The sequence below is a fragment of the Octopus sinensis genome, linkage group LG17, assembly GCF_006345805.1.
Source record: "Octopus sinensis linkage group LG17, ASM634580v1, whole genome shotgun sequence".
In the NCBI taxonomy this organism is placed as follows: domain Eukaryota; kingdom Metazoa; phylum Mollusca; class Cephalopoda; order Octopoda; family Octopodidae; genus Octopus; species Octopus sinensis.
This window is the reverse complement of record NC_043013.1, coordinates 45,200,758-45,305,757: the sequence shown is the minus strand read 5'-3', so window position 1 is coordinate 45,305,757 and position 105,000 is coordinate 45,200,758. Positions and strand designations below refer to the sequence as shown.

Here is a 105,000-nt window from a genome sequence, read left to right as displayed (position 1 = left end):
GTGTGAACTTCAAATGACAATAACAAGGTCAGATGAAACATAGTAAGGTAGTTGTTGTTGTTGTTGTTGTCATTTAACCTCAGGTAAAAAATGATTGGTTGTGCAGATCTATAGTCAGATGAATGCCAGCTATGACCATCCCATCTTTTATTCTAAAAGTATATTTTAAATTACATTATCCAACATGTCATACTTTTTTTTTACAGTCAGTATGAAGTGATCTGAGTGAGATTTGGTTGCTATTTTTAGCTACTTTAACAACACAGTAGAGGCTCGCTTGTTAGTGTTGAAGCAAGATATAAGGATCAACATATTTCTAATACAGAAACATGATTGACTTATGGGATACATGACATAGCATAATCCTCCTCCTCCTCATCATCATCATAATTGTCAACACCATTGTTTAATGTCCACTTACACACTTGCAGGATTTGTTGAGGCATATTTTTTACGGCTGGATGCTTTTCCTGCCGCCAACTCTTGCATTTTGTTCGTCTTTATGTCCTGAGCTCAGATGCCACTGGGGTTGATAAAATAACTATTATCTGAGTCCTGGGATCAATGTAATCAACTGTGTGGTTCGGAGTTCGGCCCCACTGTGTAGCATCTTGGGCAAGTATCTTCTACTATTACCTCAAACCGACCGAAACCTTGTGAGATGATTTGGTAGACAGAACAGAAAGGTAGCAAGCTGGCAGAAACATTAGCACGCCGGGTAAAATGCTTATCGGTATTTTGCCATTACGTTCTGAGTTCAAATTCCACCGAGGTCAGCTTTCCTTTTCATCCTTTCAGGGTCGATAAATTAAATACCAGTTATGCACTGGGGTCGCTGTAATCGACTTTGTTTGTCTGTCCTTGTTTGTCCCCTCTATGTTTAGCCCCTTGTGGGTAGTAAAGAAATAGGTATTTCGTCTGCCATTATGTTCTGTGTTCAAATTCTGCTGAGGTCAACTTTGCCTTTCATCCTTTCAGGGTCGATAAATTAAGTACCAGTTACGTACTGGGGTCGATGTAATCGACTTAATCCGTTTGTCTGTCTTTGTTTGTCCCCTTTATATTTAGCCCCTTGTGGGTAGTAAAGAAATAGGTATTTTGCCGTTACGCTCAGAGTTCAAATTCCACCAAGGTCGACTTTGCCTTTCATCCTTTCAGGGTCAATAAATTAAGTACTAGTTACGCACTGGAGTCGATGTAATCGACTTAATCCGTTTGTCTGTCCTTGTTTGTCCCCTCTGTGTTTAGCCCCTTGTGGGTAGTAAAGAAATAGGTATTTCGTCTGCCATTATGTTCTGTGTTCAAATTCTGCTGAGGTCAACTTTGCCTTTCATCCTTTCAGGGTCGATAAATTAAGTACCAGTTACGTACTGGGGTCGATGTAATCGACTTAATCCGTTTGTCTGTCTTTGTTTGTCCCCTTTATATTTAGCCCCTTGTGGGTAGTAAAGAAATAGGTATTTTGCCGTTACGCTCAGAGTTCAAATTCCACCAAGGTCGACTTTGCCTTTCATCCTTTCAGGGTCAATAAATTAAGTACTAGTTACGCACTGGAGTCGATGTAATCGACTTAATCCGTTTGTCTGTCCTTGTTTGTCCCCTCTGTGTTTAGCCCCTTGTGGGTAGTAAAGGAATAAGAAGCTTACTTTCCAACCAGATGGTTCTATGTTCAGCCCCACTGTGTAGCATCTTGAGCAAGTATCTTCAAATCAACCAATGCCTTGTGAGAGGATTCGGTAGACAGAAACTGAAGAAGCCTGTCATGTATATGTGTGTGTGTGTGTGTGCTTGTGTGTGTGTGTGTGTGAGAGAGCACACATGTGTGCTTATGCATGTGTGTGTGAGAGAGCACACGTGTGTGTGTGTGTGTGTGTGTGTGTGAACACACGTGTGTGCTTGTGTGTGCGTGAGTACGTGTAAGCACATGTGTGTGTGTGTGTGTGTGTGTGTACATGTATGCTTTTGTGCGTGTGTTTGTCCCCCACCACTGATTGACAACTGGTATTAGTATGTTTACTTTCCTGTAACTTAGCAGCTCGGAAAAAAAAAACAAGCAAAAAAAAACAATAAAATGAGTACCAGCCTTTAAAAAAAAAATTAGTATTGGGGTCAATACATTTGACTAAGACTAAATATTCTCTGAAGCAGTGCTCCAGCATGGCTGCAGTCTAATGACTGAAACAAGTAAAAGTTAAAAGATATAGGCACAGGAGTGGCTGTGTGGTAAGTAGCTTGCTTACCAACAACATGGTTCCGGGTTCAGTCCCACTGCGTGGCATCTTGGGCAAGTGTCTTCTGCTATAGCCCCGGGCCGACCAATGCCTTGTGAGCGGATTTGGTAGATGGAAACTGAAAGAAGCCTGTCGTATATATGTATATATACATATATGTGTGTGTGTGCGTGTTTGTGTGTCTATGTTTGTCCCCCTAGCATTGCTTGACAACAGATGCTGGTGTGTTTACGTCCCCGTTACTTAGCGGTTCGGCAAAAGAGAGCGATAGAATAAGTACTGGGCTTACAAAGAACAAGTCCTGGGGTCGATTTGCTCGACTAAAGGCGGTGCTCCAGCATGGCCGCAGTCAAATGACTGAAACAAGTAAAAGAGTAAAAGAGATTGATTTTGATTTTGATTTTTCCAGTTTCAGCTAATGAGCTGTGGCCATGCTGGGGCATATAAATCTTAAAAACAACTCTATTGAAACAATAATAAAATGAAAAAAAACGTTCAGCGATTTTATTCGTTGCAGCCGCTTTGACTGTTTAAGTTTCATTTGGTTGATGCTTCCTATCTGAAGAGAACCACACCACAGACATGCATGGTATGGAGACCACGCCTAAAAAAATTGAAACTGAACAAAGATTCATTCATAAACATACGTACAGATATGTGTGTGAGTGGGTGTGTCATGTATGCGTATGTGTGTGTGGGGTGGTGGTGGTGAATGAAGCTTTGTTTAGTTTCCTTTGACAACAAGGAAGAAAACATACCACTAACATGTGTAAATATGTGTATATATACTGTCTCCATTCTTTTTACATTCATTGCCTTCATAATATATACATACATACATATATATATATGTATATGTATGTACATATATACACACATATACATATATATATGTGTTTATATGTATGTATGTGTGTATGTATATATATATATATATATATATATATATGTACATACATGTATATATCTGTGTGTGTGTGTGTACATGCATATATACATATATATATACACATACATACATATACATACACACATACATACATATATACACACACACATACATACATATATATACATATATACACACACATACACGCACACATACACACATGTATATACATACATATAAACATACATATATATATATATATATATATATAATAGATTGATAGATATATATACTTACATATAAACATATAAACATATATATATAATCAAAATAAGCAATATATATATATATATATATATATATATATAAAGCGGACGTTAAATGATGATGATATATATATATATATATATATATATGTATATATACTTGCTGAGCATAGGTTTCAGCACAATAAATTCATGTCAGGTAGTCTATTATGTTTATGGTCATAATGATATAAAGATATTTATAGTTTTTTTTTCTACATTGTCATCAGTAGAAATTATTCATAAACATACTGAATTATGTATGTGAGGTGGGAGAGAGAGAGTTTACATATATTGTTGATGGAGCTATGATGTCATCATGTGATATGGCTTTAACACCTGTTGCGTAAATGAAAGACGCAAAAACACCAACAAATTGTGATTTTAATTGGAAATTGACAAAGAAATCAAGAAAGTTATATATAACAACACACACACATATATATATGCATATATATTTTATCATCATTATCACCACCACCACCACCACACCACCACCACCACCATCATCATCATCATCATCATCATCATTTAATGTCTGTTTTCCATGCTGGCATAGGTTGGATGATTTCACAGATGACGAGCTGTGAAGGCGGCGAGCTGGCAGAAATGCTAGGATGCCGGGCGAAATGTGTTGCCGTATTTCGTCTGCCATTACGTTCTGAATTCAAATTCCGCCGAGGTCGACTTTGCCTTTCGTCCTTTCGGAGTTGATGAATTAAGTACCAGTTACGCACTGGGGTCGATATAATCGACTTAATCTGCTTGTCTGTCCTTGTTTGCTCTCTCTGTGTTTAGCCCCTTGTGGGTCATAAAGAAATAAGGTTTCACAGATGACAAGCCAGAGGACTGCATCAAGTTCCACTGTCTATTTTGGTACATTTTACAGATTAGACTCATTGCTTCTCATGTTTTGGCATCGTTTTTATGACTGGATTACGTGTGTGTGTGTAAGGCATTTTCTATTGCATATGTACCATTCCTTGTCTGTTATATCTGGTCATTATTTCTTATTGTACATACAATGTTATTTTGTCCTCTCTTCACATACATTTCTCAGTATCTTCCTGTAGCTCTGTGCTCTGGCGCTCTCATTGATAACAGTGGTCTTCGTTTTAAATAGCATGAAACCACTAAGACATCTTGGAAACCAACTGATGAAAAAAATCAGCTGCAAATGCTCCATCTATTGTGTTTTTCTGTCTGTTCTGTTTTCACCCAGTTTCCATCTATTTTTTTCCTTCACTGTCTAACTTTTGAAATACATCTATATATAAGGAGGCGCAATGGCCCAGTGGTTAGGGCAGCGGACTTGCGGTCGGAGGATCGCGGTTTCGATTCCCAGACCGGGCGTTGTGTGTGTTTATTGAGCGAAAACACCTAAAAGCTCCACGAGGCTCCGGCAGGGGATGGTGGTGATCCCTGCTGTACTCTTTCACCACTCTAAAGGCGGTGCCCCAGCATGGCCGCAGTCAAATGACTGAAACAAGTACAAAAAAAAAAAATAAATAAATAAACCTGAAATGAATATATATTTGTATATATATATATAATAACACACATATAGATAACAATATATATGTATAGGGAGAGTTTACGAAAAAAACAAAAGACGAAGACAGGTGGTGTACAAAACAAACAGATGTATTAGTATAACGCTCAAGAATAGAAAAAGTCTTTTATGTTTCGAGCCTACGCTCTTCTACAGAAAGAGACACAGAAAAAACAAGGAGAGAAAAAAATGTGTGTAGTGGCTAACAATCTATCATGGCAACATATACATATATATTTTTTCACGCTAAGAGTTGCTGAAACATGGAACAAACTGCCGGCATCAGTTGTTAGTTGTCAGAGTACTGCATCCTTCTAAACTTCTATGCTTCCTGAGATTCGCCAACACTACACCTGATTTTTTCCCCTCCATACACATGCAAGCATGTATCTGACTCATACACTGTTCACTTTTCAGACATTTGTACATTACTGCATATGCTTTATACACACTTTTGACGAGTTGTGGTGCACCTGAGCAATGTATACAATAATTTCATTATTATATCTCTGTATGAGTTAGAGATTAAGAAACCACCTAAGGGATATTAAATATCCAATATACTACTGGATGTGTAGCTACGTATTTTTAACCAAGTGCTTACAATTGCATAGCAATATTGCAATTGAATACTGGGTATGGGTGTTACCCAGGATTTATAAGGCAAATAAGAAAATCGACAAACATCAGCCAGTAAACATTCCATTATATCTATTTATTAGATGATAACAAACATGCGTTAAGTGATACAAGTAACTGAATGAGATCAGCCAATAAATACGTAAGCAGATATATATATATATAATATGTATATAAATGAATGAATAATAATTGATGAGTGTACAGATACAAATTCCTTACAGCTCTTTCTGCCATGAGGCCTTAAAATCTTCCAAGTCATCCTCATCATGTCAGTGATATACAGGAATGGGCAAACATTGGACAGAAATTGGATAATGGTTGAGCCTCAAGGCTTCTTCAGAGAGTCCAAATGATCAGCTACAATAATAGAGTAGGGTAAAATAAGGTAAGATTGAATAAAATAGGTAAAAATAAGAACAAAAATATTGTAATGTAGAGTAATAATACCTTAAAAGGAAGTTCCTACATTCTATTACACTACATTACATTGTTTATAGAAAAGAAGGTATATATATATATATATACATATACATATACATATATATATATATACATACATATATATCATCATCATCATCGTTTAGCGTCATCTTTCCATGCTAGCATGGGTTGGACGGTTCAACTGGGGTCTTGGAAACCAGAAGGCTGCACCAGGCCCAGTCTGATTTGGCAATGTTTCTACGGCTGGATGCCCTTCCTAACGCCAACCACTCCGAGAGTGTAGTGGGTGCTTTTTATATATATATACATACACATATAAGATAATAATCAAAGACATTACCACCCCATCTTTTTAGGGGTATGTAGGACTATGTGATCTAATATGTCCCTTCTTTAAGGTGATAGGATATGCTTTTAGGAAGACTTAGCCACAATTTTTGCTAGGCCAAATAGTAATGTGGAGGTTCTCTTGCTGGCTTGGCTCCCTCGTGTACTGTAAATTAAGGTGAAGAATTTTGTTTTTACTGTGTGTTTACTGGTGCACATTTCTCAAGTTTAAAGTGAAATACTAAGTCAGAAGAAATCAGTGATGGGCCGAGTTAGCAAAAATGATAATAATGTTTGGTTATAGTGTTAGCCAGTTGAGAGAAAGGCAGAAAATAATCATCAAATTGGTTGAGTTGGCCTGAAAGTTTGCAAAAGAGTGAACTCTGTTAAAGACATTTAAGGGCCAGGTAGTAATGCTAAAGAAGACAATGCATTAAATATGCCACTCAAGAACAGGAATAAAACATCCACTGCTTTTTCACTAGTTTCCATTTACTAATTTCACACACAAGTAAAAACAAGAAAGGTGTGTGTGAGAGAGAGAGTGGGAGAGAGAGATAGAGTGTGTGTGTGTGTTATACAAAATAACAAAAGTCTTTCATTAGATGACTCCTTCTTGTAAGAAGCCCATTCTTGAAATAAAATTATCAGTTCTTCACAGCATACAACCTTTGCAACATTTTGTAAATTTTGTAGTTAATTCCATCTCAGTATTTTTATGCATATAAATAAGATGGAATTCCCATTACTGAAACACCTATCATCATAAGCCTGTTAAATCAGAGTTGGTCTGAAAAAAATTTACAATAAAAGACAATGAAGGAAGACAAGGATGTCAGCAACAATAACAACAATTTTTTGACATATATATATAAATCTGGTGACAAAAGGCCTCTCGCTCAGAGTAAAAGGCAGACTGTATGATGCATGTGTACGTACAGCCATGCTACATGGTAGTGAAACATGGGCCGTGACTGCTGAGGATATGCGTAAGCTCGCAAGAAATGAAGCCAGTATGCTCCGATGGATGTGTAATGTCAGTGTTCATAATCGACAGAGTGTAAGTACCTTGAGAGAAAAGTTGAACCTAAGAAGCATCAGTTGTGGTGTGCAAGAGAGACGGCTGCGCTGGTATGGTCATGTGACGAGAATGGCTGAAGATAGTTGGTGCAAAAGTGCTACACCCTAGCAGTTGAGGGAACCTGTGGAAGAGGTAGACCCAGGAAAACCTGGGACGAGGTGGTGAAGCACGACCTTCGAACTTTAGGTCTCACCAAGGAAATGACTAGAGACCGAGACCTATGGAAGTATGCTGTGCGTGAGAAGACCCGGCAAGACTAGTGAGGCCATAACCCGTGGCCCCTACTTGGGACGTAGTCAGTCCACCTGTGACACTTGTGAAGACCTGTTGAGGCAAGTGAAAATCAAAATCAAAATCAAACCAAATCAAAATAGATGAACATCAATGGAATTTGTATCTTTGTGGTACCAATGCCGGTGGCACATAAGAAAACCATCCGAACGTGGCCATAGCCAGTACCGCATCGACTGGCCTCCGTGGTGTGGGCACGTAACAAACACCATCCGATCGTGGCCGTTCGCCAGCCTCGTCTGGCACCTGTGTCGGTGACACATAAAAAACACCATCCGAGCGTGGCCGTCTGCCAGCCTTGTCTGGCACCTGTGTCGGTGGCACATAAAAAACACCATCCGAGCGTGGCCGTTCGCCAGCCTCGTCTGGCACCTGTGTCGGTGGCACATAAAATCACCCACTACACTCTCGGAGTGGTTGGCGTTAGGAAGGGCATCCAGCTGTAGAAACACTGCCAGATCTGACTGGCCTGGTGCAGCCTTCGGGCTCCCGAGACCCCAGTTGAACCGTCCAACCCATGCTAGCATGGAAAGCGGACGTTAAACGATGATGATGATGATGATGATGATGATATATATATATATATATATATATATATATTATATATATATATATATATATACATATACATATACATACACACACACACACACACACACACACACATATATATATATATATATATATATATATATATATATATATATATTTCAATGGGTGAATGAATTATCCTATGTTTACCGTTAACAAGGAAAATTCAATGAACCGTTACCAGGGTGTTAAATTCACGTCAGAAATATTTGCAGTTGATTTTTTCCTGATGAGAAGATTGCATCTTACACCGTTTATTCTTTTGGAATAAAACCATGTTGTCTTCAAAATATATGTCAAAAGTAAAAGAATTTTATTAACATCTTCGTTCAACTCTATTCATTTATTTATTCGTCTATATATATATATTTTGTCAGTGAACAGGTTGTGGTCTCAAAGTGACGAAAATATTTTGACAAATTAAACTTAAATGATGAAGTTTATATATATATATATATATATATATATATATATATATATGGTGGTTGTCTACTCTTTATGCAGAGTTTGACCACCTCCTATACCTACACCTTAGAACAATTATGGCATCTGATGTGGCTTTTTGAACCAGACAATGTTTTGAAAAGATAGCCACATAGATTGCATAACCAACTTGGACCACCAAGAGCTGCAGATAAGTTCTGATCTTTGTGTATCTTAAATTAAAATAAATAGTTAGGTGCAATGTAATACCATGTATGTGTGTGTATATATATATATATATATATATATATATATATATATATAGGCAAATTTGTTGTTGAAAATGCACCTAAATTTGAAAACCTTGTTTAAATTAAATTTATTTACATATATACCAAACTAGTTTGAACAATATTTTTTAAATATATATATATATATGCATGTATATATGTATGTATATAGATGGATAGATACAGAGAGGGAGATAGATAGATAGATAGATAGATAGATAGATTGATAGATAGATTGATAGATACAGAGAGGGAGAGATTGATAGATAGATAGATAGATAGATAGATAGATAGATAGATACAGAGAGAGAGAGAGAGAGAGAGATAGTTTGATGGATATGCATACATAAATACATGTGTGTGTGTATGTCATTTATGCCATTATGTAAAATGAATTTAAATCAATTCGCCTTTCAGAGCAGCTGCAGTTTGTAGTTATGTGAAAGTATTACTAGGTGCGGAACTTTCTATGCATGAGTGGATAGACTTGTACTCATGTCGTGGGTGTATGTGTCACTTTAGTGCACAAGTGTGTGTGTTTCACTACTGTTTATATTTGTATATGATATGTAAATGCGATTGGGTGTATATCTTTTATCTTTTACTTCTTTCAGTCATTTGACTGTGGCCATGCTGGTGCACTGCCTTCAACAGGTTTTAGTCAAATGAATCAACTCCAGTCCGGTACTTATTCTATTGGTCTATTTTGCTGAACTGCTAGCTTACAAGGGCATAAACAAACCAACACCAGTTGTCAAGTGGTGGTGGTGGGAAACACAGATATTATCACACACACGCACACATACACACATATACGATAGGTTTCTTTCAGTTTCTGTCTACCAAATCCACTCACAAGGCTTTGGTCAGCCTGAGGCTACAGTAGAAGACACATGCCCAAGGTGCCACACACTAGAACTGAACCCAGAACCATGTGTGGTTGGGAAGCAAGCTACTTACCACACAGCCACTCCTGATACAAGGAGTGGTTCTTTATTGTATTTCTGTGTTTGGAGATTTTTAGTCAATTAAATCAGTCACGTGACTTTGTCTGGAATTTCATTTTGTTGAAATGAGAAAGAGGAAGAGCAAAATCGATTTGGGAAGGGTCTGAACTAGAATACAACAAAATACTATAAGGTATTTTATTCAACACCTCCATACACTTGGTTATGTCCACCTCCAGTACACACAAAAGACTCCAACACCACCACCACTGCCATCATCATTTAACATCTGCTTCCCATGCTGGCATGGGTTGGATGGTTTGGCAGGTGCTGGTAAGGCCAGGAATCACACCAGACTCCGTTGTCTGTTCTGGCATGGTTTCTACAGCTGGATGCACTTGCTAACACCAACCACTTTACATTAAGAAAAGCATCCAGCCATAGAAACCATGCCAGAATGGACAATAGAGCCTGGTACAACCACACACACACACATATGCATGTGTATATATATATATATAAATATATACACACATAAATACATAAATACATATATATATACATATATATATATATATATATATATATATATAGAGAGAGAGAGAGAGAGAGAGAGAGAGAGAGAGAGAGAGAGAGAGAGAGAGAGGCGCAATGGCCCAGTGGTTAGGGCAGCGGACTCGCGGTCATGGGATCACGGTTTCGATTCCTAGACTAGGCTTTGCGAGTGTTTATTGAGCAAAAACACCTAAAGCTCCATGAGGCTCCGGCAGGGGGTGGTGGCAATCCCTGCTGTACTCTTTCGCCACAATTTTCTCTCACTCTTTCTTCTGTTGGCCTGCTCACTTAGCCAGAGGGGTGGCGTCATTTAAAAAGGCTAAAACAATGCGAAACGCATTGTGACCAGCGATGTGTAGCAACATCTGATAGCCTGGTTGGTCACGGTGATATATAATATATATATATCTGTAAATGTAATATGTGACAATTATTCGGTAGCCATGATAAAACTCCGAGTTTCGGATGCCGAGGTGGAAATCCATGCTGCCAACTCTTCAGTTATCCGGCCATTGGCATTCTTCCGATGGCCGGATAACTGAAGAGATGGCGGCTTGGATTTCCACCTCGGCATCCGAAACTCGGAGTTTTATCATGGCTACCGAATAATTGTCACATATTACATTTACAGATAAATTCCTCTAGTTACATAATATCGAGGTCTCTTTCATTCTTTTGTTGTCTTACCATTTACCATTTTTATCAATATATATATATATATATTAGGTTGTCCGGAAAGTTCTGAGTGTTTTTAAGTTAAATCTTTTAATGCTTCATTGAACACACCTGAAGCATAACACAGACAGAATGTTGGCATTGCTTTGCTTGAAGTGGTAGTACATCTCTTCTTTGTCCCTGACTAGAAATAGATTATCTTTCATTCCGGTTACCATTTATTGACATTTGAAATGGATAACCAGAAATTTCATATTCAAGTTGTAATACTTTTCTTTTTTTAAAAAAGAGGAGGAAATGCTGCAAAGACTTGCAAAAATCATTTGTGAAGTTTTTTGGTGATGATGATGCTGCAGGTGAATTAACTGTTCAAAGGTGGTTTGCAAATTTTAAAGCTGAAGTTTAGCTTGGAAGGTGACGGTTGCAGTGGAAAAATCTTCAAAATTGGATGAAGATATTTTGAAGGCAAAAATTGAAGAAAACTCAAATATCACAACTAGAGAACTTACAGAGGAGTTGAAAGTTTCTAAAAGTATGGCTCATGAAGACCTAGTGAAGCTAGGATACATTTCTCACTATAATGTCGAGGCAAGTGAAATCGAAATCAAAATCAAACTCGGTGACTGGCATCTGTTGCTAGGTGGAGCACTAAGAGTACCATACGAGTGAGATCGTTGCCAGAGCAACAAGCTGGCCTCCGTGCCGATGGCACATTAAAAACACCATTCGAGTGTGATCGTTACCTGCGTCGCCTTACTAGCACATGTGCTGATGGCACATGAAAAAACATTCGAGTGAGGTTGTTGCCAGTGCCGCTGGACTGGCTCCTCTGCAGGTGGCACATAAAAAGCCCCATTTGAGTGTGGCCATTGCCAGTATCGCCTAACTGGCCCTCGTGCTGGTGGGACGTAAAAGAACCCACTACACTCTCGGAGTAGTTGGTGTTAGGCAGGGCATCCAGCTGTAGAAACTCTGCCAGATCAGATTGGAGCCTGGTGCAGCCATCTGGTTCGCCAGACCTCTTTCAAATCATCCAACCCATGCTAGCATGGAAAGTGGACGTTAAACGATGATGATGATGATGATGAATGTATGGGTGCTTGTGATTGGAGATGAAAAATGGATTGTATACGAAAACATAGTGTGAAAAAGATCCTGGAGTTTGCATAAGCATCTCCCAAAGACAAATATTTATGCTAAATAAAGCTATGCATTGTGTTTGGTGGGATCATAAAGGCATTATTTATTATGATCTTCTCCCACAAAACCAGGCCATTAATTCTGATGTGTACTGTCATCAGCTGGCTAATTTCAACCAGAAATTCAAAGAGATTGCCAACAGGAAAGGGGTAATGTTCCAACAAAACAATGCCTGACCACATGTGTCTTTGGCTACATGAACAAAGTTACATGATCTTGACTGGGATCTCTTACCCCATTCACCATATTCCCCCAAAACGCACCATCCGACTACCACTTGTTTTTGTCTCTACAGAACTCATGGAATCAAAATGTATCTAGACAACTTTTTTCTTCAAAACCAATCAAATTTCATGCTGATGGAATATTTAGGTACAGCTCTATATTTAAGAGATGAGGAATTATGTACATTGTTGTTAACACAACGTTTCGGCTGATATACCCTCCAGCCTTCTTCAGGTGTCAACAAACAAGATGTGGACAAATATCTAATAAATGTAAATAATGTACATAATTCCTCATCTCTTAAATATAGAACTGTATTATAAGGTTGTGGTGTAAAACACGTAGTTACATAGTTATAATATTCAGTCATTTGTACCTTTCAAGTTAGAGCTGAAACTGTGAGAATAGGTTTGTTATTAGTTAATAAAATTGACTTATTGAGTAGACAGGCTTTTGGGGGTCCAGGAAAAAATCCATTTAGAAAAAAGGAATCCTGGATATTAAAAAGGTTGGGAGCCACTGCTTGAGGAGCAACTTATCCTCCTGGACTTTACTTCAATTGCTTTACATCTGTCATCATCACCGTCATCATCATTTAACATCCGTTTTCCATGCTGGCATGGGTTGGACAGTTTGACAGGAGCTGGCTAAGCAGAATACTGCACTAGGCTTCGTTGTCTGTTTTAGCATGGTTCTTACAGTTGGATATCCTCCCTAACACCAAGCACCCTAGAGTGGACCTTATGAGCAGATTTTAATTTTGGAAACTAAAAGAAGCCTGTGATTGTTGTAAATCAATCATTTCCAAATATTGTAAAAATTATTTAACAATCACTTTAAAAATAGCTATAGCATTTATTTGCAAAGAGGGATCACGTACAATAAAATAAATTAACTAAAAACAAAAATATTATCTTTCATTATTGTCTGTTTTTACTGATTTTTTTTTTTCATTTTTGTAATTTCTTGCTCTTTTTTTTCTTTCTTTTTATTTTAAAAAATTTATTCCAAGTCCTTTCCTTATTCCAGTTCAAGTTTCAGGCACATGATTCTTAGGTAACTTCAGACCAACTAGTTCAGCACTAGCTTCAATACTTCTTTCACCAGCCCCTTTGTACATGTCTGTCACCTCCTACAAAGTCAAAAAACAAAATGTAAACATCACTTAAATTGTCAAAAAAACAAATTACTGCATTTAACAATATTGTTTTAACTTATACTCACTACTTATAAAAGAATTACAATGAAACACTCATTCAATACTGGTGACCCCCTTCGGTCAGACACTGACCATGGGTTTGCACCTAGAGAGTTACCCTCTGAGGCACAAGTCTGGGCAAGGTTTTTTTTTTTTTTTTTTTAATGGAAGACCAGCAGTCGCCCATGCATACCAGCCTCATCTCTCCACGTCACCGATGTTGTCCAAGGGAAAGGCAAAGGGGCTGATACAGCTTGGCACCTGTGACGTCGCAACTCATTTCTACAGCTGAGTGAACTGGAGCAACGTGAAATAAAGTGTCTTGCTCAAGAACACAACACGCAGCCCGGTCCGGGATTCGAGCTCACAACCTCACGATCGTAAGCTTGACGCTCTAACCACAAGATATCAACTACACACATAGAAAGACATCATATTGGTTTCGAATTTTGGAACAAGGCCAGCAAGTTCATGGAAAGGTTAAGTTGATTACATCAACCCCCAGTACTCAACTGGTACTTATTTTATTGACCTCGAAAGGATGAAAGGCAAAGTTGACCTCAACAGAATGTGAACTCAGAACATGAAGACAGATGAAATGCCACTAAGCATTTTGCCTTGTGTGCTAACAATTCTGCTACCTAGCCACCTTTATCTCAAATTTTGACACAAAGCCAGCAAATTTGGGGGAGGGAGTAAGTCAGTTACATTGCCCCACATTACTGTTTAGTATCCCTACTACTTGAATCTCTTTCAAGATTTCAAAACCTGCTGACTTAGTGAAAATGCCCAGCACTTTTCAAAACTTCTTATTAATAACTGCATTATTTCTTTCCAGGTAAACTGACGCCTGATTATTCATAGAAACTTCAAATATAACTATAAAAATAATAAATAAATAATGAAATTATTGTATACAGTGCTCAGGTGCACCACAACTTGTCAGAAAGTTCATATAAAGTACATGCAGTTATGTACAAATGTCTGGAAAACGAACAGTATGAATCAGATACATGCTTGCGTGTGTATGGAGGGGAGAAAATCAGGTGTAGTGTTGGCGAATCTCGGAAAGCATGGAAGTTTTGAAGGATGCAGTGCTCCGACAACTAACAACTGATGCCGGCAGTTTGTTAGCAACTTCTCTTGAAAATCAACAAAATTTGGCATCATGTCGTAATCAAGTCTCTGCAGAAAAAAGGTTTAACTCTCAAGAATATTCATGCTGGCATGGTTGATACATCAGGGGGTGATGCTCCAGCTTTATCAACAGTGCAAAAGTAGCAGCTGGATTTAGCAGGGGAAGAGAGAGTCTTGAGAAGTTCCATGGTCTGGACATCCTGCAGCTGTCACCACTGAGGAAAACATTGATTGTGTTCACCACATGGTGGCGAATGGCAAGCGATTGACTATAAAGCAAATAGTCAATGTTATTAGCATATCCCATGAGAGAGTTTAGAATATTCTGAACAATGAACTTAGCATGACAAAAGTTTCTGCTTGATGAGTGCCACGTCTTCTGACACTTGATCAAAAGCAAACCAGGCTGATTACATTAAGGGAATATCTGACATTCTTTGAGGCAGATCCAGCTTGTTTCTTTGAACGATTCCTAACCTAGGATGTGAGTTGGCTTGATCGCTTCGAACCAGAAACAAAGAGGCAATCTTATTTCTTTATTGCCCACATGGGGCTAAACATAGAGGGGACAAACAAGGACAGACAAACGGATTAAGTCGATTACATCGACCACAGTGCGTAACTGGTACTTAATTTATTGCAAGGCGACGAGCTGGCAGAAGCGTTAGCACGCTGGGCGAAATGCTAAGTAGTATTTCGTCTGCCGTTACGTTCTGAGTTCAAATTCTGCCATGGTCAACTTTGCCTTTCATCCTTTCGGGGTCGATAAATTAAGTACCTGTTACGCACTGGGGTCGATATAATCGACTTAATCCGTTTGTCTGTCCTTGTTTGTCCTCTCTGTGTTTAGCTTCTTGTGGGTAGTAAAGAAATAGGTACTTAATTTATCGACCCCAAAAAAATGAAAGGCAAAGTTGACCTTGGGGGAATTTGAACTCAGAACATATAGACAGACGAGATACCGCTAAGCATTTTGCCTGGTGTGCTAATGATTCTGCCAGCTCGCCAACTTATACAAACAGGCAATCTGTGCAATGGAAGCACTCCTCTTCACTTACTCCAAAGAAGGCAAGGTCGTTTCATCTGCAGGGAAGGTGATGGCCTCAGTGTTTTGGAATGCAAAAGGTATTGGGTTTATTGACTATCTTCAAAATGATCACACCATCAATGGAAAGTTCTATGCCAACTTGCTAAGGCAATTATGAAAGGCCATTAAGACCAAACACCCAGAAAAACTTATGAAGGGGGTCCTTTGTTTTAATGATTGCTGTGCTTGACTGGCTTTGAACTGGTTGATCACCCTCCCTATTTTAGTGATTTGGTTCTATCTGACTATCGTCTGTTTCCCAACATAAAAAAAAAACACTCAGCTGGGCACCAGTATCACTGTGATCACCACGTCTTATCTGCATTGACAACTATTTCGACCAACAGGATAATGCCTTCACCAGTGTGATTCAAGCACTGCAACTACTGATGGAAGTGTGTGGACAGTTAGAGGAACTATGAGAGTGTCTTGCTCAGCCTATGAGCATTTCAGCTGACTCTCATAATAATAAAAAATTACTATTATACCTTTTAAGAAACACACAAAAACCGTTTTAGATTCGCTTCAACATTTACATTTAATTTGTCAAAATATTTTCGTTGCTTTGAGATTGCGACCTGTTCACTGACAAAGCATCGTGATGCATCTCAGAAGTTTTGTCAGTGAACAGGTCGCAGTCTCAAAGCGACGAAAATATTTTGACAAATTAAATTTAAATGTTGAAGCGAATCTAAAACGGTTTTGTGTGTTTCTTAAATGGATTATAAACACCTTCCACGCTGCAATTGTTTTCGTTTCAGCACACGATCTCAGATCAAGTCACTCGCTATGCAAGTACATCTCTGTAATTATTATACCTGCATTTGTATTAATATTAATATTTAAAAAGTCCTCGTTTTTCATCAAAAATTTTGTACTTCAGTTTTCAGCCCCCTAGCAAATTTCGTACCCGGACCACTGGTTGTAATTGAAAATGAACAACGATGCTTCTGCCACTGATGAAAGGATAATTTGATGCCAGCATCCCGTTTCCTTTCTCAAAATCACATATCACAAGAATATAATATCTAAGTGACGTTCTTTCAGTTTTGGTTCTAAATATGATAAATACTTTTACTGAACATAAACATAATTTATTCATGATTAAAACATTCAACGAATTATACTAATTGCAAAGCAAAAACACAAACTGTTATAGGAATATATTGTTCTATTTGGGGAGATGACAGACGTTGGGGAAAAGTGAACAGTTTAGCTGAAGTTATCTCCCTTGAACATTACATCACAAACTTCTAAGTGTTGATTCCTAAAGCGGGAACTGTCACCCTCTGAGTGCGTGGCTGGAATGTCAACTTTAGAAATGACTAATTTAGACACTGAGGGGCGCTAGAAGGCAAGTCACGGTAAGAAGCGTTAAAAAAAAAAAACAGGGGTAATGAGGGAACAAGGGGCACAGAGTATAAAATGGCAGTTGCTAGTAAAACCTGCAATAAGCACAGTCATTGTGTTTACATTCAACGAAAAATGGGGAGAATAAATAATATATATACAATTATAATATTTCACTATAGGCGTAGGAGCGGCTGTGTGGTAAGTAGCTTGCTTACCAACCACATGGTCCCGGGTTGATTCCACAGCGTGGCACCTTGGACAACTGTCTTCTACTATAGCCTTGACCAAAGCCTCGTGAGTGGATTTGGTAGACGGTAGTGGATTTTTCTAACTTGCAGTACTGAATTTAAATCCTACTACAAGTACAGCTCAAGGAAGGATAGAGATTCTGACAGATTGGGTTTTTATAGATACACTACATGAAGATGAACTCTTTAGGAGTGATCCAATGCAGTGCATTGCCCAAACAAATAGTAATGGGAATCTCTCAAAAGAAATTTGCAGGATGTTTATACCAATTCACAGGAGTAATTTGCAGGCTTTTTCTTCTTTATGTTAGCATAAAATAAAAGTGATATTGGTTTCAAATTTCAGCACAAGGCCAGTATTTTCGGAGAAGGGGTTAAGTCAATTAAGCAACCTCAATGCTCAAATGGAATCTGGGGCAGCTCCCCAGCTTACCAGTTTTCAGTCAAACCATCCAACCCATGCCAGCATGGAAAGCAGATGTTAGATGATGAATTCCAGGCAATATTTTAGTTTGACAGAAATGCTGAGAATGAGAATGTTAGTTCCTGCCACCAAGCTAAATGATGCACCCTGTTAAATACCTTCTTTTTTAGAGCACAAAAGGTTTTGTAAAATGGGAGAGATACAGTTGAATAACTTATCTATTTGGTGATGAATGGCCTTCACTTTTCAGTGTCAGTTATTATCATCAACAAGTAAGGTCATTTCCTGACTACAATTACTTTTTCTACTCTAGGCACAAAGCCTAAAATTTTTGGAGAGGGTCCAGTCGATTAGATCTACCCCAGTACACAACTGGTACTTAATTTATCGACCCCGAAAGGATGAAAGGCAAAGTCAACCTTGGCGGAATTTGAACTCAGAATGTAAGCACAGACGAAATACCTATTTCTTTACTACCCACAAGGAACTAAACACAGAGGGGACAAACAGATTAAGTTGATTATATCAACCCCAGTGCATAACTGGTACTTAATTTATTGACCCCGAAAGGATGAAAGGCAAAGTCGACCTCAGAGGAAGTTGAACTCAGAATGTAAGCACAGACAAAATACCGCTAAGCATTTCGCTTGGCGTGTTAACGTTTCTGCCAGCTCATCGCCTTGACTACAATTTCTGACAACAATTACATGAATGAAAGGAATCTACTGAGAGTCATCATTTCTACATTTTAATCAAAGTTGCAATCTGTAACATCTAAACTGGCTGCACCTGGATAAAATATTCTACCTGTTCTATGTTCAACTGACTAGATCCGGCCTGATACACCTACCCTACAATATCATTCTAAAACTAAACAATCTCATTATTGAAATCCTGAAGTTATGAGATAACGTATGATTAAATAATAATAATGAAATTATTGTATACAGTGCTCAGGTGCACCACAACGATCAGGTGCAAAGTAATGAATAAATAAGCTTTACATTTGACAGAATAATCTGAATGCTGAAGAATTAAATTTGTTTTAGGCAGTAAACTGGCAGAGTCATTAGAGCATAGGACAAAATACATAGTAGTATCTGTTCTGGCTCTCTTCCCTCTGAGTTCAAATCCCACAGAAACCAACCTTGACTTTCATCCTTTGAGGGCTGATAAAACAAAGCACCATTCCATGGTATTGGATTAGTTGAATTGTCAAAGCATCAAACAAAAATCTTTGCAGTGTTTGTTACATTTCTTTGCATTCAAAGTTCTCAGGTGGTAGGCATAATCCACTCCCCAGTTTAACACCATCTGGTACTCAGGTGCCCTTAATAGAGATTACCATTACAAGCACCCATGTCTTTGTCTTGAGGATTATTTGATTATTTCCTCTCTTCCAGCCACCAAATCTCAAGGTGTCTGGAGAAAAAAATTTTCCTTGGCACTACATTTTCCTGTGCAGGTGGCACGTAAAAAGCTCCTACTACCCTCCCAGAGTGGTTGGCATTAGGAAGGGCATCCAGCTGTAGAAACACTGCCAGATCAGACTGGAGCCTGGTGCAGCCTTCTGGCTTCCCAGACCCCAGTTGAACCGTCCAACCCATGCTAGCATGGAGAATGGACATTAAACGATGATGATGATGATAATGATGACTACCCTTCCCTCCCTGACTGAAACAAACGATCATTTGATCAACCAGACTAGTCAAATGGTGTCGTACACCACTGGTCATAATGCGTTTTGCATCATTTTAGCTTTTGATAAGTAGTGTCATCTGCTGCCAATGTTCTGTGAGACTATGTCTAAGCCATGCTAAAGTATTACTTTGCTTGGAAACAGGTGAGGATTGGTGACAGGAAGGGCATTCAGCTGTAGAAAATTTGTCCAGACCACAGATCAAATAAAACTGACCAACCTAAGCAAGCATGGAAAAGTGGATTTTATGATGATAATGATGATGATGGTGATGCACATCTCATTCTAATGTAAATAATATTTATTTTGGTAACTTACCTGGAGTAGCCGAGAACTTTGCAGAAAAGTAAGGTATGTCATTGCTTGATACTGAAGATCTGTTTTACTACGACAATATTTTTCGCTGGTTACACTTGATTTATGGAACTGATCTTTCATGTAGAGATAGGATGGAGACTGATATAGGCCCTTAAATTAAAAGAAAAAGAAAACTGATATTTAAAGAAAATGCATTTATACAAATATTGCCACTTTATTTTCATAAACTGGTAACTGTTTAAGAGTAACTACACACAGTACCTGGGTGAACAATTCAATTCAATTTCTATATATAGTAAATATCTTTCTAAATTCTAAGCCAGGATTTGAAACTGAATCTACATTTTTCTACAAGTTCTTTTCCTAGTGTTCCTGGCTTTTGCACTTAGAAATAAAAGAGGGAGAAAATATTATTTTTTGAAACGTCCCTTTATTATCATTGTTACAATGTAAGATGCAACTTCTTTGAGCTGTTGTTAAACGCTAATTATTTGCTGTTCTGTTATCCATTCTGTTAACTTCATCTTTTGTTGAGTGTGAGAAGGCTGATGGAAAAAAGGAGAGAGAGAAAGAGCAAGAGAATTTAGGCATTAGAGAGGATAGGAGCTGTGTAGTCTCTTGCATAAGATGGTTCCTCCACTGGTACCAAAAGAAGGAAAGAAGAACTGGATTCGTTTTCAGTATTTATATATGTTGGAATGGTTGATGTAGGAAAGTAGTGAGTTTACATCTCTCAAACTGTATTTAATCTTAGAATGTTAACTTAAACAATAGAACTTAACTAAGTGTAACAGTTGACTTCCATAAATTTCAAAGTGCAAAAGCCGAGAACAATAGCAAAAATTTAGATTTGGTTCAAATCTGGCTTAGAATGTAGTAAGTTATTTGTTACATATGTATCTTGATTTTTTCAGATATTCTTGGGCTCCCTGGTGTCCTATTTCCCTATTCTTTTATTTGTTTCAGTCATTTGACTGTACCCATGCTGAAGCACCGCCTTTTAATCGAGCAAATCGACCCTAGGACTTATTCTTTGTTAGCCTAGTACTTGTTCTATCGGTCTCTTCTGCTGAACCGCTAAGATATGGGTATGTAAACACACCAGCATCGGTTGTCAAGTGATGTCGGGGGACAAACATAGACACACAAACTCACTCACACACACATATATACGACGGGCTTCTTTCAGTTTCTGTCTACCAAATCCACTTACAAGGCTTTGGTCGGCCCGAGGCTATAGTAGAAGACACTTGCCCAAGGTGCTACGTAGTGGGACTGAACCCAGAACCATGTGGTTGGTAAGCAAGCTACTTACCACACAGCCACACCTGCGCCTATGTTCATGATTCTAAATACAATTTATTAATAAATTGTTTATGCTTAACTATTCCAAAAGTTTCATTACTTATTTGTACACCATAGCATACTATTTCATGCCCATTCGAGTCAACACAACAGAATGACAAACAAATGTAAAAACTTGAAGCTTTTAACAGAGGCACAAGGTCACAGAGTTTGGTGGTGGTGGTATTGTTTATTACATCAACCCCCATACTTGAGTGGTACTTTATTTTATTGATTTGGAAGGACGAAGGGCAAGGTTGACATCGGTAGGAGTTGAACTCAGATCGCAAAGAGACGGAACATATTAAAATATTTTGTGTGATGCCTTAAGTTTTCTTTACATTTTTTTGTCCTTCTGTTGTCGATTCCAATGTACACACGTCATCTTTGACTGAGCAAATCTATCATCAAAATTGTCATGGCCATTTCATCTTCCTCCAGGCACTGCATATCTAGGACTACGTTAACTAATGTGCCTTTCGCGCTTCGAGAAAGTAGGATTTAATTTGGGGAAGATGGTCAAACTAAAGGCGCACTTTTTTTTGTCATATTCGTTTAGAGCAAGTTGTTTTACACCTATTACACTATTTTGTTGTTGTTGTTGTTTTTATGCCCGGGTCAGACCCTTCAGTTTGACCGGGAAGATTCTTAATGGGTTGAGTAACCATCCAAATCCACGAATCTTTCTGTTACATCTAAAGTGGCAATCGTCACCGCGTCTACAACAGTAACGTTATCAGGAATTACCTACACGGACCCTCTGAGCATAAAGGGTTCATTTCGAAGTGGTTATATAATTCTTTAAGCAGAAGTACACAGACTTCAGCTTTTAGAGTACACATTGGCCCTTACCTCCCTTTAAATGTTCTGTGACCTACCAAGGTTGTCCGTGGAGAAATTTAGTTTTAACAACGAAGCCTGAGTTTTCTGGGAACGGGATAAATGAATTATTATACAGGAATTATGACATGTAATTTAACGAACACACACACGTGCGAGTGTCTCTGGTGAATCTGTTGACAATTATTGTTAAGTGACGACTTTGGATGAACATGCTGAAAGGGAAACTGAATAAAAGTTTACAGATTTAGAAGAGAAGTCTACAAGAAGGATAAAACATCTTCAAGAGATGTAAAGATTAGTTATATAAGCACAAATCAACTCACTTTGCCGTAGACATGCCTCAGTTCCCGTATGATGGCCCTCAACAGGGAGAGACTGTTGGCGTTGGTCGCCATGTAGCAGAAGAAATCTTGGAGATCCTGGAGAGCTCTTCGTCGTCGAAGGGAGATAACTCATGCTCCTTAGTGACAAAATGGCACAGAATGTGACGGGAAATGGACATGACACGCTCGCTTCGATATTTAAGCAATTATTAAAGGCTTATGAATATCTGGAGTCGTCTGACCTAGCCACATCAGACCCTGGATACCAGGTAAATACATCAGATGATGCACAGATGTAGAAATGCAGCCTTTTTTTGTTGTTGTTTTAGATATTCTGTGTCGCTCATTTTTATGCTTTTGTCAAACCCGGTTTGTTTATCGTTCGTGTAGTCTTCATCACACATGTTAACACTGTTCGTTCTGTTGCCTAATGTTTCCATTCTCGAAGATATTTATATGTCCCATAGTAGTGCCATTACAAAATATCCTCAAAAATACCCACACATCGTCAATCAAAACGCAATCTTATGACTAATACACACACACACATATACATATATATATATATATATTTCGGCAATCTTTCGTCTCTAGTAACTGAAATTTTTTTACTCGGTGTATGTGTATATGTATGTATATTACTTCAAAAGTTCCCGCAAGCCCATATGTAAAAAAAAATTTTTTTTACGGAAATCGACGGAAAGGTCTACTAGAGACGAAAGATCGCCTATGTTTCTTTATTACCCAGAAGGGGCTAAACATGGAGGGGACAAACAAGAATAGACAAAGGGTTTAAGTTAATTACATCGACCCCAGTGCGAAACTGGTACCTTATTTATCGACCCCCGAAAGGATGAAAGGCAAAGTCGACATACATATCTTCATGTATGTATGCATAGGTCCCACTTCTCAACCAATGAATATCTCTCGACGAATCTCGAACGTTTGTCTACAGGTTGTTCGCAAGTCTAGCTCAATAGTTGCCGCTCAAGTCTTCTCTTTATCTACCTCTGTAGCGAACACTTTTGTACACCACCCCATTATCCTATTTCAACCAACGCGATGTGCATCATCTAGTCGTATCACATGTCCGTATATCTGGCCTTCTTCCATGGCCAGTTACCTTCTCGTTTCCTTTGGTCAGCTTATTCTTCTCATTTAACAATTAGTACCTCCACCCGAACCACACCGTGTTATGCGCAATTCTTCCACCCATGCTATCACGCTTCGTGTTTCACTGCTAAACAACAACATACGTTTTATACACGCTTCTTTCGTATGAGTAAAAAGCGTTTTGTTAAACAACAAATAACTTTCTAATAGTAACGGAGTAACTTCCACGTGGTCGCTCTGCCTGCAAGAAATAGTAGCCAAATCTTCTTCAGACCACACTCTGTTGTCTTAGAAAAAGGAAGGAGATAATGTGGACTTAGACATACTATGTCTAGAAAAAATTTAAAAAAAGACGAGATCGTCACGGATAGAACGCCTTCGATCATAGATTTGCTCAGTCAGTCCTAACCTGGGATCAAACAACAATGAATCAAACCTATAACGAAACAGGTCGTTTGCCCTGCTAGAAATAGCAACCAAATTTCCCTCAAATCACACTTAGAAAAGGGACACATTGGATAGTATAGTACTGGGTGCACACTGCCTAGGAAAAAGTTGGGATTGTTACTGCAGGAATGGCTTTGACCATACGTCATTTACCTAGGGTTAAACAACAAGAACAAACCAGAACAACCTATATTCTTCCTTCCCCCAAGTCCTCTCAGCACAAATAATTTTGATTTAAAATTTTGGCACAAGGCCAGCAATTTCGGAGGAGTGGGTAAGTTGATTATGTCAACCACAGTGTTCAACTAGTACTTATTTTATCGATCCTGAAAGGATGGATGGCAAAGTCAACCTTGGAATTTGAACTTAGAATGTAAAAACAGACAAAATGCTACTAAGCATTTTGCCTGGTGTGCAAACGATTCTGCCAGCTCACCACCTTCTCAGCACAAATAATGCTGTGTAATGTCCTTGGGTAGCAACTATTATTTCCTATTTGCTTACTCCTTGAAGGTATGCGAAATGGGTTATATTTCCTTCAAACTTTGCTTTTTTTACAGTTATTCAAACCTCCAAAGAATCCCTCTCTACACATGACTATGATGCTCCCCCCCCACTACTCCTGCTCATGACCAGAGATGCACATATTGTCAGCCACTAAGGGACATACTCAATCGGTTAAGGTCAAGCGACTGACAAGCAAATCTTTGCTATTGAGCAGAATATTTGCCATAATAATATTCCTGTTTTAGCAACTCAGCTCTGAATCTATCTGAAATGTAATTTCTCTATATATATAAACGGCAAAATGTCTGTGTGTGTGTCCTTTATACAAATCCACAATTTTTCAGTTAGAGGGCTCGCACTTTCTATGGTCATTCAAAACCGTCCAAGGGTGGTCGTGCACATCTTTACATTTCCCCAGTCACCCCGCAAAGCCATTAAAAAAATCAATAGATGTGACTTTTTTGTGAATTTTCTGTCCAAAACCCAATCAAAATGCCCAAAACTTGATACACCAATTGAATGCCAGCTAGCTGTATGTGACTGGTCGGAGATTTGGACAGTACTCGCGTGTATGTGCGCACATACGCAGCTGTATATGCATGCACTAGCACTATGACCCGGCAACACCGGGTCATAGTGCTAATGGAAAATAAATCAGTTTCAAAACATTGATGTCCAGGTCGCAGAAGCTAAGTTTGATGGAAATAATAGTTATTTCCTGTGATTTCTAGAGAGAAGCAAATAAGAAATAACACTTATTGACCAAAAATGAGACAAAAAATACTAAAATTTTGTTATGCAGTGTAATATTACAGGCTCTCTTCAATCTGGACAAATTTCTTCAAGGTATACCAGATAAGCTACCTATACCTGGACACATCTCAGTCAACAACAACTCCCTACTTGAGCCATGACACTACAAATCTTGACTTAAAATTGACTTAACAGATTCTGTCAGTTGGTGCTACTAAGTTAGACATGGCCTGGGCCAATCTTTGGTTGAAACATATCTAAGTTATACGTACAGTCCACAATTTTCCCAACGATGTCACCCTGGCACCGTTATCCCAAACGTGAACAGCAAGGATGACCCACTGCCCTTAAGACCACCAGCATACTTTATAGTCATTGAATACAACTATGTAAAATTCCATTATTTGTATGAAGAAGCCACATTTTGAACAACATGGAATTTATCTCAGGAAAACAAGTTCCGATACAGAATTAAGTTCCAGAATTTCAGTTTGCAGTCAAACTGTCCCAGATTGTAACATCTTTACTAAGTTTGGATTTGAGGACACACACAACTATGAGGCCATGTAGATTGAAATAGTTAAATTTATCCATGAGTTTACGTTTTTCTGTAAGCTTAATGTTACTTATCACCAAATTATGGTCTCTCTCTCTCTATCTCTCTCAATCTCACTCTCTCTCTCTCTGAATATTATTGAAGCTGAAAAGACTTTCAACTTCAATGAAATGCTATTTTACTCTGACCTTTGGCATTCAAGTTTTATTTTCTCCACCTTGTTTTGTACCTATGTATGCATATGTATGTATATGTATGTATATATATATATATATATATATATATAAAATATTATTCGAGACAAAACCACTATTTTGCAAAACAAACAAGGAAAGACTTAATTAATACATAAAATTTTAATAAATAGTCAATTTTATGTATTAATTAAGTCTTTCCTTGTTTGTTTTGCAAAATAGTGGTTTTGTCTCGAATAATATTTTATAATATTTTACTATAAAATCGATTTAATCCTAAATCTGATTTTTTCCCTGTAAATTTGGATTTATTCCCTAATATTTATTATTTATATATATATATATATATATATACACACATACATATATATATATATATATATACACACAAGCACATACATGTGAGTACATAAGTACAAAACAAGGTGGAAAAAATAAAACTTGAATGCTAAAGGTCCGAGTAAAATGTGCCTCTGTTGAAAGCTTCAAGTTATTACATTTGTTTGTCAATGTTTTTCTCCCTCTTTTATTTCTAAGTGCAAAAGCCAAGAACACTATGAAAAGAACTTGTAGAAAAATGTAGATTCATAAACACACACATCGCCCAGTCTGAGATTCGAACCCGTGATCCCTCGACCGTGAGTCCGCTGCTCTAACCACTAAGCCATGTGCCTCCACTACATATATATATATATATCTCAGACTGGGCGATGTGTGTGTTTATGAGCGAAAACACCTAAGCTCCACGCGACTCCGGCAGAAGGTAATGGTGAACTTCTGCTGACTCTTTCGCTACAACTTTCTCTCACTCTTTCCTCCTGCATCTTGCAGCTCACCTGCGACGGACCGGCGTCCCGTCCATGTGGGAAACCTATACGCCAAGGAATCCGGGAAACCAGCCCTTATGAGCCAGACATGGCTCGAGAAGGAAATATATATATATATATACAGAGAGAGAGAGAGAGAGAGAAGGATTTATACACAGACAAACAAACTTGAAAGAGACTAGTGTTGGTCTGCATTGGCAAACCTTGTGTCATTTAATAAAATTGACAAAACCATTACAGTGAATGTGCTGTGTCTCTTTAATTTCATTTCTGTCTACTTTTCCCTGAAGAAGGACTCTGTGCAGAACATTAGGTTTTCCACTTCCCATGGCAATTCACTGTACTCTTTCTTTCAATTATATACATATCATCATCATCATCATCATCATCATTTAACATCCACTTTCCCTGCTGGCATGGAATGGACGGTTTGACAAGTGCTGCCCAGGCTCCAAACCTGTTTTGGCATGATTTCTACAACTGGATGCTCTTCCTAATGCCAACCACTTTACAGAGTGTACTGGGTGCTTTTACACAGCACTAGCATGGGTTCGTTTATGGTGCTGCATAAAAGCACCATATAAATATATATGTATATATATATATATATATATATATATATATATATATGAGTGGCTGTGTGGTAAGTAGCTTGCTTACCAACTATATGGTTCCATGTTCAGTCCCACTGCATGGCACCTTGGGCAAGTGTCTTCTACTATAGCCTCGGGCCGACCAAAGCCTTGTGAGTGGATTTGGTAGACAGACACTGAAAGAAGCCCGTCGTATATATGTATATGTATATATATATATATATATATATATATATATATGTATGCATGTGTGTGTATATGTTTGTGTGTCTGTGTTTGTTCCCCCAACATCACTTGACAACCAATGCTGGTGTGTTTACATCCCCATAACTTAGCAGTTCGGCAAAAGAGACTGATAGAATAAGTACTAGGCTTACAAAGAATAAGTTCTGGGGCTGATTTGTTCAACTAGTAGGCGGTGCTCCAGCATGGCCACAGTCAAATGACTGAAACAAGTAAAAGAGTAAAGAGTAATCGTACAGACCAGCATATCTTTTATTATCTTTTGTATTGAAAGATTGTTTCTATCTCCTTTTTTTCATTCTGCAGAAGACGTGGTCTAGTGGTTAGGGGTTTTGGGTTCACAGCTAGTAGGTTGTAAGTTCAACCCTTAAGCTAGGCAGTACACTGTATCCTTGAGCAAGATAATTCTCTTCATGTTAATCCAGTCTGCTCATCTAAAAATGAGCAACAGCAGCAGCAGCTGGGAGTTAACTCTGTGAGAGTAACAGATTCCTTTTGAATGGGATTAGTACTTTCATCATTCACTTAAACAGCTTGAAGACCCTGATAATCTCCAGCCTCATGAGCCATAGGCTTGAGGCAAACTTTTTTTCTATCTCCTTCTAACACCTAGAATTAAGAAATCTTGTTCAGCAGACTCTTTAATTAAATGTAATTTGTTTGTCTGTTTTCTTCAGGCAAAGGTGGCCCAATGTATCCCAGAAGCTGAAAAAGCCGTCCACAAGGTGAACCTCCTGCATTTATTCAGTGATAATGAAGATATTGATGAAGTTACAACGAGCAGTCTAAAGTAAGTCTCTACCTCTCTCTCTCTCTCTCTCTGCCCCACTTAATTGATGTCACTCCATCTTTTATGTTTTGTTTCCTGTTGCTATCATTGGTGCACAAAGTTGACACTTAACCACAAATCAACCCTACATGAACCAACCTGTACTTAAAGGTATCCTGGTTGTGACCTTCTCATCTTTCTAGTGGTATCTAGGACTACGTTGTGTACCATTTCTTTTTGTTGAAGGTGGTAGGCTGTGAGATTTGTAGGAGATTTTGCTGCTATTTTCAGCACCTTGTGCAACCACAGAGAGGCTCTCTTGATGACATGTTCCTCCTCCTCCTGTAGACAAGGCTGATAAAGCAGAACAGCATCTGGAGTCTCTGCACCAATAACACAAACAGTTATCATCCTTCCATTTGTCTCTCACCACATGTCGGCCTCTGTCTTCAATTATTTAGACTGTCAGTGTGATACAGGTGATTCTGCTAATAGAATTAATTAATGAAGATAATATGGACGCCACTCAGGCTCGAAAGATAGACCGTTATGTAAACCTCCTCGAGGAATGTGAAGACACAGGCTGGAAAGCAGAACATTTTCCAATCGAAGTCGGATGTAGAGGGTTCGTTGGACACAGTGTGAGACGACTGTTGTTATCGCTAAGCCTAACTCACCGTAAAGTCAATGCCACCATGACCAAAATCCAAACTACTGTGGAAAAGGCTAGCCACTGGATTTGGTTAAAAAGAGATGATGAGCAATGGCTAGAAGAATATTGATCTTTATTTGATAACCAGTGCATCTAGCAAGTGGAGCCTCATATCAGGTCTGGTGTGCACTGATGCTGTCGAGAGGTAGGCCCCGAAACGGCACACATTCTCTCCTGATGACCCCATACATTTGCTGGCTTCTGGTATGTGGAGTTTTTGACTGGTAGCACTTGTATGTGCAAGTTGTTTGCAAGACATCTGGTTAATGAAAGAATGAAACCATTAATTAATTTTACAGTGCAGCCACTATTTAGAATGTCAAATTGTACCACTTTGCAGTATGTATTTCAGGTAGACATGTCCATTAAGAGTAAAGTGTCTTGGTGATAGACATAACACAAAGCCAGATAGAAATACTTGACAAATAAGTATATATGTATATATATATATATATATATACATACATACACCGTGAAGGCATGTGGCCAACCAAAGCCTTGTGAGTGGATTTTGTGTGTATACGTATATTAGTGTATGCCTCTGTGTGTGTGTGTGTGTGTGTGTTACTCTCTCCTTGTCTTGATATTGTGTGGTAGTTGTAAACGAGTGTCACCGTCATGTAAGCGGTGTCCATTATTTTCAATCTTCTGTGAAAAAACGTGTTTGGTCATGAGGAAATATTACCTCAATCGAAAACAGGTGAAGGGCATCTAGCCGTAGAAAACCTGTCTCAGCAAATTCCGTCCTATCCATGCGTGAGGGATGCGCTTAAGTCCATTACGAGCCCTCCCCGAAAGGTGAGATTGATGTTGCTGATATCCAGCCTGCGCATTCGTAAATAAATGTCTGAAGGAAAAATCTGGACAGAAAGGCAACTGCATGAACAGACACACAAGTACTTACATTGAACTCGGCGTTGTATATTATAATTCTACTATTCTGCAAACAAGGTGAGTCCTCTCCCTTGCTTGTTATGATTCGTTTTGTCGTGGACAAGTCCTCTCCCTTGATTTAAGTGGGCGTTGCAACATTTCTACATCGGTTGAATAAAGCCCTTCCCTTGCACTGATAGAGCACCCTGAAGAACAAATGCAGCACCTCGTGGGCAAACTTTCAAAGGCCTGTAAGGAATTCAGCGTGACTATCGGTTTGAAGAAGACCAAAGTGATGGGGCCCAGGTGCCAAGCACCCCCACCCCGAGATCACCATCAACAACTAGAAGCTGGGGGTAGTCCATGAATTCACCTATCTCAGCTCTACCATTGCTGATGACCTCCCCTGGACCTTAAGCTCAACAGGCAAATCAGACAAGCATCCTCCACGTTTGCCAGGCTCACAAAGAGAGTCTGGGAAAACAAAAACCTGGCTGAAAGCACCAAAATTGTTACCTGTAAGGTGTGTGTCCTTAGTATGCTACTTTATAGCAGTGAGACACGAAGCCTCTTATCCGGACAGGAACAACGTCTCAACGTCCTTCACCTTCGTAATTTGAGACCCATCTTGGACTCAAGTGAACTGACTACATCACCGACCCCAAAGTCCTCGACCGAGCCAAGACACCCAGCATACTCACCCTGCTCGAGCAGTGTCATTTGCACTGACTCGGTCATGTACATCGTATGCCAGACAGAAGGATCCCAAAAGGCCTCCTGTGTGGGGAATTGGCCACCAGCACAAGAGCACAAGGACGACTTCATCTTTGTTTCAAGGACATCTGTAAGAAGGATATGAAGTCACTTGATCTGGACATCCTGAGATGGGAGGAGGTTGCAAATGGTTGCCCACACTGGAGACAAATACCGCAAAAGGGGATGAAGTGAGTAGAAGAAAAAATAGGAACTCATCACCAAAGAAAAGCACACTTGACAGAAGAAAAAATCAGGAATGATGGCAGAGAGCTCCTTGAAATGCAGTCGCTGTATGCATGACTGCCACTCCTGTGTTGGCCTGTATGGTCACAACAAATGGTGCACCACTATCAGCAGCTGACATGATTCCTTTGGGTGCCTCATCAAAATTCTGTCCAACCCATGGAAGCATGGAAAGTTAGTCCACATTTATCTGTGAGGATCATTGAGCTGTGACTATTTCATGCCACTGGATACAATCTTGGACTTGATTTCAGACCAAGAGAGACCGACTGCTTTCACTTCATCCTTCAAGCATCCTCTCCAAGTCTTCTTAAGTCATCCATCCTTCCTTCCTTCCTCTTTCTTTCTTTCTTTCTTTTGCTAGTCTAACACCTGTCTTACAGTGCTACTTGGATGTCTCCTTAGAATGTGACTGATCCAGCCCCATTTTCTTTTCAGAATTTCGTGATTGATGGGAGTTTGGTTCATTCTATCCCAAAAAACATCTATTTGAAATATGCATGGAAAAGCAAAATGTTAAAACAATGATAATGATGATCATCATCATCATCATTGAATAATGGTTGAAATACTAATCTCATTTGAAATACTAATCTGCATCTACTTGTCAAAGAATTAATTTTTGTTTTTTCCTTCTGATTTCTAGGTTTATCTTACTGCCAGCTTTGCTTGGTTATTTCACAATGAAACAAATTGAAGGAGAACGTTCGGAAATTGTCCAGAAAGGAAAAGTGAGTTGATTTGGGGCAACAGCAACAGAAGTGTCACAACTATCACTACAACACTATCACCACTACCACCACTACCATCACTACTATTACCACCACCAATACCATCACCACTACCACCACTACCATCACCACCACTACCATCACCACCACTACCATCACCACCACTACCATCACCACTATTACCACCACCACCACCACTACCACCACCATCACCACCACTACCATCACCACTATTATCACCACCACCACTACCATCACCACCACCATCACCACCACTACCATCACTACCATCACCACTATTACCACCACCACCACCACCATCACCACCACTACCATCACCACCACTACCATCACCACCACTACCATCACCACTATTACCACCACCACCACCACTACCACCACCATCACCACCACTACCATCACCACCATCACCACCACCACCACTACCATCACCACCACCATCACCACCACTACCATCACCCCCACTACCATCACCACTATTACCACCACCACCACCACCATCACCACCACCACTACCATCACCACCACTACCATCACCACCACTACCATCACCACTATTACCACCACCACCACAACCATCACCACCACTACCATCACCACCACTACCACTACCATCACCGCTATTACCACCACCACCACCTAGTTATTGATGTTGCTCTCCTATTTTCACTTCTTTCCTAAGAGTCTTGTACTGTAACTAATTGATCTTGTATGGTCACTGAAATAGCAGTCAAATCTCCATCAAATTATTCTCTGCTGTTTTCAAACAGAAGAGACTACATTAGAATAGGTACAGGCATCGTTTTGTGGTAAGAAGCTTGCTTCCCAACCATATAGTTCCATGGTTCTGGGTTCAGTCCCACTGCATAACACCTTCTATAACCTCAGGCCAACTAAAGCATTGAGTGGATTTGGCAGACGGAAACTGAAAGAAGCCTGTCATATATATATGTGTGTGTCTTTGTATCTGTGTTTGTCTTCCCACTACCATTGCTTGACATCCAGTCTTGGTGTGTTTATATCCCTGTGACTTAGCAGTTAAAAAACAATCTAAAAAATAAATACTAGGGTTGATTTATTTTACTTAAAAAAATTCTTCTAGGTGATGCCCCAGCATGGCCACAGTCTTATAACTGAAACAAGTAAAAGATAAAAGATACATAGACATAGGCATATTATGTCTTTCATAAAATATGACAGGATGGTCATGACTGGAATTTCTTTGAACCTATGTCTACTCCATCAGCACTGTTAAGCAACCATGTAGTGGTTCCCTCTGGTTTAAGTTTGTATGTAAACCCTTTAGCATTTAAACCAGTCATATCCAGCCCAAATATCCCACTTGTTTTCGGTTCAAACTAGCTAAAGCCAACCTTTCACACCTACCCTACAATGTCATTCAAAAATATATATAATCGTCCTCTCCCCTGGTACCTGTGCCGGTGGCACGTAAAAAGCACCCACTACAGTCACGGAGTGGTTGGCGTTAGGAAGGGCATCCAGCTGTAGAAACACTGCCAGATCAGACTGGAGCCTGGTGCAGCCTCCTGGCTTCCCAGAACCCGGTCGAACCGTCCAACCCATGCTAGCATGGAAAACGGACGTTAAACGATGATGATGATGATGATGATGACATTGTTGAAACCTCTGAGCTACAAGATAATGTGTGCTTAATTCAAAACAATGTGAATAAATAAGCATTACCATCAACAAAGTAATCATCATCATCGTTTAACATCCACCTTCCATGCTGGCATGGGTTGGACAGTTTGACAGGAGTTGGCCAGGCAAAAGACTGCCCCAGACTTCTGTGTCTGTTTTGGCACAGTTTTTACGGTTGGGTGCCTTTCCTAATACCAACCACTCCACAGAGTGAACTGAGTGCTTTTTACATGGCACCAGCAGAGGTAAGGTCAGTTTTAGCAAGGCTTTTACTGCTGGATGCCCTTTGAAATGCCAACCACCTTACAGAGTGGACTGGATGCTTTTTACATGGCACCAGCACTGGTAGGGTAACCATGTATCTTCCAAGACTAAGAATTTTTGAGTGATCTGAATGCTCAAGGGTTAATATGTTAGTGTATGTACTGATGTGTGTTGGTGTGTGTGTGTGTATGTTTATAAGAGTATAAAGAAGTGTATTTATAAGTCATTTATTGATAACATGTCTTTCTAATGTTCCATTATAAGAAATGTATGTTTTAATATATTAATAAAGGTGCTTTTTTTAAGGGCAGAAAGTCCATGTTATACAACTGTAAATACAATAAATATCTTTCTTTTTCACTTTATACCTCCTCCTCTCCTCACCCTTTTTCTCTCTCTTCTTCCTCTTCTCTTCTTCCTACCAATCCTCCTCCTCTCTAAATATTCTCTTTGTGAAGTGAAAAACTGAACCTGTTTCCCTCAAATCAATATTTATAATGTCTAATTCCATTTACAACGAATAGTTTTTGACATTGGAAATTTTGTTATTATTGTTATTTTCCTTTTTCTAGGCTTACTTTAAAGATTTTATGAGACTTTGCTCTCTCTATAAATTAACTTCCGTCAGACTGGATCAGAATGATGAGGAAGATGAAGAAGGACCCAGCAATAGTAATAAAAGCAGGTAAGTGTTTTGAAATGGCAATCTAGGTATGTTTTGGCTGATACTAAGGTAGGTACCACCCCATATCTGACCATTGGTTACCCTCCTCTGACATTCATACAAAGTTACTACCTCTCCTCTCCACCCCAGTCCACTGCCTGCATTCTCTCTTGTACTTTCCTTCTTGTACTTTTGAGATGCTCTGGCATTCCATCACCATCTTTAGCTTCTTTCCAGCTATTCCCACCGCTAGTAGCGCAAGAAAAGCACCTGGTACGGTCTGTAAAGTTTAATGACTTGTATGTACATGGTATTTCCATTTGAGCGTGGCCGTTGCCAGTACTGCCTGACTGGTCCTTGTGCCGGTGGCATGTAAAAGCACCCACTACACTCTCGGAGTGGTTGGCATTAGGAAGGGCATCCAGCTGTAGAAACTCTGCCAGATCAGATTGGAGTCTGGTGCAGCCATCTGGTTCACCAGTCCTCAGTCAAATCGTCCAACCCATGCTAGCATGGAAAGCGGACGTTAAATGATGATGATGATGAGAGTAACCATGCATTTCATCTATAGCAAGACACTTTGTACTTGTCCCTCGATGTTACTTTAACCTCCCAATACTTGTCACAAAGCCACCTTCCTTTCTCTCAAATACATCCTTTCACACTCGATCAAGAAGGTGTTTTTCCTTCTCTTTTCTTGCAAGATATGTGGCAGACTCTCTGTGTTAGTGGCATGAAAAAAGTCACCAGCACCATCCACCTTGGTTGCTTTTCCATGTTGACATCATGAAAAAAACTGATGTTAAAATGTACTTGTTTCTATCTAACAAGTGATGCATTCCATGACCATGTGGGAAACTGAACCAACTACATCATGTGGAAGCCATTTTTAGCCATTCCAAAACGGAAAAGCTGTTCAAATTATATTTTCATTTATTTCTCAAAATGTCAAGAATTTCATTGCATCACTGTGACCTGTTTCCCATTACAGTGTCATCTACTGTGGAATTGTGTCAGTGTCCTGGTTGCAATAATGCATCGGAATTTTTGACACCTTGGGAAATAAATGGAAATTTAATTTAACAGTTTTTGTATGTTTTTTTAAATGGCTAAAATGTCTTTTACTTGATGTAATATCTACCATTGTTTTTGTATATTGACTTCTGAGACTTGTCATTATCACCATCATTTCAACATCCTTTGTCCATGCTGGCATGGATGAGACAGTATGACCAGATCCAATGAGCCACAGAGCTGGATGCCCTTCCCAATGCCAACCACTTTACAGTGTGTACTAGGTACATTTTTTTATGGTACCAGCACTAGTGAGGTTGGTGAATAACTTGCAAAGAAAAGAGAGAGAAAAAGCCCCTCTCAAATGAGTGGGAATTTTATTTGCAAGAGAAAGTGGTGACTTAAGACCATGTGTTGAAGGCTAATGTATAATAGAGGGATAAGCACAGATGTCTTACTATAGACAACCCGACATTATGTGAGGGTTGCTAGAAGGAAGATAAGTAATAATATTAATAAAATAGTATTTAATATTGTTTGTCTGTTGATATTTAGAGAATCAAGTTTACAAGAAATGGCAAACCAAAGACAAAGTAAAATTGAAAGATATAAAGAACAAAAAAGAATAATAACTGAATTAAAGGAACTTCGAACTCATGTGGAAAAGAGCCATGTTGAAGAAGAGGTTGAGGTAAGTCTTCAAAATCATTAATTTATTGTTGACATGATGTTCTAATTTAGTGTTGTTGTTGTTGCTGCTGTTCAATTGTGGGTCAGCTTCAGTTGAGAAAAACCAATGGTTAAAAGCATTCCTGCTGTGACCATCGAGTCTTTATTAAAGGCTTGTAAGAATGTATTATCTAATTTATCGTAATGGAATGACCTAGTCACTATAAGTAAAGAGAAGTATGTGAAGTACTGGAGTACATAGTAGGCAGTCAGTGATAGTCATGTCTTTACTGGTTTTACTAAGTATACTGTATACGGAAGTGAGCGTTTTATCAATCCAACATTTTAAAGGATTATAACAATATAACTGTTTAGTCCTTGGTGAGATTTGATCAAACAGTCATATGGTGAGACAACTAGGTACAACCCATAGATCTGCTGTTTCAGGTATACCTTAGCTGTGTCTAACTGAGGGCTACACTTCACTTTCCAACTTGCAATGATGAACCATGTGGGTTGCAGGTGACAGTTTGGACATGATGTATTCTCTTCCCTTCACATTCTCATCACATTATGTCTTTACACCTGTAGATTTTGCTAGTGGCCATAGTAAAGACAGGTAAAGTAGACATGGTCCAAGCATGACCATTGCTGTTCCTCTACTCTTATGGTATTGTTCCTAAAATAGGCACTTGGCCACAATATGTTGGGAAAGGGTTAGTCAGTTGACCCTTAAGCATTTACGCCAGCCATATCCAGCCAAAATATTTAAACTGGCCAGATCTGGCCTATCGCACCTACCTTATAATGTCATTCTAAAAGTATACAGTTGTATCATCAAAATCTCAAAGCTACAAGATAATTCAAAGCAATGTGGATAAATAAGCATTATGTTTGACAAAGTAATATGAATGCTAAAGGGTTGGATTAACCCAGTACTTAGCTGGTATTTTATTTTATCAACTTCAGAAGGATTCTAGGCAAAGTTTATAAAATAAAGTAGCAGGATTTGAACAGGATTTTGTCCAACACTCTACTCTTTTACTTGTTTCAGTCATGTGACTGTGGCCATGCTGGAGCACCACCTTTAGTCGAGAAAATCAACACCAGGAATTATTCTTTGTAATCCTAGTACTTATTCTATCGGTGTCTTTTGTCGAACTGCTAAGTTACAGGAACGTAAACACACCAGCATCGGTTGTCAAGCTATGTTGATGGGGACAAACACGGACACACAAACACACACATATATATATACATATATACGATGGGCTTCTTTCAGTTTCTGTCTACCAAATCCACTCACAAGGCTTTGGTCGGCCTGAGGCTATAGTCGAAGACACTTGCCCAAGGTGCCACACAGTGGGAATGAACCCAGAACCATGTGGTTGGTAAGCAAGCTACTTACCACATAGGCACTCCTGCACCTAATGATTTTTTTGTCTTTGTGAATCTACTGTGCTTTAATTTACATTTATGGTATACCAATTGGTGTTCCTTGATAGATCTGAGCCACAGAATTAAGACTTAATCCTTTAGCATTTAAACCAGCTCAAATTATCCTACCTGTTTTATGTTCAAACTGGCCAGATCTGACATCTCACACAAATTGTAAGTTTTAAGTGGGTGTTTTAAATTGGATTCATTGTGATTTAATTACTTTTACAACCAATGGAAAGCTGTGTTAATGAACATCATTAAATTTACTGACAGTTTATTGATGACGAAATATTTTTAGTGTATAGTTGCTGTTTAGCTCCAGATCAGTACTTATCAAGCAGACCTATGGTCAAAGGCATTCTGATTATGGCCATTCTTCATTTTTATGTATCTGGGTTTACATTTTCCAATGGGTCCTTCTCATTTTTAAGGTAGAAAGGATATGATCTGGGAGCGACTTAGTTACTATTTTTAGTAGGTCGAGACCCTCTGTTGTTAAGATTGAAATATCATCTCTCGAGGAGACCTGTTGAGTCAAGTGCATGTACATGAACATCGAAACAAATAGCAATGGAAATAGTAGTTATACCTGTGCACGTAAAAAGCACCCACTACACTCGCGGAGTGGTTGGCGTTAGGAAGGGCATTCAGCTGTAGAAACACTGCCAGATCAGACTGGAGCCTGGTGCAGCCTCCTGGCTTCCCAGACCCCGGTCAAACCGTCCAACCCATGCTAGCGCGGAAAACGGACGTTAAACGATGATGATGATGATGATTTAAATGTAATTTTTTTGTAAATATTTCTTGGTGTTTGACTTGTTTGTTTTTTGTTTCTCTGTAGAGAAAATATTATATGTTGCTGCTCAAGCACTGGATCAACACAGTTATTGATGAATATGAAAATATAAAATGTAAGTAGAAATAGCATTGGAGTTTGGAGTCTGGTGGTCTTTTCAGGTTCTGCTCTCTTTTTCTTATGCGAGTTGACCTGCCTCTGATGCTTATTTTGCATTTTGTTATTGTTGGATATACGTTGCAGTAGAATGAATGAATGAGATTTGGTGCAGAGGTTCACGACCGGGGTTCGTATATAAATTGTTGTTGTTAAAAGATTAGGTGCAGTAAATTAGCTGATACTTCTACAATATGTAAGGAAGAGCATCCAGCCGTTTAAGCCAAGCCGAATCAGACTGGAACCTGGTGCAGATCTTTCTGTTTGCCAGCTCTGGTCAAACCATCCAACCCATGCCAGGCATGGAAAACGGATTTTAGTAATATTAGTAGTAGTTGTAGCAGGGGTGGTGGGGATGGCAGTGGCAGTGGAGGAGGAGGAGAAGAGGGAGAAGGAGAAGTAGAAGAAGAAGGAGAAGAAGAAGATGACACAAAGTATTTTAACATTTTCTTTTTATACAAATCAGAAGGATATTTAATTATAAAAATATAATAGGATTTTTTAAATATCAAATGGCTAAAAGAGTCCATCCAAGTAAAATTGGAATCAAGGGAGTCCAGAAGTTAAAAAAAAATGGTTGAGAACCACTCATTTAGAGTGACAGACAAGCAGATGGATACATAGATGATGTAGTAGAAATTGTTAAGATTTAAACTCCTGGCTTAGAAGCTGTACTGTAAAGGGTTTTGTATCTCATTCAGTAATTCCAACAGTGATTTTGTTTATCATTCTTTTCAGAATCTATCCATCCATGTTTTGTGCCTGCTTTTTTGGGGAGCATCATTGGGGTAGAGTCCTCAGGCACCTCCTTCCTAGGGTTTTATCAGAAGTAGCTTCATTACACTCTTCAGCTGGATTTTCAAGTGTGACCAGCTGAAATTATGGATATTGTTATCCAGTCATCTTGTTCCTGGTCTACCCCAAGGGTCTCCTGTTATTTAAGCTCCATCCGTCCGTGGCTGTTTGCCAGCTCCGTCTGGCACCTGTGCGGGTGGCACGTAAAAAGCACCCACTACACTCACAGAGTGGTTGGCGTTAGGAAGGGCATCCAGCTGTAGAAACACTGCCAAATCAGACTGGGCCTGATGCAGCCTTCTGGCTTCACAGACCCCTGTTGAACCATCCAACCCATGCTAGCATGGAAAGCGGATGCTAAATGATGATGATGATGATCATCATCATCATGATTCAGGAGTCTGTCTTGAAGTTGTCTTAAATGCAAGCCTACAGCTCATAAGGCTGGAGATTATGAGGGTCTTCAAGCTGTTTAGGTGAATGAAAATACTAATCCCATTCAGGAGAACTCTAATACTCTACAGAATTAATCCCCAGCTGCTGTTGTTGCTTTGTTTGTTGAGCGAAGCGGTCTTCGTCCGTAGTGGGAGAAATCCGATACGTGGTCCTTTGCTATTCGTAAGACCCGCAGAAGAGAAAGCAGGTCAACCCCCGACACCGAGAGCATCGACTGATGGATGAATGCGCATCCAGGCTCAGCGGTTGCGTAGGAAATCAGGGACAAGAAACAGGAAGAAAGAGTGAGAGAAAGTTGGAGCGAAAGAGTACAACAGGGGTCGCCACCACCACCTGCCGGAACCTCGTGGAGCTTTAGGTGTTTTTACTCAATAAACACACACAATGCCCGGTCTGGGAATCGAAACTGCGATCCTCCGAATGCGAGTCTGCTGCCCTAACCACTGGGCCATTGCGCCTCCACTGCTGTTGGTGCTCATTTTTAGCTGATCAGAGTGGATTAACACGAAGGGAGGTATCTTGCTCAAGGTTACATTGCACTGCCTGGTCTGAGGAATGAATTCACAACCTACTGACTGTGAGCTCAACATACCTAGCCACCTCTTTCATCACTACTTGACAACTGGTAATGGTTTGTTTACATCCCCATAAATTAACCTCACATGAACCAACCTTTTACTTGTTTCAGTCATTGTACTGTGATCATGCTGGGGCACCAACTTAAAGGGTTTAGTCAAACAAGTCAGCCCAGCACTTATTTATTTTTTTAAGTATTGTACTTATTCTATCAGTCTCTTTGGCTTAATTATGAGGATGTAAACAAACCAATAAAGGTACCTCGGTCATGACCATTCCATTTTTATAGTGGTATATAGGACTACATTATGTGCCCTTTACCTATTTCCTGTCTTGCAGTTTTTCCCTATGATATTCAAATAATATAGCCATTGGCGTTAGGAAGGACATCCAGATGTAGAACCTCTGCCAGGTCAAGATTGAAGCCTGGTACAGCCATCTGGTTCGCCAGCCCTCAGTCATTCATCCAACCCATGCTAGCATGGAAAGCAGACGCTAAACGATGATGATTGGTGTTCGGAAGGGCATCCAGCTGTAAAAACTGTGCCAAAACAGACACAGAAGTCTGGTGCAGGCTCCGGCCTGGCCTCAAATTATCCAACCTATGCCAGCATGGAAGGCTGACGTTAAACAACAGTGATGATGATGATGATGATACTGAAGCTGTGACCTTTCAATGCAGAGAAGTAACAACTTGACCTGGAGAGACTCCCTAATCTCTAAGCTATACACACTCTCTCGAGTAAGCCAGAGATCCTTCATTACTGTTTTTTTAAAAATATACTGAAGCTGAATTAGTTCACTAAACTCCATGTTGATCAGATACCTCAGAAAAAAAATCAATAATTTCTATAGATTCTTTTTTTTTTTTTACTGCTGAAAATCTATTTTTTAAACTTTATCTTTTATTTTTTTTATATATTTTATATTTTTGTATATTCATATATTCTATATATTTTTTTTTTATCTAGTTGAACTTCAAATCTTGGAACAAAGACCTAACATGGCACACTGTCATCAGCGCCAGCCAAAAGAACCCTCTCAGAAAAAGGTGAGATTAACTACATTTTTATTTTTTTTAGATCTTTTACTTTTTACTTGTTTCACTCATTGTACTGTGGCCATGCTGGGGCACCAACTTAAAGGGTTTAGTCAACCGAATCAGCCCAGCACTTACTTATTATTTTAAGTATTGTACTTATTCTATCAGTCTCTTTGACTAAATTATGAGGATGTAAACAAACCAACACCAGCACGGAAAAGTGAATGTTAAACTGATGATGACCATTCTTAAATTAGGGAATACTTACTTATACTTGTGGCAACATTCACCCTGGGCAGGTTGAGTCTGCTTCTTCTACTCATGGAAGAAGTTTCGTGGGATTATGTGGATTTCACAAGCGGTCCCCAACAATCCTGCATGTGGAGACATCCTGTTTGCCGCAGATTGCCCACAGACGCAAGGACAGAACGACCGAGGAGCCACCGGTTGCCGAAGCAGACACTCCGAGGATTTTCACCAGAGCCCCGTCTGCCAGGTTGTGGCCCTAATACCACTCGGTGTCAGACCAATACACCTTGGGTGGCCCTACCAGGAACCAAAGTTCCCGACGGCATAGCTCTGACACTACCCGTTGCTAGCGTCCCCACCACGGTGAGGAGGGGATGGACTTTGGGGACGCAAATTAGGGAATGGAACATTGGAAAATGTTATCCCATGTATATAAACAGACAAGGTAATGTATGTTATCTCATCCACTTGTATATTTGTTCCTAATTTTGTAGGCTTGTGGGTGCTGGTGCTACGTAAAAAAGCACCTGTATCAGTGTTGTGTAAAAGCACCCAGTACACTCTGTTAAGTGATTGGCATTAGGAAGGGCATCCAGCTGTAGAAACCAAGCCAAAATGGATCTTTTCGGTTTGACCAGCAGTTTTTTAAAATAATTTCCACGTAACTAAACACTTTTAAACTTCCTATACTGGTAGAATGTGTTTATAAAACATCTTTTCCTCTTGGCTTTATTGAGAAAATTCTATAGTTTGTAAGATATTTGTTGCTGTTTTTCTTCGATTTCTGCAATTTCAACCAATCAATGACGTCTATTGAGGTGAAAACATTCTGTGCCATAAGAATATGTCCCTCATTTAAGAAACAGATTAGGTTTATTTACATTTCTGAAGAAAAAAAGATACCCTTCCCTCCACACCTAACCCTAATCCTAACCAACCCTAACTCTAACCCTAACCCAGATTGAAATGCAATAGATCGATACTAGAGTCATAATTATGGGTGACAATTTCATATGACACTGCTAGAAAAAACTGCAGTTCAGACCAAAAAGATCCACCAAAACAGACATGAACCTGAGCAGCTATTTAGCTGACTAGCTCCTGTCAAACTGTCCAACCCATGCCAGCATCGAAAACGGATGTTAAATGATGATGATGAATGAGCATCAACTGCATCACTGTCCCTAGTCCCTGGCCATAGGAGCAATCCCTTCCACTTGACTAACCCATAAAATGTTTATTTTAAATATGGTTTGTGTCGGTAGGTTACAATATTTTGTGTTTTTACTTCTCTACAATGACATGTAAAATTTGATGCTATAAAACATTTGGACCTTTTCGGTTTGACCGGCAGTTTTTTCTAGCGGTGTCATATGAAATTGTCACCCATAATTATGACCCTAGTATCGATCTATTGCATTTCAATCTGTTTTAGGGTTAGGGGTGGGGGAAGGGTATCTTTTTTTCTTCAGAAATGTAAATAAACCCAATCTGTTTCTTAAACGAGGGACATATTCATACGGCACAGAATGGTTTTTTTTTTTTTTTACCTCAATAGACGTCATTGATTGGTTGAAATTGCAGAAATTGAAGAAAAAAACAACAAATATCTTACAAACTATAGACTTTTCTCAATAAAGCCAAGAGAAAAAGATGTTTTATAAACACATTCTACCAGTATATGAAGTTTAAAAGTGTTTAGTTACATGGAAATTATTTTTAAAAACTGCCGTTCAAACCGAAAAGATCCAAACAATTTGCTTGAATCTCTTTTATTTTTTTTTTATATTAATCATTACTAAAAGTTCACAAAAAAGGCAGTACAGCTCATGTGATTGATGTTGTAATATATTTTACTCTATATCTTCAATTACAGTCATTCCGGCCCTTCATTATAACAAAAGACCAACTCCAAAAGAAGGTTCTAGGGGCTGGTTATCCTAGTTTGCCTACATTAACCATTGAAGAATTCTATGATCAAAAAATAAAGGAAGGAACATTACAAATACCAACGTAAGTATTTTTTTGTTTTTTTTTAATGCAAGATGCTGTGTGTAAAGAGATTTACTTCCAAAATGTATTTAGTAGGCATCGCTGAGTGGTAAGTAGTTTGCCTCCCAACCACATGGTTCCAGGTTCAGTTCCACTGTGTGGCACTTTAGGCAAGTGTCTTCTACTATAGCCCCAGGTTGGTCAAAGCCTTGTGAGTGGGTCTGGTTCACAGAAGCTGAAAGAAGCCTGCTGTGTGTATGTGTGTGTGTTGTGTGCATGTTACTGTCTTGTTCTTTAACATAACATGATTGTTGTAAATGAGTGTCACTGTCACACAAGCGGTGTCAATCATTTCCAGTATTCTGCAAAAACATGTCTGGTCACGGGGAAATATTGCCTTGCTTGGAAACTGGTAAGAGTGGGTGAGAGGAAGAGCACTGGCCATAGAAAATCCTCCTCAACAAATTCCATCTGACCCATGCAAGCATGAAAAAGTGGATGTTAAAATGATGATGTTGATAGCAATCATCACCATCATTGTTTAACGTCCTCTTTCCATGCTAGCATGGGTTGGACAATTTGACTGGAGACTGGCCAGACAGAAGACTGCACTATACGTCTGTGTCTGTTTTAGTATGGTTATTACAGCTGGATGCCCTTCTTAACACCAACCACCCTGCAGAGTGGGCTGAGTGCTTTTTACATGGGAGCCTAGCACTGGCAAAATCAGTTTTGGCATGGCTTTTACATCTGGAATCCCTTCGAAGTGACACCAGCACTTACTCTTTTACTCTTTTGTTTGTTTCAGTCATTTGACTGTGGCCATGCTGGAGTATCGCCTTTAGTCAAGCAAATTGACACCAGGACTTATTCTTTGTAAGCCTAATACTTATTCTATCGGTCTCTGTTTGCCGAACCGCTAAGTTACAGGGATGTAAACACACCAGGATTGGTTGTCAAGCGATGCTGGGGGGATAAACACAAGACACAAAAATACACACATACACACACACATACATACACACATATACATACATATATACAATAGGCTTCTTTCAGTTTCCGTCTACCAAATCCACTCACAAGGCTTTGGTCGGCCTGAGGCTATAGTAGAGGGACACTTGCCCAAGGTGCCACGCAGTGGGACTGAAACCAGAACCATGTGGTTCATAAGCAAGCTACTTACCACACAGCCACTCCTACGCCTATACCAATTTTACATAGCAAACATCAGCTGGTATGTACATATTAATGACTTGTAGGGATATGGTATTTCATTATGTAACCACAATATACAACAAAGAAATCAATGTATAATAACAAATGTGTGCCCTGAGAGAAATGTTGGATATAAGAAGCATCAGATGTGGTATGCTCATGCACTACGGATGGATGAGGAGAGATGTGTGAAGAAGCGCCACTCCCAAACAGTTGAAGGAATCCGGGGTAGAGGCAGACCCAGGAAAACATGGGATGGGGTGGTCAAGGATGACCTTCAAACGCTGGGCCTCACAGAGGCAATGACAAAAGACCGAGACCTCTGGAGATATGCTGTGACTACAAAGACCCAACAAATAAAGTGAGTTCATGGCTGTATCCTACATCAGCTTCACACAACCAGCCCCAGCCCATTCAAAGTACCTTGGATCGTAGGATGGCCTGAGGTGCTTACCTTGGATCGTGGGGCAACCTGCTGTGCTTGAAGAGACCTATTGAATCAAGTACATCAACATGAAAATAAAAATCAAATGGAATTGTAGTTGTGATACCCATGCCAGTGCCACGTAAAAAGCACCATCCAAACGTGACTGATGCCAGTGCTGCCTTGACTGGCTTCTGTGCTGGTGGCACGTAAAAACCACCAATCGATCGTGGCCATTGTCAGCCTCCTCTGGCCCCTGTGCTGGTGGCACGTAAAAAGCACCCACTATTCTCACGGAGTAGTTGGTGTTAGGAAGAGCATCCAGCTGTAGAAACACTGCCAGATCAGACTGGGCCTGATGCAGCCTTCTGGCTTCACAGACCCCAGTTGAACCGTCCAACCCATGCTAGCATGGGAAGCGGATGTTAAGTGATGATGATGATGATGATGATGTACTTCAGTTGTATTATATAAAATATGGACATTAGTTTTCTGTTCTAAAGTTTCTTCTTTTTTCTTGACCAGCGGTCAGAGTCTACACGACTGGGCTGTAGAACCAGAGAAGAAAGCAAATGATGCTGATCAAAAAGAGGCTGAAGATGATGAGAAAGAAGATGCAGATGATCCTGAAGCTTTAGCAAAAGCACGAGCTTGGGACGATTGGAAAGATGGTTAGTGTTCTGCTTTTTATTGATTTGTACATTTAATTAATTGCTTAATTAGGTAAATTGATTAATTGCTTAATTGGGTAAATAAATAGTGGGGAAAGTAGAAGGCCAGACTAAATAATGCTCCTAACTCCCTCCGCTTGGGAAAATAAGTGATATTTAATTCCTTTACCAGCTTCAGTCAATGAACTGTGGCCATGCTGGGGCAATGCCTTAAATGTCTTAGCTGAGCATATCGAGCTGAGAACTTGTTTCAGTTCATTACATGTTTGTTTGTTGTTTTTGATTTCATTCCACCCATTTGTTGAACTGCTAAGTTACAAAACAAATTCTCACAGCATGAACATTGCTAATTTTTAGACTTTTTGGATGTCAGTATATATAAGATTTTTACATGTGAGTATACAAAAGGTATATAAGACATTTTAGATGTGGGTGTATATATGACTTTTTAGATGTGGGTGTATATATGACTTTTTAGATGTGGGTATATAAAAAATTGGTTTAGATGTGGGTATCTATCTTTTATCTTTTACTTGTTTCAGTCGTGAGACTGCGACCATGCTGGGGCACCTCCTTGAAGAATTTTTTGTTCAATGTACTTCTTTCTTTGTTTTTTAAGCGTAGTACTTATTTTGTCAGTCTCTTTTACCAAACTGCTAAGTTATGGGTACGTAAACACACCAACACCAGTTGTCAAGTGGTGGGGGGGGGGGGCAACGTACACACACACACATGTGCATCAAAGACCCGACAAATAATGTGAGTTCATGGCTGCTTCCCGCACCAGTTTTGCATAGCCCCAGCCCATCCTTCAAAGTACCTTGGATTGCAGAACGACCTGCTGTGCTTACCTTGGATCGTAGGTTGACCTGCTGTGCTTGAGGAGACCTATTGAGTCAAGTACATCGACATGAAAATAAATATCAAATGGAATTTGTAGTCGTGATACCTGTGCCAATGGCACGTAAAAAAGCACCATCCGAACATGTCCGATGCCAGCGCCGCCTTGACTGGCTTCTGTGCCAGTGGCACGTAAAAAGCACCAAACGATCGTGACTGCTGCCAGCCTCCCCTGGCATGTAAAAAGCACCCACTACATTCATGGAGTGGTTGGTGTTAGGAAGGGCATCCGGCTGTAGAAACACTGCCAGATCAGACTGGAGCCTAGTGCAGCCTCCAGGCTTCCCAGACCCCGGTCGAACTGTCCAACCGTGCTCGCACGGAAAATGGACATTAGACGATGATGATGATGATGATGATGGGTTCAATTTACTAAATTCACTCACAAGGCTTTGGTCAGTCCAAGGCTATAGTGGAAGATACTCGCCACAGGTACCACACAGTGGGATTGAACCCAAAACAATGTCTGGGAAGGAAACACACAACCACCACACCTGCATCTATGTAAGAGTTTTTTAGATGTGGGTATATAGAAAACTTTTGAGAATATCATGAGTGTATATATATACGTGTGTGTTTGTGTTTATCCTCCCCCCATTGGTGTGTTTACTTCCTCGTACCTTAGTGGTTCAACAAAAGTAACCATTCAAGACAGTCATCCAGCATGGCCACAATCAAATGACTGAAACAAGTAATAGAATAAAAGAATATATATATATATAAGGCGCATGGCTCAGTGGTTAGAGCGTCGAGCTTACGATCGTGAGGTTGTGAGCTCGAATCCCGGACCGGGCTGCGTGTTGTGTTCTCGAGCAAGGCACTTTATTTCACGTTGCTCCAGTTCACTCAGCTGTAGAAATGAGTTGCGACGTCACTGGTGGCAAGCTGTATCGACCTTTGTCTTTCCCTTGGATAACACTGGTGGCGTGGAGAGGGGAGGCCGGTATGCATGGGCGACTGCTGGCCTTCCATAAACAACCTTGCCCGGACTTGTATCTAGGAAGGTAACTTTCTAGGTGCAATCCCATGGTCATTCATGACCGAAGGGGGTCTTTTATATATATATATATATATATATATAATGAATAGATAGGTATAAAGTATCCAGGCAGGTACTGTTCAAGCACTCGGCTATAATCTGGGTTCTGGCCAACCACATCGAGTTGTAAGGAGCACCTAGGATTACTTAACGTGAGGAATATATATATATATATATATATATATATACACGGTGGGGTTCTTTCAGTTTCCGCCTACCAAATCCATTTGCAAGTGTTTGGTTGGCCCAGGTCTATAGTAGGAGGCATTTACCCAATTTGTAATGCTGCAAGACTGAATCTGAAACCTTGTGGTTGGGAAGCAGGCTTCTTAGCACCACACAGCCACACCTGTGCCTATATGATATGATGTCTTATTATCATCATCATTATTATTATTATTCTATGTTTCACTTTTGCTCTACATTTGCACAAGCTGGCTCCAAGTTTCACCCAGAGACCTCAAGAGACAACTTGTTGGAAGTTCGTGTTGGTGTTATGCCTAGGGTGCCATATATTTGGTTTTGTACTTAGTATTATACTAGTGAATGTCTAAAAAACCATACGAAAATTATGTTTGTTTTAAAACTTGAGATTACATAGAATTATCGTCGTCGTCGTCATTATTATTATTCTAATTCTATGTTTGACTTTTGCTTTACATTTGTACAAGTTGGCTCCAAGTCTCACCCAGAGACCTCAAGAGACAACAAGTTGGAAGCTCGTGTTGGTGTTATGCCTAGGGTGCCATACATTTGGTTTTGTACTTAGTGTTGTACTAGTGAATGTCTAAAAAACCATACGAAAATTATGTTTGTTTTAAAACTTGAGATTACATAGAATCGTCGTCGTCGTCGTCGTCGTCGTCATTATTATTCTAATTCTATGTTTCACTTTTGCTTTACATTTGTACAAGTTGGCTCCAAGTCTCACCCAGAGACCTCAAGAGACAACAAGTTGGAAGCTCGTGTTGGTGTTATGCCTAGGGTGCCATACATTTGGTTTTGTACTTAGTGTTGTACTAGTGAATGTCTAAAAAACCATACGAAAATTATGTTTGTTTTAAAACTTGAGATTACATAGAATTATTATTGTTATTATTATTATGTGTATGTTAGTATACTGAACAGATGTGCTGTCTTCTCTCCTTGCTTTTCACATCACTGTTGCAGTGCATCAGACCTAATTTGTCACATGACCCCCTCCCCCCTCCAGTCAACTTCTTCTCAAATCTTCCTCCCCAAAATGTCACCACTTTGAATTCTCTCCCTCCTTGCAGCCGTCAATTTATAACTATTCAAGAGGAATATTAAACTGTATCAATCTCACTAGTATCAGAAGGCCCGAAAAGGCCAAGGTCACAGCTTCTTCTTCCTTCAGATCAGAACAGTAAAAAAAACAAAAGGTAAATCATTCAGGTACAGTGATGGTTTGACAGAATTGTTAGAGCAATGGGCAAAACACCTTATGATATTTAGTTCTAGTCCTTTATGTTCTGAGTTCAAATCCCACCTATGTCAACTTTGCCTTTTCTCTTTCCAAGATTGATTAAAATAGAGTACAAATGAGTACTGGGTCAGTTCATATATATATATATATATATATTATAGATAGATGTGAAGGCGCATGGCTCAGTGGTTAGAGCGTCGAACTTACGATCGTGAGGTTGTGAGTTCGAATCCCAGGCCAGGCTGCATGTTGTGTTCTTGAGCAAGACACTTTATTTCACGCTGCTCCAGTTCCCTCAGCTATAGGAATGAGTTGCGATGTCAGGGTCAGTTTATATTCATATATATATATAGATAGATGTGAAGGCACACGGCTCATGGTTAGAGCGTCGAACTTACGATCGTGAGGTTGCGAGCTCAAATCCCGGATCGGGCTGCGTGTTGTGTTCTTGAGCAAGACACTTTATTTCACGTTGCTCCAGTTCACTCAGCTGTAGAAATGAGTTGTGACGTCACTGGTGCCAAGCTGTATTGGCCTTTGCCTATCCCTTGGATAACACTGGTGGCGTGGAGATATGCATGGGCGACTGCTGGTCTTCTGTAAACAACCTTGCCTGGACTTGTGCCTCAGAGGGGAACTTTCTAGGTGCAATCCTATGGTTATTCATGACTGAAGCTGGTCTTTACCCATTTATATATATATATATTTATATATATCTATATCGGGGGAGAGTCATTCTCTTTTGGTGCCTTATAATTTAACACACTCACCGATAAAATTTCCACATATGTCTTTTTTATTTTTCTAAAATTTTCGTTGTGTCTTGCAACCTTTTCAATGGTTGTTGACTCTCAAAACTATTGAAACAACAGAATATGCTTCAACACACGAACTCACATAAAGAATCTTGCAAACCAAATCCCAAAACGATATATATATATATATATACATGCACACACACACACACACACACACATATATATATATCACGTGACCGACCAGACCATCAGACGTTGTTACACATCGCTGGTCACAATGCGTTCGCATTGTTTTAGCCTTCAAATGATGCCACCCCACTGGCTAAGCGAGCAGGCCAACAGAAGAAAGAGTGAGAGAAAGAGTGGTGAAAGAGTACAGCAGAGATCACCACCCCCTGCCGGAGCCTCGTGGAGCTTTTAGGTGTTTTCGCTCAATAAACACTCACAACACCCGGTCTGGGAATCGAAACCGCGAGTACGCTGCCCTAACCACTGGGCCATTGCGCCTCCACACATATATATATATCACGTGACCGACCAGACCATCAGACGTTGTTACACATCGCTGGTCACAATGCGTTCGCATTGTTTTAGCCTTCAAATGATGCCACCCCACTGGCTAAGCGAGCAGGCCAACAGAAGAAAGAGTGAGAGAAAGAGTGGTGAAAGAGTACAGCAGAGATCACCACCCCCTGCCGGAGCCTCGTGGAGCTTTTAGGTGTTTTCGCTCAATAAACACTCACAACACCCGGTCTGGGAATCGAAACCGCGAGTACGCTGCCCTAACCACTGGGCCATTGCGCCTCCACACATATATATACATATACATATATATATACATATATATATACATAATATATACATATATATATACATATATATATACATATATATATACATATACATATATATATATATATATATATATATTAGATTTCAAATTTTGGTACAAGGCCAGCAAGTTCAAGGGAAGGGGTAAATCAATTATATTGACCTCTATGCTCAACTGGCTCTTATTTTATCAACCCCACCTGTAGTACGAAAGGCAAAGTCGACCCTCAACAGAATTTGAACTCAGAACGTAAGGACAGACGAAATGCTGCTAAGCATTTTGCCTGGCATGCTAACGATTCTGCCAGCTTGTCACCTCATATTTACATACATATATATTAGAAAGAAAGAACAAACAGGTAAAACGGGTAGTAGCAATTTGGAGCATGGAATTTATAATCCAAGCGTAATTGCAGAGTTCTTAGAGTAAATAAGGGATTAAGAAATTGCGCATAAGAGACTTTATTCACAATTTCTTAATCCACTATTTACGCTGCAATTACGTTTGAATTAGGAATTTGTTGTTCTAGAGTGACTCCACGTATTTTACCTGTTTGTTCTTTCTTTCTAATGTATACCTACCTGCTCAATGATGAACCCAGCTGCAACACCACTCTTGTTTCAGTCGCAGTTCAGGTCAGAGTTTTGGTGGTAAACCAACCTGAGCACTTATTGTATATGCCTATAACATTACGTCATTACATGAAGTTTTACCTGTACAATGTGTGTGTATATATGTACATATATTATATATATATGTACATATACATAATGTATATATATTACATGTGTGTGTGTATATATATATATTATATGTATATATATATTATATATGTGTGTGTGTGTGTGTGTTTTATATATATATACATGTATGGGCAGTGTGTGTGTATGTGTATATATATAGGTGTGTGTGTATATATATATATATTATATTTATATATATACACTGATATTCTTACCTCTGGTACTTTTACTAAGTGTAAAATGGAAGAGATAGAGATCTATCGCTGGATAGGCGTTAGCTAATCGCTGTCCCTCAATGGACTGATATCCTTTCTCTGCAGTTAGCAAACTTTGTCGAATTAAATGCCTTGCTTGGAAACACTTGCTCATGATGTAAAGGTTGCCTACATGATGTCACATGTAAGTCATCATCATCAGCATCCGTTTTCCATGTTGGCATGAGTTAGACAGTTTGATAGAAGCTAGCAAAGCCAAGCATTGCACCAGATTCCATAGTCTGTTTTGGCAGGGTTTCTACAGCTGGATGCCCTTCATAATGCCAGCCATTTTACAGAGTGTACTGGGTGCATTTTACTTGACACCATCACCAGCACTTTTTATGTGGTAGATTGTTATTAATATTAGTAAAGAAAGTTAGTCTGCAAAAACTAATTATGGTCCTGTGTCCACAGAAAATGTGAAAAATATAAATATTATTTTATGTGTTTTAATTAATGTATTTTAATAATATCCTCTTTAATTTTTTTGTTTTTTGTTTTATTTTCCAAATATCAGATATTCGTCGTGGCGATGGAAACAGAAATAACATGGGATGATATGAACTTTATACACTGATCCAACAAATTGTAACTCCACAGAAATGAAAGAAAACTGAATTTGAAATCTTTTAAATGTGCTGGTTTTGTAAATCAACTCTAATAATAACAATAATAATAATAATAATGATAATTAGTTTCACAAAATAATTTACTAAATTATTTTATTGAACTACCCCCCCACTGCCATTCCTTTTCCTTTTTTTCTTCCTTTTCCCTGAGTAAATCAATTACTCACAAGACTTTATTTTGTATTAATGTTTTATCTGAAATAAAAACTGCATACAGAACATTTTGATTATGTATAAAATAAAATATTTCTTTTGATTTTATTGTAATTGGTGTCATCATCATCATCATGATTGTCATGATGATCATCATCATCATTTTACATCGCATTTGCCCAATGTTTCTTAGCATTCTCCACACCATCTGGCAATATAGAAAACCAACCAATTTTGTTGTTGGGTTTGTTTTACGATGTGTACTGGCTACGTTTCAATTAATTAGCCGCTTGTATATTTGGAATCACCATCGCAAATAACCCCAAGAACAGGTTTAACTTGCAAAATAAAAGGGTTTTTTTTTTTATATATCTTATTTTTATTATTATTATTTTTTGGCCAGTTTTATATATAAGTATAGTAAAGAAAGATATTAAAACACAGACAACTTGAAATACAGATTTTATTGCTGAAAAAACAAGTTAGAAATATGTCTCTGATTTCAGGCATAAGATAAAATCTTTGTGTGTGTGTGTGTGAGTGTGTGTATACATCTTAACATGTATATTATTATATACCAGTTTGTGTTATTGCATTAACCAAGGTCAGAGCCAATATTGGTTACACACACACACATATGTACACAGATAAATACAAATATTTATATGTATATATATATACACACAAACACACATACATATATATATATAAAACATATGTACATACTTATATACACATATATATATGACACATTTATACTCATATACATATATATTTTAAACAATATAGTATGATGAATCCAAAATGTTGATACTGGAGTGCAAACCAGTTCTGAAGTTAACAGTCAGACAAGATATTTGCATATTAAATAGCATTCATTCAAATTTCCAGTCCTCCTGTTTTGAATGATTCTTGAATTTCATTTCTTCCTGGTTAGTCAGGCTAAGTATACCTTCCAAGGACCATTGTTCTCATAAATGGGGCAACCTGCAAAAAAAGATAATGTTTCACAAGTTAGACTGGCTCGACAAAACTGCAGTTGTATCAGCGTAAAGATACTAAAGATGGCCGTGTTGCAATTTGGTGACATTGTGTGTCTCGATGGCCCTGAGAGCTATGCCAGAGGAGAGCAAGTTCCTGGTAAGGCTTTCACATGTTGGACAGGTCAAAGGATAGAGGCCAAACTAGTATGTTGGTTGCACAGACACATATATGTACACACACACATATATTTCATATGGCATAAAACAAAAATGACTCTCCCCAGAAAGGTTTTTTTTTTTCCAAGGTCTGGGGTCTCCTGCCCCTAAGCCCTAGACCATCACCTAATCACCCTTACCCGTCTTGTTGCTTAACAACAACAACTGGTACTGATTTTATCGACCCCAAAAGGATGAAAGGCAAAGTCGACCTCAGCGGAATTTGAACTCAAAACGTAGCAGCAGACAAAATACTGCAAAGCATTTCACCCGGTGTGCTAATGATTCTGCCAACTCATCACTTTAATAATTTGTTATTTTTGAGCTTTCTGATAAAAAATAACCAGGAGAATTCATCTACGAAGCAATTGCCTCAGCTCCCCTTCAGGGTTGGCGAAAGCGATGTGGTGGACAATGAAAAACCTGGCTGATGACAGTCAAGGCTGATCTGGAACCCAACCTAGGCCCCCATATCTACGGCGTTCACCGCTGGAATAAGGAGTGGTTGGAGATCAAGCGGTCGTTAGCCTCAAATTGCCAGGCCTGGTCGGCGTTTGTGAGAGATGCAGCATTGAGGATGAATGAAGCCAGCTCAACCCACCCCGGGTGAATGCTGTCAAGTCACTTTAATAATAATAATAGTAATCATCATCATCATCACCACCACCAACCTCCTCCTCTGTTTCTTTCAACATTCGTTTTTCATGGGCTGGATGGTTTGATCAGAGCTGGTAAGCAGGAGAGCTGCACCAAGTTCCAATCTAATTTGGCATTGGTTTCCATGACCGATGCCCTTCATAACATCAACCACTTTACAGAGTGAGCCAGGTGCTTTTCATGTGGCACCAGCACTGAGCTCTTGCAGGCCAATCTTCTTCAGCAGGGGGAGCGGCATTAACACTTCTGCTGTGGAGGACAGGCCTTCTTGTGTATAGCAAGGCGACCAGATATTTTGGTCCTTTGTCATCTCCTCCAAAAGGTTCGGTGACCCGAGGGTGTTCTAATTCAAGACCAAATGTCCTTGGAAGGGAATTTCTGTCCATCACCTACTTTTCGTAATAGAATTACACAATATCAAGGTAAATGGAGACCCCTTTAACACATGACAGCATGAGAAAATAAATACTGATTTCAAAATTTGGCACAAGGCCAGCAATTTCTGGGAGTTGAGGTTTTAGTCAATTACATCAACCCCCATGCTGAACTGGTACTTATTTTATCAACTCTAAAATGATGAAGGACAATGGTGGTGGTGGTGGCAATGGGGATGATGGTGGTGGTGGTGGCAATGGTGATGATGATGATGATGATTTTTACTTTTGACAATATTTGTATAATAGTGTATCAAGAAGAACTTACCTCATTTATATCTCCAAGAGCATCTGTTACCATTTTCTCTATGTTTCTCATGATGGCAATCTTCTGAGAAGCTGCCAATGGATATGTGACTGTTTGCTGACATGAATTCTACAAAACAATTCAAAGAATTTTATAAGAATACATTTTTAAAAATATTTAACACGTTCACTGCCACAGAAACGTTAGCACGCCACGCGAAATGCTTAGCGGTATTTCGTCTGCCAGTACATTCTGTATTCAAATTCCGCCGAGGTCAACTTTGCCTTTCGGGGTCAATAAATTAAGTACCAGTTACACACTGGGGTCAAATGTAATCAACTTAATCCCTTTGTCTGTCCTTGTTTGTCCTCTCTGTGTTTAGCCCCTTGTGGGTAGTAAAGAAATAGGCATTTGGTCTGCTGGTACATTCTGTGTTCAAATTCCGCTGAAGTCGACTTTGCCTTTCATCCTTTCGGGGTCGATTAAATAAGTACCAGTTACGCACTGGGGTCGATATAATCAACTTAATCCGTTTGTCTCCCCTCTATGTTTAGCCCCTTGTGGGTAGTAAAGAAATAAGAAACTGAAGAAACTTGTGTGTTTGTTTCCTACTACAGCCGGACCATAAGTTTTGGTTTGTTTACATCCTAGTAACTTAGCAGTGTGGCAAAAGATACTGACAGAACAAATATCAGACTTTGTAACATATAACATATAGCTGACTGATGCTTGAATTATCAACCACCAGAAAACTACCCAAAATGAAGTAGTTTTTAGTTTCATGAATTCCTTATAACTACAAGCGATTAGTGAAGGCGCATGGCTCAATGGTTAGAGCATAGAGCTTACAATCGTGAGGTTGTGAGTTCGATTCCCAGACCGGGCTGTGTGTTGTGTTCTTGAGCAAGACACTTTATTTCACGTTGCTGCAGTTCACTCAGCTGTAGAAATGAGTTGTGATGTCATGGGTGCCAAGCTGTATCGGCCCCTTTGCCTTTCCCTTGGATAACACTGGTGGCATGGAGAGGGGAGGCCGGTATGCATGGGCGACTGCTGGTCTTCCACAAACAATCTTGCCCTGACTTGTGCCTGGAAAGGTAACTTTCAAGGTGCAATCCCATGGTCAGTCATGACCGAAGGGGGTCTCCTCCTACAAGTGATTATTATTGTAAATAAGTTTCATTCATTTGTTTGGTTTTACGTCCATTTTTCAATGCTGGCATGGGTTACATAAAACTTGTCAAGACGGATTTTCTACAACTGGACGTTCTTCTCACCAATCCTTACATGTGTAATAAGATTTTTTTTTTCATTTCACTGGCTATTTTACTTAGTGGAGATTGCAAAAAAAGTTTCTGTTTTCATTCAGTGTTAAAGAGGAAACCATGTAATAACACTCATAAACCCATGCTCTCACATGTTTCTCTCATACTCTCATATATATCTTTTATCTTTTACTTGTTTAACTCATTAAACTGCAACCATGTTGGGACACAGCCTTGAAGATTCTTGTTTTTTTTCTTTTTAAATCTGATACATTTTCTACCTTGCCAAACAGTTAAATCACAGGGCATTTTCACACGAACACCAGGTGTCAAGTAGTGTTGGGAGACAAAAACAGACACATACACACACATACATGAGGCTTCTTTCAGTTTCTGTCTACCATATCCACTTTCAAGGCTTTGGTCAGCCCAAGGCTATAGTAGAAGACACATGTCTAAGGTGTCATGCAGTGGGACTGAACCCAGAATCGTGTGGTTGGGAAGCAAGCTTCTTACCACATAGTCATATGTTTGCCTGTACATATATCGGGTTCTCAGTTTCCGTCTAACAATCCATCCACAAGACATTGGTTTTTCTGTGGCTATAGTGGAAAATACATGCCCAAGTGTCACACAATGGGACTGAACTAAGACCCATGTGGTTATGAAGCAAACTTCAGAGCCACAGAACCAATTAGTCTCCCTAGCAAAGAATTGAACCGTAGTCTTTAGCCTGACAGCTGAGATACTGATGAGGTTACACAACATATTCTTATAAATAGGTTTACATGTCTGTATTTAATATTCTTTTATTCTCGTAACTGTTTCAGTCATCTGACTGCAACCATGCTGGAGCACAATCTTAAGGGGAGTTTTAATCAAACAAATCGACCCCAGGACTTGTTCTTTGTAAGGGCTAGTATTTATTTTATCAGTCTCTTTTGCTAAACCGCTAAGTTATGGGGACGTAAACACACCAGAACTGGTTGTCAAGTGATGGGGGCAGTACAAACACAAGACACAAATATATATATATATATATATATATATAAGGATAAGATCGATATTTAAACACCGATCTTAACAGGTGGCCAGCATGGGAATAAAAACCTTTCAAAGGTAATAATTATTTAAAATTGTAATTTAGGGTATCTAAGAGATACCACCACGCTGGAAATAGCAGTCAATACCTAAATTAGATACCCTAAATTATAATTTTAATTATATATATATATATATGTCGGTCTTCTTTCAATTTCTGTCTACCAAATCCACTCACAAGGCTTTAGCTGGTCTGAGGTTATAGTAGAAGACACTTGCCCAAGGTGTCACACAGTGGGACTGAACCCAGGTCCATGTTGTTGGGAAGTAAGCTTCTTCCCATACAGCCATGCCTGCACCTATACGGACATTTTGAAAATACCACACGGAGTGACGTGCAGCACCCTGCACAATTATGGGCTGCCCTTTGGCAAGGTACATCTGTTCAGCCACCCTGCCAGTAATACAGTGAAGTCATGGGACTGCAGCATGGCAGATTGTGAAGAGATAGTGGAAGAACTCAACTAAATGAAAGGTGCTTCTTACTTTGGTGCAAAGCAGAGGAATCCTTGAAGATCAATGGTCGGGAACATCAAGCTCTCTCAAGAGAGTAACTGCAACACATCCCTAGGGGTGGCATCCACGGTTGTGTAATCACTATGACTCAAGCTCCCTATTCAAATTCATAATGATCTTTTCTATTCTAGGCACAAAGCCCGTAATTTTTGGGGAGGGGGCCAGTTGATTAGATCAACCCCAGTACGCAACTGGTACTTAATTTATCGACCCTGAAAGGATGAAAGGCAAAGTTCACCTTAATGGAATTTGAACTCAGAACACAAAGACAGACGAAATACCACTAAGCATTTCGGCCAGCGTGCTAACGTTTCTTATTTCTTTATTGCCCACAAGGGGCCAAACATAGAGGGGGCAAACAAAGGTAGACAAAGGGATTAAGTCGATTACATCGACCCCAGTACATAACTGGTACTTAATTTATCGACCCTGAAAGGATGAAAGGCAAAGTCGACCTCGGTGGAATTTGAACTCAGAATGTTAAGACGGTCGAAATACTGCTAAGCATTTCGCCTGGCGTGCTAACGTTTCTGCCAACTCACTGCTGGAAGTGGATGGAGACGGTGAATAATGGAATTGGATGGAGACAAAGAGTCACAGGAATCTGTGAAAGCAGCAATAAAAAAAAATTTAATACTTGTTTGACTAAAAACCCTTCAAGGCAATGCCCCAGCATGGCCGCAGCCAAATGACTGAAACAAATAAAAGAATGAAAGAAAGTTGACATAAAATTAATAACAAATACATAAAATGCTATACTTACTCTTACTTTATACCAAAAATTGATTGATATGGTGACACCCTTTTGGGGTAGTGATTCAATCTGGTGCCACCTGAGCCAAAATAGAAGAAAACAAAAAAAAATCATTGTAAAGAATTAAAAAATGAAAGAAAAGGGAAATAAAGGAAACTTCTAACAATACAGGGAAGTTGTAAAAGTTCTGCAATGGTGATAAATATTGTTTTATTAGTGGGGGAGAAATGGCAAAATAAAATGGGAAGTGAAACACATACCAATATATAGGAATATATAACACATCCCCAGGATGTAATGTAGCTTCAAATCCTTTTAATTCAAGAACTTTGGGAAATTTCTCTAAATTTGGATTCTCCAAGTTCACCTGTGTACAAATAAATAAATAATCACATTGAAATTATCTTCAAATTTAAAGATGAAATAAATTAACAAGGATTGAAAATTCCTTTATTTCATAAAATATTTTCCCATCACCACCTTTACTATTACCTAGCTTGTATATGACATATTGTGAAGGCATGTGGCTTAGTGGTTAGGGCATTCGGCTCATCATCGTAAGGTCGTGAGTTCAATTCCCGGCGGCGCGTTGTGTCCTTGAGCAAGACACTTTATTTCACATTTTTCTCCAGTTCATTCAGCTGGCAAAAATGAGTAGTACCTATATTTCAAAGGGCCAGCCTTGTCACACTCTGTGTCACGCTGAATCTCCCCAAGAACTACGTTAAGGGTACAGGTGTTTGTAGAGTGCTCAGCCACTTGCAAGTTAGTTTCATGAGCAAGCTGTTCAGTTGATCATATCAGCTGGGACCCTTGTCGTCACAACCGAAGGAGAGCTCCTTTTTTTATATGACATATTAAAACTAAGAACATTAAGGTTTCAATTTCTGTAGAAATGGTATATTGTGTGAAGAATATGGAAGAAGTAGGATATTCGTTGGTAGAGAGATATTGGTGTTTAATGTAAAATATCTACAGAAGCTGAAGAGAAATGGGTTCTGTGGATCCTCTGGGTGTAATGCAGATCTATAAAAGCTGAAAAGAAAGGGGTGGCTGTGTGGTAAGTAGCTTGCTTACCAACCACATGGTTCCTAGTTCAGTCCCACTGTGGGGAACCTTGGACAAGTGTCTTCTACTATAGCCTCGGGCCGACCAAGGCCTTGTGAGTGGATTTGGTAGACGGAAACTGAAAGAAGCCCGTCGTATATATGTATATAGATATATGTATGTGTGTGTATATGTTTGTGTGTCTGTGCTTATCCCCCCAACATCGCTTGACAACCGATGCTGGTGTGTTTACGTCCCCGTAACTTAGCGGTTCGGCAAAAGAGACCAATAGAATAAGTACTAGGCTTACAAAGAATAAGTCCTGGGGTCGATTTGCTCAACCAAAGGTGGTGCTCCAGCATGGCCACAGTCACTTGACTGAAACAAGTAAAAGAGTAAAAGAGAGAGTATATGGACCCTGGTGAAACTTTGCAGCTTACCAGCCCCAGTCAAGATGTCTTACCCTTACGAGCATGGAAACGAGATGCTACATGATAATGGTGATAATAAAAGACAGAAAACAGATGAAGTGAAGAAGTGGGTATCAGATTTAAGGACATCAGTTAATGTATGCAAGAGATACTGAGATATGACTGTATTGGATAACAAAATGGTTAATTTTCGCTGGATGGAACATACTGTATGCAGACAGTAGGAAATATATAACTACTAGTATTATAACCCGATTTCATTCGGGTCTTCTCGGACCACATTTTTAAAGATGAGGAATTTAAAAAAAAAACGAAAATTTTATCAAAAATTAAAAAGAAAATGAGGGTAAAAAGCACTCATTTTTTCACAATGAAAAATCGTTTCCTAGTAGTTGGAATTTTGTGACAAAATGTATGTTTATTAAGCACAACAGCCTGCAGTGCATGCCGCTGGGCATTAAAAGCCAATCGCACAAACCTAGAGGGGCTCTGGGCCCCCTTGAATCGATAAAAATTACTCTTTTTGCCATAGCAACCACATCTTTATAGCGTGCGAATTTTAACCATTGCGGTTCTCATCCTCACCACACATTTAGTATCCCTACCAATTTTCAGCTCGATTCTAACCTCGGTTTGTCCACCGTTAACCGTCAAAGCAAAATGTGCATGCAATTTTCGTCCAAGGACTGTTTCATAGATATAGGTTTTCCAACTTTGAAGAATGACTGAAGAAGATTGTATCTCAGGAGGTTTAACCTCAGAGACGAGATGACATTGGATTGAGAGGAGTGGTGGATACAGGGCTGTCCTATCTATGGCAACATAAGAAATGTTAGAAATATGATAGTGATGCAAAAATGGCAAGAAAAAAAAGAATATAAATTGTTGCCAGTCAGTAGCTGGAGGGAACACACAAACTCTTGGCATTCGCAAGATCTGTGTCTGAAGGACAAAGATATGGAGATACAACAGGGGGGAGTGAGGTAAAGGGAGTGGTCTGAAACTGATTTATTGCAGTAGTGGTAGAATACAATGTGTGAAGACGTAGCACAGATAGAGGGCCAATGGGCAGAACTTTAGTCAAACATGTAGGTGGATGTGGTTAGTAAACCAGCCAAGATATCTCAGCTGTACAACATACTGTGTGCTTGTGCCTTGTGAAAGGTTATCATTTGGAGCTGGTTTGAAAAGATAATAATAATGAAATTATTGTATACAGTGCTCAGGTGCACCACAACTTGTCAGAAAGTGTGTATAGAGTATATGCAGTAATGTACAAATGTCTGGGAAGTGAACAGTGTATGAGTCAGATACATGCTTGCGTGTGCATAGAGGGGAGAAAATCAGGTGTAGTGTTGGCGAATCTCAGGAAGCATGGAAGTTTTGAAGGATGCAGTGCTCCAAAAACTAACAACTGATGCCGGCAGTTTGTTTCATACTTCAGCAACTCTCAGCGTGAAAAAATGTTTCCGAAAGTCATGGGAGCTGTGCTGTTTTCTGACTTTGTAAATATGTCCACGGGTGTTAGATAGGTGGAGTTTGAAAAGGTGCTCAGAGTTATTGTTTATAAGATGGTTGATAATTTTATAGGTGTCGGCCAAGTCAGCTGCCAGACGTCGGAGTTTCAATGTGTCCATGCCCAGGGAAGTAAGGCGTTCAGAATATGGCAAATGCCTGATGGAGGGTATTCTTTTGGTTGCACGTCGCTGAACGGCTTCCAGACGATTGATATCCTGGGCAAGATAGGGGTTCCAGACCGGTGATGCAAATTCCAGGTGAGGTTGCACCATAGCTATATAAAGCCGTAGATAGATAGCCGGAGAGCGGCTCACAAAGGATTTGGTGAGTGATGCCAAGACACCTTCAGCCTTCTTGACAATTTTAGTGATGTGTTTTGTCCAACGCAAATCACTGTCGACAATAACACCCAGGTCGCGTTCACATGAAGACTTTTTGAGATTAGTGTTGTGGAGGGAGTAGGTGGACGCTGGTCTTAGTAACCATTTATTATGTCTTCAAAAATGCCTGAAGACGTCAAGTGAAAGCAGATGTACAGGTAATTTTTCTTAGCTAACACAATTTCCACGGCTAACTTTAAATTGTGCTTTTCTCAAAAGTGACACTTTGAAGTTACACCATTCAATTCACATCAGCAATACGATATTAAATGTGCAAGGTTGGTTTCAAATTTTGACACAAGCCAGCAATTCTGAAGGGAGAGGAGAAGTCAATTACATTGACCCCAGAGTCTAACTGGTACTTATGTTATTGACCCCCAAAAGGATGAAAGCAAAGTTGACCTCGGCAGAATTTGAACTTAGAACATGGAGACGAACGAAATGCCACTGAGCATTTTGTTCAGGGTGTTAACGATTCTGCCAACTCACTCTTTTACTTGTCTCAGTCATTTGACTGCAGCCATGCTGGAGCACCGCCTTTAGTCGAGCAAATCGACCCCACGACTTATTCTATCGGTCTCTTTTTCCCGAACTGCTAAGTGACAGGGACGTAAACACACCAGCATCGGTTGTCAAGCAATGCTAGGGGGACAAACACAGACACACAAACATACACACACACATATATATATATACATATATACGACAGGCTTCTTTCAGTTTCCGTCTACCAAATCCACTCACAAGGCATTGGTCGGCCCGGGGCTATAGCAGAAGACACTTGCCCAAGATGCCACGCAGTGGGACTGAACCCGGAACCATGTGGTTGGTTAGCAAGCTACTTACCACACAGCCACTCACTGCCCGATATTTATGAGTAAGATTAATTAATATTACACAAATCAACACCACATTACAGGATTCATTGATTCTCCATCAGAACTTAGTAACAACAAAACAATGAGACAACTAACCTGACTCTGTCGGTCATGTGGATGGTAAACTGGGAATGGGTACAAACTTTTGAACTGGTCAGGAGCGAAGAGAAGACATCGTTTGACACCTCTGAGTTGAGCGAAGAAATTTTGTTGTTCATCATAATGAACTGGTGTTATGTTACCTGGCAAAGTAAAACAACACAAAAATAATTCATATAATTGCATTCTAACGTTTATCGATATTTTTACATCCATAAATATAAGGTTACATAAATTTGAATGATTTACAGATTCTTTTAGAAGACATTTTACAGATTGGATATCCTTCCTGGTTATGATTTCAATTGAGAAGAACAATTTAACATAATCATCATTTTACGTCTATTTTTCCATGCTTGCATGGGTTAGAATGGATTTCTCCAACACAGCATTTTGCCCCTTGTTGTGGTTCCTTCTCATTTCCTTTGTAACGTTCAAAATCTTAAGATCAGTCATCACTACTTCTTCCTTTGTCTTCCTTCGTATTATTCTCCTTCAGCAAACTCCTTCCAACTGGATTCCTTGGTAATTCTTCACCAGTCACCCTCCATATGCATCACATGTCCGTACCCATGCCAATACAGTCTTCTCTCTTTTGTACATAGCAGCTGACTCAGATTATACCCAGCTTTCAGTCAGTTCATTTCTGCTCTATGATTCATGCACACTAACACTACACAGCAGAATTCTGCTTTAAGCACCTCATATAAACATTCCCCTTTTTTTAAAATATATTTTTGGAATTTTCAGAAAATATTTGCAAATTTGTGTTTTACACACACACGATTATACTTTTTACTCTTTTACTTGTTTCAGTCATTTGACTGAGGCCATGCTGGAGCACCGCCTTTTAGTCGAGCAAATCGACCTCAGGATTTATTCTTTGTAAGCCTAGTACTTATTCTATCGCTCTCTTTTGCCGAACTGCTAAGTTACAGGGACACAAACATACCAGCATCGGTTGTCAAGCGATGTTGGGGGGACAAACACAGACGCACAAACACACACACATGTATGTATATATATATACGACGGGCTTCTTTCATTTTCTGTCTACCAAATCCACTCATAAGGCTTTGGTTGGCCCCAGGCTATAGTAGAAGACACTTGCCCAAGGTGCCATGCAGTGGGACTGAACCCGGAACCATGTGGTTGGTAAGCAAGTTACTTACCACACAGCCACTCCTACGCCTACTTACCACACAACCAAAAAAATTAATTTTAATTTTTAGAATTTTTAAAAATCAGTTTAAAAATATGGACAGTCCAAATTTTGGTTCAAATCCCAGCAACAGACTATTAAATGTGTTTATGGGGGAGAAAGATATTGTAAAACTTCAATATGTCAGACTGACAAACAAATGAGGAAGGTATGAGATGGTCGTGAGATGTGCTAAAAATAACAGCTAAATAACCCTTAAATCATACATCAAAAATTTTTATTTTGGTCTTTGCATAATTTTATGAATTCTCATGTGTAAAACACAAATTCGAAAAATATTTCTGAAAATTCCAAAAAATAAAAAAGTTATGAGAGGTTTGCTTAAAATAGAATTCCACCCATTACACATCCATAAATAAGACAAACTAATCTCATTACTTTCCTGCTGGTAATCAGTCATACATTCTTCACATTCAGGGCTTATGTTTTGCTATCAAACACCATCACACTTTATACACAAACATCATACAATCTGCTCTTCATTGAGACAGAATCCTTGTGTCAGCCATGGTAATGGTAGATCCCTGAAGTTTTTACATTTTGTCTTTACACTTGCTCCTATGCTTTTAGGACAATCAACTCCACTAATTATTATGTCACCAACGTTAACAGAAGCCACAGAACTACTTGGAGCCTTTTAAGCAGCTGAAAGAATTTACTAAATTGGTTCCAGTATTTTACTGCTACTTATTTTAAGGACCTTGAAGAGACAAAATGCAAAGATGGTAATATCAGAAATGGAACTCAGAAAGTAAAAAGATGAAACTAAACAATATAAAGATTTGATGCTCTGCAGATTCTTATCCTTAATACTGATTTCAAATTTTTTTTTTGGGGGGGGGGGGTAAATTGACTACATCAACTCCAGTGCTCAACTGGTACTTATTTTATGGAAATTGTAGCTGTGATACCAGTGCCGGTGGCACGTAAGAGAACCATCCGAACGTGGCCGTTGCCAGCGCCACCCCAACTGCAGTTATATATATATATATATATATATATATATATATAACTGCATGTGTGTTGCTATGTCTGGTGTTGGTCTGTTTACATCCCTGTAACTTGGCAGTATGGCCAAGTACAGATAGGACAAGTACCAGGTTTAAAAGAATAAGTACTGGTGTCAATTTGTTTGACTGAACACTTGAAGGAGCTGCCCCAGCATGGCCACATTCCAATGATGCAAACAAACAAAAGATTAAAGATACTGACGCGATGCTTCAGAGTTACAGGGGGAAGAGAAACGTGATTTTGCATCTTTCATCCATTACCTAACAGTTAAATGAAATAACTGCAACCAAAAACTGAAAGTAGACTGCAGTCTGTGGTTATGAAGTGTTCAATTCTACTGTAAAAATAGTTTTCTTAATAAACTACCCTTATTATTATTATTATTGTAATTAAATAAATGACAAGGGAACAAGAATTATGAATCAACTTTATTAGCTTACAGCTGTTTCTGCTATAGGACACAGTGCAGTCAGAACAGAGTGCTCGCACATCACCTTATTGCTTCCCTGGGGCTTCTAAAATGAAGTACATGTTTATTTGGGGAAGCATTTAGATACCTGCCTTCTTAATATTGATATATTTCCACAGTAAATTCTCAAGTACAAGCTACTTAAAGGCTCAACCTCTCAACATCAACTTACCTGCCATTCCAACCAAAAGCAAATTTGAAGATAATGGGCCCCAGTTATTTTCCTTCTGTTGCTTTGAAATCCACCGCCAGTTGAAAGAGACAAAATCTTGAACAATTTTATCTCCAACCCCTTCTGTTAGGGGTTGCTGCAGATATAACCAGCTGGAATAATTCAATAAACAGACACAACAAACTTTTATTAATAACCACACAATTACATTAACGAAAATATAATAATATTAACAAAATAGAAATTATATTATGAAAGCTGGCATGCTTCTCTGAGATTATTTCTTTTGGTAAACAAACTATTTAACACCAGTTTTTTTTTGTTTTTTTTCGTTTTTTTTTTTTTTTCTTTTACTCTTTCTTCTCTGGCAGCAGCCTCTGAAATATCTCAGCTTACATCCAGTTTTCCTAATCCATTCTGTTAACATATAGTGCAAGTGTGGTTGCATGGTTTAAAGAGTCTGCTTCCCAGCTATGATGGTTTGGGGTCCAGTCCTGCTGCAAGTGTCTTCCACTAAAGCTCTGGTTCATCCAAAGCCTTGTGGGTGAATTTGGTAGAGAGAAATTGAAAGACAATATGTGTGTGTGTGTGTCTCCTTTTTTGACATCACATGATAATTGTGAATGAGTGTCATTACCATACAACCAGAGTCATTCATTTCCAATATTTTGTGTGTAAACATGTAATGGTCATGGGGGAAATATAACCTGGCTCAGAAACAGGTGAGGGCTGGCAATGGAAAGAGCATCTGGCTGTAGAAAATCTGTCTCAATAAATTGTCTGATTCACGCAAGCATGGAAAAGTGGACATTAAAATGATGATGATTCTATCAGCATATCCTCTATTCTTGATTGTCAATTGCAGAGCAAAGATACATTGAGCTCACTCCATACTTCAGAATTCCATTATCCATTATACACCAAATAAAGAATTACAACAGATTGAATTACAAGGATGCCATGTAACCAAAGTGTGTCACTGCCAAAAAGCTGTATCTCAGGCCAAATCAATGCTCAAAACAGTTGCCGCTCAGCAAAGGTGTCTAAATCAGTGGCTCTCAACTCGGGTCCACATAACCCTTGAGGATCCATAAGATTTAGTTGTTAAAAATTATTTGCAATAAATCAATTATACTTCTACAATATACAAAATATTTTTAATAATTTCTTTCGTACAATTTCTAATAATATTTAATTACAAAAATATAATGGGGTCTGTAGGAGTTCAGCATAGCAAAATATGAATTAAACGGGTCCACAGGCAAAAAAAAACAAAAAAACATGAGAACCAGTGGCCTAAAATGTTGTTATGACTTTTGGCCTTTTCTAAAAAATGCTTTTAAATTTTAAACATTAGCAGGTCATTGAGAAATTGATGGTTTTTGCAATAGTCCATTATATCATGATGTAATTTTTGCTTACACAAACATTACCAGTGATGGACATATGGTAGGTGGTGATGGTGGGTATTTTTATATGTAAGATATAATATTCACATGGACCATGAATAATTTATACTGAAACACAAAAGAAACGTCACACACATACTAGATAGAAACCAGTTTATTAACAGACAGTCATAGTATTGATTGAAGAGTGCTAATTAAGAAACTGTTCTTTCCTAATGATAAAACGTCATTTCCTGAAACATGTTTGATGGCACACGGGTGCCTTTCATACCCATGAGTCAACGTTTTGCACATGCATCATGCGTTCTATAATGATGTGTTCGCGAGCATTACCATGTTCATGGAAAGTGAGCGAACTTGAATCCTACATGCAATCCTTGTGGTTTCAAAAGAGAGTGGAGCTGTGGGTCAGTGACATCTTCCTGATGTCAAATTACCTAGAAATGTGATAAAATCCATACAACCTCAATATCGTGTGTGGAACAAATAATCTTTTGCAGTGCAACGTTTATTTAGCAGTTCAATATATTACAAGTTTATAAATTTCAAATGTAGCCCTTTATTTAAAGAAGTTGCTGATCCTTGGCCCAAAGTTTGTAAAGAGGTTTTTGACTTCTGGAAATGCCTAAAGCTTGTTTCACTGCTAAAGCATTATGTCCTTGATACTGATTCTCAAACTGTTATAATTAGGTTTGTTATTTGTGCTATTGTTGCTATTTAGCACCAGGTCAGACCCAATTGAGCAGACATGATCAAGTGCAATCCAGCAATGACTACTTCATCTTAGTTTTAGTTATACAGTGTATCTAGAATCACAGTATTTCCTCTTTTACATTACTTTCTTTTGTAAGGATGTCAGGGAGTGCTGGCTGCTGTTTCTAACAGGTTCGAGGTCTCGTGTTTGATCCCACTGCATATCATGGACAAGTCTTGTGAGTGAAACTTGGTCGATGGAAAACTTCTTGGAAGTAGATTGGATGGTTTCTAGTTATAAATCAAAGGTCCATGTTAAGACTCCCTTGTACCATTTGATGGTATGGTCCAATTTTGGAAGCAGCACAAAGACATTATCATTGACATGTTTTACAGTATTGAGTTGAAATCCTACTATACATATGTACAGCTTGGAAAGAATGGACTCTACCATAATAAATTGACATGGACTATACCATTTCAGGTTATGAAACTCATCAATCCCATCCAGATATGCATCATATAAAAGAAGCAGTTAATGTGCGCAACTCCTGACTACATGGTCACAGGTTCAGATCTTATGTTCTTCACATGGTAACCCTGAACAAGGCACACAACTATGACTGATCCAATTTACCTGACTAATACAAACGAAAACAGATTTCAATCTTATTTTCTGGTTGAGTGGTTAGCAGTGGGGGGGGAGGACATGTGGATGCAGTATGGCCAAATGGTTAAGCAGTTTGTTTCGCAATCACAAGGTCATGGTTTCAATCTCACTTTGTGGTATTCTTGGGTAAGCTTTGTGAGTGAATTCTCAGCCACTTACAAACCCACTTCATCAAGCATGGAAAATTGAAGTAAAACAGTGAAAAAGACACAAAAACAAAATGACTCTCCCCAGACACAACAGGAAGTGAAAAATGCCTTTTTAAGAAAACACAGAGCACTTAGAAAATATTTTGAACTTCGTCAACGAAGTCAAATACTTACTGCTTCTTTGAACATTGTGCCTCTTTTAATTTCTCTACAAACTCTGGGAATGACATCTGCATCTGAATTGTAGGTGGGACAAAATCTTTCTGTTGTGGAATTTTTCTTGCTTCATAATATTTGAAATAATAATTGTCTGATTGATAGACTGTGAATTGTGTGTTAGCCATGTTGTCTGACAAATAATCTAAGTTCCAATGAAGAGCAGAGTCTACAAGACCAGACCCCGTTAAGACAACTGGTTGCTGGAGAGAAAAAAAAGAAAGGACAAAAGCAGACATTAATTCAGTTGGTCTATTCCAATTTCTTTTAAAATATTTTAAAAAATTTTAATTATTTTGTTACTGAGCACAACCTTAATTTTGTAGTAGACAAGAAATTCGAAATTATGACATTTATGCCTTTCACATGGATATCTTAGGGTAAGTGAGATGAAATTGGTTTGACAAAGAATTGAACCTGCATTGTGGGTTTTACTTTCAAGAGACCGACTTCTTGGTTTGCAACAATTGCCACAATTTCTCTAAAATAATCAGCCTATAAATATTGATGTGTGTGCTTCCAGAATTAGGACACGCTGATTGCCAGAAACATTTCCAAAAATATAATCTTCTATTGGAAGTGTGTCAAGGGGAAGTTAGTCAATCTCTCTCTTCCCCTAACTCTCTCTCTCTCTCTCTCTCTCTCTCTCTCTCTCTCTCTCTCTCTCTCTCTCTTCCCCTAACTCTTTCCCTTTCTTCAAGTACAATTTGCCTAAGGTCAAACACACACATACAAAGTGCAATAAATATTTAATCATGAATCCGAAACTGAAGTTGTACTGGTTAGCTCACTAGAACCTACAACCAGTGTTCAGTACTACACAGCTGAAGGAAGGCTTAAGAAATTCACTTGCCAATCACAACATAACCAGGTTCAATCCCAGTGTGCATTGCCTTAGGCCAAGTATCATCTACCAGCAGCCTCAGGTCAAACAAAGCCTTATGACTGAAATTAGATAAATAACTGTGGATCTTTTCGGTTTGAACGGCAGTTTTTAACATAATTTCTAGGTAACTAAAATATTTTTAACTTCGTATACTGGTAGAATGTGTTTATAAAACATCTTTTTCTCTCGGCTTTATTGAGAAAATTCTATAGTTTGTAAGATATTTGATGGTTTTTTCTTCAATTTCTGCAATTTCAACCATTCACTGGCGTCTATTGAGGTAAAAACATTCTGTGCCGTATGAATATGTCCCTCGTTTAAGAAACAGATTGGGTTTATTTACATTTGTGAAGAAAAAAAGATACCCTTCACCCCACCCCTAATTCTGACCCTAACCCTAAAACAGATTGAAATGCAATAGATCGATTCTAGGGTCATAATTATGGGTGACAATTTCATATGACACCGCTAGAAAAAACTGTCATTCAAACCGAAAAGATCCGAAGCTGTTCAGAAATCAGTTGGATTGATTTTGTGGTAAGAAGCTTGCTTCCCATGCATGCATTGGTCTATTTGCTGTGTTGATTTTTGATGAGTTGGACAGAATTTTTTGTGTTGCTTGGCAGCAGGTGTTATACTGGTAGAGACTATGTATTCAGACCTTAGCGAGTATGAGCTGTCCTCAGCAGAGGAGGAGCTCGTTAAGGTGGTAAATAGAATGGATGAGCTTTAGACAGGGGGATCACTCAGCTCGTCCGCCAATGAAGAGCACGGCTATCCACGTGAAAAAAAAGAGGGCAATGAACTGGCAGAAATGTTAGCACACCGGGCGAAATGCTTAACGGTATTTCATCTGCTGTGACATTCAGAGTTCAAATTTCGCCGAGGTCGACTTTACCTTTCATCTTTTCGGGGTCAATAAATTAAATACCAATTACGCACTGGGGGCAATGTAATTAACTTAATCCCTTAGTCTGTCATTGTTTGTCCCCTCTATGTTTGTCCCCTTGTGAGCAATAAAGAAATATATTATTGTACTTAGAGACAGGGAAAGGCTGGCAACAGGAAGAGCAACTGGCCATAGAAAATTTGCTCCAATAAACTCAGCCCAGGCCATACAAGCATGGAAAAAGAAATGTCAAAACAATGCCGTTGATAATGATGATGATAATGTTACACTATGGAGCAGAGGACCATTGTTTGTTTTCTCCAGAAATGGAGATGGTTTGAGTGTGAAGCTAGTAACCTCATCACAAAAGAAAAATTAATATGCTACAAAAACCATTTCACCAATGGCTAGATCAATGTGTAACACATCAAGCACTGGCTAGGAATAAAGAAGAATGTAGTTTGAGAGAGATTTGGCTCCTCTTTCTATCTGGCAGGTCATGCAACTGCAGATTTCTGCTGATGAAGAGCTGCTATATATATATGCACTGATTGAAAGTGCTAACATCTGGATGGAGGTTAAAAATAATATAAATCTCAAAGACAAAAAAAGTTTGATAGGAATAATAGGAACAAGATAAGAAAAATGAAAAAAAAAAAGGGTTGGAGTAATTGAGATAAATGACTCAAGAATTTCAAAGACTGATCTTGTAAACAAGTTGTTAGCAAGTTTCAAGATGAAGCCATTTCTACAAGTCTCTTCCATTACTCACCCATGTGGGCAGTGAAATTCTTTAAGAAACAGCATAAACAAAACAGAACATAAGAAAAAAAATAGTTCTGAAAACTAAGATTAGTTGCTGAATTTACCCCCAAACAGAAGTTCGGTATAGAGAAAAATAAAAAAAAAACAAAAACAACTATATATATTAAAAGGTTTGTGTTTCCTTGGTTAGAGTTTGTATAACTAAAATAGATGTGGAGAAAAATGAAGAACTGGAATAAAGTAGGTCAGAAATATTAGGTTGGCAACTCATAATGAATGAGATAAAAATTTATAATGAACCAAGGAATCTGTAATTTAATACTCTCTCTCTCTCTCTTTTACTCTTTTACTTGTTTCAGTCATTTGACTGCGGCCATGCTGGAGCACCGCCTTTAGTCGAGCAAATCGACCCCGGGACTTATTCTTTGTAAGCCCAGTACTTATTCTATCGGTCTCTTTTTTGCCGAACCGCTAAGTAACGGGGACGTAAACACACCAGCATCGGTTGTCAAGCAATGCTAGGGGGACAAACACAGACACTCAAACACACACACATATATATATATATATACATATATACGACAGGCTTCTTTCAGTTTCCGTCTACCAAATCCACTCACAAGGCATTGGTCGGCCCGGGGCTATAGCAGAAGACACTCGCCCAAGATGCCACGCAGTGGGACTGAACCCGGAACCATGTGGTTGGTTAGCAAGCTACTTACCACATAGCCACTCCTGCGCCTAATAGTGAACTTTCATGAAACAACCGAAGTGCCATGTGTCTGTGATGGATAAATAAGGTTCTGACATTTTCAGACTACCAGGATGAACACACACACACACACACACCACACACACACACACACACACATTTGAAAGAGTTTGAGTTAACATAGCTTGCTTCTCAGTCACATGGTGTTCCAGGTTCAGTCCTACTGCATGCCACTTTGGACAAATGACTTCTACTAAAGTCTCAAACTGACCAAAGCCTTCTGAGTGGATTTGGTAGACCGAAGCTGAAAGAAGCCTGTTGTATCTCTCTCTCTCTCTCTCTCTCTCTCTCTCTCTCTCTCTCTCTCTCCCTCTCATATATATATATATATATATATATATACTAGCAGTATCGCCTGGCGTTGCTCGGGTTTGTAAGGGAAATAACTATATAAGCATTTTTAGAGAGTTATAGCCAAAAAAATAGCAAAAAAATGCATTAAAAATGGGAAAAAAATTATGGTAAATTTTTTTTTAAATCGTTGACTCATTGTAGTTATTTTTAGAGAGTTACTTCCCTTATATAATAGCGAAAAAATGCATTAAAATGGAAAAAAATGATGGTAAATTTTTTTTAAATCGTAGACTCATCGTAGACGCGCGCTAATACCCATAAGGGCTCGATATGAATCACAACTATAAGATACCCGGTTTTGGTTAAACTGCACCGCAAAATGTGGGAGTAGTTAGGAATCTAAATCGTAGGAGACAGACACACAACTTGACTTTTATATATAAAGATATAGTGTGTCCGTGTCCCACCATCATTTGACAACCAATGTTGCTGTGTTTACATCCCCATAACTTAGCGGTTCAGCAAAAGAGCCCAATGGAATAAGTACCAGGCTTAAAAAATAAGTCCTGTGAGTCGATTAGTTCAATTTAAGCCCTTCAAAGCATTGCCCCAGCAAGGCCACAGTCATATGACTGAAACATGTATATATATATATTATATTAAATTAGAGATAAACCACTATTAGGCAAATCAAACAGTGAAAATCATAAGCCAATACATAGAAATAAAATTAATTAAAAAATATAAAAAATATAAAATATAAAAATCCAATTAAAATATTTAAATTAAAGTTAAAATTTTAAAAAATTATTTAAATTAATAATTTAAACTTATAAATTATAAATATATATATATTTTTATTATTATTTTATTAAATAATTTTTTTTATTTATATTTTTTATTTTTTTTATTTTTTATATTCATTTTTTATTTTTTTATACTATCAAAAAGTATTAAAAGTTTAATATAAGATAACTGTTGACGAAGTGTGAAGAAGGAAGTTACATTGAAAAAAGAATAAAAAGAAATATATAAAAATTAGAAAAAAGAATAATGAGGAAATATATATATATATATATATATATAGAGAGAGAGAGAGAGAGAGAGAGAGAGAGAGACGAATATAGATAGATAGATAGATAGATAGATAGATAGATAGATAGATAGATAGATAGACAGATAGATAGATAGATAGATAGATAGATATAACACACACACACAGAGGCGAAGAAAGAGAGACAGACAGACAGACAGAGGAATGGAGAGATAGGTTATAGAAATGCATTGTGTTTTCGATAGTGGAAATATTTTCGGGGGAGGAGGCCATGTTACAGACATAGAATTCTGAAGTGAGATTAGAAACGACATGATATTGACAGACGATAAAAGAAAGAAAGAAAGAAAAACATGATTAAGGAACGTTCTCTGTCTATTTATAGACCATATTTGCTAATCTACCCTCTTTGCCCGCAAACCCCCACCGCCCCCGTTACTTTCTTTCCCTACTCCAAACTTCCATAAACTTAATATATATATCTGCGGCAATTCTTTTACTGAAACCAGCACGTGACTAACTTCAACACCTTCTTTCTTCAACGCCGACACCTTTATAATCTCAGGTGTTCTTCGTAGAACCAAGATAAAAGGGAAAGGCGGAGGGAGGGAGGCAGGGGAAAAGAAGAAGACAACGCGAACACTGCGAGGGGGGGAAGTGAGGGAGAAGGTGGGAGGAGGGGAGTAGGTACAGAGAAAGAGAGGACGGCGACGGCGGCGGGGGGTGGAGAAGAAGACAACGCGAACACTGCGAGGGGGAAAATGAGAAGGTGGGGGGAGGGAGTAGGTACAGAGAAAGAGAGGACGGTGTGGGGGGAGAAGACAACGCGAACACTGCGAGGGGGGGAAAGTGAGGGAGAAGGTGGGGGGAGGGAGTAGGTACAGAGAAAGAGAGGACGGCGGCGGTGGTGGTGGGGGAAGAATACAAGACAAAGTGAGACTAGGAAGAAAGAAAGAAAACGGAAAGAAAAAAGGAGGGGGGAAGGTCGTCTGGTGGAGGGGGAGGGGGGAGAAACAGAAGGAATGAGGGGGAGAGGGAGAGGGGGGAGGGGGAGAAGGCAAAGTATAAATAAATAAAAAGTCAAGAAACTGCGCTTCACGAGAAAAAAAAAAGTTCAGCTCACCGATTGCCAACAAGATGTGTGTCTTTAGTCACGTAGACAATTTTTCGTTTTACAGCTGTTTGTAAAACAAACCGTCGAAACAGGATTTCCCTTTTTTGAATTAACAATTTCTGCTCGGCTTAAGCGACACAACATATCTCTCTACCACGTTTATAAATAAATGTGTGTGTGTGTGTGTGTGTGTGGTGTGTGTGTATGATTTCGAATTTACTTTTTTTAGAATTCAATAAAATGTTCTATTCGGTAAAATAATACCCAAAATTAACCCACATATATGTGTGTGTGTATGTATAAATATGTATATATATATATATATATATATATATATATATAAATATATACATATTTATACATATATATATACATATTTATACATATATATATATAATATATATATATACATACATACGACAGGCTTCTTTCAGTTTCCGTCTACCAAATCCACTCACAAGGCTTTGGTCGACCCAAGGCTATAGCAGAAGACACTTGCCCAAGATGCCACGCAGTGGGACTGAACCCAGAACCATGTGGTTGGTAAGCAAGCTACTTACCACTACTTGTTTCAGTCATTTGAGTAAGGCCATGCAACAGCATCGCCTTAAAGGGGGGTGGGGTTGTAGTCGAAAAAATCGACCCCCAGAACTTATTCTTTGTAAACCTAATACTTATTGTATTGGATCCCTGTGCCGAACCACTAAGTTGCGGGGATATATAGACACAGCAGCATCGGTTGTCAAGCGACGGTGGCGGAGACAAACACAGACACACACACATACATACGACGGGCTTCTTTCAGTTGCCATCTACCAAATCCACCAGCAAGGCTTTGGTCGGCCGTGCCACGCAGTGGGACTGAACCCAGGACCATGTGGTTGAGAAGCAAGTAGCCACGCCTATATATATCGGTGAAGGTAAAGAATACGTACACCCGGTATTTAGGGTTAGGGTTCGCCAAAAACGGGTGGTGTGCGTATTCTTTACCTCCCGCGATAAATATATATATATATTTACACACACACATCGTGTTTCTACGTTAATTTCCAATCTGATTGCTATTCTACGTGCCTCATTTTGTTTTTAATTTTCTTCCATTAGGGGTCGATAAAATAAGCATCAGCTGAATACAGGGTCGACTTATTCCCTAACTGAAATGGTCGACCATGTGTCAAAATAATATTAATATTATTATTTGGCAGTGTCATTAGCACGCGGTACTTAGCTCGTTCTAAAGTTCTGAGTACAAATTTTGCCGAGATCGACTCTGCCTTTCATCCTTTAGGGGGGCGATAAAATAAGTACCTACTGAACACTGGGCTCGGTGTAATCGACTAACCCCCTTCCCAAAATTTCAGGCTTTGTTCCTATAGTAGAAAGGATTATTATTATTATTATTATTATTATTGGACTGAATTTCTGAGTTAAAATCCCGCTGCAATCAAATTTGCCTTTTTTTTTTTTCTTTTTAAACAATAAAAATAAAAACTGAAGGGTATTTGACTGCTACATCTAGCAGGACAACTGGCTACATGGAGACGCCCTCGTTGGTTAATGGGATGTTATCGATTAGCTTTTATCTGCTCTTATCATGATTCTCCCTCATCCCACTGTCTATTTCATCAGACAGTACCTATCTAGCACTAAATTATCCAATATGACCTATTTTAAAGATAGTAGGATGTAATTTAAAGGCGATATGGCTGCTATTTCCAGCAAGTCGAACAACCGCGTTGTAGCCAACTGCAGTGGTCGGCACGGAAGGGCAGTGGATAATAATAGAATTGGTAATAACGGACGGACAAAATAACTTGTGTTTCAATATTTAATTTAGTTACATCTGTTACCAAGTTCAAATTACAGCAGGGAAGATTTTACCTTTCATGCATCGAGGAACGTTAAAAATAAATATTACTTGATCGAATCGCCCATACCCGTGATTCTCCAACTGGGGTCCATATAAGATTTTGAAGGATCTACGCAAGCAAAATAATAAACTGGGACCAATGTAATCTTTTAAGGGTCCATGAAAAAATTTTGCTATTGCAAGAAACAGCTAGGTTTCGTTCTCCCACGTTTTACATAGTTCAACCGACACCAGTGAATGTATGACGAACAAAGTAGGAAATTTGAAAGGCATATCTATGAAACTGGTTTTTAAGCATCAAATGGTTGTGGGAGTCCACCAGAATAAAAGAGTAATGAAAGGGGTTCACAGATTAAAAAAATAAAATGGTCACATCCAAAATATGTGGCTTTGAACAGTAGGAGGGGCGGAAGAGGCAGGCTGCTCCGGGCGACAATTTTAAGAGGACAGCACTTTGGGTCTGCTGTAAAATACTGCACAGGTTTGGGGCTCAGTGGTAGGAGGGGCAACCCCCTTTGCTAGTTGATAAAACAGGTACTATTTTGGGAGTGATTCGATATTATCGAGTCCCCACTCCAGAATTTCCTACCTTGTGTACACGCAAGAAAATATGTCAGAAATTAGTCGAGTATCAGACACAATATCAAGATATTGTTCCCGCTCTTTACGTTTCCAGTCCAAACCCTTTCCCCCACAACATTCTTTCATTCAAACTTCTTTAAGTCATTTTCTTTGGCAATTCTCCGCCGTTTTCTTCACTGCCGCCGCAGCCGACACATTTTTTTCAGGTGTTATCGATAGAACAAGACGGAAACAGAGGAGACAACACGTGCACAGCGAGTGAACGTGGGGGGGGAACAGAAAGGGAGGGATTTCGATATATTAAACTACGTACCAGTCAAGCAAGTACTAGAGTTGATTAAATTGACTTGCACCTCCCGTCTTCAGTTTTGCTGGTCTTGTATGTAAATCGCAAATAATTATAATTTATAATCATATGTACATGTAGACCGTAGAATAGAGCTGGGATCTTTTCGGTTTGAACGGCAGTTTTTAACATAATTTCCACGTAACTAAACACTTTTAAACTTCGTATACTGGTAGAATGTGTTTATAAAACATCTTTTTCTCTTGGATTTATTGAGAAAATTCTATAGTTTGTAAGATATTTGATGTTTTTTTCTTCAATTTCTGCAATTTCAACCAATCAATGACGTCTATTGGAGGTAAAAAAATATTCTGTGCCGTATGAATATGTCCCTCGTTTAAGAAACAGATTGGGTTTATTTACATTTGTGAAGAAAAAAGATACCCTTCCCACCACCCTTAACCCTAAAACAGATTGAAATGCAATAGATCGATACTACGGTCATAATTATGGGTGACAATTTCATATGACACCGCTGGAAAAAACTGCCGTTCAAACCGAAAAGATCCCAAGTAATTATAATTATAATCGTATGTACATGTAGACCTTAGAATACAGCTGGGAGAGAGAATGTCCTTGACAGTAAACACCGTCTTGAATGCATTATAAGGCCATCTGGTAAGGCAATGTACTCAAGTCTGCAGTGTTTATTTATTGACAGTAAACCAAAACAAACGCAGAATAGCATTGAATTTCTAGACATATGGGATACTCGGGTAGCAACTCAATGTACCCATGCTTTAAGACGGCACTATTTAAATAGGAAAGGCGAGCTGGCAGAAACGTTAGCACGCCGGGCGAAATGCGTAGCCGTATTTCGTCTGCCGTTACGTTCTGGGTTCAAAAATCCGCCGAGGTCGACTTTACCTTTCATCCTTTCGGGGTCGATAAATTAAGTACCAGTTACGCACTGGCTCGATGTAACCGACTTAATACCTATGTCTGTCCTTGTTTGTCCCCTCTGTGTTTAGCCCCTTGTGGGTAGTAAAGAAATAGGTATTTCGTCTGCCGTTACGTTCTGAGTTCAAAAATCCGCCGAGGTCGACTTTACCTTTCATCCTTTCGGGGTCGATAAATTAAGTACCAGTTACGCACTGGGGTCGATGTAATCGACTTAATCCGTTTGTCCCCTCTGTGTTTAGCCCCTTGTGGGTAGTAAAGAAATATATTTAAATAGGAAAGGTATTATTATTCGATCTGTGGCGTTTCTTAATTCCTTTTGTTAACTATTGTTCTTCTATGCTCGACATTTTTTTTTTAACGATTCTACGAAAGTCTCACCCGAATTACTTTTCTTTTAATTTTGTTCTTGTCATGTCATCCTGTATGACAAGAAAAGCACATCACCGTTATTGTTTGTTGTTGCTTTCGTTAGAGAGGTGTTTCTCATTGAAATTCCGGCCAGTCACGGAAAGAGAAAAGATTAAATTGACTCACACACTGACCTCGGACACACGACGAGACGGTGTTTTGTTTCTATGAAATTAAAATGCCTGGCTTGTACAAAATGGGAAGAAGATAATACGGTATTGATGTCGCGTAGTTGACATCTTTTCACTTGCAACGTCTTATTAAAATAAATACTTGGGAGGAGGGGATGGTGTGTGAAAGAGGAGTTATGTTACAAGAAAGAAAAAAAAAAACTAGCAATAAACAGTGATGGAATACAAATGAGATAAAATGAATGGATTCGGTATTTCTGTTCGACCTTTCAAGGATTGGTTCCTCTCAGACCAATTATGGATGAGATTGGCCACTCTGGTCGTAATCTCGTTCTAGTTTCTATCCAAGTAAGGGTGTGGCCCAAACCAAGTATCCTTTGGTATGTTTATTCTGGCGAGCTGGCAGAAACGTTAGCACGCTGGGCGAAATGCGTAGCCGTATTTCGTCTGTCGTTACGTTCTTGGTTCAAATTCCGCCGAGGTCGACTTTACCTTTCATCCTTTCGGGGTCGATAAATAAAGTACCAGTTTCGCACTGGGTCGATGTAATCGGCTTAATCCGTTTGTCTGTCCTTGTTTGTCCTCTCTGTGTTTAGCCCCTTGTGGGCAATAAAGAAATATATAATTACCCAGGCGTATGTATAAATATGGAGTAACTTTACATTAAGGAGCGAAACGTACAATTTCCTGAAAGTCAGACAATCTCATGATCCCAGCAGACAAAATGGAAAAGGTGCAGCCCCGGGGGGAGATGCGCAGGAAGTCACTCTGACTCATGGAGCTCGCACTTGCGGACAGCCACCTCCGCCTTGATAACGGTGAGCAGGGGATATGGTCCGTGGAAGGGGGGGGGGGGTCGACAACCCCGGACAGCCTTGACAGACCGAATGCGTGATTGAAACGGTTATAATAGATGAAAGGCGGCGAGCTGGCAGAATCGTTAGCACGCCGGGCGAAATGCTTAGCGGTATTTCGTCTGCCGTTACGTTCTGAGTTCAAATTCCGCCGCGGTCGACTTTGCCTTTCATCCTTTCGGGGTCGATAAATTAAGTACCAGTTACGCACTGGGGTCGATATAATCGACTTAATCCGTTTGTCTGTCCTTGTTTGTCCCCTCTATGTTTAGCCCCTTATGGGCAATAAAGAAATAGGTTATAATAGATGACAGTTTAGTCTGACCAGCGAACAGATAGCGTTTGTTACATCATGCAGCAAAACTTCAAAGCGATCCAGCATCTGAAAATACGACCGAAGCTCTGGCTGCACTGAGAACAGCCGCCCAGTACTTATGCCCGATCCAACCTAAACCTTAGGATTGATCCCAGTGTATCGGAGCCCCAGCGAAATCAGATTTATAACTTATCCCTTTCCTTTCTAAGCATGAGGTGGAGGTTGTTGTGGATAGATCTGCCAAGAATAGCGCAGGTCTACATGTTCCCGACTATAAGCGCCACCCTGTTCGTGATCACCTCACACAAATCTGCGTTCAGCACATTTGACTGCAGTGCTTGGGAACAGGTTGTCGCAAAATCTGCCGATGATGCTCTACTTGGCAGCATCTTCTATCAGCAGCGTCATCACTCTCCAGCAATCATAGCTAAGAATGTTCCAAAGTTCGCTGCAAGTTGTGATAGACGTCTGCCAAGATAGAGAGAACAAGTGTGGCATGGTCGCACAGCAGGCCTCCTAAACCAGACTATCCCTCGCATAATCACTTACCGCCAACTGTACCTGAGCTATTTAAAAATTCTAGTGTTTCCGTCAAAGGAGACTTACACGATAAATTCTGCCGTCGAGGTCCTCCACTATCCCCAACCAGTTAGGGGGAAATACTGCTGGTAAAGGTGCACATCTGTCAGGAATTGAATATCATGACCCCATCGCGTTTCGCCACATATTTAATAGTAACTTTGTTGACATGTGTGTCTTTGCCAACTGAGCCCATCGAAAGGCGATCACGCATTTGTATATATAAAAGTCATCATAACGCAACCTTCTTATTTTCTCCGGTCGCGATATCTTATGTAACATTTGTTCAAAGCCACAGATTTTAGAGGGAAGGTGTGTCGGTATTCCATCGGTGTCCGACGATGACAAAGTCTGTGGTCTCTGCGATGAGAGTGCATGTGACTCCGCAGTCCAAAGCTGGGATCTTTTCGGTTTGAACGGCAGTTTTTAACATAATTTCTAGGTAACTAAAAAATTTTAAACTTCGTATACTGGTAGAATGTGTTTATAAAACATCTTTTTCTCTTGGCTTTATTGAGAAAATTCTATGGTTTGTAAGATATTTGTTGTTTTTTTTTCTTCAATTTCTGCAATTTCAACCAATCACTGACGTCTATTGAGGTAAAAAACATTCTGTGCCGTATGAATATGTCCCTCGTTTAAGAAACAGATTGGGTTTATTTACATTTGTGAAGAAGAAAAAAATACCCTTCCCCCACCCCTAACCCTAACTAACCTTAACCCTAAATGAGATTGAAATGCAACAGATCAATTCTAGGGTCATAATTATGGGTGACAATTTCATATGACACCGCTAGAAAAAACTGCCGTTCAAACCGAAAGATCCCAAAGCTGGAAAAGTACACAAGCGCTCTCAGGTGTCACAACGAGTCTGTTGTCTGGATTGAAGCGGACGTTAACCTGCGACGCCTGGCTCTTGAAGCAGCGAGGCTCTGTCGCCGAAAATAGCTACTACTCGTGAGGTGAGAGAGACGGTGTAACTGTTTAAATCGTCACTAGTTCTGTATTTATCGACCCTTCCATCACCCCACAAAGAACGAAAATCAAAGTTAATTATAATCAGATTTGAACTCAGTGCCGTAACTAAATAACGATTCTGCCAATCAACCATTCCATCTGCTAGAAGTATTAGCTAATTCTTCCCCAAATCACACACTGCTCTCTTTAAAATGAAGAACGGATACATTCGGATTAACTGATACAGGAACTGACAAGGCTTGGTTGCCCTTATTAATGCCAACCACTTTACAGAATCTATTGGGAGCTTTTTACAGACACCAGCAACCACACCAATGCTTTTTTCTTATGTGGTATCTTGGTTTTTGTTCAAAGGTGGAATAAACTGATTTGAGGAAAAATAAAAGTCGAACATACAGATCACCACCAGGTCCAGTCCTTGTTGCGGTGTGGTAGCTTTCGTGCCAAAATGATTCCCAAGAGTTTATGTCATTTGAGGGCAACCGACTCCCCGGTAGGTCATTCAACACTGAACAGATCAAAAGATAGGGGCCAAACTAATATGGACCACCTCTTTTCAAACGTAAAAGTGAGTTTGCGTAAAGCCAACGTCTCTACATAGAAAACAAAAAAAGCAAACTCAAAGGGCTTAGACAATAATTCAAAACGAACAAGACATGAGAGAGGAAGGTTTGCTTTCAGGGGAGATGGGATACAGAGGAAGAGTTGAAAAAACAGGGATCCAGCTGGAGAGAAAGCAGAAAAATCAACCCAGTGGAGGAAAGTCGTCGGGGGCCTATACCTCATAGAGAACGAAGGGCTAAAATAAGGAAAGTATCCCATACAGAACACATTTTTCTTTTTCGTATTGTCTCATCTCTTTTACTGAGTCAGTTTTCAAGAAGAGCGGTATGAGGGGGGATAACTGTAATGTGAAACGGCAGCGTACTCCAACGGGTGATTCAAGTCGCCCACCCGTCGTTCGAAGGTGTTGTGTTGGTAGTAATATAAAAATGCTAAAATAGATAATATTGATATAACAGATGGCAGTTGTACGTCAACAGATGTCGCTTCAAATGTCGTCAGAATCCCACGGTTGGGCGTGGGCGTTGGGATTCTACCCTACCAGCCACATTAATACATCGCATGTTGATATAGATTGGAAATCGATTAAATCACCCCCCTCCAGTACTTGATTGACACTTCATTTTATCGACCCCCGGGAAGAAAGAGTATAAAGTTGGCATCAGTTGAGATTTGAACTCAGAATGTTGGCATTTTCTCAATCGCATTCCGATTCTTGCAATCCAAGTCCATACCCTTCGCCTTCTAAATTATTTGTAATATTAATTATAACTGGGTTTTAATTGTTGGGTGAAAGTTTAAGTTCCATTCAATTATCTCAGTTTTGTTCGTTTGTTCACATACAATTGCATTCATGTAGTTGTACACACACACATTTGCTATAAATCATTCATGACAAATTAAAAATACCCTGTTGATGTTGAAATTTCAATGAAGGAGCTTTGGGTCTATGTTAGAAATCGGCTCTTCATTGGCAAGTGATGTTGAAGTAAAACTGAATAATAACATACACACATACATGTATATATACATGCATACGTGTGTGTGTGTGTGTGTAGGGGCCGACAAAAAGGAATATGTACATACTTCAGAGAAAGAAAAACGTGCAGAAATATTTTAATACTAAATTTCTTCAGACATCACGTGATTTACAAGTTACCTTTAACATTAAAAAAAAATTTTTTGCCTTTTTTCTATGTGGGCAAAGCAGTCCAGTAAATTTACTGCAGATCAATGTTTGGTTTGGAGTGTCATCAAGAAATTTAATAGGATGGTGTTTCTTTGAAGGTACTTTCACTTGCCAAGCATACCGAGACGTGCAACACACGTCCATTTTACCTGCCATACATACACTACGTGGAAATGATGAACTTTTTTTTCAACATGACGGTGCAACACTACACTACAGCCGAGCTGTGCGAGCTTACCTTGATGAGTATTTGCAAGTACAGTGGATAAGATGAAGAGATGCACTTGATTTTCTCACACATTCTCCTGATTTACAGACTATCACTTACGGGGTGCCCTAAAGGATGTCGTGTATCGCAGGTAACTGGCTACACTGAGGACCCTTCGGTAATAAATTGAAACCGCATGTGCAGTAATCTTACTGGACACTTTGGCCAATGCTGCTCAAGCATTAGTTCGCTGAACTAATAAGTACCGTAAATCCTTGAGTATAATCCGCATTTTCCCCCAAAATTTAAAGGTCAAAATCCCTAGTGCGTATTATATACGAGGTTAAAAATGAAAATTATTTTCTAAGCAATGTCCGTGTCGCTATTTGCTGTCCAGCGATGTTTATTCAGACGCATTTTGTGATGTCGGGTGCGAAAATACCTTAAGCTAAGCCTGAAAGCAATGAAGTCATAAAAGAATCATCCATAACTTGCAGTAGGCAACATTTATTAAAATAAAAGTATTAAGAACACAGAATAACATGTAACAAAAGTAATTTGCAAACATATTTACATTCCCATATAACAATTAAGAACATCACCATTATTGTATTACGCATGCGCGGAAGTGTTTGTTCGACTAGGTGCTGCTGACTTAATTACGCACGACACAAGTTAGAGAAGGAGTGCGTATTATACACAAGGTTTAGGTTTTTCAGAGGTATTATACTCAAGGGTGGACTATACTCGAAGATTTACAGTATCTGGAATCTAATGGCTTTGAGCACCTCCTGTAATAGAAGCTGCAGGTAACTCGATTTAAGCCCGTGATATCTGACACACACATACACACATATATATATATATATATAGATCAATAAATGGTGGGGTTGTGTTGACCGCACGTGGAGAAAAGATAAGCAAGGAAAAATTGTAAAAAGGCAGAATGCTTTTTTTTGCAAAAAACAATGTAATTTTATTTTTTCCCCCTCCTCACATTTAAAAAAATATTTTTCTCTTTACAAATCTTGAAAAGTCACATTATGACGAAAACCGGTTTGAATTAATATATATTTTATCAATTTTTCAAAAACTTTTTCCATACACCCATTTTCATTAAAATTTTCTTTCAATTTAGCATTCTGCCTTTTTACAAATTTTCCTTGCTTATATATAAGGGGTGCTGTAAAGTTCCTGGCTTTGGATAAAAGGAAATACAGGAGGATCAGTTAATTATGATTTTGTTCAATATATTCCCCTCTCAGATTCACACTTATTGCAGCGGTCCTTTAGTTTTTCTAATCCCTGTAAAAGAACTCGGAAAGTTGGGCCGCTTTCGCAAACATCCTTAAACTATATCATCTTGTTCAGTCATTAGACAGCGGTCACGCTGGAGCACCGCTCTGAGGAATTTTAGTCGAACTAATCGACCTGGGGATTTATTCTAGTGGTCTCTTTTGCTGAACCGCTAAATTACGGGGACGTAAACATACCAACACCGATTGTCAAGCGGTGACTGGGAAGACAAACACACACACGCATATATATATATATACGACGGGCTTTTTCAGTTTCCGTTTATTAAATCCATTCACAAGGCTTTGGTGACACTTGCCCAAGGTACCAGGCAGTGGGACTGAACCCGGAAAAGTGTAGTTGGGAAGGAAACTTCTTACCACACGGCCACGCCTGGACCTAAATAAATATATATATACACACACACAAATATTTTACTAACAGCAAACCACAGCATGCATTAGTCAGAAATGGGACCCTAGGCCAGTAAAATATCCGGGAAAATATTCTGTGGGCCCAAACCGTGAAGACGGCACTGCCGAATCCCGCCCCCAATGGCCGCTATCGACACACTACATTTTACATACAGCATTTGCGCCTGTGTCATACAAACTGATTTGTAGCCATAAACTTGTTTTACTGCTACCTAAGGCGGCGAGCTGGCAGAAACGTTATCACGCCGTGCGAAATGCGTAGCCGTATTTCGTCTGAGTTCAAATTCCGTCGAAGTCGACTTTGCCTTTCATCCTTTCGGGGTCGATAAGCTAAGTACCAGTTACGCACTGGGGTCGATGTAATCGACTTAATCCCTTTGTCTATCCTTGTTTGTCCCCTCTGTATTTAGCCCCTTGTGGGTAGAAAAGAAATAGGTATTTCGTCAGTTCTTATGTTCCAAATTCAAATTCCGCCGAGATCGACTTTGCCTTTCATCCTTCGGGGTCGATAAATTAAGTACCAGCTTCGCACTGGTGTCGATGTAATCGACTCATCGCCCCCCCCCCCAAAAAAAAATTGCTGCCCTTATGGCAAAATTTGAAACCATTATTTTCCTTCTACTTGTATCGAGAGTAATATGAGATCCAACGATGATATAGGATTGCCAATATTTCTCGTCAGCCAACATACAATACTCCACTTCGCACCAAGTGAGCGGTGAAAAGCACATTATTTACACTCACAATTAAATGGTAGTCAAACCAGTTTGTATGAATTATATTTCCCACACTTTTCTTCAATTGGACAGACAACGATAAAATAACAATTTATTTATAAAACTATTCACGTATTTGTTTTGCCGCGATTTTTAAAAATATAATTTGCGTTAAAGAAATGAAATCTATCTGGTTGAACGGTGAAGAAGTTCGCTTTACATCCAGGTGGCTTCGGTTTCAATCCCATTGCACGGCAACTTGGGCAAGTGTCTTCTATTGTATCCCCGGCCCGACCAATTCCTTGTGAGTGAATGCACTACATAGAAACTGTGTGGAAGCCGTGTCGTATATATATATATATATATAGTTTGTGTGTGTTTGCTTCACGTCTACTGTTAGACAACCAGTGTTGGTTGTTTACGTTCCCGTAACTTACAGGTTTCGGCGAAATAGACTGATAGAACAAGTACCAAAAAATAAGGGTAAAATTTTATCCATTTTTTCACCCGCACGATTTTCACTAAAGAAAAAAAACTCGGATTTTTTGCGTGGAATCAAGTACCCTGACCTCCTAATATATTGCAAACTCCTTATTTTTGTTTGGAAAAAAAAAGGGGGACCTCACCCCACCCAATTCCTGGAGTCATTGGTAATCCGAGTTTTTTTTTTTTTTGTTTTTTGCTAAATGAAAATCATACGGGTGGAAGAAAGCGGTCAACTTGGTCGGCAATGCCCCCAGCATGTCCGCAGACCAATCACCAAAACGATTAAAAGGAAAAAATAATGCGTAATCATGTTGAAAAGAAATGCGTTCTTCAAAATTTTTGCCATGCACAAAAAATATTACTGATAAAACGGGGCAATCAAGAGTTTTCCACTTTGTTTTCTAAACCATTGATTTTAAAACCTTTTTTAAACGTCCATGCGAAATGCATCGGCAGTTTTCGTTTATAGAATTTGAACTGTCGTGCAACCAAGATGGCAAAGTGAATGACCATGAAAGTATCGGCACATGGGACAAAGGACATCAGTCTGTATTTTATCAGCGAGACTGCACTGTGTGTATATGTGGCCGACACATACGTATCAACCTGGATATCAACAGATCTGTAAATTACACCACTAAATACCAGCGGCAATATTGTTAAACCCATGAGTAATTCATTTATTTATAGTGCTAAAGCATCTTTTCGGTTTGAACGGCAGTTTTTAACATGATTTCTAAGTAACTAAAAAATTTTAAACTTTGTATACTGGTAGAATGTGTTTATAAAACATCTTTTTCTCTTGGCTTTATTGAGAAAAGTCTATTGTTTGTAAGATATTTGTTGGTTTTTTTTCTTCAATTTCTGCAATTTCAACCAATCACTGACGTCTACTGAGGTAGAAAAAACATTCTGTGCCGTATGAATATGTCCCTCGTTTAAGAAACAGATTGGGTTTATTTACATTTGTGAAGAAAAAAAAAGATACCCTTTCCCCCACCCCTAACCTTAAAATAGATTGAAATGCAATAGATCGATACTAGGGTCATAATTATGGGTGACAATTTCATATGACACCGCTAGAAAAAACTGCCGTTCAAGCCGAAAAGATCCGTGCTAAATTCAATTCTTTCAGCGAGTAAAGTTACCTTGCAAGCATCACATCCAGGTGAATGTATCCTTCCCATACGCAAACCAAAAGCTGCTAACACAGGCCGAGTAAATTCATAGAGATTCATTTATAAGGGAATAGGAATGCCTGCAATGGAACATCGTGTGGTAGTACGCTGTTGCTATAAGGAGTCACAGCGAGCTGAAACTATATGGTATTGTAATGAGCACAATGGTTTTAGTTTTGTGTTGCCGTGATGCCAGAAAAATGCACAGCACAGCACAGGCAAAAGGTTAACCTATAAAGCGCTGCTGAGCACATTTTATGAAAATGAGACTACCATGCACACATAAAAAATACAAAAAAAAAGTTAAAATATCTTCTTAGTGTACAATGATGGCAAGTTTTACATCATCTGAAAAGTCATTATATATATATATATATATATATATATATATATTATGATATGTAAAAAAAATACAAACTGTGACAAGAACGCATAACACTTAGAAGACGATACAACAAACACAGACAGGACATTCGAAGCCCTCATATATATATATACGGGACGTAAACACACCAAGCGATGTTGGGGGGCGACAAACACAGATACACAAACATATACACACGACAGGCTTCTTCCAGTTTCCATCTACCAAATCCACTCACAAGGCTTTGGTCGACCCGAGGCTATAGTAGAAGACACTTGCCCAAGGTTCCACACAGTGGGACTGAACCCGGAACCATGTGGTATATATATATATATATATATAGTGGTTGTGTGGGTAAGTAGCTTGCTTACGAACCACATGCTTCCGGGTTCAGTCCCACTGCGTGGCACCTTGGGTAAGTGTCTTCTACTATAGCCTCGAGCCGACCAAAGCCTTGTGAGTGGATTTGGTAGACGGAAACTGGAAGAAGCCTGTCGTATATATGTAAATATATATGTGTGTGTACCTGTGTTTGTCCCCCCAACATCGCTTGACAAGCGATTCTGGTGTGTTTACGTCCCCGTAACTTAGCGGTTCAGCAAAAGAGACCGATAGAATAAGTACTGGACTTACAAAGAATAAGTCATGGGGTCGATTTGCTCGACAAAAGGCGGTGCTCCAGCATGGCCACAGTCAAATGACTGAAACAAGTAAAAAGAGTAAAAAGAGTACAGGCTCGAAACGTAAGAGACTTTTTCACTTTCCCGAGCATCAAACTATTACACCTGTCTTCGTCCTTTGATTTTCTATGAATTTCAATTACACACACACACACACACACTGGCATTTACTTATTATTTATTTGCTAATTCGAACGAAATGTACGTATAAACAATTCGTTTTTCTTATCGCTGTGGAATTTCTTTCTTTTTTTTTTTGTTTGCAGGGTGGGTTATGTGCATAAATTTTGATATTTGTTTATCTTCGAATTAGACAAAAAGAAAACGAAAGCTGTTGCCAGCCGACAGACGAAATGATACAAGTTGCAACTTGACTGACTAGAAGTGAATCCCTGCAATGAAGGATCGCCAAGAATTCCACCAAGCTAGTGTGGAGGAAGGAAATGGAATTTTTCAATCAGACATTATATATATATATAGATCAATCATGTGATTCTATCAATCGTATTTTTAAAAATTCGTTTACATCCTCCAAACATTAACAATCGAAGGAACCCCCTACGTGTCGTTCGACCCGCGACAGACAGCCGTTAAATCTTTCGCAAATCATACTGCAGCCCTCTTTTAAAAAGGGTGAACGGCGACACAAGATAATGTCTCCTTAACAAAAAGAAGGGAAAAAAAGCAATGTTCATGGCTGCACTCAATATTTTTAGTCGGAGATCATTTCATTAAACTATATCATTATCATGGTCATTTGAATAACTTCGTTTCAAAAATTCATATTGCGATAAAGCCTCCCAGAAGTTAATTAAGGTCAATGGGACAAATCTAAAAAAGGATTGCCAAACTTATAGGATCTTTTCGGCTTGAACGGCAGTTTTTTCTAGCGGTGTCATATGAAATTGTCACCCATAATTATGACCCTAGTATCGATCTATTGCATTTCAATCTGTTTTAGGGTTAGGGGTGGGAGGAAGGGTATCTTTTTTTCTTCAGAAATGTAAATAAACCCAATCTGTTTCATAAACGAGGGACATATTCATACGGCACAGAATGGGTTTTTTTACCTCAATAGACGTCAGTGATTGGTTGAAATTGCAGAAAAAAAAACAACATATCTTACAAACTATAGAATTTTCTCAAAGCCAAGAGAAAAAGATGTTTTATAAACATATTCTACCAGTATACGAAGATTAAAAGTATTTAGTTACGTGGAATTTTTTTTTTAAAAACTGCCGTTCAAACCGAAAAGATCCCTTATATACTATAGGCATTTGTTATCTTTTACTGCTACATGTGTATTAGTGCTACTAATAGCCAGTTAGCTAATATTGTGAGCTAACGCCATACATGTTAAGTCACATGCAAACAAGAAATGCGTAAACGATACGTTTATATGCTTTGGTTCTCTGCTGTTAAATTATGGGTTTGTTTCAATGTAAGGAATCGTTGGCGCTAGTTTATTTAAGCGTAGAATTTTTAACCACCTACTTCGAATCTCCTATGTTTTTCTGTTAAAATAAAAATAAAACAAAAAGCAACATTTCGGGTTTATATGTTTTCAGTATGAAAAATTCAAAAACCGCTTTTTTTTTTTAGTCAAGCGATGCAGGCATGGGTGTGGAGTGAAGAAGTTCGCTTTGCAACTGCGTGGCTGCGGGTTCAAACCCAAACCCACTGTGTCGGCACCTAGGGTATCTTCTACTATAGACCTGGGCCGACCAATGTGAATTTATGAAGTTTTTATTTTCATATATAACATATAAACATGTACATCTTTTAGAATGTTGTCATTTTATAAGATTTTACTGGTAGATTTTTGAATTACTATAAACATTTATTTATAAGAAGGAAAGGATCTTTTCGGTTTCAACGGCAGTTTTTAACATAATTTCTAGGTAACTAAAAAAATTTTAAACTTCGTATACTGGTAGAATGTGTTTATAAAACATCTTTTTCTCTTGGCTTTATTGAGAAAATTCTATAGTTTATAAGATATTTGTTGTTTTTTTTTCTTCAATTTCTGCAATTTCAACCAATCGCTGACGTCCATTGAGTTAAAAAGCATTCTGTGCCGTATGAATATGTCCCTCGTTTAAGAAACAGATTGGGTTTATTTACATTTGTGAAGGGTTAGTTAGAGTTAAGGGTAGGGGGAAGGGTATCTTTTTTTCTTCACAAATGTAAATAAACCCAATCTGTTTCTTAAACGAGGGACATATTTATACGGCACAGAATGTTCTCACCTCAATAGACGGTCATTGATTGGTTGAAATTGCCGAAATGCAAGAAATTAAATACCAAATATCTTACAAACTATAGAGTTTTCTCAATAAAGCCAAGAGAAAAAGATGTTTTATAAACACATTCTACCAGTATACGAAGTTTAAAATTTTTTAGTTACCTAGGATCCGAAGGAAAATTACCAGAGAACTTTCCTCTGACTCTTCCAAATCTTTGTTAAAACTGTATTGAAACCATTAGTGGAATTTTTTTTTTTAAATTAAAGCAACTAGTCGCACATCACCAGGTTTGACGGAACCTACGGAAGCAAGCCAGCATGATCGCAGCATTACCACGGACGATGGCGAGCCCAAGGCGTTGGAAAAGCCAAGTACCCTCACGGGCATCACCTGACACGTCGGTGAGGCAAGCTGCCAACAAGAACTTGGCGGTTCGTGGCCCAGTTCCTCCGAACGTCACAAACGCCATAGATTGGAAGAGAGAATTCACTGTCATGTCCACGATACTTCAGGCTTTTCTTCCGTTCGGCTACGGAAGCAGTGACCTTCCCATTAACTGCAGGATGTGAGAGGGAGCAAAGGAGTTGAAAAAAAGATTCTTCAGCAATATCAAAAAAAAAAAAAAAGAGCTGAGGTTAATATTTAAGTTTCATTTAAGTCAGCGAGCTGGCAAAATCGTTAGCACGCAAGCGGCATTTCTTGTCTTCAACCGAGTTCAAATTCCGCCGGGGTCGACTTTGCCTTTCATCCTTTTCGGGTCAATAAAATAAGTACCAGTTGAACACTGGAGTCGATGTAATTGCTGGCCTTGTGCCAAAATTTGAAATCAATATTTTAGTGTCATTTCTTTCGCATCTTAAAATATCGGTTTGAACGGCAGTTTTTAACATAATTTCTAGGTAACTAAAAAATTTTAAACTTCGTATACTGGTAGAATGTGTTTATAAAACATCTTTTTCTCTTGGCTTTATTGAGAAAATTCTATGGTTTGTAAGATATTTGTTGTTTTTTCCTTCAATTTCTGCAATTTCAACCAATCACTGACGTCCATTGAGGTAAAAAAAACAACAACATTCTGTGCCGTATGAATATGTCCCTCGTTTAAGAAACAGATTGGGTTTATTTACATTTGTGAAAAAAAAAAGATACCCTTCCCCCACCCCTAACCCTAAAACAGATTGAAATGCAATAGATCGATTCTAGGGTCATAATTATGGGTGACAATTTCATATGACACCGCTAGAAATAACTGCCGTTCAAACCGAAAAGATCCTGCTGGCCTTGTGCCAACATTTGAAATCAATATTTTGGTGTCATTTTTTTTTCGCATCTTAAAATAAGATATAACCAAAGCTTATCTGTACGCCTTTATCCAAAACGAAATTATGTCAGATATATGACACCCCAATGATAGGATTATTAAAATGTCGAAACGCTGTTAAAGCTGTGTGTTTGTATTTACAAATATATTTTTTTTTAAAGTGTGCACTTGAATTGTATAAACGCATATAAATGTTCAAGGGTACATCAGCGCAATAGTAATACTTTCATTAGTTTGAAAGCCAATAGAGCTTATTACAAGGTATTCGTGTTTTTTTTTATCCATATAATTAAGATATAATTACATTTATACAGCAACTGGACTGAGAATTCTTATTGTTTTTTTTTAACAGTACATTTTATATCGCTGCTTAGCGACCTGACAGAAGCGTGCGCAGGGCAAACTATTTAGCAGCATTTCGTCTGTTTTTTTTCACGTTCTGGATTCAAATTCCGCCGAGGTCGACTTTGGCTTTCGTGCTTTCCGGGTCGATAAAATAAGTACCAGTTGAACACTGGGATCGATGTAATCGACTTTATCCCCTTCCCCAAAGTAGCTGACCTTGTGCCAAAATTTGAAACCATTACTACTACGACTGCAAAGGTGACACACCGGACAAAATACTGAACGCTATCTACTCTGTCTTTACGTTCTGGGTTCAAATTCCGCCGAAGTCGGCTTTTCCTGTCATCCTTTCGCGATTTATAAAATAACTAGCAGTATCGCCCGGCGTTGCTCGGGTTTGTAAGGGAAATAACTATATAAGCATTTTTAGAGAGTTATAGCCAAAAAATAGCAAAAAAATGCATTAAAAATGGAAAAAAAATTATGGTAAATTTTTTTTTAAGCGTTGACTCATCGTAGACATTTTTAGAGAGTTACTTCCCTTATATAATAGCGAAGAAAATGCATTAAAATGGAAAAAATGATGGTAAATTTTGTTTTAAATCGTAGACGCGCACTAATACCCAGAAGGGCTCGATATGAATCACGACTATAAGATACCTGGTTTTGGTTAAACTGCACCGCAAAATGTGGGAGTAGTTAGGAATCTAAATCGTAGGAGACAGACACACAACCTCTCTTTTATATATAAAGATTTTACCATATTAATAATTCCACGCAAAACATCAGTTTTTTTTTTGTGTGTGTGTATGAAAATTCCAGCCGGATCAATTCCGAACCAAAATATGGGATTTGCAGCATATTACGAGGTCAGGGTACTTGATTCCACGCAAAAAATCCGAGATTTGTTTTTTTTTTTTTCTTAGTGAAAATCGTACGGGTGTTACTCGAAAATTTTACCAAAATAAGTATCAGTTGAGTACTGGGGGTCGATACAATTAACAAGCCCCTATCACCACCTCCACACACACATATACACATAAAAAACAAAAATAATTTTCAGCCTTTGTGCTTATAGTAGAATTACTATTATGTTTGATATTACAGTGGTGAGCTGACAGAATCGTTTAAGCGTCGGGAAAAAATACCTTGTATTTATTCCAGCAATTTACGTCTATAGTTCAAATAGCGCCAAGATATATTTTGTCTCTCAACCCTTCGAGGTCGATACAATAAAATACCTGTTAAGTGCTGCAGTCGATGAAATTCTAACAACCGCTTAGCCTCAAATCACTGGTCTCGTGACTAAACCGCAAACCTTTATTAATTACTAGCACTATGACCCGGCAACGCCGGGTATTAGTGCTACTGCATGCATATACAGCTGCGTACGTGCGCACATACACGCGGGTACTGTCCAAATCTCCGACCAATCACATACAGCTAGCTGGCATTCAATTAGCGTATCAAGTTTCGGGCATTTTGATTGGGTTTTGGAGAGAAAATTCACAAAAAAGTCACTTCTATTGATTTTTAATGGCTTTGCGGGGTGACTGGGGAAATGTAAAGATGTGCACGGCCACCCTTGGACGGTTTTGAATGACCATAGAAAGTGCGAGCCCTCTAACTGAAAAATTGTGGATTTGTATAAAGGATACAAACACACAGACATTTTGCCGTTTATATATAGAGAGATGTTGGCTTGTGACGGTGGATTGGCAGAATCGTTAGTGTTCGGGAAAATGTCTGGCGGTTATTTCTTCCGACTCTTTAACGTTTTGAGTTCAAATCGCGCCCAGGTTAAGTTTACTTTTCACTCTGCCTGGAGTTGATAAAATAAAGTACAAGTGCTGAGAACCGATAGAATCGACAAACATCCTCTCCTCAAAACTGCTGGTTTTGTGCTCAAATTAGAATCAGTTATGTTCTGTTGTTACCGACTCTGGATATCTGGTTTTCAAAACATGAATGCCCGCATTAAAAAATACTATAGAAATTAGTGAAGACAGGTAAAAGCTGACGTCTAAACCAACATTAAATTCTTAATTAAAACGGAGAGGACAATTTTCAGGGCATTCCTTCGACAAAACTCGACAAAATCAAAGCATTTCACTTCGGGTGTTTCCGTGGGTTGTGGAGTATAGATATAACGAAATTATGCCAGCAATGTCTCTCCTTGTATATTTGTTCTTACCGGTTTCATGTGTGTATGTAAAATCCGCAAAATTCCAAGCAGAAAACAGAATCGAACAGTCATTTGCTTCGACGGAAATAGCCGAAGTAAAATGTTTTGATTTTGTCGAGTTATATCGAAGGAATGCCATTTTCAGTGCCGTATAAGAATGAGCTTGTTTAAAATATCAGCATGACACCATTATCCTAGATACTAAACTTTTTCTTTTTCCTCATCAAAATTCTCATTTCATCATCATCATCATCGTTGAACGTCCGTTTTCCGTGCTAGCATGGGTTGGACGGTTCGACCGGGGTCTGGGAAGCCAGGAGGCTGCACCAGGCCCTAGTCTGATCTGGCAGTGTTTCTACAGCTTGATGCCCTTCCTAATGCCAACCACTCCGTGAGTGTAGTGGGTGCATTTTACGTGCCACCGGCACAGGTGCCAGGGGAGGCTGGCAAAGGTCACGATCGGTTGGTGCTTTTTACGTGCCACCGGCACAGAAGCCAGTCAAGGCTTCCGTATAAAAGAAATATTCTAACATGATTCGACATAGACTTTTCGATAACATAGATCTATACGCTCAAGTTCACACAAATTTTGGGAAGGATTGTAGACAACAGCACTTGAATATACTTATATATTATCGACCGGGAAGTTGATCCATCACCACCACCCACGTAAAATTAGACATGTTTAGGTAATGTGTACATGCAACTAAGCCGAGCATGTGAATTCTGCGACTCAGTTTCCATTCCTGGTTGTTCGTGCGATTTACTAAAAACTAAACTAAATTCGATTTTTCGAGCGTCAAATAGGATATTGCCGAAATTATTTTACAAGTTACGGAGCTTTAAATACCGTTTCGATTGGTATGATAGCCATTTATCAAGCCTTATTCGTGGATAAGTACAAACATTATTGTACGATTAGCAGACATCCAGGAATAAGACTCCTGATGACAATTGGCAATCAAACTGATCGAAATGTATAAAATAATTTTCTTTAAAAATGAAGTCCGAAGAATTATAAACTCATAAACAACACAGACGTTTCGATCTACTTTGATTTTAGTTTTTAAAATCAAATAATCAGAAAATGAGAGAATGTGTCAAGTGTTTTTGTTTTTTCTTGTACCTTCCAGTTTTCACTTCTGTCAATCAAGATGAATCTCTCAAGAGATAAGGGCCCGAATCAAACAGGTTTAAATTATTCAAAGTTAGATATAACTCGGCCCTAACATCTGTAATGTGTTTTGGAAGGAGAATAAATTCCACAGCAACATCACACACACACACAAACAAACATTTCCCACTTATGTCGAAGGTATAGAATAAAAGCTGAATATAATCAAAAGCAACTTCACAATGATCGAAAGAAATAAATGCAAAATCTACAGATATTGCCAGAGTGCATAGATAGACAAACACAAAAAAAAAACACCAGCCGAGGAAAGAAAAAAATGTGTTTATACACACGCACACAAACACACGGTCTGACGAAGTCGAGTAAGCCAAAACTTCTAAGTCACTGTCAACCTTTCCCTTGTAAAAGTTTAATAAACATGTACTCTGCTAAAAGTAATAAATAAATAAATAAACCTACCGAGAAATCAATCTTTCAGTTTTATGTTACATCTACGCTATTTTAATTGACAAAAGTGAAAGTGAATTCTAAACTCAAAGATTGCCCATTCCAGATAATTGTCGTCACTGCTGATGCATAGTTCGAACTGTAGATCGATGTTTGTAAGGAGATTGTAGACAGGGACAAGCTACGTGGAGGGGAAAATGGGTTTAATGGTGGGTCTATAAGTGATGATGCACGGTAAGGATGATACACAGTCAGGGAGAAGGGTGAAAAAGTTGGCGGATCGAAGCAGCTAATTTGAGGGGCAGTTGCTATTGGGGGACCACAAAGCAGAGACCGCTGTAGTACCTTGGAATACGTGGAGAGATGGGATAGCAGCATGTCGCATCCTTTTGCTCTTGTTTACATCTACGTTATTTTAATTGACAGAAGTGAAAGTGAATTCTAAACTCAAAGATTGCCCATTCCAGGTAATCGACGTCACTGCTGATGTACAGATCGAATTGTAGATCGAAGTTTGTAAGGAGATTGTGGGCAGGGACAAGATACGTGGAGTGGGCAGAGAGTTTAATGATGGATCTGTAAGGATGTCAGGGAGAAGGGTGAAAAAGTTGGCGGATCGAAGTAGCTAATTTGAGAAGGAGTTGCTATAGGGGGACCATAAAGCAGAGACCGCTGTAGCACTTTGGAATACGTGGAGAGAGGGAGCAGTAGCATGTCGCATCGTTTTGCTCTTGTTTACATAAATATGTGATGCAAGTGAGGAAAAGTGTTCTATTACAACCGAGCACTAACAGCTGTATCATGCTGGTATGACCGCAAGCATCATCATAACACTACCACTCTAAATACCTTGTAAAAGAAAAATACCCTGTAAAATCGATATTCCCCAAATTAAACACGGACTTTACGGTCATCTAAGGCGTGTGTTACACTTCTCGCGTTTGACTCCTATTTTGAGGTTACTTGTAGAGGAGGGCTGGTGTTTTAAATAAACGTACACATATAAACAAGTCGCAGTTCAAAATTATCTTGACATTTTCATGTTCTAAAAGATATAGTTAGTGTGTAGGAGTTAACTGCAATGTTGGTGGTCTGTAATGGTAAACTGAAAGAGAATTTAGAAAGTAGTGGGAGAGCGAAATTTATGTGTGCTTTATGAAACGAGTATTTCGGGAGTTACATACAGTGTGATTTGGAAGCGGGTGCTAAAACATTTAACTACACAATAAATAACAAAGTGAAAATGAAAAACGAAGTTGTCATTGCATAAATGTTTACAAACGACTTGAGAACGTGGGATATTAAGCTAGTGGGGGTGGTCAAGTGGATTGGACACAGGAGTTAACATCCCACTACTGTATATGTTGAGTCAATTACTAAACAAGGTGTTTGATCTTAATCGATGAAGACATCACTTCATTCATATAAATGTGCCATCAAAACAGCTCAAAACTATTTCCATAAATAAATGCGTGAACATAATTAGCCGCCGAATCTTTTAATGAAAGCAAAAACCAAATTTAACGATAAGGTTTTTACTATTGCGTAAGAAAACAAGGAAGAAATCGTACTAAAAGAATCGACACGAGATTCAGAAAGGATTATTGGTGAATAACATGGAATCAATATGGAATTTCTAATTCACAAATATTTAAAGAAATTGACAGAAGATGAATTACGAATACCGATTGTTTGATACACAGAAGAAAGAGAAAAAAATAGTCAAGCGAAATCACAACAAACAGCCACTCACTAGCGTTTAAGACTAAGCAAATGTGTTATTTAGCAAATGTTGTTATTCTGGAAATACTCCAAAACAAATGAATGACTGAGAAAAAGCTAATTTAATTTGCGTTTTAAAAATAATTCAACGGGCAGCCAACATTATATAGCTTCTATTAAGGAAACTAATTTAGTCGAATAGGTGTTGAGGTGTCTTATAAAGTAAACTAAACTGGATTGTTGTTGCGTCTATGGCTTGTTTAAATATTAGCCGAGTTTAAAACCGGCGACAGGTCTTTCTCGCTCGACAGTGTATATATATATATATATATATATATATATATATATATACGTGTGTAGAAGAAAAAAAACATCACACGAGCTTGTCTGTCTGTAATCGTTGTCTGATTCTCTAGAAATAGTGAGACTACAGTCATTTTTTAGTGGCAGTGAACTGTCAGCATGTTAAACCTACTAACCGGAACTATATTATTGTTCTACAGCAATTGCAAAGTATATGACGAAATAGGAGAGAAAATATAATTAAACTGGTAAAATTTTTTTACGTTGTTTTAATATTTACCTGAGCGGATATCAGTCTCTGAGCTTGTGGATCATCGTATGGAAGTCGTGGAACTTTGGATAAAGGAAACTTGTAGCGGTGCGGTGGGTCTACTGCTTCTGCTGCCATCGTTTCGAACGTAATTAGAATGAAGCCGTAACTGCTTTCTCTCCCTCAGCCGACCACCACAGCACGATTCCCACCTAGAAAGACACTTGAAATCAACAACAAAAACAAGAGCAGGAAGGAGGAGCGGCAAGAGGGGAAATCAGGCTTGAAGTAGCAGCAGCAGGAGCGGAAGGGAAAAAGAACCAGCCTCGGTTTCATTGTTATTCGGTCACAGGACTCTCACTGTAAACACAACTTATAAATGACACACACACACACAAAAACAAAAAAAACTGGGGTTTCTACACAGATTCATGAATGAACGTGTCCTTCACGTATCTCTCCCCCGATTAGCCTCTCATCCTTACACTTGTTTAGTTAGTACTATCAAGGTACAAGGTCTTTTTCTCTCGTGTTTCTACTATACTGTGTAAACTTAGGTCGCTCTAAATCGAGCAGACAGACACATATACCATGCTGGTTGTCGACTTTACGGCTAGACACAACCCACAGATGAGTTGTAGGTATTATCATGCCTCTGCTATGCTATGATGTATCGTTTGACAGGCGTAGAGCCAGGAATTATTGTGACAGTCTGGGCAGATTGTACTCTATGTAATTTTCAACTAGCGTTAAATAGAAGTCAACTCTCAAATGATTCGACTTCGACATCAGGTTTTAATACCCGATATAAAGTACCTTTTCTTCACAATCAGCTTTTAACACTCATGGATGTGGCACAGTCGCAACGACATCCCATTTCTTATTCTTTTATAAATTTCAGGCGCTGATCCTAGTTAAAGGAAAATAGAATAAATCCTGCAATGTGTGCGTGTGTGCTCGCGTGTATGTGTGTGTGTGTGTAGATATAATTATAGGTATGCTTTGTTTTTTATTTCATTATTTAGTTGTGGAGGAAGGGCCTGTGTTTGCGATATAGGCCCACTGGGTCCGATGAAATCGGGGTTAATGTTTATTGTGTACAAGTTAAAAGTTAACGGCAGAATGATATAAACATAGGAACGAAGGAAATTCCAGAGGAGTGGCATTCCGCGAAGTAAGGACTGTGAAAAGCGATGAGTACGGGACAATAAAGATGATGAGAGGAGGGGAGACTAATGAGTTTGCCTAAGTAGAGGTGGTGCGAAACCATCCCAGGCCCGATGAATAGGGAAAATAGAAACGACAGCTGGGGCGGCAGCGTGTTCATGACTCGGGCTGGAGTGTGTTGGTGAATGACTTGATGCCAATCGAATCGGGAGATGAGGTGGAAGGGAGGTATTTAATTTTTTTTTAATGCAATGTAGAGTGTCTCTATGTGTAACAGCAGCGTCGTTCCTTTGTGGGTCTCAATTAAACTTATAGTGTAAGTAGTTGATGGGTTGCTAAAAGTATTTTCTAGGTCTGTAAAGGAAGGTCAATCTTTCTGAGGAGGTTATGTTTGAAGATATGCAATCAGTGATTGTGGGGCGTGGCCACAGTTGTCACGAGGAGTGCAAGATGTGGGGTTGCAGTCAACACCAGGGTAATACAATCAGAGGGGCGTTAGACAAATAAGATAATGCACAAGTGTTTGTAATTGTTATCTGTCGTGTATTGTGCACTTCGTTCTTAAACATTATTAATTGTGGTCACTCTATCGCTAAAATGTTGTCAATTGGTATTTACATTTTTTTTTTTCTTTGATATTTTTATCATGGAGAAAATTGCTTTACTTGGTATGGCTTAAAATTAATCCAGATTATCGTGCCAAACGTACTCCAAAATTTATCCTTTGCTGAGAAGGGGTTTATTATCAACAATTATGTCCTTACTACACTCATTGACTCTGCTAGTTCAGTTTTATAAGCCCAGACACAGCATACTTCCCATCACTCCACAATTAGCTTTATTAACACGAATAGGACTAACTGATTTAAATGCTAAAATTATTCTTTTACTGTTCATACAGAACTGAAATGCATGCATTGTCCTTTTATTAATCTTATGTTAATTTTAGAGTTTTTTAAAACCTATGCAGTGGTATTATTCTTAATTAAGATTTTCATATCATTACTGAATATGGCAATTGCTCACCAGATCTTATAACAAAACCTAAATCATTGTTTGCTAATGCAACCAGACCATGTGTAGCCCCCAAATTCTGTTTCCAAGACCAGCTCAAGGCCACTCCCCTCAGCTGCTCCATTGGCCCAAATACCTGGGAGACAATTGCCAAGGATCACCCAAAGTGATGGTATGTCATTGTCAAAAGAACACAGCAGATATAAAATAACAGATGTCAAGAGGCAGAGATCAGACGTCAAAGACAGAAAGAGTGACTCGCACTTCCTCACCTCCCACCAACCCTCCCCTGTGAAAAATGTTTCCCTGGATCTTCTACGCTGCCCTTGGCCTAAACAGTCAGCTCAGGCACCAGCACCCTTTGCACCCATAAGGATGAAGAGACTCAATCACTCACTACAGATTAACTACTCAGATTTGAGTGTAAGAATTAACACTTCCTTCTCCAAGCCTAGATTCGAAACCAAATCCAAGAATTCTCGGTCGTTCAAACCACAACGATCAACAGGCGTGGAAAAAGGTTTTCTTTGTCCTGTCAAAAATTGATTGATCACCTCCCATTGACCTGCGACCTCATCATGTCAGGCGAAGTTCAACTGGACAGGCGCTGACCTATTTAGGTACAAACTCTGCTGCAGTATGTCTGTCTTTCTAGCTGCCACAAATATTATAAAACCGTGGTGAAACAAAAGAGGCAGGCCGACAGACGAGATAGTCCACCTACACAAGGCTTTGGCAGAGACCGAGAGGAATGTTTCAAAGTGCTATGCTCGACTACTGTTTCAAATGATCAACGCACACACACAAACATATTCATTCCTAATATGACTTCCACGAATGTACTCTGTATTTCTAGCAACTCGTAGCAGTTGCCTACATTTTGTATGTAGTGTACCTATAATGAATCAAACATTGTAAATAAATTCTTTTCAATTATGGATCGGTTTACGTATTTGTTTACATACACATTCCATTTGCATCTATGTTCATTGATATACATATAACCACTACATGAGTTAATGCCACTGCCACCAAAGCAAACAATGAAATTCCTACACTTCCCAAATTTGCTGCAAAATTTCAAGTCCATTGCAACAAAATCAAGATGGCTTAATTTTTTTCTTTTTCGTTTTCAATCATCCAACACCAACTGGTGATGCTGAGTTTCCTCCATGTATTGCATTCTTGCACCACATTCATCAAGACACCGTCATGTAGTCCAACATCTCCCTTAATGATTTTCTTTAGGATCAGGTTCAGGTGACCACATCTACAAGTGACATTGGGGGGAGCATAACAGAACTCTTGTAGCAGCTTCACTGTGTTTCATTTACATATCCAGCAAGAACTAGACAACACTTTCTAATGACAGTTGAAATCTTCAGAAGATGCCCATATAAGACTTTGTTAGTCGTGTGCGACTACCAAGAGATGGCAAAACTGCCGCAAATGCAGTGTAGTCTTACTTGATTCCAACAGAAGTATTTTGTGATGTTCGCTCTTTCAGTCGAGAATTTATTGGCAAAGAAGTTTATGAGCTACTATCTGAGGCCTGCATTGAGTCTAGTATGTCACCTACAAAGAATAGTAACAAAAGATGAACTTAACCATCACAAGAAATAATTCTGCGTTTATTATTCTTCAACTATAAATTTGTTCATTGATTTAGATACACACTTCCACACATTGATGCTATAATCATTAAGTTTTTCTGCATGCAATTTTTTCTGTACCTTCAACTGAAAAGGTGTACATCATAGGCACAGGACTGGTTGTGTGGTAAGTAGCTTGCTAATCAACCACATGGTTCTGGGTTCAGTCCCACTGCGATAGCCTCGGGCCAACCAATGCCTTGTGAGTGGATTTGGTACACGGAAACTGAAAGAAGCCTGTCGTATATATGTATATATATATGTGTTTGTGTGTCTGTGTTTGTCCCCCTAGCATTGCTTGACAACCGATGCTAGTGTATTTACGTCCCCGTCACTTAGCGGTTCGGCAAAAGAGACCGATAGAATAAGTCCCGGGGTCGAGTTGCTCGACTAAAGGCGGTGCTCCAGCATAGCCGCAGTCAAATGACTGAAACAAATAAAAGAGTAAAGAGTATCATAAAATACTTCTGTTGGAATCAGGTAAGACTACACTGCATTTGCAGCAGTTTTGCCATATTCCTTCTAGCTTTGCAAATGGTGCTGCCTATTTCCAGATGACTAATGATAAAGTTGTAATGGAAAAGAATTTTAAAGACATTTTTCCCCTCCCTTGACAATATAGCAGCATGTAAAAGAGACAACATTGAAAAGTCCTTGAACATTTCTTGAAACCAAAACTTAACAGAGAATGATTCAAGATCTGTCATTTCAGCAAGATCTATCAAAATATTTGGCTATTGTAATTGGAGCAGCATTGTTCATTCTGATCCTGAGACTACATTGTTGGCAAGAGCCGCTACTTCCACCAAATCTTGGGTCACTCTAGGCATGTTTTGTATATTATGCAAAATGCATCCATAAATTCTCAGAGAAAATCAGAGCCTTGGCAGAAATGCAGTCATATCCTCTCAGTCAAAGAACACTTAACGCCTTTAATGCTTTGAAAAAGGAAATACAAAATGTCATCTTAGCACTTTCATTGTATTAATGTGATGCATTTGATGTCACAGTTTTAGCTATTCTAAATCAAAGAGACAGACAAGTGGTTTTCATATAAAGAACTGACAACAAACATTACTATATTCCAATAGAAAAGAAGCCACTGCACTTATCAAGGCTATTTAAAGTGAAATTATATTGGACATGATTTTGCTCTCATTACTAATAAAAAGCCAGTTGTTTTTATGTTAAATAGGAGAAAATACATACAAACAAAAAGCTAGGTACAGCAATAGTATATAAAACTTGCATTTTTTTCTGCCACTATCAATTAAATTCATGAAAAATGGACAATGTAATTCCTAATGCACTGATGTATGCCAAATTATCTGAAATACATAAAACACTGTGTCACCCAAGGATAATAAAAATGCTTAATTTTGTGTAAGCTAAAATACAAAATCTACCTTTCTCTACAGATGACATTAAAAAGACCTGTTCTTTTTGTCAACAGTATGCCAAAATGAAACCGACTTTCAAGAAAGCACTCTGATCAAGGTTATTCAGTCTCTGGAGCATTTTAATGTTGACTTCAATGGGCCATCAATATCATTGTTATCTCACAAATATCTCTTTGAAGCCATTAATAAACTCTTAAGTTTTCCTATTGTGATACTTAGTCTGAATCATTTCTGAAATTGTTATGAAGTGTTTAGATCAAATCTTTGCGTTAAGTGGCACTGCTAGATGCATCCATCAATTCACTCTATATCAGCATTTTTTCTGTTAGTTGTAGCATCTATGAAAATTATGCTATCAAATTTTTTGGTTGCCATACCCCATTCAATGTTCAGCTGAAGTTGTGTTTATAACTTATGTTTAATAAAAATCAACAAAACAAGGACACATTTCAATAAGAGCTGTGGTCAAGGTGACTGAAGTTTATTGACTAATACTAACCACTTTAAAAGGATGTGTGTATGTGTGTACACATACACACACACACACACACACATACACATATGTATGTATATTCATACATACCATATATGTGTGTG

General features: G+C 38.9%; 3 protein-coding genes across 4 annotated transcripts; 1 reads left to right on the top strand and 2 right to left on the bottom strand.

Annotated features, from left to right (window-relative positions):
* Nucleotides 1-13,646: 13,646 nt before the first annotated feature.
* On the bottom strand, nucleotides 13,647-22,778 carry LOC115220888 (protein FMC1 homolog). Its single transcript, XM_029791082.2, has 3 exons — nucleotides 22,640-22,778; nucleotides 20,130-20,279; nucleotides 13,647-13,797 (listed from the first exon to the last, which is right to left on the bottom strand). Exons 1-3 carry the CDS (start codon nucleotides 22,709-22,711, stop codon nucleotides 13,696-13,698), a joined length of 324 nt encoding a protein of 107 aa, XP_029646942.1. The 5' UTR covers nucleotides 22,712-22,778; the 3' UTR covers nucleotides 13,647-13,695.
* Nucleotides 22,742-52,894, top strand: LOC115220887 (immunoglobulin-binding protein 1). 2 transcript variants are annotated; one of them, XR_005002704.1, is made up of 11 exons: nucleotides 22,742-22,908; nucleotides 28,550-28,662; nucleotides 31,872-31,956; nucleotides 34,476-34,588; nucleotides 36,137-36,272; nucleotides 38,532-38,601; nucleotides 41,441-41,520; nucleotides 43,637-43,773; nucleotides 45,920-46,065; nucleotides 49,282-49,407; nucleotides 52,559-52,894. XR_005002704.1 is itself a non-coding variant. In XM_029791080.2 (10 exons), the coding sequence occupies exons 1-10, from the start codon at nucleotides 22,771-22,773 to the stop codon at nucleotides 52,597-52,599; spliced, it is 1,059 nt and encodes a 352-aa protein (XP_029646940.1). In that variant the 5' UTR covers nucleotides 22,742-22,770; the 3' UTR covers nucleotides 52,600-52,649. The 2 variants fall into 2 exon arrangements, 1 of the variants encoding a protein (XP_029646940.1); XM_029791080.2 differs by lacking the exon at nucleotides 49,282-49,407 and having other exon boundaries at nucleotides 52,559-52,649.
* Nucleotides 52,895-53,270: 376 nt separating this feature from the next.
* Nucleotides 53,271-99,436, bottom strand: LOC115220825 (hypoxia-inducible factor 1-alpha inhibitor). Its single transcript, XM_029790999.2, has 8 exons — nucleotides 99,201-99,436; nucleotides 69,319-69,563; nucleotides 66,224-66,375; nucleotides 63,347-63,492; nucleotides 59,257-59,363; nucleotides 59,006-59,075; nucleotides 55,382-55,489; nucleotides 53,271-53,810 (listed from the first exon to the last, which is right to left on the bottom strand). Exons 1-8 carry the CDS (start codon nucleotides 99,306-99,308, stop codon nucleotides 53,766-53,768), a joined length of 981 nt encoding a protein of 326 aa, XP_029646859.1. The 5' UTR covers nucleotides 99,309-99,436; the 3' UTR covers nucleotides 53,271-53,765.
* Between the last annotated feature and the right edge of the window lie 5,564 nt (nucleotides 99,437-105,000).

Coding starts and splice junctions, on each gene's coding strand:
- LOC115220888 (XM_029791082.2), bottom strand. CDS start 22,711: ATGGCGACCAACGCCAACAGTCTCTCCCTGTTGAGGGCCATCATACGG. Junction 20,280..22,639: donor TGAGGCATGTCTACGGCAAA/GTGAGTTGATTT, acceptor TTTTAATTTAAG/GGCCTATATCAGTCTCCATC. Junction 13,798..20,129: donor AAAGTTCTCGGCTACTCCAG/GTAAGTTACCAA, acceptor TTGACTTTGTAG/GAGGTGACAGACATGTACAA.
- LOC115220887 (XM_029791080.2), top strand. CDS start 22,771: ATGCTCCTTAGTGACAAAATGGCACAGAATGTGACGGGAAATGGACAT. Junction 34,589..36,136: donor AGCAATAGTAATAAAAGCAG/GTAAGTGTTTTG, acceptor GTTGATATTTAG/AGAATCAAGTTTACAAGAAA. Junction 36,273..38,531: donor ATGTTGAAGAAGAGGTTGAG/GTAAGTCTTCAA, acceptor GTTTCTCTGTAG/AGAAAATATTATATGTTGCT.
- LOC115220825 (XM_029790999.2), bottom strand. CDS start 99,308: ATGGCAGCAGAAGCAGTAGACCCACCGCACCGCTACAAGTTTCCTTTA. Junction 63,493..66,223: donor GCTTTTGGTTGGAATGGCAG/GTAAGTTGATGT, acceptor TTACTTTGCCAG/GTAACATAACACCAGTTCAT. Junction 59,364..63,346: donor CACATGACCGACAGAGTCAG/GTTAGTTGTCTC, acceptor ATTTGTACACAG/GTGAACTTGGAGAATCCAAA.